This window comes from Nuphar pumila, chromosome 5 (assembly GCF_984573655.1).
Source record: "Nuphar pumila chromosome 5, dmNupPumi1.hap1.1, whole genome shotgun sequence".
In the NCBI taxonomy this organism is placed as follows: domain Eukaryota; kingdom Viridiplantae; phylum Streptophyta; class Magnoliopsida; order Nymphaeales; family Nymphaeaceae; genus Nuphar; species Nuphar pumila.
Window position 1 is genome coordinate 103,090,156 of NC_143253.1, and position 144,179 is coordinate 103,234,334.

The window sequence follows — 144,179 nt, forward strand, 5'->3', positions numbered from 1 at the left end:
AGATGGCCAGACTATGTCAGTGACTAATACAGTTTTTTCTCTTATTCTTGCCTCGTTCTTCATTGATGTAATGGATGTCTAATATGGTGGTTCTTTCTTTTCCTCTCATTGTTTCTGCCCCCTTTATGGTGAAAGGAGCTTGTTGCTGTCTCCTCTTTGAATGGCTTTATATTATTAGAAAATAATGGGAGAGAAATATGCCTTTGATTTCAGGGATGCGTGAAGAGGATCCAAGGAGATGAAACAGGGCACAAGCATTGTACGGGGCAATACTTTGACTACTGGAGATGTGTCGACAAATGCGTAAGTCCATTTACACCGTGAAATTCATATTTTTCTTCAATGTTCAATTGTTCATGCATTTCTAACGTCTAAATACTCTGCAGGTTGCTCCAAAGCTTTTTAAGATGCTAAAATGATGCTTGTGGTTTCAGGGTCAGTATTGCTTCATTTTCTGAATTTCTTGATTCACGAACATATTATGCTGTTACAGTTATACTGGCTCATCATTTGCATAAATCCTTCGTGACTGTATAGTCCTGCATACTAGTTACAATCTGATGAAGCCAATGCATTTTTGCTACATTGAGACATTTTCACACTTTCGTATTCATGGCTCTCTTGGTGAACAAACAAATAAAAGAGAGTGTCTTCGCTCCATTTGGGCATTAAAAGTTTCTCAAACCTGTGTTTCTTTGGTCATTATATTTTTGTCTTGCCATCTATCATTTTGTATCCAAGCAGTTAAGGTTGTGCTGTGCTAATCTATTGGGACGTGACTGGTGCGAGTGGTATGTTTTGAGTGTTGGGGAGCCACACCCCTAATTATAACTTGTTTTTTTTTTTGTTGCAAATTGGTCCCTGCCTTATAGCCGATTTGCAAAATAGTCCCTGACTTATGCCATTTTGCAAATAGGTCCTTGCCTTTCATTAATCCTTGCAAATCAGTCCTTCCTGATGGTTACTGTTAAAGGTTTCAAATTGTGAATAAGGTATGTACTGATTTGCAAAAAGTTAATACACTAACAACTATTTGATGAATGGCATCTTGGTGACGAGTTAACCATGGTCAAACTAACAGCTGTTGACAGAAGGACCAGTTTGTAATAACTGTGAGGACTGATTTGCAAAATGGCATACGTCAGGGACTATTTTGCAAAAAACCAAACTTTTTATGTAATTGGTTGTATGAAAAACCATCCTAGTGCCCACGAGCTCTGCCTTCCTGGTTAGGCATGACCATGGTTCGAAATCCACAGGGGGCATCTCTTTCCACAAAGGTTAAAGTTGGGTGTACCCCCTCAGTAGGAGGAGAGACCTCAAGGGTTTTACCAACCAGACGTCTGCCAATGTGTGGTTGATGATGGCAGGATTTTCCCCTGCCCTAGCCAAAAAAGGAAAAGGCCCTAGTCAAGGTTTTTCATGACTGACTATGTTGCACTATCGTAACTGAGGGATCTTGGTTCGAATCCGATGGGGTGACCCCCAGCTTTGACTATAAAGGAAAAAATGAGGCAAGAAAAGACCGATCTGTAGTACTTGGGCTTGGGGAATTGGGAATTTCCTTCTCAGTTGAATTAACCAGGAATTCTTATTGAGAAGTTTTCTGGCTTGATGCATGAGCCATGTGCGTTCTCGGCAAAATTTGCAACTGTAATATGTTGAAAAAACAGGGAATTGCTGGGAGTTTGACCTCTCTCACTCACTCAGGGAATTGATAATGAGCAATTGGAGGTAGGGCTGTCAATGGGTCGGATACCAACCCTTCGGGGAGCACCTGAAGCTGCTTGTTTCGCATGTCGGGTTTGGATCGTATCCGTTTACAAAAAGGGAAGGTCAGCCCTACCTGTATGATCTAACGACGTTCAAAATATATTTGTTTCACGTAACACTATATCTTAAAAATACTTTGGGTCGGATTCCAACAAATAATAGTTGAAACCAGTTGGTTCTGGTCACATAAAAAATCACAGCACAAACCAGATCTGTATATCGTTTCTGCTGGCTTTGGGTCGGTCTTAATAGTATTTGGGTTGGCATTTTGTGCTGATAGCGAGGAATTTGTGTTCAGTTGGGGTTGGATTGTCACAGATCAGACACATCATGCATACAACGTTCTCTCTCATCATTTTTATTTTGTTAATATAAATACCCTCTCTATTCTCTCTTGGAAAAAACGATGCTAATTTTCAAAGTACATTTTAAGCTGTGGTCCTGAGTGTTTCACGATAATGTTCTTATTATCCTTGTTGAATCATTTTGTCACTACCATGTTAAATACTGATCTTTGGTTGAGAGAGAGAGAGAGAGAGAGAGAGAGAGAGAGAGAGAGAGGTGGGTCACACTTCATGCTTTGTAGGGGGTCATGCTTGATGGTTGACCATCTTAGTCCTCTCCGGATGTTTTTCTTGTTTTTTCAATGAGAACTCCTCATGTTCTATTGCAGACATAAATTGTGTTGAAGCTCAAATATGGCTTGTTAGCATGATATTGCTCTCCTCTATTTCAAGTGAATTGCCATCTCGTAACTCCATCCACTGGGGATGCCAGGATGTGGTCAAGAGTTTGGACCAAGGTTGGATTTGAGCCCACCATAACCTGGCCACCTGGGCCTGTCTAGTGGATCTGGACCTGGGTTGCACCTGGTAACAATGTCATTGGATACTAGCACAACCATGACCTGCATCATGATCGGAACTGATGAAATGAATCTGGGTCTGGGACATTCTGCATACCTTGAGGTAGGTATTGGGCCAAGGAGCCTGATGGGCTTGGTGTATGCGGCCTGGGTTGGTCTGTAATCTCTGCCTGGTAAAACATATTTTAACCTGCGCTGCCCCAGCTCCATTTCAACCCTAAGGAGCCTGCTATTCTGGTACAAGTTCCGTTTTATCTAGTGGGACTTTGGTAGTTGATCCAACTCACAATACGACCCGAGTTAGAAATTCTTGCAAGGGATAGTTCTATAGGACTTACGATAAAGACATGACCATGAGATTTAATGGAGAGCGCATTTCGGCTCCTTTGAAATACCCAAAACCATAATGGTAAATATTGCATCTCTCTAGAAAAAAAATCCCCAAAAAGGTGAATTTTTGCCAGCCTTTTTAAACTTTTAACAAAATCATAATATTTTTAAAAGCATTGCTATATGTTACCCTTTTTTATTTTTTCATTGTAAAATTTTAACCATGGTTTTCTCATAGGTTATTTTATTTCATTTATTATTTTGCAGTGATGTTCTACATAAAAACCTTTCGGAAATTTCTAAAAGTAGAAAATCTCACCAGAATTTCACGGCTGAAGGGTGCACCCGCAAAAAGGGCCATGGATTGGCCGTGCAAGGATTTTACAGGTTACAGGCTAATCAACAAAAAACTTGAACCTGGTCACTTTATGTTATTGAGAGAGAGAGAGAGAGAGAGAGAGAGAGAGAGAGAGAGAGAGGACCCCATAGGCACATTATATCCTACTTTTAAGCACACCATGTTGAGGATATGCTTTTCTTGATGCAAGTGCATAACGATGGTGGGTGATGGAAACCACAAAGAGATAAAGAAACAAAGAAAGATTTGTCACTAAGAAGTGCTACTGCTATCCCCACTAAAAAGAAGTCCCTCTTCATCCTATAATTTCTATCAGTAAGGACACAAAACCGCCCTTCTGAATATGTATGGCCATAAACTTGTAAAGAAAGTTGCTTCCTTCCTCAAACCATTCTATTTTGTATGGCCATTAACCTTCCAGGTGATTTTGTGTCAGGTGGTTTGGAGCCACAAAATCAACAAGGCCACCTCCAAATCGAAGAGTGGTTTTCAGACTCAGCATCCAAATTCTTAGAAACTTCAACTTGTTTTAAAATTAATCAAACACTTCACATTGAACAAATAAGGTTTAGCAATCTGAATAAATGATACAACAAAAAGTATTCTGCACTTTGTACACGCATTTATTGAAAGAAACATGTTTAGCTCAAGTACTTTAAAAAAAAAATAATCACACGGACAAACTACACCCAAGTTCAGAGATCTGGCCACACTGGTCTTAGCCTTCTGTCCTGGCAGCGTAAAATTCCGTAAGCACACGCCCCTTGACCCCAGCGAAAAATCACATATGGTAATTATTTAAGATGGGCAATGCAACACCAAAAATTTCAAAGTCTTAGCATTAGCGTTAGGATCATGAATTTGAATAAGAAACCTTTTTAGTATTGGATTTTTTAAAAACATACCAATCGTATCCCGATTTTTTGCCAACAAAGGGATAGGTTGTTCTTCTACATGTACAGGCTTTCAGAACATACATCAGATAGGCAAGGATGTACAAGGTCTTCTTTCTCTAATAAAGACCTCTATAGTTGATGATCATGCTTTCTGGGTCTAGTGACTGTGGGAACTCTACTTGGTTGGCCTGGCTGCATGGAGTTGGCTTCTGATTGGCATTTAGTAGGCAATGCCTACATGTTGGGCACGACGAATGGGATGCAAGCCACTTGTCGATGCACTTGAGGTGGAAGCTGTGGTTACACTTGGGAAGTGTCCTGATTCGATCCCCAGAGGCGAACTCGGATAAGCATATGACACAAACAGGGTCAGAGCTAGGCAGTTTTGAGCTAGCTGAGTATAGTAGTGTGGGGAAGTTGCTAAGTGCTTTCTTCTTCAAGCCGGTGTTGGCAACCCGGGCCACTCTCTGCTCTTGTGATTCAAAGATTAGTCTTCTTGAGCATTGAAGTGCACATCTGACTATTGAATTGAGGCCCAACACACATATCAAAGCACATAGGAGCACGGCAAGGATCATCACTACATTGGCATCAAAACTCCCTTCCCTTGCATACGGATCCGATGGCTGATATCCATTTCCGGTACCGGAAAGCACGTGGGTGTTACCGGAACTTGGTACTGGAGGTTGGCTGTTGGGAGGCTGGACTAGTAGCTTTCTGGACTTGATGGAGCCTAGCAGAGTTTGAAAAATGATGGAGGAAGAAGAAGAAATGCAAGAGGGCAACATGATGCTGAAGGATGAAGTTTGGAGCAAGTGTTAGTAGTGAGATATATATAGAGATACCAAAGTGTTATTTTTTTTTTTTAAATAAATCAAATAAGCCTTTTTATATTGTTCCAAAGATTAGCTTGTGGTAAAGTATACAGTTTCAAAGGAACGATCATGTTGTTCAAAGATACGTTTGCATTTATCCTCTGCTTTTATTATGTAACGTATCTTATTGGGTGGTATGTTACAGCTCTTTGGCTTGGCTTGGAGCGGCTTTGTTTTCTAATTTTCCCTATTCAGCTTTTATGGCTTCTACGATGTAAATGGTTTGGGTTTGGGTTTGGGTTGGATATCCAACTAATCTGAATCCGTTTAGTTGGATTCAGTAAGCAAAACCATATCCAAGTTGGATTCCGACTCAGATTCAGATGTAACATTATGAAGTGTTTGACATGCACTATGTATTGCCACTGATATTATGGCTTTGTAGCTGTGATAGTCTATTTAATTTGACGTTATTATAAATAGCTCCATTTCTATATCATGATCGTTTTCTTGTAAGACTTTTTTTTCTATTTTTGTTAAAACCTCTGCTTGTAGGAGTTGGGCCACTATGTTAGGAACCTAGATTTTTTGTTAAAGTGGGACTTAGATTTTTTTCAATAATTAAAGGGGCAAAATTTCTAAACTCGATTGTACCATGCTACCTACTAGCTAAAAATAACCTGTTTTTTAACTTAAAAAAATAATGGATCATGCTCTAAGCATATGATTTAGATGGTTTCTTTAGTCGAAAACACACTTTGGGTTATTCAATTGGTATCATTAGTCGAAAACACCTTATATAAAATATATTCAAATATCTAAATTTGTTGACTCAATTACTCCATATTGGACGAACCATAGTAAACCCATTTATATGGTCTGATCTATTGAAAATGTGTAACTAGAGGGGATTCTACTCATTTTTATATGGCATGTAGAGACACACACATGAAAGAGAGAGAGACTTATATGACCTGATCTATTGAAATTGTATAAGTAGATGGGATTACACTAGAGGTGTCAACGGGCCTGGTTTACCCGGACCCCACCCGAACAAAACCCTAGAAGGCCAGAGTATGGTGATAAATAAGAAGACCCAATTAAGACCTGGGTCTGAACCCAAAGGTCCGATTAACACATAGACCCATGTATAGTTTGTGAAATTTTATACTGGACCCGGACCCGACCCAAGTTTCTATTATTAAGACCTGCAAATTTTCAATATAAAAATGATAAAAAAATATGATTTTATCGAGTATGGTCCTGGTTTGTTTCATGTAGTTTTTATCGGGTCTGGGTATGATTTTTTTATAATGGATCTGATATCATACACAAAAATCTGATCCATGTCTGGTTCCACCTGGGTCCGGACCAAATCGGACCTCTTGACACCCCTAGATTACACTAAGAGAGAGAGCGAACACTTATATGGCTTGATTTATTGAAAAGGTATAAGTCGATGGGATTACACGCAAGAGAGAGAGAGAGAGAGAGAGAGAGAGAGAGAGGCCAAGCCGAGCCGAGTAAGCCGTTAACGTTCACACGCATTATTTTAATAACTCAAAAAATGGTTTCCACTTTGTGCCAATTAAGAGAAGCCACGTTTCACTGAACTTTCAGGCACGTGGGTCTTGCCCCATCACCTCACGTAGGGATATGCGTGATGGGTGCCACCGCAGCACGATCTGGCCGGTGACGGGGACAGTAAAATGCCCGCTAATCTGCCACGTGGTTTACGTGTCGCCTACCTAGCTCTGGGTCCCACTGAATTGGGCGAAGAGAGGGTAAGACAGTGACACGTGTCGATATTACGTGGAAACCACAATGTCCGGACGTACCTCGTAGAAAAAATTCAAGAATTAAAAGGGCTTTGAAATCCAAAACATGACGACGATGACTTTTGACTCATCAATGCCAAAAATATCCAAGTAATTTTTTTATTTACAAACATATCCTTCTGCCCGCGTGCCTTCTTTTAGTGACCAGAGCATCTTGACCGTGCGTACTGAAATCTGGCGGCCCACATCCACTGCTGGAACCCGCTAGAGATACATTTCTAAAAGAATAGAGGGAGGATTAGGTGCAATGTGATTGTATGCTTTTAGTTTGCTGCTACAGCTGATCACCCTCCATCTTTGAGATACAACAGTTGTGAGGCCTAACCACACACGATAAGTGATCAGGTGGAATAGTACATCAAAAGGTTTGCAATGTCATTGCACATGGTCTTCTCTCAAAGAACCGGTAGCGGCGGTTAGGAAATCGTGTGGGCCTACATAAGTTTAACTATATATTATAAGATTGTCTTAGGTTGAGGCCTAGTTTATGTGATGTAATTTGATTGAGCCCTGTGATATCTCATATGGTATGATATACTATGTAGAGAGACTTGTTCTACTACAATTTTGTAATAGACTGAATTAGAGACAAACTCTTAAACACATTAGGTTATGGTCATCAAACCTTATATAATGACCCTCTTTTCGGACTCTCTATAATTAAAAAGAAAATTCAGTCATTCTCTCATTAGGATTAGAGAAAGGAATATAACCACATATACAGGTTCTGGAAGATCATACCTATTAATGATCTGTCAGAGCGCTTATGAATTCAGGTATGCTTTCACATTAAGTTTTATTTTTGTTTTGATTTCAACAATTTAGCGAGAACATGTAAATCAATCTTATTTGAATTTCGTTGAATTTTTAAATCCAACAATTAGTGTCAAAGCTTCATGTTCCCATTGAATCATTGAAAATACAAATTTATTATATATATTCATGTTTTTCTGGTGACGATCCATCATGATTGTCGAATCGCCGTCGGACAACATGGGGTTCAGTTCCCATTTGGCTTGCCAGGCAGAGGGTCGTTGGACCCTTCTTTCTTTCTACGCTTCATCGAACCGATAGGGTCGTTCGATCCTTCCCACTTTTGGGTTGCTGAAAATCACAGGGGGGAGGATTGATCGGCCCTCCACTTCTTTTTTTTCTTTTGTCCTGACAATGGACGGTGCTGGGAAAGGGGAGGGGTTTTCTCCCTACCGTTTAGTTGAACGTGCATCGCCTGCCGTTATCGTCGAACGAAAAAGGGTTTCATTCCTATTCTATTCGCCGGTAATAGGTATGAGGATGGTGTCACCCATTCAGAGAACCAGACGCTGGATGGTGAGATGCTGTCGTTCAAACTTTCTAGATACCGACAAAGGCGGATTGACCATCTTCGGTTTATTAGATGGAGAGTCAATCAATCCTCCCTTGACGGTCTTATATCTGCTTCCAGGATGACAGGAGGGTCCTCCTCCTCCTTCATATCGCCAAACGATGGACGATCGAGGGGTCTTCCTCTTTCTAATCATCGGACGACGGGATGTCGGGTGCCCATTTCTAATTCGTCGTTCCCGGAGTTGGTGACTATTTAGTGTTGTTTCCAGACATCACCGTTCTCTTTACGGGACCGACGGTGACAGACTTTCGGTTTGGCCCTTCGTCGGTGACTGACGACGTTCAGTTTGGCCGTCGACCGATGAGGACTAACCATTTTTTAGTCCGACCGTTGCAGTGATTTGCAGGTCCGACATGCGATTCTTGAACCTGGAAACCTAGATCAGTTTCTAGAAATCGCTCCTCACCGTTTTGCTGGGCTGATTCGATCTTCATCCGAGCGATACAGACGATTCATGTTTTTATAGATGACTTAGTTTTTGCATTAGGCTTTATGCTGACTCGATCGAGGGATCGAATCAACCAGTAGGGCTTAGTTCCGTTTCGGCTTTCAGCCAACCAAACCAGTGGTTGATTCGGCTACCATCTGACCAAGTTCGGATCAGTTCAACGCCCATCTATCGACTTGGTCAGACAGGGCCATCCGAATGTTAGTCTTATGTTGAGTCAGACTTTTGATTCAAGGTTGTTTTAGTGCCTTCTTTAGCCGGCTTAGCCAGACCTGCACATTTCAGCCCTGTGCGCAGGATCAATTTGGTTGTGTGCTTACAGGGTTTTGTCTTCACCAACAACCTGAGTCGGTTCGGTGCCCAGTAAGAGACCAGGCCAGCCAAGGCTGCATTCAAGGTGAGGGGACCTGCTGACCCAGTTCAGCCCCATCCAGTTAAGGGGCAAACCCAAGTTAGGTGCCAACCCTGTGTGGGTCGGACCTCGTTAGACCCAACCCAATAGCACGGGCCCACACCCGGCTGCAGGGTTATAAGGCTATTTTGGAGCACATTATGGGTCACTTTGGTGGGTCAATATTCGGTTACTTTTTGGCTCATGTATATTATTGTGCTTGCTTTATTTTTCATGTGCACTTATTAACGTATTTGAACGTTGGTATTATTTTTATTTTCGGGTCTAATATTTTGAATTGAATTAATTGAATCAATATGTTGCCAAAGTAACCTCTATTGTGTATATTAGTTCATTTCAAAATATTATGATGTTTATATGTTTGCGGTTCATACAAATAGTGAACGGCCCAAAGAAAGATTACTATTTGGTCGAGCCCAATTATATACTTTCAGTAATAAATATGGGACAATTATTTGTTTTTTCATGTAAATAACAAGTTGGTCCAAAGAAAGGCTCGTTGTTTGACAAGACTGATTGTTCTTGTTTTGATTACTGTATTGAGAGTACCACTTACAAGTTGACACTTCTGTCTAAAGACTAAGTGACAATGTTATGCTAGGTATCTTATAATATTGTTCACCACTGTTTAAATATTTTATTGCATGTGAAAATGTATGTTAATCGTGAGCTCGTTTGTTCTTTATTCAGTTAATACCTTTACTTCTACAATATCTGTAAACATTAATTTCATCTCTATTTTGAGCGATTCTAATTTTAAGAACTGAAAAATGAATGTCATCATTATTCATGGTTGTATGGATCTGGATCTTGCACTACGAGAAGATCAATCACATGTTCTTACAGATAGGAGTTCTATTGAGGATAAAAAAACTTTAAGTGGTAGGATCAATCTAATTACATGATTCTCATGATCATAAAATATGCAATTCTTGAATCCTTCAGGAGCACCATGTCTGAAGAAGTGAATGCTAAACTTTTTCTTGAAGAAATTGAAAAACGTTTTGCAAAAAATGAGAAGGCTGAGATAAGTACTCTTCTTTTGAGTCTTGTCTTAATGAGGTATAAGGGCAAAGAAAACATTCAAGAGTACATCATGAAGATGTCCCATTTTGCTTCAAAACTCAAAGTATTAAGGTTAGAGTTGTTTGAGGACTTACTCGTGCACTTGGTTTTGATATCACTTCCTACACAATACAACTAGTTTAAGGTTAATTATAATTGCCAGAAGAAAAAATGGACTCTTAATGAGCTCATTTCACACTGTGTACAAGAAGAGGATATGATGAAACAAGAGAAGACTGAGAGTGCTCATTTGGCAGTAACCTCTAAGGACAAGTTTAAGAAAAAGAAAAGGACTAAAGAAGCTGCAGTTAACTCTTAATCACAAAAGAAACAGAAAAGACATCAGGACCCAAAGTCTATTTGTTTCTTTTGCAAAGTAGAGGGTCACATGAAGAAGGATTGTACTAAGTATCATGCCTGGCGTGAGAAGAAAGATACACTCCTTACTTTAGTTTGTTCTGAAGTTAATTTGCCTTCTATGCCCGAACACACTTGGTGGATGAATTCTGGTACTACCACTAACATAAGAGTATTTATGCAGGGTTGCCTAAGTTGTCGACCGCCAATTAATGCTGAAAGATTTATATATGTGGGTGATGGCAAAATAGTTGAAGTTAAGGCAATAGGGATTTTTAGGTTACTTTTAAAGACTGAAAATTATTTAGATTTGAAAGAAACATTTATTGTGTCATCTTTTATACAGAATTTGATTTCTATTTTCATTTTAGACAAATACGGTTATTCTTATTTATTTGAGAATAATAAATTTAAATTGTTTCTTGATTCAAATCTTATTGAGACGGTTTCTTTATTTACGGTTGATAACCTTTATTTTCTTGGTACTATTGCATCATTTAATGAAACTCTGCAATTAAGTTCTCCTGGTACAAAACAAAAATTGACAAACGAGAATTCTGCTTTATTATGACATAAGTGCTTAGGACATATTTCTAAACAAAGAATTGAAATGCTTGAGTCAAGTGAGATTTTTTTATTCTCTTAATTTCACTGACCTTCAGGTTTGTGTTGAGTGTATAAAAGGTAAACGAACAAACATAAGGAAATTAGGTGCCGAAAGGAGAACAAACGTATTAAAACTAATCCATACCGATATTTGTAGACCCTTCGCTACGGTTTCTTGGAATGGTGAACAATATTTTATTATGTTTATAGACGACTACTCTCGTTATGGGTATCTATATTTAATTCATGAAAAGTCTCAGTCTCTAGATGTATTCAAATCATTTAAGGCCGAAGTTGAAAACTAACTTGGCAAAAGAATTAAGGTTGTCAGATCTAACCGTGGTGGTGAGTACTATGGTAGATATGATAGATAAGGTGAACAACGTCCAGAGCTCTTTACTAAATTCTTAAATGAACGTGAGATCATTTCTCAATATACCATGTCAAGCACTCTTAGCATGAATAATATTGTTGAGAGATGAAACAACACTCTTAAAGACATGGTAATGAGTATGATTTTTCATTCTACGTTACCAGAGACCCTCTCGGGAGAAGCATTAAAAACTGTAGCTTATATTTTGAATATAATACCCTTTAAAGTAGTAACCAAGACCCCATATGAATTGTGGACAGAGCGAAAGCCTAGTATGAAATATTTTCATATTTGGGGTTGTCCAGTTGAGGCTAGGCCCTAAAGGTCATATGAAAAAAAACTGGATTTCAAAACGATTAGTTGTTATTTCGATAGATATTCTGAAAGATCCAATGGCTATAAGTTTTATGAACCTTTGAATAAGTCTTTTTTCGAAACGAAAAACACTTGTTTCTTTGAGGGTGCTGAGTTTGGAGGTAGTGATAAAGTAAAAGACATTATTTTTGAAGAAAAGTTTCTTTTTCTTCCTACAGTTGTGGATCACAATGATCAAATATTTATTCTTGACATTGTTTCCACAAATTTAGATCAAGGCAATGCTTTAGATCTCCATATCCAAAATAAAGCTTTTATGCTTAGAGTTCAAACTCAATAACCTCAAGAAACACCTCAAGAACCAGTGTCATTAAGGAAATTCACTAAAGAGAGAAGAATGGTAATTTTAGATGATTATATTGTCTTTCTACAAGAACATGATGATGATACTGGCCTAAGGAAAGATGATCCAATCAACTTCCATCAAGCCACATCAAGTTCTAACTCTCAAAAGTGAATTGAAGCAATGCACGGGGAGATTAAATTCATGAGGGACAATGACGTGTAGGATCATGTCACATTACCTGAAGGTGTGAAACCCATTGGTTACAAATAAATATTTAAAACCAAAAGAGATTCAAAGGGTAATATGGAAAGATATAAGGTATGTCTTGTTACAAAATGATTTACTCAAAGGGAAGACATTGACTATACAGAGACTTTCTCTTCGGTTTTTACGAAAGACTCTTTAAGGATTATGATGGCACTTGTGGTTCATTATGACTTAGATCTGCATCAGATAAATGTTAAGGTTGTATTCCTTAATGGTGACATCAATGAGACAATATACATGGTTCAACCAGAATATTTTGTCTAAGGCGATGCCAAGAGAATGGTTTGCAAACTAAAGAAATTCAGCTATGGATTTGAGCAAGCTTTTCGTCAGTGGTATCATAAATTTCATCAAGTTGTTCTCTCATTTGGTTTTGAGATGAATGTGGTTGATGAATACATATACCATAAGTTCAGTGGGAGTAAATTTATTTTCTTAGTTTTGTATGTGGATGGTATATTGCTTGCCAGAAATGATATAGGCATACTGCACGAAACTAAGAGATTTTTTATAAAGAAATTTAAAATGAAAGATCTTGGGGATGACACTTTTATATTAGGGATCCAAATACATCGAGATTGTTCTCAGAGTATTCTTAGATTATCATAAAAGAGCTATATAGAAAGGATTCTGAAAGATATGGCATGGAGGATTGCAAACCAGGAGATACTCTTATTGCTAAAGGAGACAAGTTTAGTCTCGCTCAGTGCCCCAAACACCAACCTGAAATTAAGGTTATAGAATAGATTCTCTATGCGTATGCGTCTGGATTTAACATACATTGTTGGGATGTTAGGCAGATATCTTAGTAACCCAGGTATGGATCATTGAAAAGCAACCAAACGGGTTATGCAGTATTTACGAAGACAAAAGGTTACATGCTCACATACAAGAAATCAGATCAGTTGGAGATCATTGGGTATTCTGATTCTGACTTTGTGGGATGCCAAGACAGTTGCATATCCCCATCAGGCTATGTTTTTCTATTGGCCAGGGGAGCTATTTCATAGAAGAGTGCCAAGTAGACACTCATTGCTTATTCTACCATGAAAATAGAATTCGTAGCTTGTTACGAAGCATCCAACCATGAGATATGACTACATAATTTTGTCACAGGGCAGCGGATTTTGAATAATGTTGAGAGACCGCTAAAGTTATTTTGTGACAATAATTCAACAGTGTTATATTCCAACAACAGCAGGAGCTCATCGAAGTCAAAACATATTGACATTAAGTTTCTTGTTGTTAAAGAAAAAGTACAGAATGATCAGATATCAATAGAACATATTGGTACAAACTCCATGATTGCGGATTCACTTACTAAAGGTTTGCCACCCAAGGTCCTTCACGAGCATACTGCTCGCATGGGTGTTTTATCATTGTATCATATGTTGGTTTAGTGAGAGTTTATATTTGGGCGTTCTATGATATAATACAGTTCATTTTACTACTTTGATATAAAGTTAAAGTTTTAGTTTCATTCTGTACTCATTATGCTGTGATCTCACTAAAGTTTTCAGGAAGGACCAGTTAGAAATATGCATATTTGATCATATTGCATGTAATTTTCATGCTTCACATCCATACTTGATCCATGTCATTTGGTTATGTCGATATACGTGATCATTGATGGGTCCAATTACGTTGCTTGTAATGAAGACTGCTTTGGTTCTATGTTGACATAATCAATGGACTAGATTGGTAGAGATATCAATTGATAAAACAATATTTTTGAGCTCATAAGGTTACAATGCGTGATTATAAGGTTACGTATGTGGTTCAAGTGAGAGATTGTTAGAAAATCGTGTGGGCCTACATACATTGAATCACATATTGTAAGATTGTCTTAGGTTCATGCCTGGTTTATGTGATCTAATCCGGTTGAGTCTTGTGATAATTCAATTCATATGGTATGATACACTATGTGGAAAGACTTGCCCTGTCTACAATTCTATAATTGGTTGAATTGAAGACAGACTCCTAAACACATTAGGTTATGGTCCTCAAACCTTATATAATAGCTTTCTTTTCAAACTCCCCATAATCAGAAAGAAAATTCAGTCATTCTCTCATTATGTTTAGAGAAAGGAATAGGGCTACATATACAGGTTCTGAAAGATTATACCTGTCAACGATCTGCTGGAGCGCTTATAGATTCAGGTACATTTCTGTATTAAGTTTTGTTTCTGTTTTGATTTCAACGATTTAGTGAGAACATGTAAATCAATCCTTTTTTATTTTCGATGGATTTCTCAATCCAACAACAACTCTCAAATGTCAATAAGACTTTTATGAGCTCGAAATCCACAAGTGCACCTCCTATTCCTTGAGGCTGAAGCTCGGTATATTCCCTGATGGGGGGAGGCGTGAGGATTACGGGTGCTTGGATCAGGTGATATTGAAAATGACCACCAGTGGTGATTTTCTCAATATCCACCACTCATCATGGTGGTACAGAGTATCACCATGGAGAGTCTCTTTGGGTTGGTCCCGAGGTCTCCGTACCACCAGACCATCTTGGTGGTACGGAGATGGTCTCCGTACAAAGGTGTGCGGTGGATATTCAAAATCACCACTCGTGGTGATTTTCAATATCACCTGACCCCAACTTTAGGTTTTACTAGTTTTACACCGATGAACTTGGTGAAAGAGAAGCCGTTTTTCCTTGCTGATAAAAAAAGGGGGCAAATCTAGGCCTTGTAATCCGCATGAATGTTTAGAAGTAGGAGTAAGTGGAGCAGTACTCTCTTTGTTCACTGCTCGTTAATTAGTGTAAGCGTCGTCACTAAAATGTTTGTACTTTATGACAATTAACTAACTAGGGCTGCTAATGAGTATTTTAGTCATAGCTCAACCTCAGCTTGTCTGGTTTGAGTGAGCCTAGCAAATGTTGAGATGGTCAAGCTTGGGCCAGACAAGCAGGGATTCGTCGGTACTAGTCTCGTTTGGGGTGGGGATGGAGGACATAAAATGGGGAATGGACAGGGGGTGGAGGTGAAAATAAAAACCTGTGTGAGGATGGAGGCAAAGATGATCCAATTTTTGTTAGTAAAATGACTAAAATACTCTTAGTTATTTAATAAAATTATATAGAACTCCTATATATATTTTTAATACTAAATTTCTAACCTTAAAGACTAAAATGACCTTTTCAGCTTCAAGTCTCCTTTCTATCTTTCTTTGGGTCCTTGTGGTTGACCTTTTTGGCCTCCTCTCAAGGCTCCTCATGCCGCTTTGCATGACAACTTGACCTTCTTAACGGCTCGGCCTCTCCTTCTCCTCCTTCTTACGAACTCAATGGCAAGAGACAGAGACTGTAAATTTGAAACGGGTCGCGGTGAAGGTCCAAAGTCTTCCCTGTCACGGGAATGAACCAGGGATGTAGGTCACTAATTTGAGACGGGGCAGGGATAAAGATGTTGTCCCCCGCACCCGCTCCAGTCCCCGTACTCCCATTGAGCTTGGCCATTGTCTACATCATATCAGCTATACCTAGCATCTTCTCTTTGATACCATGCATTTCTTGATTAATGACATTACTTTGCTATTGTTTCTTTTTACCATTCTTGAGCTCCTCTTTTTACCATTACTTGATAAGAGTGAATTCCCAAATTTTACAGCAGGAAAACCGTATCTGCTGCTAACAAGTTGTTGTTGGTTCGAGTTTCTAGGGAAAAGAGTTTAGGTCTAATTTGAGTTAGGTTAGTTGGCTAGGTTTTGGGATTTTTTGGTAATTTTTTTTTTAAGGTCTATTTGAATGAAACTAACTATAGTATGAGGTTCTGTTATGTGACCACAGAAAAGTGAAGTCTGCGAATTTTGGGGTGAGATGAAGGAGGTTAGGTATGAGACGTAAAACTAGTTTGGTACAAAATTACAGACTAAGAAGACATGATTGTTCTGTTACAGTTTGAAACAGAGTACAAAAACAAAGCAAGGTGCAAGAAACAACAGTGCTGAAACAAATATGAGGTCAATTATGAAAACACATGATTCTAGGAATATCGGCACACTCTAAGGAATTCAAAAAAATTATTTGCAGTTTTTTTTATTCAACAAATGACCCCATAAACAGATTTTTCAGGTCAGAGCTATAGAAACAAAAATCTTGTCGCAATTCTTTGCTGACTTTACAAGGGTCAAACAAGCTCACTAGAAATACAAATATTGCAAAACAGAAGTATAAACTAAAATTTATAATATGGAGAAGATATATCCAAAATTTGAGTTTCAGATGATACTCCAACAATTACCAAAAGTCGAAACAATCTGGTGTCTTGTTTAACAGAGTTTCTGCAGAACAGAACTATGAACAGAATTTTCTAATAGGTTCTTTGCTGGATTCCAATGTCCAACGGCTGGAATTTTTGCACCAGATGGCTGCACACTACAACTCCAATGATATCAACACCATGAAGGCTTGATCCAATCCTCAGAAGGGCAAGAGAGGCCCCTGAACATCAACAAGCCAAATCATCCAACAGTTTTCACGTGAGAATAAAAAATCACATCAACTCATCATGCTTCATGGAGCTTGCATGAGCTTAATAGGTGCCAAACTGAGCAAAGCCACCAACAGGTCCGTTTTCCTAACCAACCATACAACTAATGCATTTTATCACAATGTCCCATTTAAATTCATAAGAGTACAAAGGTTATAGATTTCAAAACTTCAATGGAAGAAGCCTTCATATTTCATAATATTAAAAGTTTGTCAAATCCATGCTAAGACACCAGCTTTTTATTTTTGCTATGCTAAGGTACTCAACATTAGCTGGCCTTCAGTTGGTAAAATTCTTAAGGTCCCCTGACCACCAGAGCCAGGATCAGGTGCCCACATGACAAACTTTAAGTGTGCCTCTGCACCTAGCTACCCTCAATCTTCCTTTGGGTCCCACAACTGACAGATTGCCAGCCAAAGATGGAGGGCATCAGGTGCAGCGGCACACTTCAAAGTGTGCCATGTGATGGCACCTGATCCTGGCTCCGACCTTGCGGCAAAGGAAGACAAATTCATTTTTGTCATTGGTATTTTCACTTGCCAACATGCATTCTCTCTCTCTCTACACCAACCCCCACCAACCATAAACGACTTATTTAGTCTAGTATATTTTATCAAGTGATAAAGGAGTCTGGATAGTTTAATAGGTGAAGGATTTGGCAACTCAGCAACCAGGGCGGGCCCATTAAGTGACCCGGTTCTGATCATCATAAAAAAAAAACTAAATTGGGACCAACATGATATCAAATCCAATTCTCAGGCTTCTTGCTACAGTTGAACGTCACTTATGGAATCTGAGTAAGACAGGGCAATCAATTAGAACTTCAGAAGGGTGATCTGGATAAGGTTCAGCCAACTACCACCAAACAGGAAATCAGTCAAGTCCATTATTTTTTTTGATAGGCAAGCTGGGCTTAGGCCAACCCCCCACCAGTTATACAACCGTACCACCAACAAGTGGTCGGCACGTTTCCTTGTGACTGGACGTTGCAGGTTCAAACCCCAGTGATAGGTTGAATACTAACTGGTGGGGTCTGCCTAACTCCCAGCTTGCCTTTCCAAAAAAAAGTTAATACAACCGTACCTTTGAGTTTTGAACTTGCAAAGTCCCTAACACAAGGTGCCGTGCACTAACTGCTCTTACCAGACAAGTTGAGCCCTTGTTGGTAATTGATCAAGTCCCGGGGGGCAAAGGGTAAGCCCACGGAGTTTTACACTTTCAGAACAACGATAGTAAGTACCAACAGGCAAAGCCAGCCCGGCTAGGTCTCTGATTTTAAGGTGGTTTCTCTGTGTAAATATATAAAACAAAATCAGCCAAGTTCAGTGAAATCACAATTCATGTGCTTTTGTGCATGAGAGAGAAAAAGGAGTGGGGGGGGGGGGGGGATTGGTTGTGCGTGTGAGAGCGTTGGATCTAAGATCTTAGCATTTAGAGAATCCGCCTAAATCGGCCGATATGTATCATATTGGCAAAAAATAAATGCAAAGCAAGTTGAAGCAGCTGAGGTTCAAATTAATTATTAAGAAGGGTTTAGAATTTTTTTTATATTTTTTTGACATATGTCATTTGCTGGTTAAAAATTATTTTTTTCTTCAAAAATTTCTAATTTTTTGTAGATCAAATGTTACAGATGTGATCTACATGGTTTGTTTAGTAGGAAACTGGTTTTGAATCAATTGATTACCGAAGTTAATTAAGCTTTTTAAGAGGTAAAAAAATCAACTGTCCACAATGTGCCAAAATTTTATAAATCAAAAGATCACATTTTTACATCAGAAAAACACGATCTAAGGCTTGATCCTTAGCAAGCAAACCATGTTGAACACATCTATATGATACAACTTGCACCTATGATTTCTAGGTTAGTTCCGCACCTTCCTTAGTAGTCAATATTTACCCTATATATATATATAGGGTAAATATATACATGAAAAGTGATACCAACCTACCATGAGTGAACAGTGTTTTCAGGTTTTTTTTTGCAAATATGACCCGTTTGGCATGGTCAATATTTTTTTGATAAAAAATATGATCTTTTTAAGCATTGAATATTTATGTAAATTTTAGACCATTGATATTTAAATCTCATAAAAACCTAAGTGTGTATCAGAATTGGACGATTGAAAAGACGATTTTCATAAAATCAAGCATGTAGAATACACTTGTACAGTCAGATTTAAGGAAAACATGATAAAACCCTTTTGGCACAGTGGTTAGCTAGAAAAGTGGTTATCAGCTACAACCTTCTTTCTCTCTCTCTCTCTCTCTCTCTCTCTCTCTCTCTATATATATATATATATATATATATATATATATATATATATAGAGAGAGAGAGAGAGAGGGCAATAAGGTATTTTGACTACTTTTGTTAGTAATGTAATTTGTAGCTAGGTAAAAACCAACTGCTTTTCACAATTTTCTTCAACTTTTTGTGGATGAAGCTATACATGTGTTATTTGCATGATTCATTCAGTAAAAAAATGTTTTGGAACTTTGGATTGTATTGCTTGATCACATAGCTTAAGAGCTACTTTCTGGTGATTAATAAATGTTTTTAAACAAAAATTGCTTGATCCAGTGTGTAATTCCTAATAAACGAACCAAAGATGAATGTACCTATGGAATCAGGTTGGTTAAATAAAGCTCAAATCTATGACTTTTTGTTAGATAGTACGAAACAAATGATTGTGTGTGTCTACCTTGTCAATACGGATGTATTTAGCATATCGCATTTAATCATGGTTTTATCCCTTGTTACTAACGTGAGTAACGTGAAAGTTCGCTTTGGAAGGTAACTTCTAGCGTCCTCTAAAGGAATTAAGGTTTTGAAACCTGCTTTCAAAATATGAGAAGCTTGATTCTCTACAGTGGAATGCTTGCTTCCTCTTTGTTTGTCAAATTAATTTTCTTTCAAAAAATTGAATGTATTGTCCTTATAAAATGGTGTGCTTTCCAAAATACCTACCTATTTGATGAAATCCCTTACATGTCCAAAATCTTTGTTTCTTGACTTTTTTAGAATATTTTTACCTTTTGCACAAGCAAACCTGCTGAGGTTTGCGTGATATATAGGTACATTGTATGAAGTTTGCAACCTTTTAATAAAAAACGATTTGCACGATCATTCTACGAACCTCATGAATTTCACATAAACAAATTTGTAAACCTGACTCACTTTTATCCCAACAAAAAAAAATTCGCAAATATAATATGACCTTTGCAAATATAGTAGGTCCTTCGCAAAGATGCTCTGCGAACCTCTCTTAAGTAAATACTTATCAAGGAGGTTTGCAAATATGTGTTGACATTTTTCGTACATCTAACAACACCAACATGGTAGTGAAGTTTTTTCTTTCATGCTTCACTTGACTCAAATTTTCATATTAGTATGCAAGTGAACCTGCTCCTTATGAATATTCATTGATGTAATTTATGTCTTACACCAGTTACATATATGATGCATGGAACTTACCACCAATGTCGATAAATATACATGTGGCAAAGAAGTATAACAAGATTGCCCTCAACTCCTTGTCTATCCTATGACTGATCTTCCCTCCAACACAAGCTAACTTCTTCCTTATTCTCTTTGCCTTGTTGTCATAATTATTCATCAACATGACTTCAACCTTTTACCTTCTAATGAAGCCTCAATTTCTCCCAAATAAATTTCACATAGGTGCTTGAACTCTCTAAATTGAAGTGCATTCACTGGCTCTCCATGGCACTTCAACCAGGTAATGTATGCCATGTCTTTTAAGATGATTGCCATATCGAAATTGGAAAACTTAAATGTGTTGATTGTCGAATTTCATAATTGCACCATGAAATCTATGAGACTATGACTATAGGTGGGCTGTCTCATCCTATGTAGCATCCTATTCATATGAATTACTAATTCATTTAAGAAAAATCTTGTTGAATTTAAAATAAATTTAAATAGAATTTAGTTGGAATTTAATGGAATGGATTTCAAAATTTAACTAAATTTTATAAAATAGTAGGAATCCATAGGTGGGCCATCCCATCCTATGTGACATCCTATTTAAAGTTTTAAAGTTTTTTGTTCACTCTATAACAGTCAGATAGAGTTGAGGGTTTTGCAAATTGGAGCCGATCTAAGGACCAAATCTCGACATTTGCGTTGTTTGCATGTGTCTCACGTAATTTTCCATTATAATTAGCATACATAATGTGTATGTATATTTTTAGGCATAATTTTATGCAAGGTATGATATGCCTAGACTAAGGCATGAATGAGTGTTGAAAAAGTCTAAACATATAGACTGAAAGGGTCTAAGTTTAATTAAGGGACTGAAGGGTCCAACATGTAAAGTACAATGTTTAATCTTGAATGTGGTTTTTGGATGTATGTTTGATCCGATGATGATGATGATAATGATGATGATGCAATGTAATTATGTGGATGCATGTAAGTTATGTTTCTTTATCAGATTGCCCATGTACATGCATATGTGTTAGCCAAAATATGAGAATGCATGTGTAATCAAATGCAATGCATCAAAGAACACATCGATTGCCCAAAAAGTGGTCGAATCCTTATAATGAATTCAACCATGATGTTGCATGTAAGCCATTAAAGTAATTAAGTATAACATGCGACATTAAAGTAAAGGCTTGTAAAGAGAAGGCAAACGGTACATTTGGCTTCGTAGAACTTTGTTTGAGCATAGAAGGTTGGTCCTCCCCACCCACGGGAAACCTCTGTAATTGACTGCAACATAGAAGGTAAGAAACTTATGAGTGAAAGTCTGATGTATCGGGTTAGTGGTGTTAGGAGTCTCTTTCGCTCTTGTCGTCTTGCACCCAATACTGGTGAAAGATGTTCGGCCAAGCCAAAGCCACCTCTGTATGTAAAACACTGTCTGAGCCACGACTCTGAACCAGTTTTCTGCCTGTGTTGTACCCACGGGGCTAAGAAGTAATAACTTAAGATGTATGTGCATTAGTTAGGCATTGCATGCAGTATTTAAGAAAAAACACATAATTAAAGATAAAAATTTGTGCATGCATTCAATGACTTCTGCATATTGTAAGTTCATGCATATTAATTATTCATGCATTTTATTTGTTTTGGATGAATTGATTGGTGCACACTTGTTTAATTTAGCGAATTGAATATACATGTCAGTTGTACAAGTATTTCAGTTAATTTTAATTTCTATATATGAAAAATCTGATGAAATTCCTACTTCGTGTTCTATTTTACAAGTTTAGTATATTTAACTCAACTGAGACATGTTATGTCTAACTCTATATGGTTTAATGTTTTTCAAGAAGTGAGTAGACGCTTGCATGCGAAGGTGGGAGGTTGCGATGACGACCGAGCCTACCTTTTCTTTGCCTTCACAGATTTTTTTGGACTCTGATTTTATTTTTATTTAAAGTTTAATTCAAGGACAAATGTAATTAATTTTAGACATTGTGAAAGTTTGATTTTATGCATGGTTAATTATTCATGAAATTTTAAATTCCATAATTGTATGGTTACAAGTGATATATGTGTAGTAGCACGCCAAATTTTAAACCCGACAAGTTTTTTTGCTGTTATTTATTAAAATATTTAAAAGCATTTCAAAAAAAAACCCACCATTTTTTGGTTTATAAAAATTGGGGTGTCACATTGCTTCTTCTAACCGAGCATTGAGGTTAGCAACAACCTCATACTCAATTAATGACACACATGAATCTCCTTCAATAGATGCTTTCGGGATGGGTGACATGATTTTGGTTACAAACTCGTTAACCTTTTATAAAACTTCAACAACTCTTCTTGTTGCCACTAAAGGTGTTAGTTGCTTCTTATTTAAGCATAAATCTTTTGGCTTTCGCTTGTTGATGCTACATTTATCATGGAATATGTCAAATACCCATACTTTTGGCCATATAGCAGGTTCCTTCTCTATCCACGTGTCAAGCCTCCTCCGCACTCCATAGTAGGACTAATCTACCAATGAACATTTTGCTTTATTCTATTAGTAGTTGTTGGTGTAAGTGTTGTTCTCTCCATGTCAATCTCTTCAATAGTCATTTTATAATAAAAAAAAAAAAAATCTATAAAAATAAAATAGAGAAACTAGTGATCCATATAAAATTTATGTTCATAGCAACTAACAATATGTTATATCGTTCGGCTTGACACTAGTTATGACCAATAAGCTGGTGATCCTGTTATATGTTAAAAACCTCTAAGAGTTCACTATTAAGAGAGAATTACAACTGATAAAATGAAATTAATAAAATTAAGTATGCATTAGCTCTTTACATTAAAATATTGAAAGCACGCAAAATGAACATATATTAACTGTTTACAACGAAACAAGAATAGTTATTCAAATTTCACAGAAAAGTTATATTTTGTGACAAAATATATGGCCATAGTGATAAAATTAAAAGCAAAAAAAAAGGGCACATGATAACATCTAGTGTAAATTCTTCCATAAGAGGTTCTATGAAAAAGTACACTCATAAGCATGAAGATGTGAGGAATCCATCAATCACTTCTCAAAAAGATATATATCCAATAAATTTAATAATCAAGGACAATCAATATACTAAATACATATTTTTTGTATTGTAAATCTCATGACCACAACAGATAAACAATCACATGAAAATGAAGGAATACCACATTAAGGAAACAAAATGAGAAATAGAGATCACATGAAAATGAATTAAAAAAATAGAATAAGCTACTAAACATGCAAATATAACTTGACAATCATGCAAAATTTTCACAAAATAAATAATTCATGCCAATGTTTCAAAAAATAACTAATTCATGCCAAAAAATTTAAAAAATAATTGATTTAATCGTTAAAGATGTGCTTACTAAAATATCTCACTACCGATAATGCCCCAGATGCTAAAAAAATCAACAGTATCGCCACACGACAGAGAGCAAGCAATAGCGCCAAAGAATTTTGTCAGAAAATAGTCACCATAAAATTTTGTTTTGGGAATCACATTGGGAGAAAAATGGATTGAGACCATAAAAACCTTAGTTTTTGCATAAATAGCTTTTAAATATGAACCATCACTTTTGAAAAAATAAAGTATCGCATTTAATGCTCATACGGAGATTCACATTAAAGTCTTGAGATAATTTTTGAATCTCATGTCTAATGTGTGAATGTTTGTTAAGTCTACAAATGATGTTAGAAGATCCGCATATATAGAGGATGTTCATGAATCATCTTGTGAACACCACAAGAGCGTTTACAAATAAGTGAGAACATTTGCAACATGCATTTGTGAATGTCAACACACATTTGTGACATTTGTGGATGTACATGAGGAGTATTTAATTAAAAGAGGTTCACAAATTTTCTTCGAGATGATTGTACTATATTTATGAAGGTTATACTATATTTGCAGAGTTCGAATCAGAGTGTGAATGACAGGGACATTCACAACAAGTGATTGTGAATATCATCGCACATTTACAAACCTCCTTGAGGAGTATTTACTTAAGAGAAGTTTGCAGGGTATCTTCGTGAAGGTTGTACTATATTTATGAAGGTCGTACTATATTTGTGAAGGTTAACATGTTTTTAGTTAAAGGAGGTTTAAATGATGTACACACGAAGTTTGGGACTAACGTAAACACATGGGGCAAACTTGTTGAGTTAGGACCTTTCAATTAGATAAGGTTCACATAGGGGTTGTGAACATCAAGAAATATGTGTGTTTGATATACAAATATTTTTTGTTGGGATGAAAGTTAGCCAAGTTCACAAATTTGTTTATATGAAATTCATGAGGTCTGCAAAATCATTGTGTGGAACTCTTTTTTATTAAAAGGTTGCGAACTTCTTACAATGTACCTATATATCGTGTGAACTTCAATAGGTTTGCTTGTGCGAAGGACAAAAATGTTTTAAAAAAGTTCGAAATAAAAATTTTTGGATATGAAGGAGATTTCGTCAAATAGGTAGGCATTTCGGGAAGCATGCCATTATACAAGGATAGTACTGTCATTTTCATTCCCTTTCATGGCTTTAACATTTCTTTCTCCCTTCTTGTCACTTCTAACTCAATTCCCCTTCACTTTTTATTTTTTTTCATATTAAAAATTATATATTTTTTATTACAAGCTTGCATATGCTTGTTTTATGTTTATCTATATTTGTGCTTACATTATTTCTTGTTAGCTTTTGCCCGCATTTGATATTACTTTTTATGTGTTTTCTTTTCATTTTTTCATGCATTTGCATACTCACTTCACAACCTATTCATGTTTCATACTACTTTTTAACACTCGCTTCCCCCACTTTTGTTTCACGCATCGCTTCTCGTATCTATTTTGTTTCCTGGTAACTATGGTGTTATCTATCATTTCAAATGTAACAAGCCTCTCTTCTTGTAAATACATTTTGACACTACCTGAGCCTCCCTCTCTCTCTCTCTCTCATGTATGAGAGAGCTAGATGAACCAGCATGGCAAATTGGCAATATCATTGTCCTAACACCAATACACTGATATTTGGCCCACAAGAGCTTTGCACATTTGGAAGGAGCAACTTGTGAGTGTTACCAAGTTCACTGGATGTCACAATTGAAAGCCATGGATGACATTACTTGCCTCAAGATCAAAGCTGGATGTAGTCCTCGGTGGGTAGAAAGGATCTAAAGGGTTTTACCAATTGGAGGCCAGCCAATGTGCAATCAATGATTGGGAGAAGGACGGTTTCCCTTAGACTATCTGAAGAAAAAAAAATCTCTAATCCATTTTTGCATTAGGGATTGCATAACTAAATCCTTTATATGTCATCAACCAATCACATGACAGCATTCCATAGTGCCCACAACAATAGAATGTGCCCCCACTCAAAATATGGTCATGTAATTGGTTGTACGCGCACATTTATACGCATTGTTTTGCTTCATAGCTACGTTAATGCTAAAATGCATTTTTCAATGTGCATGAATGTTTTGCATCTAAGCATGAATGCATGTTTTATCTTGCATGCCTTCACATGCATGAGTGAGAGTGGATTGGTTGCCATGAATCACGAGGATCTGTATCCATTGAAACTAAGGATCATATATATTAATTTCGTGGACTAAGCATTATTCAAGATTCAGATCAACGTGAACAGTCAAGATCCAGGTTTCCAGGTTGAACTACCTGCTTTATTTTTTGGATGTCATTTGTGTGATTTCTCATACATCAAAGAGAATGGATCTTATCGGGTCCGAACCATGCCCGGACCTGATCAGTTTTAGCCCTACTTAAGCTTGTATCTTGTTCGTGACAGTAAGTGTAGTGTGATACAGTTAGTATCTGACACTAGATGTGCAAATTAATAGGATTTGCTCTGATTTCAATCGAAGTATGGCATGCCATTATAGAATATGGATCTTGCAATAAGATCCAAATGTATATATGAATCAGACTTTAGATTTATGCAGTCAGACCCTTTTTGGATTTCTGTTCTGAATGGATTGGTATTTTCTGCTGATCGAACCACATACAAATCTTGATCCAAACCGTTATACTTTTTTACATGTAAAATACTTGATTCCAATCTTTAAAAAAAATCTCATCCAATTGTTATCATTTAAATTTGGGCTCCAAACTTTCCTCAAAAAAAAAAAAAAGAGGGTTCCAGACTAAACCGGATCCTTGTGATCAGAACAAGACATAAACAAGTTGGGGTTTTTATGCAGGAGCCAGAGCAGAATGCATCTGGTCAATAAGATCCATTTGGATCTATTCCTTATTATTTAGGCTTTTATATAGTTATTTGGTTAGCTCAGTGTCAGATCTGTAGTAGGATTAGAGTTTAGGTTTCACTTTGTTTACTACAAATATTCATTGTATATAGGAGAAAATAGAGGCTGATGATGAGTCATTAATGCATTTTAGTTATTTTTTTGCAATTTTATATTATTTTTCTTATATTTTTCTAGTTTCATAGTTTTGTAGCTACTCTAAGGTATCAATTTTATGGGATTCATGAGCAATCCTTCTGTTCAATGCATCAGTTTTCCTTTATATGTGATTTATCCATATCACCAAAGATATAAGATATACATAATAAACATAAGAGTAATAAATTCATCATCACTCAATAAAAACATTAGAAAAACATATATATATATATAAGTCAATCATTTAACAATTCTTAACAAATGCATACACAAACAACAAGAAGTAATCGAACACATTGTTATGTGTGCTTCCACCTGTTGTGGCCAAATTTTTCATATATATTGTACTTATATGGTACAACATCCTTTGGTGTGCCATCTGTCTCTTTATCTTTTCACTCTGGTTTATACGTTACTTTTGATAGATAGACTAAAATAAGAGTCAATGGAGGGTTGTGTGAGACAATATTCACCACTGACAAAATTAAGAATGATATACAACTTTATATGAATAAACTTTGAAGTATTTATTACAGTAATCTTTTGGTAGCTTGCACTCATACAGAATGCATGTTCACATGGAATCTCACTCACCTGCCAAAGGTTATAAGAGCATTCGCCTTTTTCAAAATCAACACTGCAATCATGAGATCATCCATGGGTCTCATACTGATATCGATGACAATGTATGACAACTACACTTAGTTATGCTTTTTTTAGTGCCTCTATATTTTTTTTCTTGAGATACAACAATGCCTAACAATTTCTACTTGATATTCTTTATTTTCTCAAACAATGTCATCAACATGATATGAACCCTCTCAAGCAGATGCACTAAGGACTTGTCACGTATAAGAAGAATTCACAAATTGAAGCTCTCTATTATATTGGATGTTAAATACTCTTTTTTTTTCTGAAAAATGAGATATAACAAAAATTTTGGGTTTTTATATCAAAGATAATATAATCATTTACGACTTGATCCAGATCTTAGATTTTTTTTTTAAAATATATGCATTGTTATTGCGTGGTTACTCGAACTGTGCTCCACCAAAGTGCATTGAGTGGTGCACCAACTTTTTTAACAAAGTTATCTGCCAAGTGCTTCATGCAATATCTAACATGACAATTACATCGTGTGTGGGGAACAATATACAAGAGCTTTGTCAATTGCCTTATGTCTACATTCATTGTAGTGTATGAGTTCTTATTTCAGATACTCTAAAAATTATGTTCATGACTTCTTGGTCTCTTTACTTACAACTGCAAATGCTACATGAAACATATAAACAAAATGATCAATATTGTGTGTCGACAACAATATCTCAATATACTTTTTTTAGAAATGTGTCATCTACCATAAGAATTGGAAAACAATATTTTAAAAAGTCATCAATACATGAATGAAATGATAAAAAAATATACTTAAATTAATCTTTATTATTAGTCTTAATGACTCCTAGAGTTTCTTAGTTTGTCTTCATTAAATGATCCAAATAGAAAGAAAGCATCTCAAAGTACGCTTCATATATATCAAATAACACTTATTTGTGTGTTCTTGTCTATGTCATGCTTGTTTATAACTAATCTCCATATCTTATGATTAATATTATTAATGATTTCTTTTAAAGTCATCTTTGAGTTATCATGTTGGTGTTTGCGAATAACACATGCAATCCACATGAAAGAGACTTAGTCATTTTTTATGCAAATTCAAAACAATATTCACTGAAAACATCAACAATTACAATTTCCAAACTATAAATATCTAAGAAAACTGAAAATGAACTAAAATAGACCAAAAAATGACTATCAATCTTAATATATTAATACTTCTTAAAGATTGATTAAGAGCATCATCGTGCAAAATATTGACACAATTATATATATTTTAAATGGCAAGCTATATATTATGGTAATGTCATTTACAAATTTGTTTGACTTTTTTTATTAAGAGGAAGATGCCCCCATCATGCACGAGAGAGAGACCTATAAGAGGATCTTATGGTATATATATATATATATATATATATATATATATATATATAAGAGTTAGGTACTTCAGAAAGTTGTCTATATGCAAATATTAAATTATCAATATATATAAAGAGAGAGATAAAAATATACTAATTATTAATAAAAATCAGTTAAATTATAAATAGTTTTCAAGTTAAACAGTGTGTGTATAAATACATGTGAGTGTGTCTATCACGAGCTTACTTTTTTCAATAAGCCAGTGCGGTGCGACGATCCTTCCTTACCACCACAAGCCTTTCTATTGCTCTGTCACAGGCATAAAATGTTTTGCAAACCCGCGACATGCCAAGCTGGCCAACCTAACAGCCAAAGACTGTGTACCAACACTTTTCCATGTGATAAATCATTTTCATTGGCCCTGCACATCACCTCGTGCGCAACTGCCTAACAGAAGCTGATCAAGCGCATTTTCAAATGCATATTCTATGTAGTTCATGCCGCTTAGTGGATAGTCGTCCCATACCAGCTATCACTTTCAAAAGAGGCACAAACTTTACCTTAGCCTTGCGTGCCATGGAGCGTATTGCGACTCCATGCGCACGACACAACAAAACTTCACCACTGAAAGAACAAGGCCTTGCGGCCCCCAGTCCGAAGACCAGTTGATGATTGAACACCATAGCGAAGAGCACCACCTAGACTCATTCACCGGTGCCTAGGCATTCACTCGCCTAGCCCCGAGTCACCAAGCTCAGTTGGAATCACCTAATGTGATCCTTGGGGGAATTAGCCCTAACTTACATGCACCCATGTGCATCCAACCACTATGTGTGGGATATCTTGCAAGCCGAGAGGTCCTTAACCAAATCTCTAAAGGCAACATCCTCTAATCCGCTAGCACTGTTTAACCAAACAATGCTTCACATATGTGCCACCACACAGTGATGCACTAATGATGATACTGATGCCTATCGCATGCCATGCTACCATCGCACATCACCGATCAAGCGAATGCATACCGCATGTTCGTACACTCAATGCATTTTTCACACAGTAGAGTTCTGCACTGCACATGTCCTATTTCGAAAGATCGGCTAGGGAAATTTTCCCCCACCCAAAACCATTATCGTCCTCGATAATGCTGGTGTAGGTAAGAACACAGTCTTCATTGATATGCTAATTTTCCTTTATACTTATTTTTGGTTTACTCTTTTTCATCTACCTACTCAACTTGTTCTAGTTTACATCCACCTTCATCACAACCTTTAACATGCCAAGTCCCATACCTTTAATGCATCTCTGATCACTTACACAACAGTCTTTTGCTTTATCAACATCGAACATTCTCTACTCTTGAGACTCCAGTGCAGTCTCAAACACAAACGGGTCATCCTTATCTGCATGACAAATTTGTTGTCTTCATGCTCATGGCTGAGGTACCTTCCAACCCCAACAAGGGAAAGTCCAAGCCCTTCATGGTTCTCACAGAGAAAGATGACCACCAATGCGTGTCGCAGGGATATCAACTCTCTTAAGCACCAACTTGCGGTTTTCCAATGGTCAAAACTAGTCCTCAAGTGAGGGATGCCTTCTTGTGCATCACCTCAAAGTGGTCCTTCAAAGTGTCTTCCTGGGCACTCGTCCTCACATGGGCACCTTTGTCCCAATGCTGAAACTCCCCTCTCAAAGCTAGCATGTTGTAACTCTTTATTAGAGTCAGCAAAACGTTCCTACAGGAACTAACGAGCCACGAACAATAACTTTTTTTGCACACACAATCCATTAAGGATCTGCCAACTCAAGAGACCAAAACAATGAGCATTCTGCTCAACGTGGGCACTTCACTAAGCCACAATCTTGGAAGAGTAACTATAAGTTTAATTGAGTCTCCCATACCCAAAGGTGCAAATCCATCGAGTCGAATCAAACATGCATTCTCTGCATGCAGAAGGAAAACGTCATGCTCCACCTGTGAGCCTAACGCACAACTGGTAGAAATCTTTAGCTTATCTACGTTCTCTTAGCCAACTGAAAAACAACCTTACACTTTTGCTTATCATTGACAAGATGTCCCATACCATCCTACCAACATCTTGCTTCTATGCTAGGTCAACCACACTTCAGCTACGAATATTTGTGTAACCAAGATAAACCATCATTGTCTTCTACAATATCACACGCAATAAAAAATAAAGTCTATGAATCTTTCTACTCTGATGCCAATTTATCACAGGCTTATTTTTTCCAATAAGTCAGTGTGGTGCAACGATCCTTCCTTATCGTTGTAAGCCTTTGATCGTTCTGTCACGGGCATAGAATGGTTTGCAAACCTGCGACGCGCTAAGCTGCCCAAGCTGGCCAGCCTAACGACTAAAGGCCGCGTGCCAACACTTTTTCATATGTTGAATCATTTTCATTGGCCCTGCATACCACCTCTTGCGCAACTGCCTAGCGGAAGCTGATCAAGTGAATTTTCAAATGTGTACTATATGTAGTCCATGTCGCTTACTACATAGCCATCCCATATCAGCTATCACTTCTGAAAGAGGCACAAACTTTGTCTTAGCCTTGCATGCCATGGAGCGTATTACGACTCCATGCGCACGACACAACAAAACCTCGCCACTAAAAGAATAAGTTCTTGCGGACCCCAGTCTGAAGACCAATTGATGATTGAACACCATAGCAAAGAGCACCACTCAGACTCATTTGCCGGCATCTAGGCATTCACTCGCCTAGCTCTGAGTCACCATACTCGATTGGAATCACCTAATGTGATCCTTGGGGGAATTAGCTTTAACCCACATGCACCCTCGTGCGTCCAACCGCTACGCGTGGGACGTCTTGCAAGCCGAGAGGTCCTTAACCAAATCTTCAAAGGCAGCATCCTTTGATCCACTGGCACCGTTTAACCAAACAACGGTCCATGTCTGTGTCGTCACACAATAATGCACTAACGACAATGTTGATGCCTATCGCATGTCGTGCTACCACCGCAAGTCACTGATCAAGCAAACGCATACTGTGAGTTCCTACACTCGATGCATTTTCTACTCAGTAAAGCTCCACACTGCACATGTCATATTTCGAAAGATCGGCTCGGGACAGTGTCTTATGTGCGTATATGTGACCTGTTGGTAAGAACCAACCATTCTCTAGTTTCACTGATAAATTCTTAAATCTTTCATCAGAGGAGAATTTTAATTTCACAACTTACTAATTTGATAAACTTAATTAAGATAGTTTTTACAAATTTATTTAACCTTCTAACTAGTTATGCATCAATAATTTGTATTTATCATCCAAGTGTGAGCTAGAAAAATCCAAATAAAAATCCCAATGCGAAACAAAATTTAAATTAATACTATGAACCTAGCTCCCGTTGCTGCCGCTTAGGGATGTAGATGGATCAGATTTAGCCAATACAAAGTCCAACCTAATCGGATCTGACATAATCGGATTCAGAGTGGGATGGGATCAGATAAAATTGAATCCATTTCTAACTAGCTTAATATTCAATATTTACACATAATCGAATTTAGATTTTGTGGGATTTAGATATTAGTTAGATTTGGATTTTGACTCTAATGAAAAACTCAATACTGAATCTGACTATTTGAATTCAGATTGAATATCCAATTACATTCGATTGGTTGACATCCCTACTGCAACCTCTGCATCAGGTATTTGTTAGATCCAATTATTGGATCTAAAGTATTGATTCAGATATTAGATCTACAGTTTGCCATTGGGTCTTGCAAGAGAATCCAATTACCCAAAAGTAGTGGACCCTTAAAATATGCAATTAATGGTAGGTGGTTATTAGATAGTGGGGCATGATGGCAACACCAGGAGTCAAGTATCGAAGCAGGTTATATGTCCCACCCCCGAAGATGCAGGGTTTGCTACAGTGCATGTTCGGGGGTTCAAATGAGCGCCATGTATATAAGTACGTGAGACTCGTATCCCTATGTGTGTCAGCATCACTTAGCATGGGAGTTTGGTGCTTTTGCAAAGACTTAAGTACCCTTTCCCACCATTCCTGCTATGAAATGATGGTTTAAGAAAAGGACAAAAATACCCTCCATCTAGAAAAGTGAAACGTTGGTTCGAGAAAAGGACAAAAATGTCCTCCATCTAGAAAAGGGAGGATGATGTTAACTCTTCAAAGTCCAAATGTTCTGTTTTCGCCCTAAGCAGTTAACGTTTGCACCATCTGCTGTAACAGGAGTTCCTCTGATTACTCACCCTTTGTCGTTGTTTGCTGTTGTCAGAGCACCCTTTGTCGTCGTCTGCTGTCACTGGAGCACCCTTTGTCATCGTTTGCTGCCATTGGAGTATCATTTGCCACCGTCTACGCAGTGGGAGCATCGTTGCCACCATCGGCTGCATCTACCTTCTTGGTGTTTCTCCTCCACAGTCAGATCACCAAAACTCATGGTGTTTCAGTGAGTTTTGTCTAAGGTTTTGTTATGTAAACAAATTGATTTGTAAATCTAAATGTTAAATCTTATAACTGGTTATACTATTCATGCTAAATGACACCTATTTTTATACTAAAACAAATCGATTTGTACCTATCCACCTTCTGGGCATCAAAAAACAGTTAGCACGATTTGTTCTTATGAAGGCCAAACATTACAACGATATGTACTTATGAAGACTAAATTTCTAGAATGATTTGTATGTTGGAATGCAACAATGATTTATACATTTAATGCAGTAGCGATTTGTACATTCGATGCAACAATGATTTATACGTTTGAAGTAGTAGCGATGTGTACTTATGAAGTTACCATGATTTGTACTAAAGTTTGCTAAATCGTACAACAATGTTTACTTATGAAGCCCAAACGCTACAACAATATGTACTTATGAAGGTTGTACCCTTCTTATCATGTGCATCATTAGTGCACATGTTCACTTCTTCAAGTGCGTCATTAGTATAGATGTTCACTTCTCCATAACTTTCCAATGATTGAGATGCATCATCTTCACTACAACCAGATGATAAGCTCACCATTGTCATAAGCAAGATATCAATTTGCATTAGCCAGCGCATACATTTACCACGATTTATTCAAGATGCATATAACAATGGATACCGATTAGTTAAGCAAGTTAAATAAATGATTGAATGAATCACAATATAAAAGCAACAACGATTTGTTATTTTCTTATACTATGCATTGAGTTGTTATTTACCATGCCAATAAAAGAAATAATTTATTGTATATGTGTATTGACGATAGCGATTCACGTGACAACGATTTAATTATATCTATGATGCTGTGAAGCGATTTCAATAGAAATTGCTAAATGAGCAGTGATTTGAATACGCAAATTGTCACCGCAAGCACGCAACAATGTATTTTTGTACGCACACGTTTTAAAATCATACTATAAATATCTTACAAATCGATACTAGAAAATACATAATATCTTACAAATCGATATACATAACGCATAATATATTACAATTTGATACGACAATTTAGCATAATAGCTTACAAATCGATATACATATCACATACTATATTTCAAATTGATACAAAAATTTAGCATAATAGCTTACAAATCGATATTAACAAACAAAACAATATCTCACAAATCGGTAGTATGTTACTACAACCGCAATTTGTGTTACATTGCATATACTGAGTGAATGAACGATACCGGATGGGGTAGAAGCCCTTTCTTGCATATGTAAACAAGAATTCTTGTCAACATGTCTCAGCGTTTTACAAATATTTTTAATTTTCCAACTGTCAAAAAGACAACATCCATTTGCAATAACAAAACACCTTAATGGCATTCACGACGACATACGTTCTTCAACAATAGCATGATGACATGGAAAGATACTCATGATGCCTTAATGACACTTGTTGAAATGTTTGTGTGTCATTGCTTTTTTCCATACTGCCTAACGAAAATGAAGAAGAAGAGAAGATTGTAAAAAGAGATGGTCGACAAATGCCCCTATGGCACCCACCAATGATCAAACCAGTCGATTGATTTATAGTTATCTCCACGAGGTAGGAACGATTCTGAGAATGTTTTGTAACATAAGGCAGAAACGAGAAGGCAACAATGTGTTGTAATACAATCTAAAAATCAAGGCAGAAACCTGGACTCGAGATGACGACAAAGGGTGCTTAGACGACAGTAGACGACGGTAAAGGGTGCATCATCAAAGGGAGCTCCAGTTACAGCAGATGGTGCATCGTCAAAGGGTGATCCGCTGGCTGCATAGGGGTTTACTGCTTATGGTGAAAATAGAACATTTAGACTTTTTGAAGAGTTAAGATCATCCTCCCTTTTCTGGATGAAGGACATTTTTGTCCTTTTCTCAAACCATCATTTCATGGCAAGAAAGGGTACTTAAGTCTTTATAACTACATCGAACTCCGACACTAAGTGATGCCAACACAAACAGAGATACGAGCCCCACATGCTTGCTTATATACGTGGTGCTCATTCGGACCCCCGAACACGCATTGTAGCAAACCTTACGTCTTTAGGGGAGAACACACAACACCCTTTCGTCAAGTATATATGACCGGGGATTCTACAAAATTTGAGTTGAGTTTATTAAAAACGTAGAGAACACTCCTGAAGCAAGCCTCCTATTATAAACTCTCTCTCTCTTCACCACAAATTTGTTGGATCTGCAATCTGCTGAGCCATTAGTATTCATGTCTACACTAAGTATTATGAAAGGTTATAACACTGAAAGGTGGATTTTGAGTTAAGTAGCTTGATGGCTCGAGGTACTTAGCCAATGTCATTTCGGATTTGAGGGCCCAATCTTTTGGCTTGAGCTTGTTTTTCTTGGGATAACACTACAAGAAAAATGCTAATTAGCGATAGACATTTGCGACTGACAAAATCCATCGCAATTTTGAGACGGAGTAGGGAGAAAAAGATATTTGTCGCTAAAATATCGTTTATTTGCGATTTTAACGACAGAAAATGTTTTGTCGATAATCCGTCGCTACGTTGCGACTGATTAGCAATGGATTTTATTCTGTCACCATATCCATTGTAACTTAGCGACGGATCAGCGGCAGAACTATTGCAATGCTAAGTTGTCGCCAAATAGCGACGACTTAGCGATGAAATTTGGCCATCGCGAATCCATCGCTAAGTTTCCCGTAAATCCCTAATTTTTCCCCTTTCTTTCTCTTTTCTGTTTTGTCTCCACCGTGTTTCCCCGGCCCGCCTCCCATCTACCCTCGGCTCACCTCTCGTCGCCCCCCTTCCCGCCTCCCATTGCTCCCCGGCCTGCCTCCCGTCGCCCCTCGGCCCGCCTCCCGTCGCCCCCTGATCTGCCTCCTATCGCCCCCGACCTGCCTCCCGTCTCCTCTGCCAACCTCCCCCTCGCTTTCTGCTGACCTCCCCCTTCGCCGACGCCCGACGCTCAGGTAGCCCCCGACTCCTCTGTCTCTTTCCGCTGACCTCCCCCTTCGTCGATGCTCGATGCTCAGGTCGGCCATTAATTTTTTTGCCGGGGAGGGGTCGAGCCCCCTCCCTGTGTTACGGGAGTCGCGGGAGGGGCTCGGCCTTCTCCCTATGTTCTTTTTGTCAGGAAGGGGCCGAGCCCCCTCCCTGTGTTACGAGAGTCACGAGAGGGGCTCGGCCCCCTCCCTGTGTAATTGAGTTGCGGGAGGAACTCGGCCCCCTCCCTATATTTTTTTCGTCAGAGAGGGGTCAAGCCCCCTCCATGTGTTACGGGAGTCGCGGGAGGGGCTCGGCCCCCTCCCAATGTTTTTTTTGTCAAGGAGGGCCTGAGCCCCCTCCCTGTGTTACGGGAGTCGCGGGAGGGGCTCGACCCCCTCCCTATATTTTTTCGTCAAGGAGGGGTCGAGCCCCCTCCCTGTGCTATGGGAGTCGCGGGAGGGGCCGAGCCCCCTCCTTGTCTTACGGGAGTCGCGGGAGGGGCTCAGCCTCCTCCCTGTGCTATGGGAGTCGTGGGAGGGGCCGAGCCCCCTCCTTGTCTTACGGGAGTCGCGGGAGGGGCTCAACCCCCTCCCTGTCTTACAGAATGCTCAAGAGGGGCTCGCCCCCTCCCTTTTTTTTTGCCAGGGAGGGGCTGAGCTCCCTCTCTGCCTTACGGGATGCCTGGGAGGGGATCCCCCCCCCCCCCCTTTTTTGCCTTTTTTTTGCCAGGGAGGGGCCAAGCCCCCCCCCCCCCCTCCCTATTTTTTTTTTGCCCCTGTCTTACGGGATGAGAGGGAGGGGCCGAGCCCCCTCTCTTTTTTTTTTGTCAGGGAGGGGTCGAGCTAATTGTGACTAAAAATGCAATAGAAAAAGAAATAAGAAAAAAATGTAAAGGCAAAAGCAATTCAAATCGGGTAAATATCTGTTGTGAGTAAGTGGCGCAAGCGCATCACATGTTATTTAATTTATTAGATACAACACTTTTCTGTTCACACACTCACTTAGTTGTGGATATCTAGGATTGCTTTGATGGAGTTTGGAGATCATGCTGAGCATGACTTTAATGTATGAGAATAGAAGTGTTCTTATTTTTGGAGTGCAGATTCTATGCTAGGCATGGTAGTAGTTAGCAGAATATTGGAGTGTGGTTGCTGTAGGTACATGCATGATATTATTTTGATATGAATGATTTGAATGTATTGTAATGTTTGATGTTTCTGTATCCATGCTTATATGAAGTTATTTTTCATTTGATTATGCCTTCTATGTGAAATTGTATCATGAATTTTTTATTCAAATGAATATATTTGTGTCATCATAGCATTATTAAGATTTTCTTTTAACTGGTGATAAAAATATCTATAATATTTTAGGACAAAATGACTGTAAACCGTGAATGAATGTATCGTAAGATAGTTGATAATGAAGTATCGCATGAATACATGAATGGTGTTGACAGTTTTATTGAATTCGCAATGGCAAGTGTCAGTACAGAGGATCCTACCGGTCGGATCAGATGCCCTTGCACGATGTGTAAGAACAATCGATTTGTAGAACCTCACGACATTAGACATCACCTATACAGGAAGAGTTTTGTTAGTGGTTATCAAAATTGGATGCTTCATGGTGAAGAATTTTGGAATAATTATGACGCAAGGGTGGATGTGGTGCACGATAATCCATATATGGACCAGATATTTGATGCCGCAAAACTGAAAATGGGTTTTGCTTTGGGACATAGTGATGCACTAACTAAGGTAGAGGAAGAAGCAACAAACGATGCAGCTAGTACATTCTATGACTTACTTAGAGATGATGATGCACCACAGTGGAATAGTTGTGAGAGTCACACTATCCTGTCTGCAGTTCTTCAACTACTGAATTTGAAGTGTGAGTTTAGTTTGAGTCAATCATGTTTTGATCGTCTGTGCTCTATTATGAATAATATGTTGCCCAAAGATGAGAAATTGTCATAAAATCTCTATCGTGCGAAGGTTATGGTCAATGCTCTAGGTATGGGGTATCAAAAGATAGATGCTTGTCCTAATCACTGTATGTTGTATTTTAAAGATCAAGAAAAAAGCAGATCATGTCCATCATATGGACATTCTCGGTTCAAGCCAAAGACAAAGGAAAATGGTAGCACAAGGTCAAAAGAAGTGTCATATAAGTCACTCCGCTACTTCCCTCTCACCCCTAGATTGCAACGTATTTATGTCTTTGAAGACAACTAAACAAATGATATGGCATGCAAATAAAGTTAGACATGATGAAGACAAGATCACACATCTTGTTGACGCAGAAGCTTGGAAGCACTTTGATCATACTCATCGGAACTTTGCTTTGGAAGTGAGAAATGTTAAGTTAGGTTTATGTACAGTTGGATTTAATCCATTTGGGGGTAGATCAACCCCATACTCGTGTTGCTCGGTATTTGTCACCCCATACAACCTTTCTCTAAGCTTGTGTATGAAGCATCAAAATCTTTTCTTGTCTCTAATGATCCCTGGTCTGACGTCTCCCGACCAAAATCTTGATGTATATTTGAGGCTATTGATTGATGAACTGAAAATACTGTGGGATGACAGGGTTCTGACGTACGATGCTCACAAAAAATAAAACTTCAATATGAAGGTTGTTGTTCTATGAACAATCAGTGACTTCCCTACATATGATATGTTATCTGGTTGGAGCACATATGGGAGGTTAGCATGTCTGTACTGCATAGAGGATACAAAATCGTTTAGATTAACGCGTGAAAGGAAGTCGTGTTGGTCTGATTATTACCGTCGATTTCTACCCAGTGATCATCTGTTCCAATGACAAAAGAATGTGTTTCGAGCAGGCACAACTGAAATGGAAGGTCCACCAACAAGGTTGTCTGGCATAGAGATTTTAAGAAGATTGCGATACTTTCCATGTGGACTGAGAGATGCCCGTAAGGCAATGCCCTTTATTGGATTTGGGAAGGATCACAATTGGATAAAAAAATCTATATTTTGGGAACTACCATATTGGCCAACCTTATTGATACGACATAATTTGGATGTCATGCATGTGGAGAAAAATGTGTTCGGTAATGTATTTAATACAGTAATGAACGTGAAAGGAAAAATAAAGGATAATCCGAAGGCACATATGGATTTAAAAGTGATATGTAAAAAATCAGAATTGGAACTCAAAGAGTGCAATGGCAAAGTACTGAAACCAAAGGCAAGGTATGTGCTTGGTCGAGACAGGTGAGATTTTCAGACGGCTACGTTTCTAACATTGCTCGGGCTGTGAAGATAGACGAGGAACAATTATATGGGTTGAAGAGCCATGATTGTCATGTCATTATGCAACAGTTGATACCCCTAGCATTCCATGATATGTTAGACAAACCTATATGGGGGGTATTGTCCGAGTTGAGTAGATTTTTTAGAACATTGTGCGCAACTGAAGTTATAGTATGTGAGGTAAAGAATCTTGAAGAATTTGTCATAACTATTATTTGTCAGCTAGAGAAAATATTTCCACCAACATTTTTTGATGTTATGGAACATGTGGTCATACATTTGCTATATGAACTTAGGGTTGGTGGACCTGTGCAATATCGGTGGATGTACCCATTTGAAAGGTATATGTTTATTTAAAATTTTCTTTTTAATACTATTAAGAAATTTATTATAATTCGAGATGTATATTGTTGACATATGCATGTTTGACCTAAAAAAAAGGTTCATAATAAAGCAAGAGTAGAGGGCTCTATTTATGAGGCATACACCTTGGAAGAGATTTCAAATTTCTCATCTATGTACTTTGAACCTCACATTCCAACACGTTACACATGCCCACCTCGTAATGATGATAGAGAACAATTAACTATAACTGACAAATTGTAACGCCCCAAATTTTTAACTTGAAAATTTTGGAATAAATTTTTTTTCTTAACAACAACGGAAAAGCTTTATTAAATCCTTCGTCAAATTATTTGGGCGGGTTACAAGTAATAGCACAGACTCAAGGCATTTAAGTAAAATAAATTCTTGCATTGAAATACTACAAGTTATTATTTACAACTTAATGATTTATTACAAGTCATATTCCTCAGGACATCCGAAGAAGATATGGTCACATGGCACTGTCGTAGCGACGACCGCAATTGCTCGTCATTCAGTTTCCTGAAAAACATTAATTCAGAAAAGGTCAGACTACCACGTCTGAGTAAGAAGCAAAATATCCATATGAATGTGCACAGTGTCACGTGTACAAGTATATGTGCAACATGTTTAGATAGAACTAATAACCATTTAACAAGTGATAAATGTACATGTCACCAAAGTCAAGTATTTCATGATATATTCCATCAACGTCAAAGCACGATACATCATATGCATGAAGCATATTTATATAAGCAATAACAACTTTGGAACTAATGAGGATGTACACCTGACTTAACTAAAGAAATTAATGTAAAGTGTGTATAAAGCACAAACATCAACGTTCAACACATCATTCATAAGTTATCACAATTTCCATGTAACGAAAAACTAATTTGAATCATGCTCTACAAGAGTCACAACTTACTCCAACAATTTCAACATTAAGCAGTATGCAACTATTTAAAGATCTTTCTTAATGCACTAACTTTATGTTTCATCTTGTTAATTACCCTGTGGGTACGCACAGGCATTCAACATCGTAGCGGACCGAGACCACACGGGGGTCTATTATTTTATAGCCCGTGTGACTAGCCGTACGGATATCCAAAGGGGACGGTTCACGACCGAGAGAGTACTCCCCAATGGCTAGAACTAGAATTAGGATGCACCCTGTACTTCTGCAGAAGACTTGGATCTACCACCTAGGACAAATTGGTAGTCCTGTCCCCCTAACTCCGAGGACTGGGGACCGAGTGAGACGTCTCGCTCTCACCAAAACAAAAATTGTCCCACGAAGCTTGTACCATCTACCATCTCCAAGGTAGACCATGGGTCCGGTAACATACACCGTCTTTCAAGTGTACCCAGAGCCCTGGGAAACCAGTAACATATACCGTTTTCAGGTATACCCAGTATCCCTTTTCATTATTATTTTTATGTGTGTATTTTTCATTCTTGTTTTGTTTGGATCCACTAACATACACCATCTTTCAGGTGTACCCAACACTTTGGGGAAAATCCAGTAACATATACCCTCTTTCAGGTATACCCAGAATCCCAAATATATAAACTGGTAACATATACCGTCTTTCAGGTATACCCAGAGTCTAGAGTTTTCATTTATGTCACTGTGTATTAGTTTAGCTGTGTTTTTGGTGCTAGGATATACATATCGTACCTCCCTGGTTGTGCCGCAACATAGCATAAACCAATTTTAACAATTCATAAGTGCTAGTATGGCACTATCAGCTTGCTGCGAAGCTACAAGCTCGATTTTAAGCTTTCACATGATCATGACGTGAAAATGTCCTCAGGTATGCAAACTTTTGCAGAACGCATAGATCTGCTAGCACGTAAACATGTCCTAACATGAAATCATGATTCAATTATATGCAATTCTCATAGCATCATAGGTGCCTAGATGGCATCACAAGGATTTGACATGCTCAGTTTTAATTTGTAACATTGTGCCATTGTAGTTTTTCTTCTATTAGTGCCATTAAAATTAAAATGTGTATTTAACCACAAGCCACATACAAAACCACAGACGATGTGACTACATCATTGTTATCTTGTCAAATCCTCAATACGTACATTCTTAATACGTACAACCATGTCCCAGTGTGTGTGTACACGGTGATAGCAACAACCATTTGAATTCCCATATTAATTTAGGTAGTCGAACAAAAAAATGAGTATGTATATAAAATTGATGGCTTTCGAATTCAAGCCCTTGTTATCTAAAGATTGCATAAAAACCCTCATTGCTCAAAGGGATTTATTATATGTATTTTTATACTCTTGAAACCATCATCTGTATGCGACTATTCATCAACATGTAGTAGCCATGCTATATCTAATATTAGATATTGGAAGGTCTCTATCGAAAATCCCTGTATGAATACATATATTTTTTTTTTAACCTAACTCGGGTCAGGTTTAGGCATTACCACATCCGACTTAATGTGCAACTAAGTGAACAACCCGAATTTAATTATCAATCGGATATAAAATTCCTACCAAACCAAGGAAATACATATATTTTGTAAGTCAAGCTAATACTGCAACAACCCCATAGAGATAACACGTAGTGTTGTAACAGTTTGCAGCTCTCAAGCCAACCTAACACTTACTCTGACTGTGAACCAAAAACATGGCAGCACACCACCCGAGTAGGGTCGATAGAGTCCCATGGCATGTTGGTCGAGCTGATTAGCACAATCGCAAAATCCACCAACTAACACATTCTGTAAGCAGGTTATTCACATGCTGAAATTTGTTTTTTTTTTCTATCCTGTTTGATGATGTGTGTGCAGGTCGTGGGCTTTCCAGCGGTGCCATTGGCATGAGTGGTGCTGACAACACCAGCAGGAGCAGCGTGTGCTGCCCTGCGAAGTGGGTCACGACCTGCCCTTACCACTAGGGTCAGGCCCAAGATGGCACTTACTCAGACCATGGATTTACCAAACTGACGTTGGCTATTTCATAGCTAATAGGGTCTCACTTCTCTCAAAAATTTCTGTATACATTTAATCGTACTTACCTTGGTCCAAACGATGCACTTACACCCTGTCAATATTTTTACAAGGGGAATTTGCTTATTCCTAACCGAACGCATACAGGTCGATTTATCCCGACCTGTGGCCTGCTGTAATATGAGAGCAACTCCTAATTCTAAGCATTTGGACCAGACATTTTTGGTGTTAAACCCCCCTTAACCTGTGTCGTGGATATGCATGTTGGGGTGTATAACCACGTAGCCCGATAATAAGAGACAGATATATATATTTTTTTCCACTGGTGAACCCAGATAACTACTATCAAAACAAATCTCATTAAGATGAATGTTGTTGAGATACTATTATGCAACTACAAGAACCAAGTCTCAGTGCAACAAATCTATTGAATACTCACCCATGCACACGTACCGAATTTGAGAGGGAATTATTTTTTTTTTCATTAGCGTTAAGATACTTTGGGTCTAGACCTAACAGATCTGAATTTCATTTTTGTATATTACACATACTCTGTTCATTTATACATTGAAACAGATTTCAATGTCTCGTGCCACCCGTATGTACTCAGTTTAATACATCACTGTATTGGTTTGAGCATTATTTTCTAATAATCATGTTATAAGTTTTGTACTCAATATTATTACGTTGGTGGTTGTTGGGAGATGTCACCATTAATAAATTACAATAAAAATCTGATCTTACCTCTTTATTTCTGATTTTCATAGATATATAATTATTCTTACCCTAAAAATATGATAATGTACAATTTATCACCCGATGAGATATGGTCATGCATATCTATTTGTTGTTTGCCCAAATCTAAGTAACCTACATACTAGAAACATAATAGTGCACACACTATGACACTATGAGCATCTAATCATGCATTTTTTTTCTACTGGAAAATATCTTGTTTTCTAACATGAACAAATCCATAAGCTTGACTAATAATTTCATCACTAATACGTGCTAATCAAAAATGAAACTTTTAGCAACTTACCACATGGGAAAATCGACAACCACTAACTACACGTTTTATGCCAAACAATGACATGGCTGAATAAAAATGAAAATTCCAGAACTTCAAAACCAATAATGGTATAGAACAAGATTAAGCTATCAAAACAAAAAGACTAGATAATAGTTGTTAAATTCCCTGTTATAGATTCTTTAAGTTAATGGCATTAACAGCTTCTCAATATAATGATTGTAGATGTTTATTCACCTAGACACTTGCATATTTTCTGCATATGTCTAGCCTCATCCAAGGCCAACTTTTTAGATCACCTATCAGTCTGGAACATGACTAAGCTGATTTGCAGCATAGGCCTTTTTGGAGCTTACAAAAGCGATGGCGCACCAGAAAGTTTTTCACCCATTATTCACTCACGCACAGGCTACAAAGAAAAGACAATCTGAATGCAAGGATCAGCGATAAACATGGGATACATGTAATTGACCATGCAATAGCCAGTACTGTGCGAGCATCAAGTTAGACTAGCTTATCTCATACCAGATTAGGAACAGTTTGTTCTACATTCTTCTCTGTAGAGAAGTCCAAAAACATCTCAAGTTTCCAAAACATGGGTTTTCTTTTTCCTTTAGTCCACGTATTAATCCACACCTGGCTTCTAACATGAATTTATTCTTTTAAGTTGCACCACTCTACAAGAATAACTTCCAGCCTACCTTGTGAACACCTTGAGTGGATCACTTTCAAGGTACTCTACTCCACCACATTCTAAATGAGACATTTTTTTTTGAGCTCCAATTCATATGAAATACTGCAAAACCTAATTTAGAACATGAAATAGAAATTTTTGACATTACAATACATTTTACATTTTGTTCCTTTTCCATGTTCTCACAACTACTAGGAATCAGAAGGTAAGCCTAAGTAAGGTGATCTACAACATCCAGTACCTATAATCACAAATAAACTTTAGTCACATATATACTATATAGGGGCATGACGTAATAATAACTAAAACAAATTGAAACTAGTATGACTGCGCATCTCAAGCTAGGCTCAGAGAAAGCTTATCATAATATCTTAGATGCAAATTGAGAGTAAGATGCAATCAACATACGTGTCTCACAAGACACCAAACACATGCATAGTGATACAAGGCCCCTTACCTTGTGAAGATAGAAAAACCTGTATTTGAGCTTTGTTCGACCTCACACATTTTTTTTTCTCTCGTAGTGACAGAAACAACATGGTTCTCGGCTCTAATGGTGGAGGAATGACTCGTTGAAGACCATAGTTCGGAGGTTAACTTGCTTCTACTCCTCACGTGCGTCAAATGATCCCTTGCAAGGTTTCCCTCAGAGCTAATGGAGGTGAGGTTAGAACGAAAATGGAAAAACCTCGGTTGATAATGGAAAACGTGAAGGGATAGAAAGATTGATCTCCAAAAGGTCGAATTTTGTAAAGTCTCACCAACTACCGTTTTTTTTTTTCATTACAGCCTGCCCAAAACGGCAGGCCATCTTCCATTCTTGATGTTGCCTCTTCACCTTCCTCATTAAAGGATTTTCCCAAACGTTCTTTCCCCCTCCCAAGTTCATTATTGATTAAAAATCTTATTAAATTTGGTTGGGGCTTTCCCCTTTGGGAAAAACGCCCAGTCCACTTTGTGTGCCACCCCATTCCACATTTAAAACCGTCTTAAATGGGAATGGGTAACGTCCTCTCTAATTTCAATTTCCAAAAATATAAATTTATATTTTATTTTTATAAAAATAACCCTCTTTGTCGGTGCACAGGGGAATTGAACTTAGGTCTCCACCATAAGGGCAAACGTTTCCCACCAGTGTACCATGATGTTTTTCATTGTAATAACTTGCAACATTAATGTATTTAATCTCGTTGTGGCTGAACTATATTACCAACCAAAAACGTTTTCTACATAAAAAGCGTTATGTTACCTAGGGGATTTGAACCTGTAACCTCCACCCTGTAAGCCCATTGTCCTGACCAATGCGCCAACTCCTCTTTAGATGTTCTTTCTTGCAACTTAATTTTTCTTATCCACTTATGACGCTCCGTCTAAATCATAAACGTTTTTCTTACGCTTTTACCGTGGACAGGGGTCTCGAACCTAAGATGTCTTGCCTCTTGACTCATTAACCTTTAAGTATGTTTTTTTTTTCATGGTCCTCTCGTTCAATTATGACATCGTTCTCTTGGGAGTTCCAAATTCGTACTTACTGCATTTTTGGAACTGATTGCGATTTAACTATTTTGGATCTTGATTGCAATTTGACAAAATTTGGATCCATTAAGATTCAATTGGATTCTAATTGGATTTCGGATCCATCCAGGATCCGAATCCATACGTCATATCCAAATCCAAATATTGGATCCATTTGATCCAGTTTGGATTTCAAGATCCATTTGGATTGACTCTACATCATTTTACCGTATTTATTTCAAAGGATTTTATCCTTTACTTAGTTTGATAATTATCGAAATTTTGCGGGTTTTACACAAATTGTCTATATTTCAACCACTTGGACATGCATTTGGCAGTTGCCGGTCAAGACTCTTGAAAGATCTAGAGCAAGACACAACACAAATATATATCCATTTCAATTGCTCAACAATCGACCCATACATTGAGTAAGTATAGTTAATGCGTAATATTAAGTTTTATACGTGTGTACATGGTTCGGTAAAATAAGTTTATGTTAAGTGTAGACGATTTGATCTGGAGTTGCGAAGAAAACTTCCACAACTCACTGATGCAGAAGTATAGAAAGAACGTGAAAATAAATTTGTGGCATGGTTGAAAGAGTTGGTAAGAATGATTGTATATATTTTTCCCTTTATACAACAATAAGATACTTAATTTGTCATGATCATAGTCCTTGTTTGTGCTTGTAGGTCCACCATGGTGATGTTAAAGATCAAGGAATATGTGATTTACAAAATGGTTTGTCTAAAGTTGTGCAGTGTTACAATGGGTACATCGTAAATGGTTATCGTTTCCGTACAAAAGACTACGGTGTCAACAAGTCAATGATGAATAGTAGTGTGTGCGTCAAGGGTAGCAACTATGATGAAAATGAACATGACTACTACGGTGTTATAGAAGAAATAATGAAGTTGACTTACTTAGGCATAAATAATAGCTTAACTTTATTCAAGTGTAAATGGTTTGATCCCACAACAACTAGAGTCGACAAAGTCTCAAGCATTGTTGAGGTAAATGGTAAGTCAAGGTTTGGGACATATGAACCATTCATATTAGCCTCGCAAGCTCAACAAGTGTATTATACATCATATCTGACTACAAGGAAGTCAAATAGAAATGAATGGTGGACAGTTTGTAAGGTGAAGTCTAAACTATACCCCGAGTATGATCAGTTACAGGAAGACAAGATTATTGAAGATGATGAATACTATCAATCAGATGATATGTATGACTTCTCTTATGGTCACGATGTCGCACATGGTAAGCATGTCATATCTCCATTGGCTGATGACATATACATGGAAGAATGTGATCTAAATGATATACGAAGTGGATGGGCGCTAAATGAAGAAGAAGAAGATAATGACGGAGAGGAGGAGGAGGAGGAAGAAGACTATAAAAGTCAGACAAGTGATGATGAGTCATTCACGAGCTAGTGAAATACAACTTGTCGTATAATTTGATCTAAATGATTAGAATGTATTGAAATGTATTGTATTAATTTGAATATATTGAAATGTGTTGCAATGTTTGAATGTCTTGCATGAAGTTTTTTTTCAATTTGATATGAATGATCTGAATGATTAGAATGATTTGAATGTATTGAAATGTGTTGCAATGTTTGAATGTCTTGCATGAAGTTTTTTTCAATTTGATCTGAATGATCTAAATGATTAGAATGATTTGAATGTATTAAAATGTATTGTATTGATTTGAATATATTAAAATGTGTTACAATGTTTGAATGTATTGCATGAAGTTTTTTTCAATTTGATATGAATGATCTGAATGATTAGAATGATTTGAATATATTGAAATGTATTGCAATGTTTGAATGTCTTGCATGAAGGTTTTTTCAATTTGATCTGAATGATTAGAATGATTTAAATGTATTGAAATGTATTGTATTGATTTGAATATATTAAAATGTGTTGCAATGTTTGAATGTCTTGCATGAAGTTTTTTTTTAATTTGATATGAATGATTAGAATGATTTGAATATATTGAAATGCATTGCAATATTTGAATGTCTTGTATGAAGGTTTTTTCAATTTGATCTGAATGTATTAAAATGTATTGTATTGATTTGAATATATTGAAATGTGTTGCAATGTTTGAATGTCTTGCATGAAGTTTTTTTCAATTTGATATGAATGATCTGAATGATTAGAATGATTTGAAATGTATTGTATTGATTTAAATATATTGAAATGCGTTGCAATGTTTGAATGTCTTGCATGAAGTTTTTTTCAATTTGATATGAATGATCCAAATGATTAAAATAATTTGAATGTATTGAAATGTATTGTATTGATTTGAATATATTGAAATGTGTTGCAATGTTTGAATGTCTTGCATGAAGTTTTTTTCAAATTGATCTGAATGATTTGAATGTATTAAAATGTATTGTATTGATTTGAATATATTGAAATGCGTTGCAATGTTTGAATGTCTTGCATGAAGGTTTTTTCAATTTGATCTGAATGATTAGAATGATTTGAATATATTGAAATGTAATGCAATGTTTAAATGTATTGTCAGTACATTTTAATTTGTTAGAATATGGTTCATGGAGAACACAGTCGTCGAGCACCCAGTGGTAGCCAGTATGAGCCTTCATCTTCACAGGCTCCTTCGATAGGTATATCATTTAAATAATTGTATATTTGATTAGTTGAAATTTACATTATATGAATTTCTGACTCATTGTTCTGTAGGTGTTGTTTCGCCTACACATGACCCACATACGCCGGATGCAAGGTCTTCTCCGTGTGACCCACGACAAGTAATTCAAATAGTGTATATCGATGGTCGACCGTAAGTATTCCATTGTCACTTATTCAATATTTAACTTATAAAAATTGTATGTTGACGGTCGATTGTTAATGTGTATCTTTTCATGTGCAGTGCGAGGTTTGAGCAACAAGAAGTAATACAAAGTATTACAAAGTCATTACTGTATCATCTTTCAGGACCGATAGCGCAATGGAAAGAGTACCCGAAAGAGGTGTTGGACAACTTAATTTCCTTATTCATGGTATGCAATCATTTATCAAAACAAGCAGTGTTTTATTGAAATATGTGCTAATGTTCTGAAAGTATTTATAGGCATCCCATCGCTTCGCGAGTGCAAACAAGGAGAAGGACGCGAGGGTAGTGTGGCAGAAGGTGGTTGCCAATTGATTTGCCGACATGCTGAATAATATGAAGACTGCGGCAAAAAAAACAGTTGGTGTGATAGATGATCCACTGCAGTGGAAGGGCCATAGGTCAGCTACTATCAGGAGAGATTATTGGGAGGGCATGTGCGACAAGTGGGCGAGCAATAATTTTCGAAACCGCTCAACAAAGGCTGCACAAAACCGAGTAGCAATGCCCGATGCACATCTACACACAGGTGGATCTAGGACTTTTGGGAGCCACCCGAAGAAAATGGTAAGTCATCAATATATATATATATATATATATATATATATATATATATATATATATATATATTGTCAAATTTGTGAGTATTTCTGCATACTTATTAATCAATTTTTTATATCATGTCACATTGTAGGAAGCAGAAAAAGGAAGCATTGTGCCTTACAAGGATGTGTTTGTTGAAACACATAAACGTAATAGCACAGGAGATTTTGTATCAGAGAAGCGAGAGCGACAATGGTATGTATTTATTGTATTAATAAATATTGTAATATACAAGTTACTTTGAATTATGTTATCATAAACATTGTAATTCTTAATTATTAATTTATATTCTAATTATTACTTTGTAGGAGTCATACAAGCAGCAAATGATACAACGATATGACAATGACTCCACTCAGCATCGGTCTTTTGATCCTGCAACATAGGTGACTGCTACAGGTGAACCTAAAAAGGGTCGTGTGTTCGGGTTTGGGAGTAACATGAACACCACACCAGTCGTAGCCTCCTGCAGCCCAGGCTCATAGAGTTCTTCTGCCAGCATCAACTCTCAATGTCCTATTGACCCTGCTATGTCTTGGGATGGTGTTTATTAGCATCTTGAGGATAAAATGCAACACTTTTTAAATAAACTTATTCCCAACCTTGTCCGTAATGAGTTGTGCAACTTTTTTCAGGACAGTAGAACTTCACCTGCATTCAACATGAGCTCAGGTACCCGTCAGGTATGCATGATTGAATTGCTATAAATTTTTTCTTATAATTTTGTTAATGTCCTTCAGTTTATTACTAGTGTATTTGTCATTCATCCATTTACTTTGTTGCATTAGATTAGATGAATTGCATATAATTTGTTTCATTATGTTTTGTTTATAAACACTAACATTTTGGTTCTCTTTTATAGGATGATGGAGATGATCAACGTAGATGAACTGATGGAGGTATGGAGGAAGGGGCAGATCGAGAAAATGAAGAGGATATACTAAATTAGATTTTTTTGTTTAATTTGTTTGACAAACTTGTAACTAATTATAACTTCGCAAGGACTATACTTGGCAGTTAAAGTTTGCTTAACTTAGCATTTCTGTTTAATTTGTATGCATTTTTTATTTGTACTATTTTTTTATAAGCAGGATATATGAATTATACGATTTTTTTTCTCGATTTTAAAAATATTTTTAAAAAAATTAATTTTTTTATTACAAATTAGCGATGGAGTAGCAACGAATATTATCCATCGCTACTCCGTCGCCAATTTGAGGTAGTCGTTGGTTTGCGATGGAATTTATAGTTGTCGCTAATGTCCGTCGCCAATTAGCGATGGACATTAGCGACGGATATTCATCCATCGATGAATGGTAGCGACGAAAATAGCGACAGATTAAATTTTGTCGCTTAATCAAATCGGTTATCGTTTAACGATGAATTCGCGACGTACATGATCCATCGCTAAGCTGTCGCAACATAGCGACAGATTGACGACAGATAAATTCTGTCACAATTTAGCAAATAGGGTTATGCGACAAATGATATTCGTCGCTAGTTTATTCCAAAATCCATCATAAACATGTACAATGACGGATTAGCGACAGATAGCAGCCGTCGCTATTACGCATTTTTCTTTTAGTGTAAGCCCATTCTAATATATAATAAATATTTCAGCCCTAAGATGGGGCTTCTGAACAACTTTTTGCCAATAGATGCCTGGCCTTGCAAATTTCATCCTTATTTACACCTCAAAATACACAACATACCAATTATTATTAAGTTAAATGGTGTGCAAGGTCCCAGATTGGGTCTTCTTGGGAGCTCATGAGTTAGGGTAGGAACTGAGGATTTGAGTTGGTGTTTGGTGAAACTCCTTGAAAGTGGTTGTTTGGGAGAAAGTTGTTGGGGGAGGTACTTTAGGAATTGAGGTGGTGCCCAAGAGACTCAGGCATTTAATCATTTGCATTTTCATCCAAAAGTAGAATTGGCAACTACCACCTCCATGAAGTAGTATTTGCCAGTTCTAAGAGGCGAGGGTTTTCGAGAGAGTATTGTGTGTTCTCTCCCCGACATGCACTGTAGCTACAGTGCGTGTTCAGGGGGTGCACATATAACCTGCCCCTAGGGTTTTCATACCACACACACAAAAAAAAGAATCTCTTTGTGATGCTCAACTAATAAATCAATAAGAGTGTCATCAGATTGGGTTTGGTTCGAATATTCAAATGACTGACTTACAGGGGCGTAGCTAGGATTCATGTGAGGGGGGGGGGGGGCAAACAGGGATGTAGCAAAAAAAAAAAATTGGTGTGATAGTCGGGCCCCCGTAAATTTTTTTTTGAGATAAAATAAAAAATGGCTACAATTATTAATAAAAATCTATTCCATATGGACAAATCAAACTATTTGCTGCGGTCAGGGCTGGGCTAGGACCGGGCTGGGTTAGGACTGGGCTACAAAAATGGATAAAAATCTATTTCATATGGATTCAGGGCTGGGCTAGGACTGGGCTTTTAAATTTTTTTCTTTTTAACTGGGTCGGGAGGCAGGACTGGGCCGCCTATGACTGACTACCATTTAGCTAGATTCATTAAAGCATTCTAAAGCTGATTAACTAAATGAATCCGATTTGGATTTAATATTTTGCATTTGAGTTTGAATTGAAATCCAATTAATATCTGAAACCGAATATACATAAAAGTGTTTCCGATTAAGTTAAATACCATTTTCATTAGCGTCCGGATCAGACTTGGTGCCAAACTCAGTACTGTTAACATCCAAACCGGATCTGATCCATGCTTCACGCTTCCCCTGTTTGGTATCTTCCTAGCATCATTCATTTTTGCTTTGATGATGAAGCATCCATTCAAAATATTGGTTGGCCTCTGCAACAACACAGCTAAAATGAGTTGGGCTTTTCCCAAATCTTGGTCTCTGTCAAGGTGACACGACCATTGAGACACCACTAATAAGTATCGATAATATTTTATTATTTTAATCGTTTTCGTAATATTTCAATAATACATATATTTTTATAAATTAAATATCAAAAATAATTTTTAACCAATAAAATAATAAAAAAAATTCAGGTCCTTACAAAGCCTACCAGAGGCACCCATACACTCGGTGGGAGTCGAACATGAGACCCAGGAGTCAGCACTTTCTCCCAGGCCCGCTGCCACTGACTACTTAATCGGACCTGTTTCTTTGTTACCAATTTTGGATCTTACTGGATCTTTCATGAGACGGGTCTGGTAATACTCGATCCGTAGACCCCCCCCTCTCTCTCTCTCGTGTACATAAACATTTTTCTGATTTGGCTTAATAATACTCAAGGGGACTCTTGCTCGGGTCCAGATCTAAGTCCATGCCCCACTTAATGGATCTGAACATCATCAACCCGAACCATTAGTGTAAAAGCATTTAAGGCACCCCCACCCCCATGATCTCTGCTCACCTGTTCAAGGTTGGTAGACTCTCCCTCTCTCCCTGATATCAAATCCAAGTATTATATTCATATTTCTGTTAAATATTAAATGTAAATATAAAATCTTATTATTAATATTTTATTAATGTTATTATTATTATTATCATTATTAAGGCTCCTCCTGTCACCTCTTCTCACTTGTTCAATCAAAGCAGACTCTCTCTCTCTCTCTCTCTCCCCCTAAGTTCTTAGTTCCCATTATTATATTTCCTCACTTAAATTTAAATATTTGAAGATAAATACGGAATTATTACTAATAATTATTGTTATTATTAAATTAAAATATTCGCGAGTAAGAAGCGTATGCGTGGTGTGTGATATAGTTCAAACCGAGTTTTTTCAAACCCCAATCCCTCCCTCTCTCTGAATTTCCCTCTTCTTCTCGTTCTTGTTGACCTCATGTTTTCGTCGTCTTCTTCTTCCTTTTCCACTATCTGAATTCCTGATTTTGGGTGTGGAAAATTTGGTGTTTCTCGACTTTCCTCTTGTTAGAAATCTAGGGTTTTCTGGGGCTCAATTCTTGTTCTTCTGAGCAGAATCTAGGGTTTCGTGGTCCAGTTCGAGTTCTTGTGGGTGGGAAGTCTAGGGTTTATGGAGCTCGATCGTGGTTCTTCATGATGTAGAATTTTAGGGCTTGTGGGATTCGATTTCCAAGTTTTCCGTAGTAGAATTCCAGGGTTTATGTGGTTCGGTTCAAGTTCTTTGTGGTAGGAATTTAGATGTTTAATTTTAATAGTATAAAACTGTGGTTTGCAGAGTTGATTCTGAGTTTGTCATAGTTAAAATCTAGGGTTTTCTGTTCCATTGCTTGTTCTACGCAGTATAAGATCTAAGGTTTACGGAATTGGATTCAATCTTTCCAAGCTTGTCGTATAAGTTTAGTTTTAGTACTTAGTATCAAAGTGTAAATTTTGTTTCTTTGATTGTCTTCCATCTGTGAAGTATTTGGCCAATTCATGGCATCTCATGGTAATTTGAACTCGGAATCGCCGATGACCGAACAGTTAATTACGGAATTCTTCTCGAAGAGCCTGCATATTATACTAGAATCTAGGGCTCTCTTCGCCTCGTCGAGGAATTTCAGCGGCGAGCAGGTGGTTTCGTCGCCCTCTTCGTCCTCCACATCGTCACCTGGCGTTAGGCCGAGGGATAGATGGTTCAGTTTGGTGCTAAAGGATTGGTTCCCTGCGATAGAAAGCTTCGATCTTTGGCGGCAGAACGGCCGGGAATTGTTGGTCATAGATATAGTCCTTGTGCAGCGGTCTGCATGCGATTCACCTGTGGAGAAGGCAGGCCTTTCGAGGAATCCGTCTTTGAAGGGGCGGTTCTTCAATTGTTGGAACGCCGGCGAGGAGGATTCGTTCGCGAAGGAGATGGTTGCCGAACGTTGGGTGGTTCAGTATGAGCACAGGAAGGCGGGTGGTAGAGAATTGCATCCTGGTAGGACCAGGCATGAAGAGGGCAAGAAGGGTGGTGGGCCGCGGCTTGGTAAAGGTCGGGGGCATATGGCCGTCCCGGAGTCGCAGAATTGTTACTTGCCTTCGAATGAATCGCTGTCTTCGGCTTACAAGAGGATGGGGAAGAGATTGAACATACTGCTGCGGTCCTTATATCTGACTGTTAGGCTCTTGCCTGCTTATCGATTCTTCAAAGTTCTCAATTCATCTAGTCGCATTTACCCATTTAGCCTTAGCTATAAGGTCTTACCATTTGCAGAGCCTTTCTCTCGAGAGGAGGAAGCTGAGATGCAGCTGTTCAGTTTTGCGCCCATTGAGACTCCTTGTGGTAGGCTTTCCCTGTCTGTGTGGTACCATCCGAGCCTAACCGATATAAAATTCGAACCTTCGATTCCTTCATCCCCACAATTGATAATGGACTATGTTGGAAGTCCAAATGCTGATCCTTTGAAAAGGTTTGCTTCTGTATCATTCAATCCATCTGGGAAGAAGGGAACTAGTGCAGTTGGTCAACAATTAAATTCGCCTAATTCAAGAGTTCCATTTGCTAGGAGGCATAGCTGGAGTAACGACCTCAGTAGAGCCACTCCTCTGCCCTACTCGAACTCGCCTCCTTCCCACGCCAGCAATTTATCTGCTTCACCTTCTCCAACCTACTCAGACTCTCGTGCATTGCCTTCTAATCCTTCATCTCATCAGCTCCCACGACATAGACAGCTACATGTGGATCATTCCCCATCTGGAAGCTCACCAGTGCATACATTGGACATGCCCAAAATGACTGGTTTTGATGAGTACTGGCCTTCTCCTTTCTCACTTTCTCCTTCACCTTCCCCACCAATACATCAGTATCTTTCAAGGGCTCTTCTACGATGTGAAAGTGCTCCACTCAGCATCTCGTCAGCTATATTTGGTAGGAGCCCGGGTTTACCAACACCGCACTCTCATGACCGAAACTGTAACTTGCCCCGATCCCCATCTCTTAAAAGAACAACTGTTGGCCCATCTCAAGGTGAGAGCAAATTTTCTGTCAAGGCGGATGAATTGAGAACATTAGAGCCTAATGCCATTTTACCTGCCTTGCCCACTTGCTGTAGTCAGAAGGTATTGTGGACGCCAATTGGTCATGTTTGATTTATATCTATAATGCAGTTGCTTCAGTGGTTGCCCTTTTAGTTTTTTTGGTGTCTTCTGTCAATTCTTCATACTTCAGTGAGGCTAATTTTTTGGGTGTCACTTCCCCTTTTTCTTTTGTTTCTGTTTTAGGCATTGTTGTCTGGTAAGGAAGATTGTGGAGGTTTATGTGGAGCAAGGGTGTCTGCTAGTAGTTCACCACGGGTTTCAGTGTCCAGGAGCTCCAGCAGATTATCACTCCAAGAACAATCTGATGACTATGAGTTTTCTTGCCCGTTTGCTATTGATGACGATTTGTCATATGCACATAACAGGTGCTCTTACTGTTCAACAATATTTCTTTCCTTAATTAGTATGGCATTCATGTGAGAGATGTTTTTGATATTTATATCGCTAGTTTATTTTACCTGTGTGTTGTTCAAATGTCTATGAGAATGCATCGAGAAGGTATTAGAACAAACTAGCAGCTTTCTTTTTTCTGACAAGAAGTTTCAGACAAATGGATGCAATAGTTAAGTTTATCTTGTGGCGCACCTTTATTTTTGTTCCTATGGATCTCTTACGCATGTTGTATATCATTTATTGTGTATCTCTCGAATTGATAATTTATTTTTATTTTTCCCAGTAACTTATTTAGGCATTTCTTTCCACCAACTCATGATTGCAGTTTGAAAATATTTTGAGGCTTGAATGTTAGGTTTTAGTGCCAAAAGCTACCTCAGCTCCCACCAGACTTGAGGCATTTTAGTCATCAAAAAGGGATGGTAACATTCTTGAAAGTCTCATCTAATTTTTCTTTATATATCCCTTTGGTAGCTTATGCAACCTTCATCTACTCTGCCTTAACTGAACTGCATCAGGAAAGATGCAGTTCCCACCATCTCCTGGAAACGGAAGAAGCTAAAGAATGGAATAACATGTAGGAAATTCCTTGACTTTGTACTGTTTGGAGTTCACTTATCTTAAATGTCTAAACCTTCTGTCCTGAATCCTTTTGTCCTGTCCTTTAGATCGATTCATGGCCTCTTCAAGCTATTTCTTCTTCATGCCTTGCCTCCAAGAATCTTGTCCTTTATCCTGTGTTTACCTCTGTCAAATCCTATCCTCATGCTTGTCTAACTCTAAACCCTTTGCTACCTTTCCAATAAAAGTTTCTCTTCTTCCTGACATTACCCCTAATGTTTGCCATTGTGACAGCTACTCTACAATAGTAACATTCATAAAGTTGAAAAGTTAAAAGTCATGAACATATTCTTGTGACTTCTAGATAGAAGCGAAGAAAATAAAGTCAGTTTTCTCTGTTCATCTATGATTTTGTATATACTTCCTTGAAAAGGATTGCCCCACTATCTTGCCTTGATTCGGTCTTGTGAGTAAGCATGTCACCTTGCAAATTGCTCTGTGTATTTTCCCTTCAAGCGTGTGTATCATATATTCATATCCCTCCTTTTTCCGTTCCTATTGTTTCTTTTTTTTGTGTGTATGTTGTTAGACTGTTCATCTTTGGAAGTTTTCTATTGTCAGATTATTCTGTTGAAACATATTCATGATCTCATGGTCCACCTCAGTTGGCTGACCTCACTGGAGTTTATGTTCTGTACAGATAGCTATGAGATCTACAGCAGCATAATTTCTTTCCCTAGGAACATAATGGCGAAAAGCAAGGGCCATGCATGACGTTCTATGTTACGTCTGTAATACTGCATGAGAGTTTTTTCTTGAAAGACAATATTGCATGAGTTATTAACCGACATTCTAGGTGACTATAGTGCTCATTGTGCTAATTATTTTCTGTAGATTTCTAGTGGACACCATTGCATGAAAATGGAATGTTAGAGTTGGAAAAGGTGATTTTTGTATTCGAGTAAGTTGGTGGCCAACTTTCAGCAATAAGTTAACTTGTGCCAGAGCTTGAAAAGGTGCAATGGGAACCTTGCTGATATAGCTTCTGGTTGGCACATGGTCATTGCTTCTGTCGCATTGAGGTCTCAATCTACACCCAGTTCTTTAATGTGATGCTCCGTTCATAGCATGGATTTCAGCATTCAAAATAAAAGGAATTGGTATAGACATGGTAGAGTAGACAGTTTGTAGAGCAAGAGGCAGGGTTAGCAACAGCTACAGTGGCTTTGCGAAAAAGTAAAAAAAACTTGTGTAGCTAGTAATGGGTGAATAGTTGGCACAGGCACATCAATATAAAAATCTTTTGCAGTGCAAAGTCAACATGTGGCTATCACAAAATGCATTTGACATTCCTTTCTTTGAATTCAACACAACACTCTCAATGAATGTTGGATTATTGTTTTGGGAGCATGCTCCAAACAAAAAACATATTTGCAGAAAGTGAAACCATCCACATGGTAGTTGGAAGAGTTAGCACCAATGGCATATAGGAATTGCATGTCCTTTTACTTCCAAGTTAGTGTCTTTTGACTGGTTCTGCTGCTCCTGTAATAGACTTTTTTCCTCCTGACCTTGCTCCCTTGGGCATGTATGAAAAAATATTCTGACAGGGAAATTGGTGCCCTTGTGGCCATATCCCAGGGGAAAAGTTGATTTTCCTAAGAATTTGATGCATCAAATATAAATGAAGCATACTACTCTATTATTACAACTTTACTCTATAATCCTGCAATAATGGACTTGCTTCACTCTGTTTAAATTTCAAAAAGGTTTGTTATTTGTTAAGATATTTCTAGTTGTCACACTCGTGCCTGTCATGAATTGTCTTATACATCAAATGTAAGAAGAGGGCTTTTGTCTGTTCAAACTTGTTCATTATGATGTATCAGTTCTTCTTTCAAAGGTTCCACGTCACAATTGTTTCAATATTTTCATTGGTTGATGACTTTAGTAGATATAGTTAGGTTCTTTTCATAAAGTAGAAACCCAAGGTAGTTACACTTTCTTTAATTTTATTCTCAATGCAAGTTAAATTTTAGCTAAGATTCTTGATTGCCAAACCGAAGGTAGGGGTTGAATTTTCTTCTAATAAACCTCATTGAGTTCCTCTCTTATCATTGGATAATTTATAAATCTTGCCCTTGAAATGAAATGGAGTAACCAAGAGAGCACACACAAATTTTTGTAATGGTGTCATGACAGACCTCTCCTGAGTTGATCTTTGATTTTTTCCACAAAAATATTACATGATAAACGACCTTTCATCTGTTCTTCGTTGGAAGTCTTTGAACTTTTTTTGGTTCACACAATAGCTGGAAAAGCTAAAACCAAATAACAAGAATCTGAGGACAGTGTTTGCTGTAAGGGCTGAAGTTCGTATGTCCTTTTTTTATGAAAGGCTTTTTAAGAATAAATCTGGAGGTTTTGATGATGCTTGTGTTTCTCTTATGAAAGATGAAGAGAGTGACCAACACTCTTAATTAGTGTGACAATGTCTGCAAGAGGATGCTTTGAGGTGTGACCAAATCATAGTTACCGGAAGCGCTACTATAAGGTGGGAATCGTGATTCCCAGGAAGTGAGAACCAGAAGCGGAGTGGAATCATGCTTACCATGCATGAGAATCACTATGCCCATACACAAGAATCATGATTCCCATGTGATGAGAATCCCGATTCCCATTGTTGAGTTTTTTTTTCATTGGAATTCTAATTCTCAAGTTGATGAATTCAATTCCTAAATTCTAGTTCCTAAAACTTATGAAATTTAGCATGTGCTAAAATAAAAACTTCAAGGGCATAAGAAAGTAACTTTTTTCTACTTATTATTTTTTCTTTTGTGTAAAACATTTCAAAAGGAAGGGTGTTTATGTCTTTTTGTTGAACTTAAGTAAACAATTTTGCATGTACTAAATTAAAACTTTAAGTGCATAAAATGTAACATTTTCTAATGGATAATGCCAAAATATGTCAAGAAGAGACTCGTTTGTCTATGATGAAAGAGGTTGATGAAGTTCATGCTATTTCAAGACCAAAAAACAATTTGAAGACATATAAGCCTCCTCATTTTTGAAGGCCTAACAATGGAGGGGAAAGAAAAATTGTTTGTCATTTTTGTAAATAGTAGGGACATATCAAACCCGATTGTCCTACGCTCAAAAGAAAGGTGACTTTTGTTGGAGAAAAGTCCTTTAAAGCAATTGAAGAACCAAAGAAGGACGGGGGCCTCAAGGAATCCATTATGCAATTAATGGAAGCTCTCCAACAATTTTTGAAGACAAACTCTTCTACCTCATCCACATTCGGTGCCACGATTTAATCTTCTCCCAGTATGTGATGCAGAGCATCCAGAGACAGAAGCGGATTTGGATCCAAATCTAAATATCCAGACCCATTCCGGACATCGCTACCCAAGGCGATCCACACGCTTGTAGGATGTCCCTGGTCCTTGTGGATCTCTCAGTTAGCAGATGTTCGTCGTGCTCCTTTTATTGTCTCGATTCCATTGAGGAATCGTATTTTGGACTTTGTTTTAGCAATAGTTATTTTATGTATTTTATTTTTTATTTTTTAGGAGCCGGATTCTATGGATCCGGATATTTCTGGTACCCTGTAGGATCTTTTTGTGGTACTAGAGGGTGTATGGGGTTCAAGGGTAGTTTTTATTTTTTCGCAGATTCTCTTCTCTCTTGGTGTTGGTGCAGGATCCAATTCGCAACCTATTTGGATCCGGATCTTGATCCGTCTTCATGAGGGGGGTCTGATGCAGTGCTCTTCGAAGAGTAAAGAAATCGGATGCCCACCGAGAATCGGTGTGGCTGAAGCTCTTCTTTTATTTCAATAAGTTTTCAATAATCAGGGGAAAACAACAAACAATAGGGAATTAAATGAAACAGGAAATAAATGACAGGAAAAGAATAAGCCAAAAAAACAATAAAGAACAAATACTGATTCTTCAATCTTCTCTGTCCCTCGAAACCCTAGGAGAGGGTCTTTTAAAGACTATTGATGGACCCGGGTCGCGGGTCCAGCCTTGGACCCGAATCGCGACCTGGGTCAGCTTCAATCGGTTGCTGGCTCTGTGATGTTCGAACCGCACCACGCCTGGAGTAGGTGCGTAGGGGTACGTCCCTGCGTCGCGGCTCCGTACCTGCCATGGGGTCGGACACGCGGGTTCGGTCTTCTGCCCTTTGTGGTGGATCGGGTGCCACGATGGGCCCAATCGGGTCCTGCCCTGCATCATTCTCCCCTGGTTGGGAAGAAGTCGGCTCTGACGACTTGTTGTTTCCACAGTAAGCATATAGATCAGTCACGTTGAAAATAGGGGAAATATGCCAATCGTCGGGCAGCTCAAGGAGGTAGGCATTCAAACCCAACCGTCGAAGGATCTTAAAAGGACCATACTTCTTAGGACTCAATTTGCTATAGGTGCCTACTGGAAAACGCTCGGGGTGCAAGTAAACCCAGACGAGTTGGCCGACTTGAAATTGGACATCACGACGACTCTGATTTACGAAAGCTTTGTAGGCCTCGTAACTTTCAACAAGTTTGGCGCGGACCTGTCGGTGGATGTCACACATATATTCGACGACATCAAATGCGTCTGGAGCTGGAGCTGGAGCTGGGAAATCGGGCACAGGGGCGAGGTCAACGACATGGGTGGGTGACCGACCATACACTACTTGGGACGGAGATTTACCTGTAGAACGGTTAATGGAATTGTTATATGCGAACTCGGCTTGAGGCAATACGAGGTCCCAAGTTTTGACATTCTCCCCCACTAGACTCCGTAACAGGTTTCCTAAGGTGTGATTGACAACTTCGGTTTGGCCATCTGTTTGGGGGTGATATGTACTACTGAACTGAAGCTTGGTTTTCAATAAAGCCCATAACGATTTTCAAAAGTGGCTCATAAAACGCGTGTCACGATCAGAGGTAATGGTGCGGGGTAAGCCATGGAAACGGGCAACGTCCTTGAAGTAATAGGAAGCTACTAATGAGGCATCAGTGGTTCGCTTACGCGGGATGAAAATAGCCATTTTGGAGAACCGGTCAACAACGACTAGAATTGAATCAAAACGATGTGGAGTTTTGGGAAGACCTACGATAAAGTCCATGGATACGTGCTCCCACGGTCACTCAGGGATGGGTAACGGAGTATACAGACCACTATTCTGACGATGACCCTTAGACACTTGACACACATGACACCCTTGAATGAACTTGAATACGTCTTTGCGCATTTTGGGCCAAAAGTATCGTTCATCTAATAAAGCAAACGTCTTATCATGTCCAAAATGTCCAGCTAACCCTCCCTCATGTAACTCGGAGATCAACTGAAGCCTAAGGGAAAAATCAGGCACACATAACTTGTTCCCACGAAAGAGGTAACCATTATGAATACTAAAACGGTGGTTGACAGGGTGATCTGAAGAGATGCACCCTTCCCAGACTTGTTGGAAGTCAGGATCCGTCGGGTATAACTCCTTTCACTGCTCGAACCCAATAACCCGCACTGACATAGTCATCAGAAGGTTGTTTTTCCTACTAAGGGCGTCAACCACCTTGTTCAGAGTACCCGATTAATGACGAATCATGAAAGTATACTCTTGCAAGAAGCTGACCCACTTGGCATGACGAACACTTAGCTTCTTCTGACTATTCAAGTACTTCAATGCCTCATGATCCGTGTATAAGACAAACTCCTTATAAATGAGATAATGCCTCCAATAACGAAGGGCTTGCACAACGGCATAGAACTCAACATCATAAGTGGAATACTGGCACCTGGCCTGAGTCAGCTTCTCACTAAAGAAAGCAACAGGTCGGCGATTCTGACTCAATACAGCAACAATTCCCACTTTAGAGGCATCACACTCAACCTCAAAGACTGCACTGAAATCAGGGAGGGCTAAGATAGGGGCACTAGTTATTCTTTCTTTGATGACAGTAAAGGCTCTTCTCGCTGCGGGCGTCCAATGAAAGCTAGTACCCTTTAGACACTCCGTGATGGGGGCCATGAGGGTGCTAAAATTTCTCACAAAACGTCGGTAAAAAGTGGCCAACCCGTGGAAACTACGAACCTCTCCTATAGTCTTTGGGGTAGGCCAATCGACAATCGCACGGACTTTTGCGGAATCCGCCTTGACTCCATCAAATGACACAATAAAACCTAAGAACACGACATTGGACGTCATAAACTCACACTTTTTCGCATTGGCATACAATTTTTCTTTTCTCAAGATTTCTAAGACTTGACGCATATAACTCAAATGATTGGACAAAGACGAACTATAAATCAAAATATCATCAAAGTAGACAACAACAAACTTTCTGATACACGGACGCAAGACTTGGGTCATCATGTTCATGAAGGTACTTGGGGCATTAGATAACCCAAATGACATGACTAACCACTCATACAACCCATCACGTGTCTTGAATGCCGTTTTCCACTCATCCCCCTCCCGTATACGAATCTGGTGATACCCGCTTTTTAAATCTATTTTAGAGAAAATGGAGGCACCAGATAACATATCAAACATATCGTCCAATCGGGGAATGGGAAAACGGTATTTGACCGTGATGCGATTGATCGCGCGACTATCAACACACATGCGCATGGACCCATCTTTCTTAGGAGTGAGCAAGGTGGGTACTGCACAAGGGCTAACACTCTTGTGAATGAAACTCTTTTGCAGTAACTCCTGAACTTGTCTTAATAACTCGGTTTGCTCGGAGGGGTTCATGCGATATGCAGGGAGGTTGGGTAGACTCGACCCCGGCACAAAGTCAATGGCATGCTGGACTACCCTTGTCGCAGGTAATCCATCAGTAGGTCATCCGACATAATGTCGCGGAACTCCTCTATAAGAGGGGCAACGTCCGCAGGAATGGACACTGACGAACTCATCAAGGGCTTTGCCACCAGGGCATAACAATAGCCATCTTCCTGACAATGGTTCAAGAAAAGCCGGTACGAGAGGCCTGCTAGCCTGGGGACTCGCTCAGGCTTATCCACGGTGGGAAACCCAGTCTCCTTGATAGGAAGAAGGACTATCTTATGGCCATTAAAGATAAAAGAGTATGTGTTCTTGCAGCCATCATGAACTGTCTGGCGATCAAACTGCCAGGGACGTCCCCAAAGGATGTGACACGCGTGCATAGGGGCTACATCACACCACACCTCATCGTGGTAGTGTTCCCCCATGGAAAACCGGACTAGACATCGCTGAGTGATGGGGACCTCATTTTTTTTCTTGAACCAAGCCATCTTATAAGGTTGGGACAACTTCTCGGTGTCGAGTTTCAAGGTAGACACTACACTCTCAGACACCATGTTCTCGCATGCCCCAGTATTAATGATAACATCACATACGTGACCCTCACAGTTGCATCAGGTCCTAAAAATATTATTCCTCAACCATTTCGATGGGGCCGATTCTCGGGGTGTGGTCAACACATGACTGATGGACAACAAACTTTCGACATTACCGTCGAACTCTATAACTTCCCTCTCATCCTCGTCCTCAACTAATGACTTGCTCTCACTCTCACTCTCAGATGCTGTCTCTACAATACCTTCAACAAGATGGGTGTTCTTGCTCACAGTGGGACACTTAGACGCGACATGCCCTAACTCCTGACACCTAAAACAATGAAGGGTCGACTCATTAGGTTTGGCTTTGGACCGGGTATGGAAGGCTGGTCCTGACTGGTCAGGCTTGCTCGAGTCTGCTCTAGGCTTTGAGTCACTAGGGGAGCTTGCTCCCCTGGTTTGGAAACCCGACTTAGATTGATTGGTGGGTTTACTACGGGATGTCCTATATTCTTGCCTCCTTTTCAGCTTTTCCTCGACATTCATGGCGTAACTGCTGGCCTGATCTAATGTCTCAACTGTGACACAACTAAAATAATTAGAAATGGCAGGGCGGAGACCCGAAATGTACCTCGTGACCTGCTGGCGGTCGGTTTCCTCGATCTGCACACGTAGGGAAAGACGATGAAACTCTGCAGTGTACTCTGCCACGGTCCGGGGGCCTTGACGCAGGGTCAGGTACTCCTTGTAGGCTCTCTCGGCGTGATCTGAAGGCACGAATTTTGACTGCATCAATCTTTGCATCTCCTCCCATGACTGTACGCGCTCTAATCCCTGCCGCTCTCTCGATCGCTGCAGCTCCACCCACCATGTCTGGGCTAGGCCTCTCAGTCGAATAGACGTTAGAGAGACACAACAGTGTTCAGCGACAATGTGGTAGTCGAAGAACTGCACGACATAAGACCAGTCGAAGAACTGCTCCGCATCGAATCGCCTCGCAAACTTCGGAAGATCCAGCTTCACTCCGTAGGTGGAGGAGTGTTCTGGTGCTCTCTGCGGTCGAGGCTCCACCATTCCTGCAGGATACTCGTTCCAGAAAGCGTCGTCGTCCCATACTGCTTCATCGCCCGTGGTGCGGTACTGATCGCCTGGATGCTGGTGCTGACGAACTCCATTGATGGGTGGTTGGCGCTCAGGTCGCGCCGCTCCCTGTTGATTCTGCCTCGGTCTAGCTTGTCCGTGGACGAAAGCCATCTGCGGCCGACGTTGGGGCACTAGAATGACAGGAGGTCCAGGGTAAGGTGGGTGGGTCTGGTGGTTTTCAGGTTCTAGCTGGGTAGGAGCAGAGTAATACGGGTTTGGGTTATGATAGTGTGGTTGAGTCGGGTGAGGTATCGGGTTTTGAATCGGTAAGGGGCTAATGGGCTGGTTGGGGTTTGGGTATCGAGTTTGGTTGTGATAGGACTGAGATGATTCGCCCGATTGGATATGGGTCGGGCCTAATCCTAGACTATTCGTCGGACCCAGATTTGGATAGGTTGGATCGTGGATCGAGTTGTGGGGATAAGAGGCTCGGTTTGAACTCGACCCGTGATCCTTATGATGATGGGTCTGGTTTTGACCCGACTCAAATCCAAACTGGAGCTTCGTCCAGGTCCGATATGGGTCTGGGTCGGCAGCGGATCCATCTTGAGAATAAAAATTAACGAGTTGGATCTGGTTCGGGGCAGTCCGCGAACCGGACCCAACTGGGTAGGCCGGGTGAAGGGGTTCAGGATTCAGACCCGCTCCCTGAGACCCAACGGACGGTCCTAGTGAATTGGGCCTGTGCCCTGTAGACATGAAGGCTGGACCGAACCCTATTGGGTTCGATCCACTCAAAGGGGGCCCACCTGTTCCAGTGCGCGGATACGCTGTCACTAGGCCTCCACGCACTAGGTCAGGGGGGTTTAAGATTTCCTTCCCGGGTCGGACCGACGGAACTGGGCCCGAGGAGGGACCCAGCGTGACGCTGAGGCCCTGTCGTCCCGACCCGACCGGTAGTGCCGCCAGATGCCACGAGTTTGGGCCTATAGGTGGGCCCAGTGTAATGCTGGGTCTCGTTGACTCAGGCCGGCCTGCGACGTGTTCGCAGGGTGTTGATACCCCAGACCCGAACCTGCAGGTGGACCCAGTGGGTCGCTGGACCCTTGCAAGGTCGGTCCAACCTGCGCCGCAGCCACATTAGTTGGCTGCCTTGGTTGAGATACCCCCACATGGGGAAGATCGTTTATCGACACACCCTGGTGTAACTGGAAAATACCCGGATCGGCGGTGGACATCAGAACCGACGAGAACGAAGTGACACGGCCATGCTGAAACTGGGTCGATTGACAAGATGCCGCAAGATTGGGGCTCACGACTGCAGTCACGCCGTCCACCAGATCGGCTCCCGCTGCTGCGTGTTGTTCCCTGGGTGATTCAAGGGCCACCAGGCGCTCATCAAACCCATCCAGTCGCTTTGACAGGCCGGCGATGTCCCTGTTCATTTGCAGCATATTCTCCTGGATTTTCGTCAGCACATCCATCACACGCAGCATTGGGTCTTCGCTGCCAGCCTCCTCACGCTCCTCGCCTCGTGCCGGATCGGTCCCTGCTTCAAGAGTCATCTCGCTGATGAAGGTGGACGCTCGCTCTGATACCACTTTGATGCAGTGCTCTTCGAAGAGTAAAGAAAGTGGATGCCCACCGAGAATCGGTGTGGCTGAAGCTCTTCTTTTATTTCAATAAGTTTTCAATAATCAGGGGAAAACAACGAACAATAGGGAATTGAATGAAACCGAAAATAAATGACTGGAAAAGAATAAGCCAAAAAAACAATAAAGAACGAATACTGATTCTTCAATCTTCTCTGTCCCTCGAAACCCTAGGAGAGGGTCTTTTAAAGACTATTGCTGGACCCGGGTCGCGGGTCCAGCCTTGGACCCGAATCGCGACCCGAGTCAGCTTCAATCGACTGCTGGCTCTGTGATGTTCGAACCGCACCACGCCTGGAGTAGGTGCGCAGGGGTACGTCCCTGCGTCGCAGCTCCGTACCTGCCATGGGGTCGGACACGCGGGTTCGGTCTTCTGCCCTTTGTGGTGGATCGGGTGCCACGATGGGCCCAATCAGGTCCTGCCCTACATCAGGGTTCTAGGTGGCGCCACTTTAGTATGATCCATCTTGAACCTCATTTGAATTCATGTTGATCAGCCCAAAGTCAAAAATGGACTGTTGGTGGAGTTATTAGCATTTGACAAAATCTAGGCTTACACACTCGTTTTTGGTGCAAAGCTTAGGAAGGCCAAAGTCTCTTTATTGTGGCTTTTCCCAAGCAACCTAAGCCCTTAACTAGGGAGGTAGACCAAGGGGTGAGGGAACTTCTTCATTTTCAAAATTGGTAGTGTGGCTGGTTCTAGAGTGAGAAAAATCAAGCTTTTGGTGTGGTTGGTGCTTGAGAAAAACTTTTGAGTGTGGATGTTTGGTGGAAGGTTGCTTGGAGAAGAAAGTGAAACCGTGTATCACCTTGTGAGAGGTTACAATCGTTGTGGCTGTACCAAACTTGTTCGTGGTGTTTGGTAATCCATCCTTACTATTCGTGGTTCATCTTGTGGCGTCGGTTGCTTCCCAACGACGGCCATTATCGATTTCAGCCCGGATATCAACATTGGTTCTTCGTTCTTGTCCTTTACTACTTTGATTCGCATTTGCTTGCGATTGTTCATGTTTTATCGTTGCTAAGTTGTATTGAATCATTAGAGAGTTGCAAATAATGCTTAGAGGAGTTTTATATTAAAATTTGTCTTCTTTGGTCTTTAAGTTCTTTCGGATTATTGTTGTGTGTGAATGAACTCGGTCCCTATCAAAAAGACCAAAACGCTGTTACGAGATAACAGAGGAGTCTCTGATAAAACATTCGTATCAGACTCAATACTGAACGGATTTTCGTGTTCTTTAGCTTCCTGAAAAGCTAAAACAATTTCCTACAACTTTGTAGTTGAAATGTTTCTGAGATTCGTTCATTTGAACCTCTGAATCTGTCTGTCAAAGTCTCGGACTGATAGTCATCCACTGTCACAAGTTTGGTTTAGAACCAACTTAATAGTGTTTGGTATTTTTTGATTATCTGGAGATTCCCTGAATGAAATTTTGATTTTTTTGATTCTGTGGAAAGCTATAATCTAGACCTACAACTTTCATGTTTTTGATTTTGATTGAATAGTTGCTTAGTTGCTTCAAAAATATTGATCTTTGCTGCTACTGTCGAATCTTTGAATTTTATTTTCTGAAACAATAACTCATACCATTCCAAAATTCAAAAATTCGTATAAGATTATAGAAAATTCCAAAAATTGCGATTTTTAGTGTTCTGGAAAGGTTTGGATCTGACCTTCATTTCGTCAGTTGTGAGTTTGTCCAAACTCCAACGTTTGAAGGGTCAAAATTCCCTTCAAACAGTCTACCCCCTGAATTTCAATAATCTGTGTTGGACTTGTTTAGCAGTCCCGGTGTCGAGTCCGTGGAGCGGTCGTTCCTGCTCCGAATCTGGTATTTTTGGATTCGTTGGAAAGCTGTGCGAATCACGCACAACTTTTATTTGGATCTCCTCTGTCGAAACAGAGCGCACAGATCCTGAAAATCAGTTTTCCAGAGTTCTGTTCGGACTCTACATCATTTCAGCTTCCGCGTGCGTTTGAATCTTGGATCAGTGTGTACCGAGTCCACCGTAGCATTGCATCAGTATGTCTTCTTGGATTCTTGACTTGGGTGATTCTTTTCACATGACCCTTAATGCCTTTCTTCTATTTGAACAATGCACCAACTCATTTAAATCTTTTGTTTCTATCGCCGATGGAACATCCTTAGAGGTTAAAGGAATTGAAAATTCAAATAAAGTTTCAAATAAATAAAAAAAATTTATGTTCTAAAAATTAGAGTTATCCCGAAATTGAACTTGAACCTTTTCTCGGTTTTTCAAATCTTTGATAATGGTTGTAGAGTTTCTTTCTCACCTACCGATTGCTATGTGCAGGATCTCCAGTTTGGGAAGCGGATTGGGCAAGGCCATAGGAGAAAAGATCTCTTTTATATGGATTTTTTGTGTTTACCATCTAATTTTTTTTGTAATCATGCCGTATCTAAGGGTATTGTCACTTGGCACAAAAGACTTGGTCATCCAAGTATCTCTAAATTATATATCTTTTCATTCTTGGAAAAATTTTGTAATGAAAAGGAATTGGTTTACAATGATTGTATTCTTGAAAAAATGCATTCTTCTCCTTATCTTTATAGTAACTTTATTTCTCAAAGACCTTTCGAGTTGGTGCATTGTGATGTATGGGGGACTGACGCCGGTCATGTCAAAAAGAGGGATATTCTTACTATGTTATTTTTGTTGATGATTACACTATATATACTTAGATATGCTTTCTTAGGTTTAAATCCTATGTCAAACCAATATATCTATTTTTTGATTCGATCTGGGAGGAGAATATATGTCCAATGAATTTCAAAATTATTTTAAGCAAAATGAGATTATTCACCAAAGGTTTGGCTAAAAAACTCCTCAACGAAATGGACTTGCGTAGAAGAAGCACAAACATATTTATTGAAACAACTTGAACCCTACTTATTTTAAAAAATGTTCCTGAGTGTTTTTGGGTCGAAGCCACACTTTTCGCAATATATCTTATTATTAGAATGCCTTCCTCTTCTTTTAAAAATATTTCTCATTTTGAAAAAATTATTCAAAATATCTTTAGATTTTAAGAGATTAAGAGTGTATGGTTGCAAATGCTTTGTTCTTTTTCAAGGAAATGATTAACTTTCCCCAAAAGTCGTGGAATGTGCTTTCATTGGATATGGTGAAAATAAAAAAGGATATAGATGTTATGATTTCAAAAATAACAAATTGTATATTTCAAAAAATGTTACTTTCTTTGAAGAACAAAACAGATCTGATCAAATTGATCATTCAAAAGAAATTGATTACTCTTTCCTTTTTTTATTTATTGCCTAGAAAGAATACCCATGCATCTATTGATTGTGATAATATTGAATGTGTTGATGAAGAGATCTCTCTTGATAGGGATAATACTCTTAATCAAGGTTGTAAGTATCGTATTGTTACCCATATCAGTCAGACACAAATTAAGACCGTATCGTATCACAAAATATCATAAATTTTTAACAAAAAAATTTCAAAAAATCCCAAAAAAATAAGAAAAATAAGAAAATTTTAGCAAAAATTCAAAAAAATCATATCACATGAAACAATAATGAATTGCACAAAATACAACCATAAAATCACATATAAAGCATTTATGTCTCTATGAGCTGTATAAGACATCATCAAACATCAACTAATATAGAATTAGAGATAATATTGCATTCATATCTCACAAGTGTTAAAAATGTAAATGTACATGTATATATATTGTCATATGTAATGTAACTAGGAATACTAACTAGGAATAGTTTCTTTTAATTTCTTTATTTTTTTGGTTGTATGTGAACTAGTCAACATAGGGAACCGTTGGGGTCCCAACTGATAGAAATCGATCTGAGTCGTACCATGAGAGAAAAAAAGATAGAGAGAGAGAGTATGAAGGCAATAGGGTCATGCCCTCTAGGTCACACCCAGGTGATCTATTTATATTAAAACAATTTAGGAAAAAAAATACCCCTATATACAAATATGAAATACAAATATATCACAAGACAAATAATTATAGAAATACCCCTGGACGTCACGTCTATTCTTAACACGCCTCCTCAAACTGTACATGGGCTGTTTAGGTCCATGGACAGTTTGACTTTAAGAAACCAATGGCTCACTCATGTCAAGGGCTTGGTAAAGAGATATTCTTCACCCTTAATGAATAGAGGGTGGATTTCTTTACTTTTCACCTTTTCTCTTATAAAATGTTGGTCCAGCTCGACATGTTTCATTTTTCCATGCTGCACCGGGTTAAGCAATTGCTATAGCACTTCTATTGTCACAAAATAATGGCAATCTAGTGATGGGCTGCTGCAACAAAGAGAGAAGACGACGTTGTAATGAAATACAAAAGAAGTCCAAATGTCACTTATGGACATACACAATCACAATGACCACTTATGGGTCAATTACATAAACACAAAAAACACACAAATCAGCCACTTATGGGCATACAACACACATAAAAATATTGAATGTTATTGAGAAACAGCCCCAAGCGAAAGCTCTATAAAGAGTGGGCTTTCAACCCCATTATATACATAAAGGAGACCATCCCCAACGGCTCTATGGTCAAATGACCAATAAGCCCAACCCTATTCTATAATGTACAAAAAATAAAAATAAGAGAAAAATAAAAATAGAAAAAGGGTGTATGTACAATGTATAATGATCATAATACCCTTACATATACAAAAGACTAAAATACCCCTATGTATATATATTGACACTCCTCAAACTTACGGTGTGATCACAAAAAGTTTGCCTAATAATAAATAAACGAAATCTAGGAGAAGGAAGGGCTTTAGTGAAGAAGTTTGTAAGTTGATATTAAGATATGATGTGTGGCAACAAAATCGCCTTCTTCAGAAATTCTTCTTTGACATAATGGCAGTCTATTTCGATGTGCTCAGTGCACTCATGAAAAGTATGGTTCCCAATAATATATATGGCACTTTTGTTATCGCAACATAATCTGGATGGCGTTGTTGATGGTACTCTCATGTATGCCAGTAAGCTTCTCAACCAAATAATTTTTGATGTTGTGGTGGCCATAGCTCGATACTCAGCTTCTGTGGATGACAAAGACACCTTTTGTTGCTTTTTGCATTTTCAGGACACCAATGGGTCTCCTATAAAAACACAAAAACCAGTGGTTGAGCGTCTATCATTGGAATCTTCTCCCCAATCAGAGTCAGAATATGCAACTAATTCAAGAGAAGAGGAGGAAGATAACAAATTCTGTTTAAGTACATGCTTAATATGATTTACCTCATGTTTATCTCGTATTATAATATGTCATCAACATAAAGGAGCAAAATTACAATACCTGCTGTTAAAATGTACACTCAAAAATCAATATTGTAAGTATAAATATATATACTTATATACATAGAGATACGTATACATATATTATATGTATACGTATCTCTATATATAAGTATATATATTTATACATTTTTCTCCTTTTTTACCCGAAAGGGTATTTTTGTCATTTTACATTTTGCGCATATTCCATTTGGAATATGCTGTAATTTTTCCCATTATTTTTGTAATTCTTTTAATGTTTTATTTTTCTTTTTTGCACTCTCAAAAAGGTGCATTGGGGGTCTCCCCAATAGAGTCGTTGGGGAGCCCCCAACGGTCACAATTGTGACCGTTGGGAGCTCCCCAACGACTCCTTTGGGGAGCCCCCTCTTGCACTCCTTCTTTCTTGTATAAATAGGGGTGTTCCCCCTTTGTATTTCCGAAGCTTGAGAGTCTCAAGCATTTGCTTTTTATGAAATACATGCATTATTGCATGTTTATTATTTATACGCTTTTTGCGTATTTTGTTCAAGTGTTGTGAGAGTGCTTTTGTGCACTTCTTTTTCTAAAGTATTTGTGCGTATATGCGTATTGTCTCTTCGTAGACAATTTCACATGGTATCAGAGCTCGATTGGTGATCAAGGATCGTGGGATTCTTCTTTTTTCAAGTGCCTTGAAAACCGTGCCTTCGGATTCTTAGAAGTAGAAGTGGTGGATCTCGCTTCTCAAATATTTTAGAAGGATCTTGTGCAAGCTAGAAGTTGAAGCATTGTGTTGGTACGCCTCCCTCTCCTTTTCTTTACTCCATAATGGGTGAAAAAGAGTCTCACTTCACGCTTGGCTTCAAGTTGAATGGGTCCAACTACCATATTTGGGCCGGGAACATGGAGGCTCACATAAAAGGTAAAGGATTATGGGGTTATGTGCAAGGTTCAATTCCGGAACCGGAACCCAAAATAACCATGATGGACGGAAATGAAATCAAGATTCTTGAGGGAGAAGAAAGGATCAAAGCTCTTGAAGAATACTTCAAGAAGCACGACGAATGGGAAATGAAGAACTTCAAGATTCTTTCTTGGTTCTTCGCATCCGTCGAAACAAAAATTAATGCCAACATTATCAAGTTCAAGAAAGCATCGGAAGCTTGGCATTATCTCGAAAAAATGTATACATCAAGAGATCTTTCCCATAAATATTACCTTCAAAAGAAGGCTCTCTCCCTTACTCAAGGTGAAATGTCCATTAGGGAATATTATGCCGACCTCTCCTCCATTTGGGATGAACTTTCCATTCTTGAACCAAAATGGAGTGGAGAGGCAATTGAACTCCGCCACAAGCAACTTGAAGAAGATCGGTTCTTCAACTTCTTGAATGGGTTAAGACCGGAATTTGAGCAAATAAGGTCATCACTTCTATCCTCATTTACCCCTCCATCTCTTGAAGATGTTCTCACCAAGTTAAGTGGTGAGGAAACTCGTATGAGTTTATGTAAACAAGGACCAAATGTTCTTGTGGTTCCTTGTAATCATGAAGAAAACAATGAGGTTAATGCCGTATCAAGACCCGAAAGTAATGTAAAGACCTATCGTCCTCCTCATTTTAAATTCCAAAATCAAGGAGGAGATAGTGGACAAAGAGGAAAGAGGGACTATAGCAAGACTATTTGTCACTTTTGTAAGGAACCGGGGCATATCAAGCCCGTATGTCCCAAATGGAAGAGACTTCTAGCTATGGCCACCACCAGTGTACCACAAAAGGAAGAGGCCTCATCAAGTGGGTCACTCTCATTGAATCAAATAGTAGAGGCCCTTCAACCTCTTCTCAAGGGAGCTACATTCGGCGCCGCCGTGTCTACCTCTTCCATTCCAGGTAAAGTCTCTTGGCTTTTGGACTCAGGTGCATCTTTTCATGTCCCCAAACATGTTTTCACTTTCCGATTTTTCAAAACATGCTTTTCTATCCTTTGTTTCCACTGCGGATGGTACCGCTCTTGAAATTAAAGGAATAGGTAATTTTGAAACTCAAGATTTTTTCATTCCAAAAATTAGATTTATACCTAAACTTAACTTAAACCTTCTCTCTGTTTCTCAACTCTCGGACCATGGCTGCGATATTAAATTTTCATATGACAAATGTTTAATACAGGATCGCCGGTCCGGGAAATTGATTGGGGAAGGCTTTAGAAAAGGAGACTTATACTATATGAAATCTCTCCAAGTTCCAAAATCTTTTTGTAATGTTGCCCGGAACAAAGATATAAACATATGGCACAAAAGACTTGGTCATCCTAATGTCACAAAGTTATCTTATCTACATTTTGCAAAGGATCTATGTAAAAGTTCTTTTTCCTGTAATGATTGTATTCTCGGAAAAATGAAAAGTTTACCTTTTGAGCAAAGAACTATGTTCTCATCTAAAACCTTCGAAATTGTTCATTCCGATGTTTGGGGACCCGCACCTGTTGTTTCAAAAGGAGGCTTCTCTTACTATGTTATTTTTGTGGATGATTTCTCCAGGTATTCATGGATATATTTCCTAAAGTACAAACATGAAGTTTTTGCATGTTTTAAAACCTTCCACTCAATGATCAAAAATCAATTCAATAGTAATATAAAGATTTTTAGAAGTGATTCTGGAGGAGAATATCTATCCAACCAATTTAAAACATATCTTGAGGATCACGGAATTATTCACCAAAGATCTTGTCCTAAAACCCCTCAACAGAATGGATTGGCCGAAAGAAAACATAGGCACATCATTGAGACCACTAGGACCCTGCTTATTTCTCAAAACATTCCTAAAAACTTTTGGGCTGAAGCAGCCCTCGCTTCTATTTATCTGATAAATCGCTTACCATCTAGGATATTAGGAAAAATATCCCATTTTGAGATCTTATATAAGCTTGAACCTGATTATAATAGGTTACGTGTTTTTGGGTGTAAATGTTTTATACTTACTGATAAAAACGACAAGCTCTCTCCCAAAGCTATCCCCTGCGCCTTTCTTGGGTATTCCGAAACTCAAAAAGGGTTTCGTTGCTATGATCTTCGAGATGATAAGTTATATGTTTCTAGAAATGTAACGTTTTTGGAAAATGAGAGTGGATTTGAAAAAAATGTTTCTCAACAAGAAAATTTTGATTATTCATTCCTTTTTGATTTATTGGCTAGTAACGATGATATATCTAGTGATGATGATGTATCATCAAACCACGATGAGGATGGTGATGTTGAAGAACTTAACCCTCTCAATGATCAAGAAAACAGGATTTCAAGTGATCCGATAACCTACTCTCGTAGAAACCAAGGCACCTTTAGAAGTGCCATTGACCAATATAGTGAGCTTGTACCTACTCTCGATCACCGAAGATCTGAGAGAAATAGGAGACCGCCAACTCGGTTTGTCTCTTTTGATTCTTTTTCACCCCGGTATAGGGCTTGTCTTAGTGCCATTCATTCTTATTTTGAGCCAAGGAATTTTGAAGAAGCTAAAAAATGTATAGAATGGCAAGAATCCATGCAGAATGAACTTATTGCTCTAAAAAGGGCTGAAACTTGGGATTTCCAAACTCTACCCATGGGAAAGAAAACTATAGGTTGTCGATGGGTTTTTAAAGTTAAAACTAAAAGCGACGGATCCCTGGAAAGGTATAAAGCTCGCTTAGTTGCTAAAGGGTATGGGCAAGAGTATGGAATTGATTATGAAGAAACTTTTGCTCCTGTAGCCCGAATGGTTACAGTTAGATGTCTCATTACTATTGCATTTATTAAAAATTGGAACATTTTTCAAATGGATGTGAAAAATGCTTTTTTAAATGGTGATCTTAACGAAGAAGTATATATGGATGCCTCACCAGGCATGAAGATTCCTGAAAATAAAGTTCTTCGTCTTCGAAAGGCTCTCTATGGATTGAAATAGGCTCCCAAAGCCTGGTATGATAGATTTACCAGTGTAATGTTGGAAAATGGTTTCTCCTCATGCTATACTGACACTGCTCTATTTACTAAGAAATCTAAAGCAGGGATTGTCATATTATTGCTCTATGTTGATGATATGTTAATTACAGGTGATGATGTTCAAGGAGTCAAGGGTATTAAGTCCGTCTTGACTTCAAAATTTGAGATGTCAGACTTGGGTTTTCTGACATATTTTATTGGAATTGAGGTTGCTTATTCGCAACATGGTTATTTTTTATCTCAGTCTAAACTTGCTTGTGAGATTATTGACAGATCCAGGATTTCATATGACAAAGTATGCGAAACTCTTGAAGTTGTGGGAGCAAAAATGAAAATTGACGATGGTGTTCCCTTAACCGATCCTACCCCTTACAGGCAGCTGGTAGGTTCGTTAATGTATCTTAGTATTACTCGACCTGACTTATCACATGCTATACACATCGCCAGTCAGTTTCAGCACGCTCCCACAACCGTTCATATGAGTGCTGTTCTTCGCATCGTCAGATACTTGAAGGGCACTGTAAATAAGGGAGTATTTCTCTTTTCTTCTGATTTAAAATTACTTGCTTATACTGACTCAGATTGGGGAGGTGACCCTAGTAACCGTCACTCCACCACTGGTTTTTGTGTTTTCCTAGGTCAATCTTTGATTTCATGGCGGTGTAAAAAGCAACAGAAAGTCTCTTTGTCATCCACTGAAGCCGAATACAGAGCCATGGCATCCACTACCATGGAAATTGTATGGATTCGACAACTTTTGGAAGATATGGGAGTACCTATCCGAGAACCAACAAAGCTGTGCTATGACAATAAAAGTGCAATTTACATTGCCAAAAACCACACCTTTCACGAGCGAACAAAGCATATAGAGATGGACTGCCATTATGTCAGAGAAGAATACTTGAAGAAGGTCATTGATCTACCATACGTGACGTCTGAGTATCAACTTGCGGACTTCTTCACAAAAGCTCTTTGTTCGCCTAGATTTCATTTCCTTTTGAACAAACTTGCGGTTATCACACCGTAAGTTTGAGGGAGGGTGTTAAAATGTACACTCAAAAATCAATATTGTAAGTATAAATATATATACTTATATACATAGAGATACGTATACATATATTATATGTATACGTATCTCTATATATAAGTATATATATTTATACATTTTTCTCCTTTTTTACCCGAAAGGGTATTTTTGTCATTTTACATTTTGCGCATATTCCATTTGGAATATGCTGTAATTTTTCCCATTATTTTTGTAATTCTTTTACTGATTTATTTTTCTTTTTTGCACTCTCAAAAAGGTGCATTGGGGGTCTCCCCAATAGAGTCGTTGGGGAGCCCCCAACGGTCACAATTGTGACCGTTGGGAGCTCCTCAACGACTCCTTTGGGGAGCCCCCTCTTGCACTCCTTCTTTCTTGTATAAATAGGGGTGTTCCCCCTTTGTATTTCCGAAGCTTGAGAGTCTCAAGCATTTGCTTTTTATGAAATACATGCATTATTGCATGTTTATTATTTATACGCTTTTTGCGTATTTTGTTCAAGTGTTGTGAGAGTGCTTTTGTGCACTTCTTTTTCTAAAGTATTTGTGCGTATATGCGTATTGTCTCTTCGTAGACAATTTCACAACCTGCAACAAATTTCTTAGCAAATAAAGCAGTGTTAGTATAATATGAAAAATATCAAAGACTAGTCATAACAAAACTAAAGCGATCATACCAGGCCTTTGGTGCTTGTTTGAGCCCATACAAGGCCTTCTTAAAATGAAGAATCTTTCCTTTCAAAATATCATATTCAGGTGGTGGATCCATATATACTTCTTCTTTTAATTCCCTATTAAGGAAGACATTTTTGACATCCATTTGGTAGATAGGTCATTTTTTAATAGCAGCCACAACTATGAGCGTTCTAACAGTAGTCATTCTAGCGACAGGGGCAATAATTTTATCGTAATATATCATATATTCTCGTGAGTACCCTTTGGCTATTAGTCTGACTTTATATCTTTCCAATGTTCCATCGCTCTTATTTTTAACCTTGAAGACCCATCTACATCCTATTGATTTCTTCTCAGGTGTTAAGTTGGTCAATTCCCAAGTTTTAGATTTTTTTCAATGCTCTTATTTCGTCACACATGACAGTTTGCCATTTTGGATACTTTTTGGCTTGATTCTATGGAGGCTGGTTCGAAATAGGAGAACATTTTTGCTAGACAAGCTCTGTATTGAGGGGCAAAAGATTCATATATCACAAATTTGTCAGGTTCTTTATGTTGTCTTTTAAAATGCCTAACATTTCTAGTTTCTTGGGCTTCTAAGTTGAAATTTTTTTCTAAAGCATTTGGATGATAGCTTTCTTGTCTTCTTTTATATTGAATAATTTGAGATTGATCTTGATGTCCACCACACTGTCTATGTATTTGAGGTTCATTATCATCAATTTGATTCTCTTTTGATATTTGATATCAAATCACTATCATTCTTAGAATCCAGTTCTAAAAATATATATTCATCTTCTCTTTTAGGCATATTTTTATAAAAAAACTTTCTTTTTCTTAAAAAATAACATTTCTTGAAATATATAATTTATCATTTTCAAGATCATAACATCAAAATCCTTTTTGACTCTCACCATACCCAAGAAATACATAGGAGATGACCCTTGGAGATAATTTGTTATTTTTGTTAGTTAACACAAAACACTTACATCCAAAGGTTCTTGTTCTAAAATAATAAGGAGAAATCTCAAAGAGTTTTTCATATAGAGTTACATTATGAAGTTTAGATGATAGAAGCCGATTTACCAGGTACCTTGCAGTAAGGGTTGCTTCAACCTTAAAAGTGTTTAGGAACACTTTTGGAGATGAGCAAGGTCCTTGCAGTTTCTATTATATGTTTATATTTTCGTTTGGCTAATCCATTTAGTTAGGGTGTTTGCACAAGACCTTTGGTTTAAGGTTCCATTGGATTCTAGATAACCTTTGAAATCATTTAACATGTATTCTCCCCCTGAATCATAACGAAAGATGGATGTGTTTGTTTTGAATAAATTTGTAAATAATTTGTGAAAAATTTTGAAGTTTTCAAAGACTTCAATTTTGTATCTAAGAAAGTAAACCCATGTATAACGAGTATAGTCATCCACAAAAATGACATAATATACATATCCACCTTTAGACTTTATTAGGTCGGGCCCCAAACATCAAAGTGTACTAATTCAAGTGGTTTCGAAGCAAAAAGGTCCTCTCTTGATAATGAACAGAATTTGTTTTGGCAAATATACAATCAGTACATTGGATTTTTTCATTGCAAAAATTTCTCAAATAAGATACATTTAACAATTTAGTAATACTTGGATGACCTAGTCTATGATGCAACAAAATCAAATCTAATTTTTGTACATTGAGACAAGAAGGTTTCTTTTGAATAATTAGTCGATTCATGTAGTAGAGATCTCCATCTCTTTGACCTTCCCCAATATGCTTCCCTGATTGAAGATCCTGTATAGAGCATTGATCAGATGTGAATGAGACACTACAACCTTTATTGGTGAGTTGAGAAACCGAAAGTAAGTTTAAGTTGAGTTTTGGAATACAAAAATTCAAATATTTTTCAAAATTTTCAATTCTTTTAACATCAAGAGATGTTTCATCCGCAGTAAAAACTTTTTTTCTACTTGAATCAATACTATGATTGGTAAACATGAAACCATTATAGGTCATATGAAATGAAACATCAGAATCAAGGAGCCAAGGAGTCATACCAAGGGGAAATGAAGTAGAGATGACGACATCAGTTGCAGAGGAACCTTTGAGGAGAGGTTGCAAGGCTTCTATTAATTGCGATAGCGACATGTTCCCCATAGATTTACTTGAGTTTTTTTTGTCAACTTGATAAGTACCAACCAAAGCAATCTTTTTGTCCTTTTTGGCTTTATATTCTAGACAATATGGTTTGATATGTTCCGGTTCTCCACAATTGTAACAAACAATTTTCTTTTTTTCATCTCCTTTTCCCTCAAAAGATAGATGTTTTCCAAAGTTATTTTTGTAGAAATGTGGAAGCTTATATGTATGAGAACTCACACCTGGTCTTAAAACAACTAAAACATTATCTTTTGACTCCTTTGATTCGGTTTGAGATTTTAAGCTCGTTTCTTCCATTCCAACTTGGGCTAAAACTTCATAAATAGGTAGAAGTTCTTCTTGCTTTCTATGGAGGATGTTGCTCCTCATTTGCTCAAAATCGGGTTGTTGACCCTCATTAATTGAAAAAATTGTTCATTCAAAATTTATTTTTTTCTTTGTTGGGCATCATTAGGAGTTTTCCAAATACGTTCCATTTTTGCCATTTGATCTCACAACCTTTTTAGAGTCCCATAGTACTCTCTTACACTCTTTTCTCCTTCTTGCAAATGTGAATTTTGTCTTGCAACTCCTATCCTTACGCAACATCATTTTGGGTATAGGTTTGCATGATAAAGAGCCAAGTTTCATCGACTCTTTCAAATTTCAATATGTTTTCAATTGTCCTCCCTCATACTTTCCATAAACAAGGAAAGTACCTTGCATGTCCAATTTTTCATTCTTTCATAGCTTTCTTATAGTTCAATAGAGCATTTTCTTTCTCTTCTCCTTTAAGAACTTCTTCTTTAGTAGTCTCATCTTTTTCGCTAAAAGTCTTTGTAAGAATAGGTTGTGGCTCCATTGAGGAACCATCAACATGTCCTCACAAGGTTTTTTCGATTAAGATTCTTTTGATGGCGGTGGCCCATAAGTTATAATTATTTCCATCGAATTTAATAGGAACCACTGTCATCACCTATTTATTGGCCATTGAAGAGAGGAGAGAAAACAACAAAAATATATAGAACCGAGAAGAGTAGAGGTACTTATTTTGGCAATGTATGAACTCTTCCAATCTTCAATGAACCAGCTGTTAAAACATATGTAATAGTACCATAATACCCGATAGGGGTATTATGGTCATTTCACAAAGTACCCCATAGGGGTACTTATTTTGTTTCTCTTATTTCACTATTTTTTATTTTTCTTTTTATTTTTAAATTTGTATTTTTTGGATACCGAAAAGGGGCCCCACAATGGAGTCGTTGGGGCCCCCAACGGTCACATATGTGACCGTTGGGGGCTCCCAACGACTCTATTGGGAGCCCCTTTGGTCTCCTTTTCTTATAAATAGGGGGAACCCCCCATGTATGTGGTATTGCTCTTGAGAGCTCCTCTTCAATAATAGTGATATTATTTTTCATGTGTGTAGCCTTTTTATAAGGCCCTTTGTATATCCCTTAGTGGATTTCCTCTCTTGTGCTTGTTGCACTTGTCCGTGTGGGACATAGTGAATGCTTTAGCATTCTTGGTTTCTTCCGCTTATTTCATTACATGGTATCAGAGCCATAAGATCTACTAAAGGTAAAATCTTGTCTCTCTCTACTTCCTTTCTTTCTCACATCTTCATTGTGTAGCAATGGAAGTCAAGATCGATCTATCATTCAAACTCAATGGAAAAAATTACATGATGTGGGCATCCGCAATGGAGAATAATCTCAAAGGCAAGAAGCTTTGGGGTTATGTAATGGGAACCGTTCCAGAACCCCAACTTAAGCTCACAAAGATGGAAGGAGATCAAGAGAAAGCACTTGAAGGCGATGCTCGTCTCAAGGCCATTGAAGATTATAATCATGAAATGGAAGATTGGGAGAGCAACCACGCAAAAATCCTAGCATGGTTTATGAATAATGTCGAACTTAAGGTATGTGCAAATATTGCAAAATTCCGCCGGGCAAATGAAGCTTGTTTTTTTATGAAGGGTATGTTTACCCAAAAGGATCTTGCAAGAGCTTATTTCTTGCAAGAAAAAGTAAGAACCACAAAACAAGGTGACATGAGCATACAAGATTACTATAATGCTCTAAATCCTTTGTGGGATGAATTGACTCTTTTAGAGCCTAAATGGGTATCTATGGAGGATGTGGTTCTAAGACAAAAACAAATGGAACAAGATAGATTGTTTCAATTTTTATTTGGGCTTCGTCCCGAATTTGAACAAGTGAGATCCTCACTTCTCCATAGATCCACATTTCCTCCCTTAGAAGAGGCTATTGCCGAGATTACTCAAGAAGAGACTAGGCATAGCATGGGTAAAAGCATAGAGGAAGTTCTTGTCGTATCTAAACCCAACAATCATGTTAAAACATACAAACCACCTCATTTTGGTAAGCAAGGGAGTGGTGGAAGAAAAATGATTATATGTCACCATTGTTATGAGCCGGGACATATTAAACCCGTTTGCCCAAAGCTAAATGGGGCATTCAAGCCAAAGGTGGCTTCCGTTGAAGAATCCACCACCAAAGAAGACGACGGCAAGAACGGGGATCTCAAAGATACTCTTGGACAAATCTCCTTGGCTCTTCAACAAATTTTAAAGGTCACTTCTTCCACCTCCGGTGCCGCCATTGCCTCATCATCACCTCCCGGTACGTACTCTTGGATTTTAGATTCCGGAGCTTCTTTTCACATGACCCCTCATGAAAATGCATTAACCAATGTGCACACCAATTCAAAAATGTCTTGTGTCTCTACGGCCGATGAAACTTTTCTCAAAATAAATGGTGTTGGAACTCTTGATTCTAAAAATGTTCAAAATTTCCTTGTTCCAAAAGTTAGAATAGTTCCAAAATTAAATCTTAACCTCTTTTCCGTTTCTCAAATAGCCGACCATGGATGTGAAATATCTTTCTCATCCCAAGGGTGCTTTGTGCAGGATCTCCGGTCCGGGAAGCGGATTGGGCAAGGCCATAGGAAGGGAGACCTTTATTTTATGGATAATTTAATGCTTCCAAATACCTCATTTTGTACTTATGTCCAAGACAAAAATATTGAAACTTGGCATAAAAGGCTTGGACATCCAAGTTACTCTAAAATGTATCTTTTTCCTTTTGGACACAAGTTTTGTAAAGAAAAAGATATCAATTGCAAAGATTGCATTTTTGGCAAAATGAAGTCTACTCCTTTTCCTATTAGATCCTTTGTGACAACAAGACCTTTTGAATTGGTGCATTCCGATGTTTGGGGGCCATCTCCGGTTCTATCTAAAGGTGGTTATTCATATTATGTTACTTTTATTGATGATTATACTAGATATGTATGGATTTATTTTCTTAACTTTAAATCGGAAGTTTTTAACTTCTTTAAAGAATTTCATGCAAAAATTCAAAATCAATTTCAAAGTCAAATATCCATTCTTAGATCCGATTCGGGTGGACAGTACTTATCAAATGATTTTCAATCATATCTAAAACAACATGGCATTTGTCATAAAAAATCTTGCCCAAGAACTCCTCAACAAAACGGTCTAGAAGAAAGAAAACATAGGCATATCTTGGAAACCACTAGATCCTTACTCATTTCTAAAAATATTCCTAAAAATTTTTGGGCCGAAGCCGTGTTAACCTCCACCTATTTAATCAATAGGATGCCATCTTCAAAATTGAATAATATCTCTCCTTATGAAAAACTTTTTAATATGACACCCGACTACAATCGTCTTCGGATTTTTGGGTGTAAATGCTTTGTTCTTTTACATAAAAGAGATAAATTGTCACCTAAAGCAATAGAATGTGTATTTTTAGGATATGGTGAAAATAAAAAAGGCTATAGATGCTTTGATCATAAAAACAATAAGTTATTTGTCTCCAAAGATGTAACCTTTTTAGAAGATGAAAATGGATTTGACATATTGGAAAAATCAAATGAAATTGATTATATGTTTATCAATGATCTTTTAGAAGATTCAAATGATGACTCTTTGAGTCATCCGGAAGTTTTAGAAAATACTCATGATTCTCATGATAATAATGTATCACCAACTAATGGTGACAATCTCCAAGTATACACTCGGCGTGAGGAAGCCCAACCTATTAGTGCTTTAGAAAAATTCTTGCGGCTTAATGAACCCCTAGAAGAAACCTCCCTTAGGCGTTCTTCTAGAGAATCAATTCCACCTAATAGGTTTGTCTCATATGAAACTCTTTCACCTAAATATAGAGCTTGTCTAATAGCCTTGCATTCTTACTATGAACCCTCCCATTATAATCAAGCAAAAAGTATACCTCATTGGGTTGAAGCAATGAAAGTTGAACTAGATGCTTTAAATAAAGCTAAAACTTAGGAAATAGTTCATCTTCCTCCAAATAAGAAAGCTATAGGATGTCGATGGGTCTACAAAGTCAAAACAAAAAGTGGTGGTTTCCTAGAGCGTTATAAAGCTAGATTAGTTGCTAAGGGATACTCACAAGAATATGGCATCGATTATGAGGAGACTTTTGCTCCCGTGGCTCGCATGACAAGCGTTAGAACTTTAATTGCGGTAGCATCATCTAAGAAATGGCCTATATTCCAATTAGATGTTAAAAATGCCTTTCTTAATGGTCAGTTGAATGAAGAAGTGTATATGGAACCTCCGCCAGGAATCAGTGTTAACCAAGGTCAAACCCTTCTGTTATTAAAAGCTTTATATGGTCTTAAACAAGCCCCTAAGGCTTGGTATGATAGATTTAGTGCTATCATGTTACAATTGGGATTTCGCTCATGTTATACTGACACTGCTCTTTTTGTTAAACATACAGGTAATAGTATCATCATCCTTCTGCTTTATGTTGATGATATGATCATCACTGGCAATGATGAAAGTGGTATTCTTAAAGTTAAAAATATGTTAAAACATAATTTTGATATGTCTGATCTGGGTTTTCTCAGGTACTTTCTTGGTATAGAAGTTGCATACTCTCATCGAGGGTATATATTGTCACAGATGAAGCTTGCTGCAGACATATGTTCCAAATCTGGGATTTCAGATGATAAAAAGGTGGAGACTCCCGAGGTTATCAATGCTAAACTACGATTGGAGGATGGAGTTCTGCTGGATGATCCTACGCCCTACAGGCAACTCATAGGCTCCCTCACCTATCTGACTATCACCAGGCCCGATATTGCTCATGCTGTGCACTCTGCAAGCCAATTTCAGCATGCTCCTACATCTGTGCATATGAGTGCTGTGCTCCGGATCATTCGATATATTAAAAATACTTTGACTAAAGGGCTATTCCTATCCTCAATCTCTTCCTTAGATTTACTAGCTTATACTGATGCTGACTGGGGAGAAAACCCAAATGATCGAATCTCAACTACTGGCTTTTGTGTGTTCCTAGGAGATTCGCTAATTGCTTGGAGGTGCAAGAAACAGCAGAAAGTCTCATTGTCTTCTACTGAAGCAGAATACAGGGCTATGGCAACTACTACAATGGAGCTGGTGTGGCTTCGAAGTCTTCTTCAAGATATGGGAGTCGAAATTACCGGGGCTTCGAAGCTTTGTTGCGACAACAAAAGTGCCATCTACATTGCCAGCAACCACACTTTCCATGAGAGGACGAAACATATTGAAATGGACTGTCATTATGTACGTGATGAATATCTTCGTGGGACAGTAACACTGCCATATGTCACTTCAGAATATCAACTTGCAAATTTCTTCACCAAAGCCCTGCCTGCTCCTCGCTTCTTGTTCCTCCTTGACAAACTTTCGGTCATTCCCCCGTAAAGTTTGAGGGGGGGTGTTAAAACATATGTAATAGTACCATAATACTCGATAGGGGTATTATGGTCATTTCACAAAGTACCCCATAGGGGTACTTATTTTGTTTCTCTTATTTCACTATTTTTTATTTTTCTTTTTATTTTTAAATTTGTATTTTTTGGATACCGAAAAGGGGCCCCACAATGGAGTCGTTGGGGCCCCCAACGGTCACATATGTGACCGTTGGGGGCTCCCAACGACTCTATTGGGAGCCCCTTTGGTCTCCTTTTCTTATAAATAAGGGGAACCCCCCATGTATGTGGTATTGCTCTTGAGAGCTCCTCTTCAATAATAGTGATATTATTTTTCATGTGTGTAGCCTTTTTATAAGGCCCTTTGTATATCCCTTAGTGGATTTCCTCTCTTGTGCTTGTTGCACTTGTCCGTGTGGGACATAGTGAATGCTTTAGCATTCTTGGTTTCTTCCGCTTATTTCATTACACCAGCCACGTGAGCAACAATCTTCAAGTGTGGCTATGGGCACACTTCCTGAGGCTCTATTCGATATTCTCGATCTAGCACAAGTCTCTTGAATGCCTCAATATAACATCAATAGAGCACCTAAGCTTTGATACCATGTAATGAAATACAAAAGAAGTGCTAATGTCACTTATGGACATACACAATCACAATGACCACTTATGGGTCAATTACGTAAATACAAAAAACACATAAATCAACTACTTATGGGCATACAACACATAAAAATATTGAATGTTATTGAGAAACAGCTCTAAGCAAAAGCTCTACAAAGAGTGGGGTTTCAACCCCATTATATACACGAAGGAGACCATGAGTGGCTGTTGGGGAGGCAAAATGTAGCCGATGGGGAGATCCCAATGGCTCTATGGTCAAATGACCAATAAGCCTAACCCTATTCTATAATGTACAAAAAATAAAAATAAGAGAAAAAAAAAATAGAAGAAGGGTGTACAATGTACAATTACCATAATATCGTTACATATATAAAAGACTAAAGTACCCCTATGTATATACATACAATTTTCGCTGTAACAACTGCCATGGCCCTGTATTTCGCCTCCGTACTTGATTTGGCAACAATTTGCTGCTTACGACTAGCCCATGATGCAAGGTGATCCCCTAGATAAACTCCATATCCTATCACCAAACACCGTGTCACATGGTGTCCTGCCTAGTCAGCATCATAATAAGCCTGTATGACCAAAGAGAGACCTGCACTTCTATCTGCACACACTCTATAAACCAGTTCATCCATGAGATTTCCCTTAATGTACCTCGAAATTTGTTTGGCTGCATCCATGTGACTGCATTTGGGCTCATGCATAAATTGAGATACTTGGTTCACAGTAAAAACCAAGTCTGGCCGAGTAAAGGTGAGGTACTACAGTGCCCCAACTAGGCTCCTGAAGACATGTGGTTTGCTAAGAGCTTCATTGTGTGGAGTACCTAGCTCCATTTTTGTATTTACCACAATAGGTGTTAAAATAGGTTTACAATCCAACATACCAAACTTGTTAAGAAGATCGAGAGCATACTTGTGTTGTGTGAGGAATATAGCCTTGTTTCTTTTGTCGACCTTAACTCCCAAAAAATACCTAAGGGTCCCCAAATCTTTCATATGGAATTTGGAGTTAAAAAAAAAAACTTTCAGCTCTGTAATTCAAGAGCTATTACTCCTTGTGATGATGATGTCATCAATGTACACTAACACTATCGTGAGATGCCTTCGATCATAGTGAATAAACAGTGAATAGTTACATTGGCTTTTGGTAAAACCAAGACTGCATAAAGCAGTGTTGAAGGTTTCGAACCATGCACCTGATGCCTGTTTGAGGCCATAAAGTGCTTTCTTTAACCTGAGCACTGTATTTCGAGAGTCTCCTTGTGCATATCCTAGTGGATGCTCCATATATACTTCTTCATGGAGCACTCCTTGAAGAAAGACATTCTTCACGTCTAGCTGACTTAGCTGCCGGCCGAGCAGCAGTTCCTGATCAATGTCAAGGGGATAGATGTTCGAGAAGCATTAGCCAGAGCTACAAGAAGCAGATCTTGGCCTCTCACGAAGATCAACGGAAGTCAGTTCATCGACCTGTTCGGACTCTATCGCAAGTATGGGGCCTACGAAGAAGTCAATACCTTGTCTCGAGCAGCGAAAGAAAGAATCCAGCATGCCATGGTCCTATGCACAGTGGGACTGGAGTTCTTTCAGGATGGTCAAAATTTCATCGATGTCAAAGTCGCCCAACTCTTTCGAAGATGGGGAAGCAAGCAGACCCGTCAGCTTTCGGTGTCCATGGCTGCTCTGGCCTTTCTCTACAGAGGCTTAGCTCGTTTCGCCCTCAGAGAAACCATCTTAGTGGAAGGATGCACGTATGCCTTGCAGTCGTGGTTCCTGCGACATGTACCGTCAAAAGCCAGTTCCTTCATATTCAATAGCAAGAAGCCGAAATCTATTGATCAGTACCGAGCCTTGATCGAGAGTCTGCACCAGGAAGAGATCCTTTGGGACTACTTTGACAGACGAGAATCAGTTCCTCGCTACACTTATGCTAGTAGCAAGCGATACAAATTGCTTGGCCCTTTCTTCTGTGTCGACTATCAGCCAGAGAGGTGTCTCAAACAGTTCTCGCAGTGGCAGATTTGTGTTAACACTCACTTCCCGACGGGCCACATGCCAGAGTTCGATATGCAGTCGGATCAATGGTCTGGGGCATACCACGTCACTAAATACACTTGGGACTCCTTCATTCCTTTGTCTATATTTCCTGGTCCTAATATATCGTCAGAAGAATGGTGGCAAACTGTCTGCCCACCTTCTCTTTGTATTTAAATTTTGTCATCAATAAAAATGCAACTTTTTGTTCTGATAGAAAGCTCTTTATGGCCAAATTTTTATTTTGTTTTATATGGTCACGATTCTCGTGACAACCTTATCCCCGGTGATGAAACCTTTTTCTTATATTCTTTCTTTATCTCTCATCGTGATGGACGACCTCGCCTAGGTCATAAGGCACATTTTTTGTCACCGCAAAATGGTGACACAATTATCGCAAAATTTGTGATGACCCGATCCCTGGTGATGGGATAACTTGTCTAAATTGTCTATCAGTTCCTTCTTTCATGTCTTTTTCTCGAAAAGGTCGCATTTTCAAAAATTCCTCCGGGCTCTAACCATTCCTCTATTTTCGCAGAAATCATCTGGCATTGTCAAAATGGTTCAAACCAGAGCTGGAAAAGAGACTGCTTCTCATCACAGTGACAGTGAAGTCGAAGCAATGGATTCTCCCAAATCGGTCAGGGGGTAAAATCAGAACCAAACCGATGACATAGACCCCGCCATGTACAACCTGTTCAAGAGAATGATGACCAGAATGATGTCAGAACAGGCTGAGGCTAATCAGAAGGAGATTGCTCCAAAAAGCAAACCAAAGAAGAAGGCTGTGAAAAAACCGGTCAGGATCGTCGGAAAGAAACTACAGCCTAACACCACTTCTGAAGAAACAAAATCAGTTGAAGAGTAATCAGAAGAGGAAGAACAATTTGTTTATCATCAGAATCCTCTGCCTATAAAGACTGCTGCAGAGCCCGAATCAATAAATAAGCCCATTCCGGCTAATGATTCAATGCAAGGGCAGATGCAAGAAATGAATCGGGCCATCAAAGATATTCAGGCCAAAAGCAAGGGCAAGCAGACATATTCTGGTGAAGATTTTTACCATGGCCTAGATGGGGATGACAATTTGGAAAATCTCCCTCACAAGTTCCTTAAGTTCGATGGAACAAGCAACCCCAAAACTCATTTGACCACTTTCTATGCTGAGTGCGGCCGTTTCAGGAAAGACAACCGGGCGTTATTCATTTGCTTTCCTCGCAGCCTAGAAGGTATAGCGGCCAGGTGGTATGCAGACCACATTAATCCTATCGAACTACGAGAGTTCGATAAGGTCGTAAATCTGTTCATTGAGCGCTTCATGTTCAATATCGAAGCCTCACCAACCCTCAACCATCTGTACAATTTAAAGCAAAATGAGAATGAGAAGGCTAGCAAATTCATCCACAGGTGGAGAAGCACCTGTAACAGAATGAAGGTTCCCATCTCAGAGGAGCACGCCTTACAAATCATTTTGAACCACTTTGCCCAGCCCTTGAGGAACCTCATTTCTACATCGCCCTCTAAATCATTCATCAAACTAATTGAGAGAGCCGAATGACTCAAGACTGACTTGGACAATGGTCTGTACGAAGGATATCCTTTTGTCAGAGGGAATCCTGATAAGAAGAAGAAGGCGCACGTCACCTGTTCTACATAGGTGAAGCCATAGGTGATGACATGAGGGATAACAACTCGAATGGTTCTCATCCGTATTACAGGGTTGAATGTTTCATCAAAATCTAGCCCCATGCTCCTGTATACACCCTTTTGCCACCAAGCGTGCCTTGTAGCATTCTATGCTCCCATCACTCTTATACTTAATCTTATATACCCAATGACATCCTATAACATTTTTATCTGGAGGTCTACCAACAACATCCCACGTACCACATTCTTGCAAGGCTGAAATGTCTTCATTCATAGCTTCAATCCATCGTTGGTTCTGTCATGCCTCATGATAGAATTTTGGTTCCTTTTTTTTGAAGAAGATTTGCTGCAAAGAGATGAAATTCTACTGAGAAAGCATCATAAGATACCCAACGTTGTGGAAGATGTCTTATCCTAGTGGATGTCCTTGGCTGTACCAATGAAGATAACTCAGATTCAGTTGGTGTTTCATTCACAATGGCATTAGAAGGGCCAAATTCTGGTTGCTGCACATCACATTTTGCTGATACTAGCGGAAGCTCTTCTGGGATTCCATCCTCTTTCTGAGTTTGACTAGTCTTTCTTCAGACATGTACCTGGGGATAAAATTTAAAGCTTTAAGAAGACGATTGTTTGGATGTTGGCTGGACAGACTTATCTGGATCAGCTGATTGGTTATTTTCTTGGAAAGGCAGCTGGTTCATACTCTTTTCTGCAAACGTTTTGGTACTGGGCCAAAAGAAGTGACCAAAATCTTTTTCCCTGATTTGATTGTCAACAAACACTAGTGGATACAATATCTTCATGGAAAACATGTTTGAAAATTATTAGCTTATGGAAAATAGGATTAAAACATCTATATCTCAAGTATTCATCATCATATCCCAGAAACCGGCACTCTTGGGCTCTAGGAGAAAGCTTGTTTCTTAATGATGCATGAATATGCACAAAACACTTGCTTCCAAAAAGCCGCATGATAGAATAATTTGGGGGTTTTCGATGGAGCAAAAGGAAATGACTTTCTCCTCCCAAATTAGTCAGGGGCATATAATTAATGCAATGTACTGCTGTATGGAAAGCTTCAGTCCAGAGATCATTTCTGACATGAGAATCCATCAACATAATGTTAATGTTTTCTCTTAGCTACTCCATTTTGTTGAGATGTTCTCGGACAAGACATCTCTCGTAATATACCATTCTCATGTAAATAGTTAGTAAATGCGAGACACATATTCACCACCATTGTCACAATGAAAACACTGAATCTTTCTGAAAAATTGGGTTTCGACATAGGACTTAAACTGTTGGAATGCTTGGAATACTTTATCTTTATGTTTTATGAAGTATATCCAAGTATATTTAGTAAAGTCATAGACAAAAATCACATAAAACTTAGTCTTGGGCATAGACAACAAGGGTGCTGGTCCCCATACATCAAAATGTACTAATTCAAAGGGAAACAAAGCTCTTTTATTAGATAATTCAAAAAACAATTCATGACTCCTAAATATGTGACAATTAGAACATAGAAATGACACTTTTTGAGTCTTATCTCGTAATGAGATAAGCTCTTTATTACATAAGATTTGAATAAAATTTGAACTACAAGGATCGAGCCTACGATGCCATAATTGAGCTTCTTGATTGACTTTTGCGACCTCTCAAACTAACACAGAGGAACTGGAACTGAGACTGAGACTCTTTTGAGCTTCGTACATAACATAGAGATTCTCTTTTCTTTCTCATTCAACGAGGATCTCCTTCGTAAGAGGGTCCTTCCCAAAAACAGAAAGGGAAGAAAAGACAATATGAGAATTTGTTTGTTCAACTAACTCATACAAATAACCGATTACGATGAATGTTTGAAGCAAGAAAGGTATTGGAAAGGTTAAGAACACCATGTTTGGTAGGGATAGTGACCATTTCTATGTGTGTAATGGGATGATGTTTCTGATATCTCGTAACTATACTACCATTTCCACGATAAGGCATAAGATTTGAGAGCTTACTGAAATCACCTGTTACCTGATGAGCAACACCTGAATCGACCAACCATACATTATGAGGAGACTGTGCACTAGATGATGCTGCCCATGCAGGAATATTTTGACTCCCATTCCAGACACTTTACCCATTCATACCCTATACCGAATTTGTTGGAGCATCATGTTGTACGCCCATTTGGCTGAATGACATGCTCAATGCATCCATATCACGGCTCAAACCAGCCATGGATGCAGGATAATTCTGCGGTGCAGTAGGTCGTGGTCCTGACAAGGACAGAGGTAGATATGCTCTAAAGGGTCGAGGATATAGAGCTGTGAGTGGCCTATACGTAGGAACATACCGTAAATATCTATCTGAACATGCATGACCCTTCTTTCCACACATCTGACAAACAACATTGGAATGTGCTTTGCGTGGCTCTTGCTTGTCCACTAGTAGGAATAGGGAGAAGACCACTCCCATTCCCTTGATAGCCATTTTCTGTCTGTCCTCTACCTCGTCCTCCATATCTAGGAGAATTATTGAAGTTATGAGAAGAGTTGTTAGCCACTAACACTTCATGTCCAGCATGCTGCCCTTCTTTCTTGGGGAATAATTCGAACATAGATTCAAACTCTGACAGCATTTTTCGCAGCTGATCAAAAGTAGGTCTTTGAGAGCATCCCATGTATATGGAAATGAATGTGTTATACTCATGTCCAAGACCCTTAATCGTGCGAGTACATGTCCTTATCAGATAACGGACTCCTAATTGCATCTAGCTGATCAGATATGTATTTAACTTTAATGAGAAAATCCTGCACCTTAGAATTTCCTCTCTTCAAAGCCCCAAGTTCAGTCTTCAGATACATTTTAGGAGTGGATATTTGATCGAACCACCCATGTAAAATCAACCATATCTCACGCGCAGACACACCTGTAGGAATATGCAGCAATACCTCTTGAGATAAAGTAGCTATAATAAAGGACACTACAACCTGGTCACTCTGCCAGGCTGTAAAATTTGGATTCTTGACTAGTGAAGGTACCGTGGACTGTTCACCTTCGTTGCTCTCTTTGGGTGTAGGGATAAGCTCGGGAAGCACAGTTTCAGTCCCGTCAAGGTGCCCCATCAAATCGTCGCTGCTGATGAATGAAACAATTTGATTCTTCCGAGTAACTAAATTGTTTTCATTCAACTTATTGGTTACGAATTGGTTTAAGGAGTGATAGGATTGGATGACACCATAGTGAGATTTCAAGAAGAGGAATAAAAACAAACACAGGAAAGCTGCATGTCACAGGAGACATGGAATAACACACCCATTTTTATTTTTTTATTTTGGGCTACAGAGATGGTAACGAGATCTGATTCTGTTTCACAGATCTGCCTTATCTTCCCTTAAATCCTTTTTTTTTTTTGAGATCTAGGGCAAAGGGAGACAATGGGATCACTGTAACATCAGATCTGATCATATGTACTTGGGTTTCAAGGTTTGATCCAAAATTGATCAGATTTAAGATATGAGGGTGAATAAAGAGGGAAAATCAAAACAAACTTGGGTTAAGATGAAAGAAAAAGGAGAAACAAAAACAACTAGACCTGCTGTAACGTAGATCTAATCAGATCTGATCAGAGGCCCTTTTTTTTTGTTTGGGTTTCACCTAATATCTATCAGATCTGAAGCAACAAGAGAAGGAAGATGAATTGAGGTGAAAAGAAAATAAGAGGAAAGATCAGATCTGCTTGATAACGTCAGTTCTGATAAAAAAAACTTTGGGTTTCAAGATCTGATCTAATATTGATCAGATCAGAAACACCAAGAAAAAAGAAATAAGAACACTGAGATGAAATCGATAAGGAAAAGGAATAAGAAGAGGTGGAAACAAAAAAAAATGATGGGTTAAACGAAAAGGAATGAAAAACCTGTATGGAATCAGCAACCTTGATTTGAGGTCTTATCGTTGCCCCGCTCATCGATCCGAGATGTACCCTGCAGCACACATTAGAGAGAAAGAAAGATAAAGAGAGAGTAAGAAGGCAATAGGGTCATGCCCTCTAGGTCACGCCTAAGTGATCTATTTATATTAAAACAATTCAGGGACAAAAATACCCCTATATACAGATATGAAATACAAATATATCACAAGACAAATAATTGTAGAAATACCCCTGGACATCACATCTATTCTTGACACCAACGGTTCTATTTAGAGCCGTTGGGGTCCCAATGACTCTCTATGGCCTCCTTCAATTGTGTATAAATGTGGGGGAAAAGCCTCGCTACAATGTAATGCATCTTGCTTATGTTAGATAAATAAAATCATTATTTTTTATCTCTTGTTTTTATTTTCCTTTAGTAGGTGTTTGTGAGTGAACCCATTTGTGGTTCTTTGAGTGTTCATTTTTGGTATTTTGGTGGAACTCTCTTGAGTGTCAACTCTTGGTGATTGAATGAACATCTTTGAAGAAACTCATTTTCTTACGCGCTTCAAATCCACTTATTGAGAGATGCTCTATGACCTCATATTTCTGTATGACACAAGTGGCAGTCAAGCAAATCACCACATTTCATACAATTTCTTTTGGTGCCACTAAATGTGTTTTGCATTCTTTTCCTTGGAATATAAGTTCATTCACATATCATGCTTGCTTCATCATTTCTAGAGTCAAAAGTTGGGCAAATATGATGGATTTGTTAGGAATATAAGTTCATTCACATATCATGCTCCAACCATAGAGTCGTTGGAGCCCCCAACGGTCACAAATGTGACCGTTGGGGTCTCCCAACGACTCCATGGGAGCCTCCTTTTGGGCTCTTCTTTTGAGGCCCTTGGCCTTCCTTTTCCTTCCACTCCCTCTTGTATAAATAGGGGTGAACCCAAAGTTGCCAGTCGAGGAAGCGGGAGCAGGAAGCGATACGGGAAGCGGGAAGCGAGGCACTTCTAAAATTTTAGGAAGCGGGAAGCGCGGGACAACTTAGGAGCGACCTAGGAAGCGTCTCGGAAGTGACCTAGGAAGCGTCTCGGAAGCGACCTAGGAAGCGTCTCGGAAGCGACCTAGGGAGCGAACCGGAAGCGACCTAAGAAGCGAAGAAGGAAACGACATAGGATTCGAGTGAGAAGCGAATAAGAAGCGAAAGGGAAGCGAAAATGTAATTATATATTTTTATTTTATCAAAAACTAAGATTTATGTCATCATTGACAAAATAAAACAACAACAACAACAACTACGCCTTCACCCCAAAACAATTGGGGTCAGCGATATGAACCAAAAAAGAAATTCATTTTGGGTCTTCCACATGAATCCTTTTCCTCCAATCATTTCTATCCAATGCCATGTCCTCGGTGAGGTTCAAAGCATTCATATCCTTTCCTATCTTCTCCATCCAAGTCTTCCTAGGCCTACCCCGACCTCTTTTAACTAATATATTTTCCCATTTCTCCAACCTTCTAACTGGAGCATCATTAGGCCTTCGCCGAATATGTCCAAACCACCGTAAACGATTCTCTCGCATCTTATTTTCAAAGGGTGCAACACCTACCTTCTTACGTATCTCCTCGTTCCGAATCTTATCTTTTATTGTATTTCCACACATCCATCTAAGCATCCGCATCTCAGCTACACTCATTTTTTGAATATGATGTCTCTTGGCAGCCCAACATTCCGTACCATATAGTAAAGCGGGTCTAATAGTCGTTCTATAAAACTTTCTCTTCAACCGCAATGGCATTCTACGATCGCACAACACTCCAGTTGCACTTTTTCATTTCATCCACTCAACCTTTATCCTATGATTTACATCTCCATCAATTTCTCCATACTTTTGAATGATGGATCCCAAATATTTGAAATAATCATTCACCGGTATTTCTTGCTCACCAAGCTTCACTAGACTCCCATCACTACTTCGTTGCTTACTAAACCGACATTCCATATATTCAGTCTTACTCTTACTCAACTTAAAACCTCTTGCTTCCAATGTCTGTCTCTATAATTCTAACTTAGCATTAACCCCAGCTCTAGACTCATCAATCAAAACAATATCATCAGCAAACAACATACACCACGACACATTTTCTTGAATTGATCTTGTAAGCTCATCCATTACTATAGCAAATAGGAAAGGGCTTAAAGCAGATCCTTGATGTAACCCAACCGTTATAGGAAAATTGGTTGTCACCCCTCCACAAGTGCGGATATTGGTTACTACTCCTTCATACATATCTTTAATTATACTAATGTACTTGAGAGAAACACCTTTCTTCATCATTGTCCACCAGAGAACGTCCCTAGGTACTCTATCGTATGCCTTCTCTAAATCAATAAAAACCATATGCAAATCTTTGTTCCTCTCTTTATATCTTTTAATAAGTTATCTAAGAAGATGTATAGCTTCTATAGTTGATCTTCCAGGCATAAAACCAAATTGATTCTCCGATATCATGACAACCTTCCTCAACCTAGACTCAATCACCCTCTCCCAAAGTTTCATAGTATGACTCATGAGTTTTATACCACGATAGTTTGTGCAATCTTGTATATCACCCTTGTTCTTATATAAAGGCACCAAAGTACTCTTCCTCCACTCATTAGGCATCTTATTTGTTCGCCAAATCAAGTTAAAAAGATTTGTCAACCATTCTAAACCTTTCTCTCCCAAGCATTTCCAAGCCTCGATAGGTATACCATCTGGGCCAACTGCCCTTCTTGATTTCATTTTCTTCAAAGCCTCTGCAATTTCTTTCTTTTGAATCTTGCGCATGAAGTCACAATTTATCTCATGAAAAGGAATGGAGAAGTCTCCAAGATCTTGAGCATGACTATCATTAAATAACTTGACAAAATAAAACATGTATAAAAAAAAAAACTACGCCTTCATCCCAAAACAATTGGGGTCGGCAATATGAACCAACAAAGAAAATCATTCTGGGTCTTCCACATGAATCCTTCTCCTCCATTCATTTCTATCCAATGCCATGTCCTCGGTGAGGTTCAAAGCATTCATATCCTTTCCTATCACCTCCATCCATGTCTTCCTAGGCCTACCCCGACCTCTTTTAACTAATATATTTTCCCATTTCTCCATCCTTCTAACTGGAGCATCATTAGGCCTACGTCGAATATGTCCAAACCATCGTAAACGATTCTCTCTCATCTTATTTTCAATGGGTACAACGCCTACCTTCTTACGTATCTCCTCGTTCCGAATCTTATCTTTTATTGTATTTCCACACATCCATCTCAGCATACGCATCTCAGCTACACTCATTTTTTGAATATGATGCATCATATAAAACATGTATATAGACAATAAATAATATAAGTTGTAATTATCTAACAAATGCATCATATTGCAACTGTCAAGGTTGTAGAAGATCATAATTCACATTCTTGTTGCAACCATTTAACAAATGCATGCAAACACTAAATAATGCATTAAGAAAACAAATAAATTTGATTAAAAAGCGTACCTTTTTCAACGAAAGAATCAAATGACTTGTTATTTGATGTTGTAAATCTTGTCATCTCTGCAATATAGAAAACGAGAAATCAATAAACTCAAAGATTACATAGAGATATGGTTAAAATTTTAAGCTATAAATTTATAAATTGTAAATTATAAGCTACAAAGTTCTAAACTCTAAACTTAAAATTAACATAATCCACTACTTCACTTCATTATGCAAGATTCAAAATAAAAGTATACCAAAAAAAGATTACAAGACCATGACAAAAAAGTAATATAAAAGTTTTTAAGTTGGACTACTCCATCTACATCATAAAAAAAAATAATTCGAGAGTTCATTAATCTGTCATCTTTCTCTTCTCTTTCAAGTCAGCAATAGATCGCGAACTTTCTGCATCATCACGTGTTTTTTGTCCTCCACGACCATGTCTTTTGCTCCTTCGTTCATTTCCTATAATGAATACGTTAAAAAAATAAAATTTTCAAAAACCATAATTTAAAATATAAAAAACACAATATCAACATACCTTGCCTAGGTCTCCGGCTAAAGAAACGATCAATCCGACCATGAGGAACTGATGATCGCTCTTGTATATCTGCAATTCTACTAGCTCTGATGGATTGATTTGTATCCTCTTTAACTTCATTTGTACGTATAATTATTGGAGGTAATAGAGCTCTTGGTTGTGCATCTTTATATTTGGATTTGGAAATAGTGCTTGATTGTTGTGCACTATCATCCAAATCTCTCCATCGCATATCCTCTAATCTCAACGTATTTTCTTTCACAATAGGAAGTTCTGGATTGATATCCCATTTTCGACTAGGCCCTTCTTTATAGCGAGTGTTGCACCTTTTATAACAATAATATAAAATATGAATGCTAATAAACAATCAATGATAGAAAAAGAGAAAAAAAATACCAAAACAAAAGTACAACACAGTTTAATTATACCTCTGTCAATCAATCGAAGATTGGAATGAATATACACTAAGGTATCAACACGATCTTCATTGAGCCTATTTCTTTTAACATTATGAATGTAACTATAGGTGCTCCACACTCTTTCTGCAGAAGATGTGCTAATAGGTTGAGATATAACCTTAATGGCTAATGCTCTCAACTCCGGTGTATCACCACCATAAAAACGCCACCAATTAAGCACTGACATTGTAGGATTCAGTGCATCTATTCTTGCTGTATTTCGGCTAAATCTTCCACTTTTTGATGCAAAAGCCACAAGTTGTGACCTATAAAGTGTAGATAACTCTTCATTTCCAGAAGATATGACTTCAAGCGCGAGCATTGCACCGTCTAAGATATCATTATCCTTTTCTGCAAAAAAAAATGTTTAGTAACTATAACAAGAAAATGCAAATGAAATAATAAAATAATTAAATCATTTAACTTTAAACTTTATTAAATAGATAGAATTAAATTTTTACCAGGAGAAACTCGTTTGACCCCTCCTGCTGCTCGGATTTTGAGATACTCCGACTCGTAATATTTTGGAGTAAGCATGTGAGCTAGACTATGGAGAGGCACATTCATTCTATCCCATGTATTTGAGACAATCTTATGAATCTTTTCATATAAATCTGGTTATCCTTTTAGATTGTCTTTGATTTCCCTCAACATGTTGTCCATGCTTTCATACACTTCACCAATTATAGGACCTTCCTTATCACAAAATTTAATCATCTTATAGATGAGTTTTGTAATCAATAATGCTAAACGTACAGAATCCCAATATTCTTCATCAAGAACAGTTGTTTCTGTTGTAACAGTTTTTTTTCATAGTTTCATCCGTGCATGATTGCTTCAAATCGCTCCATTTATCTGAAATTACTGTGAGCCTTAAGCTCTCCCTCACATCAAGCAAGCATTTCAAAGTAGTATAATGTGAAAAAACCTTGTTTTTGCAATGTTTATTAATTCTAATTTTTCATTGCTTCTAAAGATTACTAGTGCTTTTGAATGATTTGTGATATGCTTCACAATTTCTTTACTCTGCAAATATGTTTCTCCCAACTACTGAAACTCATGTGCCAAATCCTTGAAGATCAAATTAAGTGTGTGCACAACACAAGGTGACAAAAAGATATACTTGTACGTTTGTTTTAATTATTCACCTGCTAACTTGCAATTTGCTGCATTGTCTGTAATCACTTGCACTACATTAGAAGGCCCCACAAGTTTAAATTCCGTCTTCAAAAACTCGGCAATGTTTGCAGCTAACTATTGCACATTAAAAAATCGCTTGCATATAAGAACATCGAGCCAAAACAGTTTGAGGTAAGTATATTTATCAAGTGTTTGTTCTTGATATTTGTCCAACCGTCTGAGACAATGGAAACTCCAAACTCCTCAAACTTTTCTCGAAATTCATTTAACTCCCTATGAATACACTCTTTCTCACTGTCAAGCAACATTGTTTGCGCTTTTTCATATGATGGGGGTTTATATCTGGGCACTTTACTAACTGCAGATATCATCTCTTCCCAATATGGTGATCAAAGCACATTGAAAGGTATGCCATTTGCACACAAAAATCTGATAATTTTGTGATCTACATCATCTCTTTCTACCTTTTTAAAGGTATCACGAATATCAACTGTTTTTCGGCTTCCACTAGATGATGTAGTCATATTAATAGGCTTATTCGGAGTATCAATTCTTGATCTCCTCAACTCAAATGCACTTGATGAAACCTCCACTCGACGAACTTGCCTCTTAATTTTTTTTGCCAATTCTGCATTTTTTGCAACTACAGGGCAAAAGGCAATCCCAACACTTTGTCCCTTTGGAGATCACATGAGACGTGCAAAAACTCGAGTATACGACCCATGATAAATATTTTTGCAGTGCCTGCACATAAAAACTTGGGTTCCACCTTGATTTCCTTGTCCACTCTTCTTTTGTTTCAATACATGGCACCATAGCATTGTTGTTTTATGCATGCTAGGTGGTTCATCATCTTGGTCATCTTCAGAATAGTAGTCATCCAAGTCATATTCTTCTTCATCTTCCTCATCAAAACAATTTTCGTTTATGTCCTCAAACTGATATGGACAAGCAGAAGACCTCTTCTTGCCCTTCCCAACACCACTAGATGATTCATGCTCCAAATTGTACAAAGAATCGTCATCGTCATCAGAATTATCGTGATCATAGCTTGAGATGGTCATTAATGAAGCAAAGAACATGCAAATATATCTGCATCATAAAAGTATAAGAATCAGCCTAAAACACTTTAAAAAAACTATTATTAAGAGTAAATGATGGAGAGTGAAGAACACAAATCATTACTCATAATTTACCAATTACTAAAACAAATAAATAAACATCATTTAAGGAGGTGAAATATCTATGATTCTATAATATACTATGATAAAGCAAACAAAATTTAAAAAAAAAAGTTCTTTCAAAAGTTTGCATTTATGAAAAAATGCCAAAATAAGATAACATAACAATGAAGAAAAACAAAATTCATATTGGCTGACTGTTACTAGCAATAATGATATTTATTTAAAATTTTAAACAACTACCTGCAACATACTAGTTGCCCCACTCTTCTGATAGAGTAAATGAGCCGAGCCTGGGTGTGCCCACGCTCGGTATATCAAAAATTCATACTTAATAGGGATGATAAGCTCAATCATGCTTGGTATACATTTTGTATAATATGTTTTTATAATATGAATTCAAGAATTTTCCTATAATATAGTTTTTATATATTATAGGATACTTATAAGTATCTCTTTTGTTTTGTTTCTTTTATCATGCTTGGTTCACTTGATCAACATGTAAGTTCAGAATTCACATAAAGCAAAATCACTTTAAGAGATCAAGGAGAGAATAGAAGTCTGCAAGATCAAACACCATAATGAAACCATAAGACAACTTGTGGAGGCAGAACATGTTTTTCATTGACTTTGAAATTGAAAACAATAAATCAATAATCCATATATATCCAACAATAAAAGAATAATAAAAGTGATCCAGTCAATCTGATCAGGAATCAGGATTCAAGCAATCGTCAAAATGACTTAAAAGTTAAAACCTACAAGAATGATAAAAAATACTGCATTAACCCTTATTTCTAAAAAAGACGATCAAATAAACTCAGTTAAACCACAAAATGTGAAATGTTTCTCAACCAATATACTGTTCATTCATGGGTCTCAAATAAGAATATAAATGATCATCATATGATAACACAAAAGATAAAGACCATCATGTTATTGCAACGGGAAAATGAAACAAATAGTCTCTAACAATCCCCTCTTCCCTAAATGTACTTTCTAGAGAGAATGAAGGAATCAAACCTCTACTCACGAGCTGAACCTCACACCACACAAGTCAGACACCAGCCCTATATCACTCGAAAACTCTTCATCAAAGCAAAATATGGGCCTCCCGGTCCAGTTAAATTTTTTTTTTAAAAGCTCAGTCCTAGCCCAGCTCCGATTCCATATGAAATAGATTTTTATCCATTTTTGTAGCCCAACCCTGACTGCAAAAAATAGTTTGATTTGTCCATATGAAATAGATTTTTATTAATAATTGTAGCCATTTTTATTTTATCTTAAAAAAAAGGAGGATGCTGCCCCCGAACCCCTATCACACCAATTTTTTTTCTTGCTACAACACTATTTGCGCCCCCCCCCCCCCCTCACATGAATCCTAGCTACGCCACTGCCGGTGGTGCTCCCTGTTGAAGCCTCCTTTCCCAACCTTCTCCTCCTTTGTGTGTCTCTGTCGAGCCACCCCCCCATGCCCAAGCCACTTGCCATGCACAGGTGGTCACACAGAGGTCCTCCTCTCCCTAGGGCTCGCAGTTGGCAGAACCCAACCGCCATCAACCCCTCCAACCAAAGTTACAAACCCTTGCTTCTTGCCGTCCCCTTTTCACCAAGGACCCGACCGATCCAGATTCGAGATAGAGAGAGTGACAGAGCGTGAGAGAGGGGGGTAAGAGAAGATAGCGTACCTGAAGGTCCTGAACATCTTCATCGTCGGAAGTCGGTGGAGGTCACCGGAATTTTTTGAGGTCGCCGGAACTCGGAGCTCGCCGAAAACTTGAGAGAGAGAGAGAGAGAGAGAGAGAGAGAGAGAGAGAGAGAGAGAGAGAGAGAGAGAGAGAGAGTGAGAGGAGTCAGAAGATACGCGTGAAAAAACAAAACCCTAAGCCCCTTTCGATTTTATTTTTTCACAGGTTTTGTAAAATACCCATTTTATCCTCAGTAAAAAATATATTCATGTGTAAAAAAAAATTTAAGGGCAAATTCGACCTTTCCATAATAGCGTCCCCCTTTAAAGGGGTACGCGTACCCCTTTAAAGAGGTACGCGTCTCCCATTAAAGAGGTACGCGTCTCCCTTTATTGGGGTACGTGTCCCCCTTTAAAGGGGTACGCGTACCCCTTTAAAGAGGTACGCGCTTCCCTTTAAAGGGGGACGCGCTTTCCATTAAAGGGGGACGTGCTTCCCTTTAAAGGGGGACGCGCTTCCTCAATTGAACCTGCGCTTCCCCTCTCGTTTCAGAAGCGCTGCGTTTCACGCTTCCGAAGCGCATACCGGGGAAGCGCGCTTCCCCTATTCTATAGACGTTTCCGGTAACTCTGGGTGAACCCCTTGTATGTATGTATTCTTGAGAGCTCTCTCTCTTTTCAATAAGAGGCTTTTTATATTGTTGCCTTCTTAAAGGCTTGTGTTTGTATTGTCCCTTTGTGGACTTGGCTATTGTCTCTTTTGTTTGACCATTGTAGAACATTGTAAGTGCTTATAGCACTCTTTGTATTTCCGTATATCTCATTACATGCATATGTGCACCACCAATATCAGTATTTTTCTCAAACCATGTTTAAGGGAATTTTAATATAAACAGCTAAAAGTATCGTGACAAGTCAGCGAAATTTATGAAAATATTATCATGACATTTTTTCCAAATTTCCAAATTTTAATTTTTATAAATTTTTTACTTGTTATTGTTCAAAAAATGCCGAGGTTTTCTTGGAAAAGGCCATTTACTCTCTTGTGGAAAAGCCTTGATGACATTATCTCAAGAGCTACATTGGTAACTCTACTGAGTGGGTGAGTGTATTCTCCAAATCTTTTTGTTTTTTCAATTTAAGTTTTAATCTTTTTTTTTAAACAAAAAGGAAATTGTGATAAAATTGAAAAAGGTAAAATGAAAAATATCATGATAATTTACTCAGATACTGAATTCTTTTAATTTCTATTATTAGTTGTTTTACTTTTTAAGTATTCCATCTCTTTCTCGTGAAAAACTACATTCTTTCAAGAAAAACACTTGCCGATAGTATTGTGGAATCCTTTTTTTTTTCTTTTTCTGCAATATCTAATTTTATCATTGATAATTTTGGAGTTCCTTGACCCCTCTCTCAAGTTGTCACAACACTATCATGTTCCACCATGACTGCCATTATCTTCACCATAACATAGACTCATTTGTCAGTAAGGCCATCACCAGGCAATGACATGAAATTGTATGAAGAATTTTATACTGTCAAAAAGTCAAAAGCATGTCATGATCGGGGATGCTAGCACCTTACGTTGTCAAGCTCAAGCTCTCTCTCTCTCTCTCTCTCCTTAGGATATACACACAGAGTGACCATAATATTGAATTACTGATCATGTTACTTTTCTGAAGCAATATATATGTGACATGGTATAGAATTTTTCGTCTCCAGGAGTGATTCTTTTGATAGGAAGGAACCCAATAACGAAGCCTTCAAAGCTGGACAAATGTTGCCTGTCAGAGGATCCAAAGGTGCTGCTGTAGGCGAACTTGTTGAGATGTTACAGAACGCGGCCCCACTGAGACAAGATGGAAATTGTTCATACCAGCAATGTCAAGCTGCCAAACCTCAAATGTTGGATCCAAAGTCAAACCAAGCAGGGGATTTGGAAACTGTGCAACCTGCTTACCCAAGCGTTGTCTCAAATTCAGGGGTTGGCTCTTCAGTGTTTCTCTTGTCAAAGACCAAAGCTGATGCGATCGAAGAACTTAAGTGCTACAGTAAAATGAAAGAATTGTTACTTCAACAAGGTGGACCTTAAATGTCGGATTGCGACTTCATAATCTGGATTCAGGCATGATACTGGCTTGCTCGTATATATGCACAGGCTCTTTTTTTCTGATGATCCATGGCTTATTAGATTATGTTTCCATTGACATCCTGCCATCATATGAAAATTGAGGTACTTTGCTCAGTACTAATATTCTTCATATTGGTGAGCTTATGGCATACGTGATTTTCATATTCTTAGATCCAGAGTAACAGGTTGGGCTTTTTCTTCTTTATGTATATATATATATATATAAGTTCTTCCCCCTCTTGGCAAAAATGTGAATAGTGCAATGTATCTATTTTAATTATTTCATACTGAAGCTTAGAGTTACCTCAGATACCATATCAGTGTTTGTAGGGGTGCCCCCTGCTAGTGTAAATATTTGTTTTATCTGGAAAAGGTGCACGGAGGGGAGCTTTGTTACTGTAAATAACAATGAGATGTGTACAGTCATATGTTTGATATTTCACTCCTATTTTCTTTTCTCAGTTCACATTAGGCTTTCACTTGCGCACTTGAGGCATGCTTAAGAGTGAGAAAATACATGGGAAAATGTTTTATATGAAAGTCTATCTCTTATCTCCTAACACAGAAATCTTTTCATGGATAAAACTCTCGCATTCATAGCCCTTCAAAGTGTTTTTGTTTGTGTACCTTTTGTGCTTGTTTATGTTTTTGTGAACATAAAAATAAACAGATGCATAACTAAAATATAAATGATAGTTATAGTATTCATTAAGTAGATTAAGTGAAATGGTTGATTACCTTTATAAAATTGCTCAGCCACTTTCCAGAAGGTCTTGGAGTATCTTCAGGCTCCAAAGTTGGTGTGAATGGACGTCACACATTGGCATCCTTGATTGACGCCCTGTTATGGAAGAAAAAAATTTCCCTCGTCATGAAAGTCTTTTTTCTTTGAAAGCCCAGCTAGGATTAGGCAGACCCCTATCAGTTACACAACATACCATTGGGGTTTGAACTTGCAACGTCCCAGAACATGGTGACGTGCACTAACAGCTCCTACCAAATTGGTAATGAGGAATCTTTAACTCCCTGACTTGACAATCCAATTTGGACGCATAGATGATCAGGAGAGCACAGAATTTTGTGGTTATAATTAGGAGGCTTTACATTTCTGTTTGTTATATATATACTAGAAAATAGCCCCATCCTAAAGAACGGGCCACATGCACGTGCACCACACACACATACATAAACCAAACATGATAAGTAAAACAATGCGAGGCATACATGAGCACTCGTAGAAAATGATTATGCATTGGTTAACAACCTAACATATTTTAATTGGGCTGTTAGGTTGTGCTGTAGCTACTTAAATGGATGAATTTCTGGTAGATCTCTCTCTCTCTCCACATAAACTATCACCTCCATCACCACCATTGCAGCCTCTATCATCATCATCATTACCACCACCACCACCTTCACCATTACCACCACCACCACCTTCACCATTACCACCATCACTACCATCACCACCACTCATACTTTCCTCTTTTTCTTTTAATTTTAGTTTAAATAATTGGTAATCAAAATGTTTAATAGATTAAAAATAAAGGCAAGATTCTTTTTTATAAAATGTGATTTAATTTAGGCATTTAAAAATAAATAAAAATAGATCTAAGGCCTTAAAAAGTTAAAACAATTATTTTTTTGTTCACTAATGCCCCTAATCCCTCCTTTATTAGTGTGTATATATATATATATATATATATATATATATATATATATATATATATATATAGAGAGAGAGAGAGAGAGAGAGAGAGAGAGAGAGAGAGAGAGAGAGAGAGAGAGAGAGAGGTAACTGCCTAGTACAAGTGAATAGGTATTTTTGAGGTGTTTTGGCAAATTTGACCTTGCAGATATGTTTGGCATAGTCGGTTTGCTAAAAAAATGACACTTGGATCATGTTTCTACCATTCACCCACTTTCACCATTGAACCTCGAAACCCATGCCCTGAAGTGATTGCATCAAAAAGGGTCACGCGACATAGTCAAAAGCCTTACTAATATCCATTTTTAGCATGAAATATGTTCTGCTTGCAGAGATGTTGTGGATGGCATGCCCATGGCATCTCCCCACCTTAGAAAGAAGTATGATCTCGGATCTGCCAAGCACCTTTAGCAAGTTTGCATTGCAGAAGTCCACAAAGAATAGGAGTAAGAGTGGACCAGGTCCCGAAACAAAAGAGAAGTCAACAGGGTACCCATCAAGGTCGGGCAACTTCAGGCAAGATAGGCATTTGACTGCTTTTAGAATTTCTGATAGTTGGAATAGGGCTTCCAATGAAGATGATTGTGCTGGGCAGAGCTTGTGGTATAGTGAGGGTGATATAACCCCCCTGATCATCAGTGGCGTTCAATAAATGAGAAGCAATTTGTCAGCAAGTTGACCCCTCAACAACCACGCCCTCTATCCGCATGAACTGAAGCTTGTTGAAACAATTTCTATTAGAGGGGTATCAGTGGAAGAAATGAGTATTTTCATCCCCCTAGCCAGCACACTCTGGAATGCTGGTGCCATTTAAGCTCTTCCCTAATACATCATTCTTTGATGCAAGCTATCAGCTCCTTTTCATGGGTGGATGCGGATGGGACCCCCAACCACCAGCCTGGCTCTGCACAGGTGCTGAAGCTGAGGTGGACAAGGCCTGCAACTCAGTCTCCCATCCATCAATCAGGTGGAACTTAGTGGCCCTAGCAGACCTCAGTCATAACCTGATCTCACCCCTCAAGCGGGATAGCTTCCGGTGCAAACAGCATGCTGCCGAAGTCCCAATTGGTCACGGCAACAGGAAAAAATATCAAGTTATCATCGCCTATTGGAGTCTCACATAGCCCAGTGGCTTCAAAAAATGAAAAAATGCCTCATGTCACTGAAAATCTTAATTGTATTTTATATGCATATATGTAGGAAGCAGATTAGGTAAGACGTTTTATGTAAAACTCCAATGGAAAGTGAAGTCTGCCCTATGTGGTGGGACCCAGTATATACCTTTGGATGCAGAACAAGAGGAGTGCCATGTTCTGTGTTGTCATTTTACAATAACCTTGAAAAATGCTGGTTTACCTTATTTTCTCTTGAAGGTAGAGAGAGAGAGAGAGAGAGAGAGAGAGAGAGAGAGAGAGAGCATATTGTCATTCAATTGCTTTTATGTGTCACTTATCGCTGCGAGCCTCAAGCGGCAGGATGCAAGGGGGCTCATAAGATTGTGGGCCCCATGAGCACCTCTCCCACGGTACATGCATGTTCTGATCTGATCTATGCATATTTGGATCTTTATCCAATTCAAATATGAATTCAATGAGGTAATAAGGTTCCTTGCTCCATCTGCCCAACCATCTAATTCACGGATTGTGGTCAACTGGACATCTCAAAAAAACTTGATAACAATTGCATTTTCATGCTCAAGTTTATGACATGGCATGTAAATAGAGGAGATTCAGTGATCGGACTCGATCCAATCTCTGTATGCCACGTCTCCCACGGTTAGGAGTAGGGGTGTCAGCAGGTTGGTTTTTACCCAGACCTGATCCAGACCAAACCCTATAGGGTCCGGTTATGGTGACAAATAAGAAGACCTGATTAAGACCTGGGTCCGGACCCGAAGATCCGATTAATACATGGACCTGGGTATAGTTTGTAAAATTTTATACCAAACCCAGGCCCGACCCAAGTTCTGATTAAGACCCACAAATTTTCAATGTAAAAATGATAAAAAATATTATTTTACCTGGGTTTGGTTCATGTAGTTCTTAGTGGGTCCAGGTATGGTTTCTCTTATAGTACACCTGATTAGACTTGGGTCTGGATCTGATACCATACCTGAAAATCTGGTCCGAGCCTGGTTCCACTTGAGTCTGAACCAAACCTCACCCGTTGACACCCCTATTAGGAGGAGGGACGTGTGTGTGTGTGTGTGGTGGTGGTGGTGGTGGTGGGGGGGGGGGGGGGGGGGGGCAATGCATGGCATCCAAACATTGGGCCCTAGTATTTTATGTGCTCTCATGTAAATGTTGAAATTTGGAATAAAAAAAGCTATGTGACAATGACACACCACTTGCATGGTGAATGACACGAGTCAGACACCCTATGACATGGTGACACAACTTTGATGCATTCGAACATTATTTTAATATTTTAAATTTCTTTTTAATATTCTTAATAACATGTTAACAAAAATGTACTTTGTAGATTAAAATACTAAAAAAAGTTTTTATTTGTTTAAAAAACTAAAAAACTGTGTTGCCGTGTCCTAATTTTTAAAACACTTTTGAGCTCACGTGTTGAACTCGAGTCACGTGTCAGGTCGTTCCGGTATATTTATCACATAGGTTTTAATCTTTCAACATGAGAGAGAAGGGATAAGTTAGATTAATGGGAAAAGAGTGTGCATTCTAGAAGACCTCCATCCTTCCATTATCTCTCACATTGCGTTTTAACATGAAGTGGGTCACCCCCACATCATGATGCTGTCTGTCTTTAGATCCTCTCTCTCTCTCTCTCTCTCTCTCTCTCTCTCTCTCTCGTGGTGATCGATTCAGCAATCCATTATCCTTTTATTAAGAATATACAAAACGAAAATGGGGAAGAAACGCATCCCATTTACGTGTCACTAAAGTTTATAGGGTAGGCAGCTGGTTCAGAGAATCATAACAAAACAAACAGAAATATTTGTTTTGAAGTCCCTCCTCGGCCTTTGGCCTTTCCCTCATTCCAAGGGACCATGCATGGGTTACGCATGACTTTAAGACTGGTACACACTACCTTCCCATATCGCCTTCATTTTCCTCCAATTTTCTTGCTCTGCTTTCTTTCATAAGCATCTTTACATGTTTTTAATCTTATCTTGATGTTGCTTTTACAATCATTGATGCTTGTACATGGAAAAAGATATACTTGTTACAATTAGCATATCCTATTGTTACTTAAGTACTGAGAGAGAGAGAGAGAGAGAGAGAGAGAGAGAGAGAGAGAGAGAGAGAGAGAGAGAGAGAGGTAAACCCACTGTTACTAGGAGAAACTACTGTGCAGTTGAGTATGAGAGGGGAGGTATGGTAGTGGCTTGATATCTTAGCTAAGTAGGTCTTGGTTTCATAGGAGAATATCCCCAACATACCTAGGGGGCCGGGGAAACAAGAAAGGGGGCAAATGAAAGTGAATGGTAATACTGTTGAACCGATTTTTGTCTCTAACTTTCTAAAAAGTGTATTCCTGCTATTATTCAATTAAAAAGTTAGCAAGATGTGAAACCATATTAAAGGAGCAACTGATTTGGAATAAAACTATATACTAAAAGAATGGATCCAAAGGTGGATAGGAAAGGCCATACATCATTTCCCTGTTATCAAACAGAATGATTGTCTTGTAATGTTAAATAGATCAAAAAAAAGTGCAAACATTGACAATGTGTCTCATAAAATGCTGAAATCATAGTGAGGCAGAGTCCCATTTCTCGAGCACTACTAGAACACTTAAAATAATGTAAATCATTTCAAGGAACGTTAATTACACCTTTGACTACTTTTCTTAATTATAGAGATAATGAGGTTCATTTTACATAGTTTTATCCTTACTCCCCCAAAACTTACATTGCCAAATTTAGTGAGAGAAAAAGCATCCGAAACTAAGTGGATGACACCAAAATGACCATGTATGATCAGGGTGGCCCACTTTCACTTTTATTTCTTAGTGCTCATCTCCACTCATCAACAGGACAGGAGCTGCTCTCCCGTATACAGATTTCTATATATGTGTGTGTGCCTTGTGCTAGGCTTGTGCCCTCCACACGCTTAGAATTTCTCCAGTAACTTTCATCCTTAGAATTTTCTTCTTTCTTGGCCTACTTCTTTGGAGGCAAGCTGGGAATTTTCACACTTGGTGCGATTTTAACACACAAGACACCTTGGTGAAGATACTGTGACTCAAACAACTTAGCTCTCATACTGCACCATTTCTTCTTCTTTTTGTTATTATTATCATTATCATCATCATCATCATCACTACCACCATCACCACATCCAACTTAATTGCTACACTAGACCATTCTTATTATTATTATTACTAATCATCAACATCATACCAATATCATCATATCATTATCGCCATGGCTAAAGTAGTTATTGATGTAAGTGATCACGAATTGAAAGGCAAAGAAATCGATTTTGATTACTCACAAAGGTCTCAGTGGTTGAGGGCCGCCGTCCTCGGTGCAAATGATGGCCTTGTTTCCACAGCCTCTTTGATGATGGGAGTTGGTGCAGTTAAGCAAGATGTGAAGGCCATGATTTTATCAGGCTTTGCGGGACTACTTGCCGGAGCATGCAGCATGGCCATCGGCGAGTTCGTGTCAGTCTACTCACAACTGGACATAGAGGTATCCCAGTCGAAGAGGGAGAAGATGAGGGGTGAAGGAGATGATAAGAGTGGAGCAGAGGGAGGTAGTGGTGGTAGTGGTGAGGAGGGGGGCCAACTGCCGAGGCCATTCCAGGCAGCATCTGCTTCTGCACTAGCCTTCACTGTTGGTGCACTTGTGCCTCTGCTGTCTGCTGCATTTGTAAGGCAGTACACTGTGAGGGTTGGGGTGGTTGGAGGGGTATCAAGCCTTGCACTGCTGGGGTTTGGTACCCTGGGTGCAGTGCTGGGGAGGGCCCCTGTGGTGAGATCCTCAGTGAGGGTCTTGGTTGGGGGCTGGGCGGCCATGCTGCTCACCTTTGGGTTGATGAAGCTGGTTGGGTCCAAAATGATGTGAATGGATAAAGGGGGCGGGGGGGGGGGGGGGGGGCAGTCTCTCTTTTAAATAATCTTGGTTAATTTGCTATCCTCTCCCTCTCTAGAATCTGAGTTGTAGAATGAAAATAAGATGTGTAGGAACAAGCTCAAAGTGTCATGTATTGGCTGATGATTAATGTAGCCCAACATGCATGATCACTAAAATTAAGTGATCAAAATAAATAAATATTATTTAAATAACTGAAAAGGGTACCTGGTAGTGCATTCTCTATCTCTCTCATGGTGGTTCTGTACCATGATACCATAAAGTGGTTGGTATACGAGAAGGTTTTATTTATTTTTGAGATGGTGAAAATCAACTCCTCACAATTCATAAAAATAAGGGGGTTTAAAAATGAAAACTTTAACACATAAAAATAATAAATAGAATATGCTAAACGTGAACCAATGGTTAGATTTTGCTTTTCAAGCTTAGATCTATATAAATCAAGTGTACCACCATAGAAGCGTGCTATGAGTGTGTATGTGCGCATGCCTTAGTTTTGGATCAAGCAATTGCAGAGTGCAAGCAAATATTTGATGGTATGTGCGCATGCCTTAGTTTTGGATCAAGCAATTGCAGAGTGCAAGCAAATATTTGATGCTTTAAAAGATCATATTTATGACTATGAGAATTCGTCTCTATCCAAGCTGGGTATTGGTGATCTCTTTCCATATTCGGTTAAGATCTCTATTGATAAGGATCTTCAATGATCCTATCGATATTTTGTGAAGATTATATTGCCTAACAATCAAGCAATAGATGTGTAGCTTGCCTTTCTTATCTTCTGAGAAAAATGTATATAAGGGATACACCGTGTATATGAAAAAGTGTGGGAGAATACAAATTCAGCCTTTCCCATGGATGCAGGTCTACATTAGACCGAACCACGTAAATATTGTCTCCATTTTGTGAGTGTGGCGTGCATTTTTATTGCTCTTCAATGTCAAAAATCCACAAGCCAATGTGTGATTCCTAGCAAACAAACCATATTAAAACACATCCATAAGGTCGTGTCTGCTATGGTTTGTTTGCTAGGAATCACACATTGGCTTGTGGATTTTTTACATTGAAGAGCCCCTAATAAGCCACTTTTTGAAAGTTGGATCTCATTAATACTCGGTGTATCACATTTCCTTGTAGATAAAATTTCTTTCCTAGTTCAAAAAATTTCAAATTTCAAATTTCAAGCAATTTTATAAACTTTCCTCATTTATGTTTATGAAAAAATTTACTTAAGTACATTAAAAGAGTGCCAAATAAACAAAACTCGAAACATTATTCCAAACCATCATGGGTGGCTTGGCGACTCCTTGGGGTCGAGGGGTAAGCCCTCAAAGTTTTATGCTGATAGGACAGCCACTATAAGTATGATAGGCTGAGCCAGCACCACTAGGTCTCTATGCCTTGGGCGGTTTCTCCAAGTAAAAATTAAAAAAAAATATGAATTGTTTAATGAAGTTTTTTTGCCCCAAGAAGGGTTGGCATAATGGGGTGGGGCCTTGGCTGCTAGACAGGCAGTCAAGATTCGATTATTATGAGCATCACTCCTCTGTGCAAGCTAACACATAGCATAGGCCCCGAGGGCAGGGTTCCTAGCTTCAGATTTTACGCTGCCAGCACAACGACCATAAGTATAGAAGGCTCAGTCAGCACAGCCAGGGCTTCATGTCAGGTGCAGTTTCTTCGGGTTATAAAAAAAAAAAACCATCATGGGTGAAATATTCATCTCTTGGATGATCTCTTCATCCCTTGAGAGCGCGTTTGATGGTGCCTACTTTTCTCCCCCAAGAAAAACCTTGAACCATGTGCACCATCAAATGTGTGATTTTTAATCTCCATTTCTTCTGTCTTTTTGGGGAGTAACTATCCTCAAAAAAGTGAGGGGGGTGAAAGTCATGAGGGGGAATATGCAACTTTTTAACTCAGATATGCTCACTTCCGAGAAACTTATCTTTTGTATCAAACCCGCCTTAAACGAACAACATTAGAAGGGTTTAAAGTAAATAGCTCACAAAGAGCCATCCGTACACTTTTTCAGTGTTGTTCACTTTCTTTTAAATAATGGTGGTCACTGGGCCAGGCTGCCCGTTGGGCTTTTGGGTACCCAGCTCCAATAGGTTCGGGCTTGGGCTGCCCTAAAGTGTCGCTAGAATATGAGGACTGAAATATGAGAACTACAATAGGAGAACTAGAAATATGGACACTTAACACTTTTTTTGCAAATTCAACATGGTGAATTCGTTCTTGGCATGGTGAATTTGTTAGGAATCAAACATTGGATAATGTATTTTGGATAAAAAAATGTGATTTTAGAAAACTTAAATATTTATGAAGATTATGAGCCATTGATTTTAAACCCTTATAAAAATTTCGTTTATGATCAAAATTGGATGATTCAAGAGCCGGTTCTTATAAAACCAACTATGTAGATCACATCCATACGGTTAGATTCAAGATAAAAGAATAAAAAGCATGAAATTGTGGTTTATACATTAGTTATTGTATTTTCAGTTCTCATATTCTAGGGACTATATATATATATATATGAAAATAAGAAGCTACCCGACACCATCCATGCCCAACCAATACCAGATGGGTTTTTTTCAAAAACAACTGTATTTTTTTTGAAATTCTAACCTTACAGATGTGTTCTACATGCTTTTTTCATAGAAATCAGATCTTGGATTATTTGATTATGTTACGTGGATAGGGTTTTATAAGTTTTCAAAATCAGCGGTCTACAATTTTTTAAAACTTTTGAGGATCAAACATTAATTTTTTCATCCAAAATGCATGATCCAAGAGTCAGTTTCTAGTGAATCAATCATGCAGAACACATTTGTAAGGTCGGATTTTCGAAAAAAAGCCCATTGGGTCGGGTCACCCAGGGATGGGGTCGGGTATATATATATATATATATATATATATATATATATAGAGAGAGAGAGAGAGAGAGAGAGAGAGAGAGAGAGAGAGATCACACATGATTTCTAGCTTGTTCGTTTGATAACCTGTTTATGCTTTGCCCTAAAATGTCAACAGGTCGGACTTCTGACGGAAATGAGTGGGTCCAGACCTAGGTCCAATTACTGGTATTGGATCTGGTTATCTGAATCTTGCATAAGAAAGATCATATCAACCTAGATCCAATAAGGGTTATGTAAACCAGATGTGGTTCATACATGGTAAAACAATATGTTTTAATTTTTTTATATTGAAAATTTGTTGATCTTAATCAAAACTAGGAAAACAATAATTAAAAACAATTCAGCCCCCAACTGCAACAGCTGTGCGCACCAAGTGCTGCAGCTGCTCGCCATCTGCGTTCAGTGATGGGGTATTCCCTTGGCCTAGCAAGACAAAAACGCAAAGAAAATGTGGAATGAACATAAGCTTGAAGTGACGAAGAATTGGACCAGGAATTGTTGCTTGTGGATATCTTACCTAAAATGGTCAAACTATAGAGTAGTTTTTTTTTTATCTATTAAATTTCTCTTAACCTGACTTGGATATCAGAGTTTGCCCCTACCATCCTCAAATTGTGCAAAGGGCTTGTTTGTTTCAAAGGCAGGAATGTGAATTGCCTTTTGTTGGCGAAACCCTGTAAAATCAACATGGCAGGGAGTGTACCTGAATTCACCATAGTTTGTGTAGGAAGTTCGACGTTCTCCTCAGCCGGTCGACGCCCACAATGAGCCCAGGCCTTAGGTCGACGGTGAGCAAGACCCTTTCCGCTAAGTCTGAATGCGGAATAGAATTTGGGCAGGATAATGGCTATGAACACTCATCATCTTCGTAGCCTCCTAACCCTTTATATAATGGGGGAATAAGGCAGTTACGTGAATGTGGTCTCTCCACATTCACGTAACTCCCACCCACTAACCCCACTATTTGGCCACTTACGTGACCCACTAGTAGGTGTCAAATCGGGTCACACTGTGGGTTGGACCCTTAAACCCAAAATGTCCAACATTTTCCCACTTGACCCATTGACACCAAAAGTGTACTAAATCGAGGTATATACCGTTATCTCGATTTAATTCTTTATGTGGGTTCACATGCCACCCTTTATCACAAGAATGAATCGTATGAGTCAAGGATATGAACACTCCTTTATGAAATGTCATATTTCTTTGTACTACTCTACAATTCACCTTCAGTGCTTAGGCATATAAAGAAATTACCTTTATGAATAGGTTGGTCTCTCACCTATTCTATTGGTCCTTTAATATTGTTATTCTGCTATTCTCTCTAACCCATATGAGAGATTTTTTATGCAAAATCAACAATAACACAAAACCTTAGAGAATCAAAACATAAACACAAATGTGATCACATAATATATTGTCATACATCAGAAGGAATAAAAAAGACCCATCCCCTTTACATGTTGAGAATACAATCCCCGTGCTAGCCCTTTAGTAAGGGGATCCACAGTCATTTCCTTCGTCCCAATTGTATCAATACACACCAGATGATTCTCAGTCCTTTCTTTAACAACAAAATATTTTAACTCCATGTGTCGACACAATGTTGAGCTCTTGTTATTTGAAAAGGACACAGCTGCTTTATTATCACAAAAGATCTTTAGTGGTCTCTCAATAGAGTCCACTATACCAAGACCCATAATGAAGTTTCTTATCCAAATGGTCTGTGACGTAGTCTCGTATAGAGCAATAAATTATGCCTCCATGGTATGAGCAGCAGTGGTAGACTGCTTTCCACTTCTCCATGAGACAACACCACCCGCTAGAAGGAAAATGCATCAAGTAGTGGATTTTCTATTGTCAATACACCCTCCTAAGTCTGCATCAGAGTATCCAACGACCTTTAGGTGGTCAGCTTTCCTTTAGGTCAACATATAGTCTTTCGTTCCTTGTAAATAGCGCATGACCTTCTTTGTTGTCTTCTAGTGCGCAATGCCTGGATTTGACTGATATCTACCAAGCATTCCCACAGCAAATACTATATCAGGTTGAGTGCAAGTTTGCGCGTACTGTAAACTCCCAACTGCTGAAGCATATGGGACAGCATCCATCTGAGCCTTCGCAATATCATCCTGAGGACAGTCCTTTAAGCTCAATTTATCCCCTTTCACTATAGGTGCCGAACTAGGAAAACAATTCTCCATCCCATATCCTTTAAGAACCTTAAGGATATAGGATTTCTGAGATAGGCCAATGACACCCTTAGTTCTGTTACGACGGATCTCGATTCCAAGGACATAAGTGGCCTCACCCATGTCTTTCATATCGAAATGAGAGGAAAGAAAGTCTTTTGTTTCATGTAAAAGACTCAAATCATTAGTTGCAAGAAGAATATCGTTAACATATAAAACCAAAATTATGAACTTACTCCCACTAGTCTTAATGTAAATACACTGATCAACAATGTTTTCAGTGAATCCAAAGTTCATTATTACCTGATTGAACTTCTTATACCACTGGCGGGAGGCCTGTTTAAGTCCATAAATTGACTTATTCAATTTGCAAACTAAGTTATTTGAGTCATCTATACTGAAACCAAGAGGTTGTTGCATGTATACCTCCCTATCCAGATCCCCATTTAGGAAGGCAGTTTTCACATCCATTTGATGCATCTCTAAATCAAAATGAGCTACGAGGGCCATGATTATCCTCAATGAATCCTTAGTTGAGACAGGAGAAAAAGTCTCATTATAATCAATGCCCTCTATCTGTGTGAAACCTTTTGCAACAAGCCTAGCCTTGTACCTCTCCACATGACCTTTAGAGTCTGTTTTGGTTTTATAAACCCATTTACAACCAACAGGTCTAACTCCATCAGGTCGAGGTACAAGATCCCACACTTGGTTCTTTGCCATAGAGTCAAGTTCTTCTTTCATGACATTAATCCAATGTGTTGATCTTTCACTTTCAATGGCTTCTGCAAATGTGAAGGGATCTTCATCAATGTCTATGAAATCATTTGACTCTTGTAAATACACCACATAGTCCGGATGGATAGCAGATTTCCTAATTCTGGTGGACCGCTATACAGGTGCTACAGGTGGTTCAAAATGAGCCTCTGTATCCTATTGTTGTTGTATATCCTCATCAGCAACCGGATCTAGTTGGGATTGATATTCATTGACTGGACTTTCTCTTACATTACTCGAAGGAACAATGATAGAGAAAATCGAGTCTTTATCCTTAGCAGGTGAGAAACCTGAATCCTGCATTTCCTCAAAATTAATGTTTTGAGACGCATCTATCCCAACAGAACCATTTTCAAGAAATCTTGCTTTATCTGTTTCCACTATCTGTGGTGTATGAGATGGACAATAAAACCTAAAGCCTTTCGATCTTTCTGGATAACCAATGAAGAAACCACTAGTTGTCCTAGGATCAAAAGCTTTTATATGTGGGTTATACAATTTAGCTTCTGCTGGACATCCCCATATGTGCATATATGATAAAGAAGGTTTTCTACCTGTCCATAACTCGTAAGGAGTCTTTTGAATAGCCTTTGTAGGAACCTTATTCAGAATATGCACTGCTGTCCTAAGAGCTTCACCCCCACAATGTTAAAGGGAGGTTTGAGTGATTCAACATCGCTCAAAGCATTTCTTTAAGTGTACGGTTTCTCCTTTCAGCTACACCATTCTGGTAAGCACTACCAGGCATGATATACTGAGGTACAATGCCTTCCTCTTTTAGAAACCGCGCTAATGGACCTTCCTTTTGTCCCATCTTAGTGAAACGACCATAATATTTGCCACCTCTATCTGACCTGACAACCTTAATAACTTCACCGGTTTGTTTCTCTACTTCTATCTTGAAGTCCTTAAAAACCTGAAAGACTTCTGATTTTTCAGATAATAAGTAGAGATACATATACCGTGAGTAATCGTCCATAAAGGTGACAAAATATTTTTCACCCGTATAACACGGTGAAAAAGGGCCGCATACATCCGTATGCACTATTTCTAACTTTCCATTGCTGCGTTTGGCATCTTTCTTATATGTGTTAGACTGCTTAGCCTTTATGCAGTCAACACATGACTCTATATTTGTAAAATCAAGGGATCCAAGGATTCCCTCTTTCATGAGTCTTTGGACTCTCTCTTTCGACATATGTCCTAATCTTCGATGCCAAAGCAAATAGGATTGATCATCCTTTATACCACGTTTATTGTCAATCATTGTGTTCTCAATGGAGTGAGATTCCTGAATTTGGAGTTTGGTTCTTAATCGATACAAACCATCACACATATATGCAGAACCTATATTCATTGAATTTTTCATAATAATAAGTTCAGATTTTTCAAATTTAAATACAAAGTCAAACTTATCAAGTTTTGAAATTGAAATTAGGTTCCGACTATAAGATGAAACATAAAAAGTATCGACCAAATCCAATATAAATCCCGACTCCAACACAATTCTGCAGGTCCCAACGCACTTGACATGCAAACGCATCTTATTTCCTGAGAAGATGCTTCTTTCATGCTTCGTTGGTTCCTTTTTGTTCAGAAATGTTTGCAAAGAGTTGGCAATGTGCACCGTGGCACCAAAATCAATCCACCAACTATGCAATGGAACATGAATTAGATTGCACTCATGAGAAATGAATGACTTATTACCTTTATTTTCGAGCCACTTCTTGAACTTCAAACATTCCACCTTCTTATGTCTTTTCTTTTTGCAGAAGAAACACTTTATAGAAGGGCCTCCTTACTAGGATTTAGCTTTTGCCTGAGAGTATGAACTCTCCCCAGTGGCTTTCTTCTGATTCTTCCTTTTGAAGGAGCTTTTCTTTGGCCTCGATCTCTGTTTATCCTTATGAGAGGCCATATGTGCACTTGGCACCCTCTCACCCTTCAATCTCTCTTCTTTCTCAACACACTTACTCAAGAGGTCATTAAAAGACCAGTCATCATTATGTGTGTTGTAAGAGATTTTAAAGGGTCCATACTCAGTAGGTAACGAGGTTAAGATCAGATGGACTAAGAAGGAATCAGAGATGGCGAACTTCATGTCATTCAGTTGAGTCACAATATTCCTTATTTCCAAAATATGTTGTCGGATGTGACTGTCACCAACATATTTCATAGACACTAATTTGGACATGAGTGTACTGGCCCTTGCCTTATTAGAAGTGACGAGCTGAGCCTCACTGGCTCCCAGAAATTCCTTAACAGTCCTACAATGAGGAATGACGCCTCGAATGTTCTTAGTCACCCGAGATTGCAAAAGCAACAGGCTAAGTCTGTTCGAGCGCTCCCACTTCTCAGAGGCAGCCTTCTGATTGGTTGTGCTCTGTTCTTTAAGAGTGGGAGGTTCATCGATTCTAAGGGCCAGATCTAAATCCATATAGCCCAAAGTGAATAACACGATTTCTTTCCAATCAGAAAAATTTGATCCGTCTAAGATAGAGATACTACTTGAACCGTCGATATGGAAGGAACCTGATAAATCAAGGAACGAAAATGGAAAGACATTACTATTATTGCTCAGACGAGACTCGTGTTGAAAAGGTAAAAGTGAGACCCTTTATTTTCACCTTTTCTGAGACAAGCATAGTTGAGTCATTATCGTTTCACTTTGGTGAAAACGACAATACTTATAATTGCTTTGTCTCTTCAATTCTCAAGGAATTGACTTCAGTTGGTGAAACTAGTAGATCATGAATCTAGAGGCAATTCAGCACTGTACCTTTGGGTACAAACATGCTTCATGGGCTGGAATACACATCTATTATCACACCCTGTGTAAATTTGGAACACAACGACCTACCTTTGGGTAGAATTGATGTTTCATAAATTCATACACAATCATAATTACGAATCTTAATACAGTCCAAAGAATCCTTAATTAACACGACTCAGATCACTTTGGTGATTACATGAATCGGTCAACCAAGATCTTTTACCGAAAAATCTATTTGTATTATGAAGCACGCCCATGCACACAATTTTAATGCATGTATATTCATGACATAATATCAGTTCATACTTCAACAAAAATGTATAAATTAATTGTCATGAATTTAGTTACAATTCATGCTTAAAATCATCATGCATAACTTAACCAACGCAAAATACATGAATTAACATGCATAAGTCATGCATTATTCAAAATAAATACTTTATAAAGCATGAAAAATAACAAAAACATACTCATATGGGTAAAACCCAGGGTCTTCAAGTAGGAACCGGTCTAAAAACACTTTGAACCGGTCTGAAACCGCCCCGAACCGGTCATCTAAGGGTCTGAACCATTTCTAAACCTTATAAACTGATACTTAATATGAACAAAAGTTCATAAAACCCTATAACCTTATGCCAAAATCCCTGTATCTCTTTATATTTATGAAAACAGGGTCTCAGCATCTCGGAACCGGTGAAAAACTGGAAAGAATTGGTCAAAAACGGCTCTGAACCGGTTCAAGAAGGGGTCCGATCAGGTTCCTGGTCCGATTCAGTCTTAATAGTGTTTGGATCCTGCTTACATGGTTCCAACCTAGTTTAAATGGGATCCGGGTCTGACCCGACCCATACTTAATACGGGTTGGACCCGGCCCGAACTAAAACCCGGGTTAGACCCGATCCAAAACAGACCTGGGTCGGACCCGGTCCATAACAGAACCGGGTTAGACCCGGTCCTAAATGGACCCCGGGTTCGACCCGGTCCAAACCGGATACCGGGTTCGACCCGGTCCATAACAGAACTGGGTTAGACCCGGTTCTAAATGGACCCGGGTTCGACTCGGTCTAAACCGGACCCCGGGTACGACCTGGTCCAAACCGGATCCCGATCTCGACCCGGTTCTTAATGGGTCCAGATCAGACCCGATGCCAAATGGAGACCCGATCCTTTTCGGATCAGACCCAGACCCGGTACCATTATGGGTCCGGGTCAGATCCAAAAAATAATAGCAGGCCCGATCCACCCAAAAATGGGTTTGGATCGGGTCTGCTATCGGATCTTCACTCGGGACCCAATCCAGTCCCTTTTAAAAAAAAAAGAAACAGAAACCCGATGGGTTTCTGTTTAATTTTTAGGGAAACCGAAACGGAGTTTCCGCCCTTTTTGGTTCCACGGCGACCCACGTCGCCGTCACGGTGACTGAGCCCGGTGGTCGGCGACCTGCATCACCCCACGGTGACGTCGGTCCGGCGACAGCCCCCCCCCCCGTCAGAAGACGTCGCCCCACGACGACGATAGTGGCTTCGACGTCCGATGGCTGAAGGGCACGTCTGGAACAACAGTGTCGGCAAGATCGTCGACGACCGGCGGATGATTCAGTCGGCATATCGCCCCACGACGATGGTCCAATCCGGCGACAGGTCCGACATCTCGGATTCTGTAGCTGTTTAAAAATGCCCCAAAAAAAATCCTCTGACGACCCACGTCGCCCTCCCATCGGCGAACGACATCGCCCTACGGTGGTGTGCTATTGCCGGCACCGGCTGGAATCACTTGCAGACGTCCAGGCGACAGCGACTCCACTGCGGTCTGATGGAAACACCGGGCAGAGAAAAGAGGGTTTTTCAAGCCCCAGACGCCGGCCATCCGGCGTTCAACCTTGGCAACATCTCCGGCAATGAACCCAGCGACGACAAATCCTCCCTGCAGCCCAACGGCCACAGGTATAAAACGATTAATTCTTTTTATGAGGTTTGCCTGAACCGGGAAATTGATGTCGCCCTTTTCGGCGACAGTAGCTGGTGAAGACTGTCGCCCCGCGGCGACAATCTTCAGCTTACCGGTGGTTGTCGCCCCACAGCGACTCCACCGACGCCAAATCGCCGAAACGGCCTACACAGCCATGCGCAGTGGAAATGCGTGGCATTGTGGGCCCATAACCCAATGTTGGCGAAACCCTGTAAAATCAATATGGCAGGGAGCGTACCTGAATTCGCCATAGTTTGTGTAGAAAGTTCGGCGTTCTCCTCAGCCGGTCGACGCCCACAATGAGCCCAGGCCTTAGGTCGATGGTGAGCATGACCCTTTCCGCTAAGTCTGAATGCGGAATAGAATTTGGGCAGGATAATGGCTATGAACACTCATCATCTTCGTAGCCTCCTAACCCTTTATATAATGGGGGAATAAGGCAGTTACATGAATGTGGTCTCTCCACATTCACGTAACTCCCACCCACTATTTGGCCACTTACGTGACCCACTAGTAGGTGTCAAACCGGGTCACACTGTGGGTTGGACCGTTAAACCCAAAATGTCCAACACCTTTCATTATGAAGGCTCAAGTTAAACTAAAAAAGAAAAAACTACGTACAGATGTGGGAAGATGCTTCCACAAAGGGAGATGAAATGAGTTCTCGTGGGAAACACAGTGTGTCCTACAAAGATGGTAGGCTGACCATGTGAGTGTTTCACACTCCGGGGTAGAAATGGCCATTTTCGTATGAAATTTAAACGGGCATGTTTTCCACCGATTTGTTCCTAATATCACGGAATCAAACAGGATGTCAATGCGGGCCTTATACTCCTGTTCAAACACGAAAAAACACTTCCAGAGGAAATTCCTCAGCGTTTCAACGAGAACAAACTGTGGAAATAACAATCTCAATGAGTAACCACATCGTAGGAAAAATAAGTCTTTTCAAATCCAATGAAGCGCCAGCTAATTTATTAAAAAAAAAAAAAACTGCTCCAACCAAAAGATACTATTTTATAGAAATGTATGTTTTAGCATACAAGTAGTTTTATGCTGAATGTTGTTTTAGTTTTTAATAATCTATGACACAGCTTCAACAACATGGGACGTGCTATCCTTGTATAAATTTTCATTCAAAATAGTGCCTATGGGGAATGATACAGGAGTAAATTGGAGTATCCTGATGACATAGTTGATAATGAGAAAAGTCTCTTTTTCTTTGGCTAGGCCAAGGAAAAATCACCCTCACCGTAATTTTAAACTCATGGAGTCTCATCAACTCAGTGACATTCACGCGTCACCCATATACTAGCTACATAAGCAATGAGAAAACTCGCTAGTTGAGTTACTTGAGTAGAGATATTTCTTTTTTTGACAGAGAAAGCTGGGGTTAGGCAGTCCCCACCAGTTATACAACTATACCATTGGGATTCGAACTTGCAACGTCCCAACACATGGTGACGTGCACCAAATGCTCCTACCAGACAAGCGCAGCCTCCGTTGGTGAGTATAGATAATTAATAATGAGAAAAGTCACCAGTTGACTATAAATAACAATGACAAAACTCACCAGTGAGCCAGCAAGATTTGATCCTGACACAGTACACGGTGGCTGCCGTTGCTTTATCATGGTTGGGGCACGTAAGGCTGGGATGGTCTGAGTTTTATCTTGCAAAGAGGTGGGCCCATTAAGTAACCCGTCATTTAGGGTTTTCTTTCCTCTTTTATATATATATATATATATATATATATATATATATATATATATATATATATATATATATATATATATATATATATATATATATATATATATATCACTATAATATGAGAACTGCAAATATAATATGCCACGATTTTCATGATTTTTTTTTTGTTCTTTTCTCTTAAATCTAGCCATGCAGATGTGATATGCATACTTGGTTTTATAAGAACCTGCGTCTGATTTTGATGCATAAATGATATTTTTGTAACCAGATGTGATCCAATAGTTGATTCCTAGCAAACTCGCCATGCCAAGCACGTTCACATGGTTGGATTTTGTAAAAAAAAATGTCGGAAATGCCCATATTTCTAGTTATCATATTCTAGTGACTATATATATAGTCACTAGAACGTGAGAACTAAAAATATGGGCATTTTAAAACACGTTTTTTGCAAATCCAACCATGTGGATGTCCTTGGCATGGTGAATATGCTAAGAATAAACCATTGGATCATGTATTTTTTATGAAAAATGCAATTTTTTATTGCTTGAATATTGATCATGCATAATTTTACATGTTTACATGCTTGATTACGTGTGATAAATGCGTGTTTACTAAGGGTTTCATTGATTTCTATCAAATTATAGTATGAGCAATTTGAGTCTTTTTGAGTTTTTTTGTAAAATTAATTAAGTTTTCGGAAAATACTTTAAAAAACTGGAGTTGTTTGAAATATTGGAAAATTTTATACTCATTTTGAAAGGGTTTCTAAAAACCTAGTTAAAAATTATAAATAGTGAGTTTTGAGAAAGAGGAGGCATCTTTCTCATCTTGAAACTCACGCCCCGTATCTCTCCTCTCTCTCTCTCTACCCGTTCCTCTTGCCTTTCTTCTTTTCTTCAAACTTCTCCCTTTTCTTCTCTTTTCTAGCCCATCTCTTCGCCGGTATCTTTTTCTTTTTTCGTCGGGGACGCACATGTGATCGCTATGGAAGACCACTCTTCTTCTCAACCCCTTTGTCGAAAGCGCTTGTGAGGTACGCTTCTTCTCCCTCCATCTCTTTATTAAGTAGCTTTATTACATGCATTGCACTTTATTTCCAACATCATTGTTTCATCTAGGGTAGTTTGAGATCATCTTCTTGTTTTCTGCATACTAGAGCATAAAATGTTGCATCATAGAATAGCTTTTGTGTTTCATTTTATTCTAGTTCATATTCAATTTTTTTAAGAAAACACATCGTTTAATCGTTCTGAAGACCTGCAAAATAATTTGCGTGGGTTGTGCACTCATGCAAGATAGTTTGAACATGCTAACACATCAAAGGACCATGCTTCTCTAATTTATTGTGTTATGCGTGAAGAATACCTAGTGCTGCTAGAACAGGCTGAGCACAAAAAGATATTTTTAGATCTGGACGCAAGTGGTTTGGAAATATTGCTTTTCTAGTTTTTGCTGGAACATCTTCAATAGCCGTGTGTCTGACCAGAGCACGCACACCAGCAGTGTGTGCACGTTACCCATGTTTGATTCAGATTTTTGTTTATAATGGATCAGATTCATAAACTGTATTTTTTTTTTTAAATCTGATCTACCATAGTGTGCAGTAATCTGCGTGGGTGCAGTGTTTTCAATGAGAATATGCAGTAGTGTGTATGCCCAAATCGTACAAATGTTGAACACATTGTAATTTGAGCAACGTGATATGTTCAAAATCCAGGTTTCATAATTAGTGATTTTATTCCGAATTTTTTGTGCGTGAACCAGATCGCACCGGTCTAGTTGTTGATATTAATCACGGTACCCAGCATGATTAATGTTGGGCAGTTTTCAGTCTACAAGTTTTATGCACAGTTGCATTAGTAATTAGTTAAGAGTTGTTTTAGTTAGAGTAGCTTCATATTATTTAGTTAGTTTAGTTATTTTGTTGGTTCTTATTTTTAAGATTATAGTTGGTTTCACATTTCACGTTTTATCTATTAGAAATTTTTTATTACTTAGTTCATTAAATGAATCAACATTAGCTTAATTGCTTACATTAGCCTTAAGTTTAATTAGTTAGAGTTGATAAGTTTGTTAACATAGTTTTATATCTAACGTGTTCTTAAATTCAAGCAATTAGTTGGTTCAATTTTGTTGTTAGTTAGTTAGAATAATAGTTTGTTACTTTAATTTGTTACATGATTGTTAGTTAGTTTTGCTATTTTGTCATTTAGTACTTTAGTTAGTGTTTTGTTAAAGTTTGTTAGAGTAGTTTCTTGATTTTTCTTGATTAGATTATTAGATTTTAGTAGTGTTTCTTTTCATGGTTTTGCTTGTTTTGTGATTTTTGTTTTGCAGGAAAGCTTTTAGACGTGCATTGAGCCCTCAAAAGTACCCTTGAAAATCCCTTTGAGGTACCCAAAAGGACTCCTCAAAAAGGCCCTTTAAGCCCTTTAGAGAGCCCCTCATGAGGACCCTTCACAATAAGCAACTAAAGTAGCAAAAACTATAAAAAAAGGTCTAAAAGCTGAAGCACTGAAGACCTTTTCTTTTATTTTTAGTTTAGGATTTATTTTATTTAATTCATTGGGTCTGTAATAAAACCATTTAATTATTCTTTGTTATCCCTCCGCAGAGGGCAACACCCATTCTTTTATTTAGTTAATTAATCTTCATTTTTAAGGCAACAAAAATAGTTTTGTGTGGGGTACAAAAGTACTTATCCCATTCCCTGAGTTCGACCCAGACTTCACCACTAGTGTAAACCGGTTTTTATTATTTAATGCATGGTTTACACAAACATTTTTACTGAAAATATTTATCAAAAATACTGTATTAAAAAAGTTGCATCAAATTTTTGGCGTTTTTGTCGGGGAACGACAAATTAAGAACTGAGTACTCATTTTGTTGCCTAGTTCGCGTATTTAAGGTTGTTAGTTTCTTTTTTGTAGTTATTTAGGATTGTTAGTTTATTTTTCTATTGAATAATTAAAACCGTTAGTTTGCTTTCTGCATTTAAGATTATAGAACCTAGAGACCATCTTACTTTTCCTGCACGGTCCACATGTTAGGTTACCCTTAGGAGGTGATTGCGCGCGATTGTTTTTGTCCTCATAGTTTGCTTTATATATATATATATATATATATATATATATATATATATATATATATATATATATATATATATATATATATATTGGATGCAAGTGTGTGGTTTGTTATTTCTTGTTTTCCTGCTTTCATTATTTTGGTTTTGTCTGCTTTCGTGGTGTGGTTTGATCACATTAGTGCGCTAGTTAGGTAGAAACCTAACTTTTAGGACGGTTGCTATACCAATGTACCTTGAGGTGTATGCAAGGGTGATGCTCGCTTGACCTCAAACTGGTTGAACCATTTGAGGACCTCGAGTCTAGTATTAGGAGAGCCCATCAATCTAGCCCCATGGCTGAATATCAGCAGTTGATTCATCTCTTGAGAGAGTTTCATTCCCAATGAATATATTCCTGCCTCCTACATCACTAGACCCGTTGTAGGAAACGAAGACCCCTATCACCATCTTGATGAGTTCCTCAAGATCTGCTCTACGATGTGAATCAACAATTTCAAGAATGACACATTAAGGTTGACGTTGTTCCCTTTCTTCCTCAAGGACAAAGCCAAACACTGGATGAAGGCTTTAGATACAGTTCAAATTATCACTTGGGAACATATACAAAGAGAGTTCCTCAAGAAATACTTTTAGATTGGTTAGACGAACCAGTATTGAAAAGTCATCGCCAGCTTTTTTCAAATTGAGAAAGAAATGTTTCATGAGACGTGAGAGAGGATGAAAAATCTTCTCCGAAAGTGTCCCCACCACCAGGTGCCCTTTTGGCAACTCGTGCAATATTTTTATGACAGGATGATCGAGAAGAATTGTTAAATGGTCGATGCAGCATGTGGGGGTACTTTCATGCTGAAGAGTGGGGATGAGGCATGAGTCTTGTTTCACCACGCTTCAGCCTTACGATCTGAGAGGGCTACACCTGCCCCTGTTAGAGCCAAGAAGGCTGGTATCTTCGAGATAGGGATAAACCTTGAATTGCATAATAAGGTCGACCTACTGACCCAGAAATTGGATCAGCTATTGTCAAATCCCTCCCAAGCCATGCAGGTGTGTGTGCTGTGTACTAGCCCAACACACCATATCTTTGACTGTTCCGCGGTGCCACAATACTTTAAGTTTATTCAGAAGCAAGCTTAAATGGCACAAGGTTTCGCCAAGCCCGCACCCAACCCATTTTTCAACACCTATAACCCGGGTTGGCGAAACTATCCAAATTTCTCATCAAGAAATTCACAAGTCCAACCCCCCATCCCTTCCTAGAAGCAACCCAGGCAAGGCGGTTATGTGCCTGGTTTCTAGAGATCCAGCCCAACCTTCCTATAGTCAACCTTCATCCCAAGAGCCTATATCTAGTCAGTCCTTCGAGGACAAGATGTTGTAGGCCTTCTTAAACATCAAGACGAACCTGAGCTCACACATGCAGCCTATTGCCAAACTTGAGATGCAAATGGGACAACTCGCCAAGACGCTTAGTTGGTGAAGCGAGGGAGCGTTACCTAGCCAATCGTTGGTTATCCCTAGGGGTAAGGAGTCGATGCATGGTCTGCATATGATAGATGCCCATCAAGAGCAGGCTTAAGTGGTTATAACCCTTAGGAGCATGAAGCAATATAAAGTAATGGAGATTGCAGAAGAAAGCGAGAAACCTAGTAAAAAGCAGTTAGTCCCTATTGTCATACCTCAGAAAAGCGAGAAGGCTTCTCCATCTGGGTCTTTCAAGTCCTATATCCCTAAAGCCCTCTTTCCTGAGGTGCTAGAGAGGTTGAAGTCATTCGGCAAGCAAGGAATAAACATTCAAGAGATGCTTGAAATTTTCAAGCATGTTTAGATAAACCTCCCCTTGGTAGATGTCATCCAACAAGTCCCTGCATACGTAAAGTTTCTGAAGGAGCTTTATACACAGAAGGGGAACTTTAGGTCCCATGTGTCGAAGAAGATCTATCTTACTAAGCAGGTGAGTGTGGTGTTATAACACCAAATTCCACCAAAGCTCAAGGACTCAGGGACTCCCATTATTTCATTTGTCATAGAAGACATCGCTATTGAGCACACATTGCTCGACCTTGGGACAAGTGTGAATATCTTGCCAGGTTTCTTTTATAACAAGTTCGGACTAAAGGAGATGAAGCTGATACCTATGACCCTACAACTGAAAGACAGATCGATCAAGGTCCCGCGAGGGATTCTTGAAGATATTCTAGTCAAGGTGGAAGACTTTTTGATGTAGAGCATCCAGAGATTCAGAGTGCAGAAGCAGAGTTGGATCCCAATCCAACTCTCCAGACCTGATCCGGATATTGCTACCCAAGGTAATCCATATGCTTGTATCAAAAATATTAATCTCTCTACTGCTATCAAATATTTAAAGTTTTAATTCCTTTGATAATATCTCATATCATTTACAGAATTCAAAAATTTGTAGAGCCTCATAAAAAACTAAAAAAAAAATCAAATTTTAGTTCGTTGAAAACGTCTGGATCTGACCTTCAATTTCTCAATTGGGAGTTTTCACAAACTCTACCATTTGTAGTATTAAAAACCCCTTCAAACATATTGTTCATAGAATCTAGAAGTCTATCATAGCCTTGTTCATCCATCCCAGTCCCGAGTCCATGGAATGGAGACCGTTGAGCCGAATCCAGTGATTTTGGATTTATTAGAAAGACGTGCAAATTGCACACAACTTTCCTTTGAACGGCCTTTGTCAAAACAGAGTGCACAGATCTCCAAAAAATCCTATTTCTTGAGTCTTGTTTGGAGTCATCTTTGTGAAAAAAACTTCTATGCGTGTTAAGATCCATTTGGATCTTGGATCGTGGATCGGTATCCACTGAGTCTACATTACTTCTACTTCCCTGTTGACTTTATCATCTTGGATATGGAAGGAGTGGATGATATAAGGCTGACTCCCATCAATTTAGGTTGCCCCTTCCTGGCCAATATGAATGCATGCATCAATTGCCGCACAGGCGCAATGGATGTTTCATTCGGCAACAGGAAGGTGAGGTTGAACATTTTCCACACCGTGATGGGCCATGCGGGCGATAAGACTTCTTTTAAGGTCTATCTCATTCAGGGTCTCATAGAAGCAGAGCATGTTTGGATGTTAAATGATCCACCTCAGGAGAAGGTTGATGAATCACTGGAGGGAGAGAGCCGTAGATTGATTGATCATACGACAGGTGAGTTGAAGTAGACCTGGCAATTTGAATCCCTTTTGAATCTGGCAAAGAATCCTGCCACACCTTCCATTGAGAGTCTGCCCAAAATTGAGTTAAAACTCTTGTCGGCTTCACTCAAGTATGCCTTTTTAGGCAAGGATCAAACTCTCCCCATCATCATTTTCACAGACCTGACTGACACTCAGGAGTGTTAGCTTCTGCATCAGCATAAAGAGACAATTGGTTGGGTGGTGGCTGATCTGAAGGAGATAGACTCCTACTTTTGCATGCATCGGAATATCATGGATGAGGGTGCTAAGCCCTCAAGAGAGATGCAAATGAGGTTAAATCCCCATATAAAGAAGGTGGTGCAGAAGAAAGTAGTTAAGTGGTTGGACACATGGATCGTTTATCCCATCTCCGATAGTCAGTGGGTGAGCTCCACCCAAATTATTCCCAAAAAGTTTGGGCTCACTATTACAGTCAATGAGAAAGGAGAAAGTGTCCCCATGAGGATTACTACGAGGTGGCGAGTGTGCATCAATTATAGGAAGTTGAACAGTGCAATGTAGAAGGATCACTTTCTGTTGTCGTTCATCGACCAGATTTTGGAGATACTCGCAGACCAACATTATTTATGCTTCTTGGATGGTTATTAAGGATACAATTAGGTGGTCGTTCACCCGACAGACCAGAAGAAGACGATGTTCACCTGTTTATATGGCATATTTGCATTTAAAAGAATGTCGTTTGTGGTCTGCAATGCCCCAACAACTTTTCAGCAGTGCATGATGATAATTTTCTCTCACATGGTTGATGACATTCTCAAGATATTCATGGATGACTTTTCGGTGTATGGCTCTTTATTTGATGATTATCTCCAAAAGTTAGCGAGAGTGCTAAAATGATGCATGAAGACAAATCTTGTGCTTAGCTGAGAGAAGAGTCATTTTATGGTATAATAAGAGATTGTGTTTGGACATATTGTGTCCGAGAAAGGGATTGAGATCGATAAAACCAAAGTGGAGTCGATTGCCAAATTATATCCACAGACCTCTGTGCGACAGGTACGTTCATTCTTAGGGCATGCAAGTTTCTATTGACATTTCATTAAGGATTTCAGCAAGATTTCTCAGTCATTGTATAACCTGTTGTCAAAAGACCAGCAATTTCATTTTAATGATGTCTGTGTAAAGGCATTTCTATATTTGAAGGAGGCCTTGACCAAAACTCTCATCCTTTGTTCCTCCAATTGGTCAGTGTAGTTCGAGATCATGTGCAACACTTTCGATTACGCGGTTGGAGTTATTCTTGGCTAGAAGATTGAACAAAGGCCCCACATCATTTATTATGCTAGCAGGACCCTCTCTGATGCTCAGATAAACTCTACCATGATTGAGAAGGAACTACTAGCTGTCGTATTTTTTCTCAAGAAGTTTTGTTCATATTTATTGGGTTCCAAGGTCATCGTTTACTCAGATCATGCCACCCTGCGGTACTTAATGAGTAAAAAGGATGCCAAGTTGTGACTCATCTGTTGGATCTTCTTGCTACAAGAATTTGATCTTGAATTTTGAGATAAAAGTGGATGTGAGAACCTTATAGCAGACCATTTGTTCAGACTGACGATGAAGACATCCACTGATCAGGAACAGATTGATTATTCAATCCTGGATGAGCAACTTCTTCATGTCAAGCATTTGCCCTGGTTTGCGAACATCATCAACTATCTGGTGACCGGTATGTTCCCTGCGCATTGAGCCAAGAATGAGCGAGATCCTTTTCTAGCATAGGTGAAACATTATTTCTGAGAAGATCTAGAGTTTTTTTTTATTATGTCCTGATCAAGTGATTCGAAGGTGCGTCCCTGAAGATGAATATGATTCTATTCTGTCTTTCTGTCATTTTTTGGCTTGTAGAGAGCACTTTTTCAGTCGAAAGACCGCTGCAAAGGTCCTCTAGTCTGGATTTTGGTGGCCGACACTGCATAGAGATGCTCATGAGTTTTGTAGGAGGTATTTACGCTATCAGCAGACATAGAGCATTTCCAAGTGTGATATGATGCCCCTTTTTCTCATTCTTGTCATTGAGATTTTTGATGTTTGGGGCATCGATTTTATGGGTCTCTTCCCGCCATCATTCGATTTTGTTTACATTTTAGTGGCGGTTGATTATGTGTCCAAGTGGGTTGAGGTTGTGGCCACCCAGACCAATGATCATAAAGAGGTCTTTGATTTATCAAGCACACTATCTTTAATAGGTTCAGAGTTCCGACAGTGACAGAGGTAAGCACTTCAAGAATGTACATGTTGCTTTCTTACTCGGGAAGTACTATGTACATCATCGGATTGCTACACTATATCATCCACAGACGAGTGTCTAGGTCGAGGTCTCTAATAGGGAGATCAAACAGATTCTTGAAAAGACAGCCCGACTAGACCTAAAGGACTGGTCCCAGTGCCTTGATGATACATTATGGACTTATAAGACTGCTTTCAAGACTCTGATTGGCATGTTTTCTAACCATTTGGTTTTTGGAAATCCATGTCATCTCTCTGTTGAATTAGAGCATAGGGCATACTGGGCGATTAAGAGGTTCAATTTTGATATGGCTCAAGCTGGCGCAGAGCGCAAATTGCATATGAGAGAGCTTGAGGAGTTGCAAAACGAGGCTTACGAGAGTGCCAAGATCTACAATGCTCGGACTAAGCATTTTCATGATCAACATATTTTGAGAAAACATTTCGAGCCTGGTCAGAAGGTTTGGCTTTTCAATTCGCGACTTCATATTTTTTTGGGGAAGATGAAGTCTAGATGAGATGGCTTGTTCATAGTCTAGAGAGTCTTTCCACATTATGTTATTGATATTTTGGACCCACAAACGAGTTGTACGTTCAAGGTCAATAGGCAACAATTGAAGCCCTACATTTTGGATGTCGTGGTTAGTCAGGACATCAAGGTCATTGACCTCGTTGATGAGTGGTGTAGTGCACAATGTTTGTATGTTGTATTTTTAGGATTAGATTTTTGGTTCTTTCATAGTTTTCTTAGGACGTGGTTGTTTATTTCTTTGTTCATGAGCATGAATGTTAGATCATGTATGCATTGCATTTGGTGCATTTTTATAAGTTGTAAACATTGAGACAGGTGAAATCTCTGCAGAGCCGGTACTAGGTAGCATCAGGTAAGATTCCACAGTGTGGATCAGGTGACTTCTACTACTTTTCTCCTATTTCTTCTATTTCTCATGTGCATTCATATAGTTTCATGCAAGTATGGGGGAGTGCCATTGAAGACAATGTCATTCAAGCATGGGGGAGGGTGTAGTTTGCACACCTAAATTTTTTTTTTGTCTTTGTATTTGCACTGAGAAAAAACTTATAAAAATTGGGCTTTTAAGGAATGAGTTTGATCTTATATGAATGTTTTATATAATCTAATATTTTTAAAGAATTTTTAAGCCCCATGATTTTTTTTCTATGACACTAATATAGAAAAATGTGGTTATTTATGTGGATTTCAAAGAAATGGCGATAGATGCATGTTAGAGTTTATTTTGAATCATAAGTATGAATATGCAAAGTTTTATTTTTTGAAAAACTAAGCAAATGAAAAACATTGAAAATAAGAGCTCAAAAAGTGAAAAACAGCACACGTTTAGTTGTTTGATCTCTTTGTATTCTCCAGTAGCTGGGCTCAGACACAAGTTAAAGTGTTTGATTTCTATATCAAAAAGGATACTGAAGGAAGTCACTTCTTTGTCTAAGTTAACACTACAAGAAAATTGTTAATTAGCGACGGATTTTTTCCGTCGCTAATTAGCGACAGATTAGCTAGAGAAACAATCTGTCCCTAATTCGCGACAGAATAGCGAGGAAACAACTTTTATCGCTAATCCGTCGCTACTTAGCGACGGATTAGCGACTGCAATTTTTTGTCGCTAATTCTTATTACAAGAACACCATTTTAGCGATGGATTTAGAGAGGGAACTCTGTCGTCGCTAATCCGTCGCTAATTAGCGACAGCTTAACGACAGAATATATTCCGTCGCTTTTTTGGTATTTTGATTTACGACGGCTTAGCGACGGAATTATTCCGTCGCTAAGCCATCACTAAATGTCGCGTAAATCCCTAATCCCATCCCTCTTTCTCTTTTTCCTGTTTCGCTGTCTTGCGCCCGCCCGCGGCCCTCTCCCTCCCGCCGCCCGTCGGCTCTCGCCACCGCCCGGCCGCCGTCGCTCGCCAGCCGCCGCTCCCCGTCCACCGCTCTCCAGCCGCCGCTCGCCAGTCGTCCACCGCTCGCCAGCCGCCGCTCACCAGCCGTCCACCGCTCCCCGTCAGCCTCCCGCCACCGTCTGGCGACGCGCAGGTAATCATTTCCGGTACGGTAAGTCATCTTCATTCCTCTTCTTATTCTTCTTCCGCCCCTTTTAGTTTTTTCGGCAGGGGGTCGGCCCCCCTGCCTCGTTAGTTCCACAGAGCCTGGTGCCAACATTCTCTTTTGTTTCCAAAATTAGGAATTTGAATTTTCAGATGAGCCTGTTCCTACTGGATGGTGTTGAATCAAAAAACATGATCATTGTACTGGCATTTACCTTTTACACCGGTGACTTTGATCCTTTGTTGATTTTTTAGAGTGATTAAGGTGTGCTAAAATTATCTTGAATTCCTACTTTGCCAAACATCATTAAGAACGATTGGATTTCATGTCGAATAGATATTCTCTGAAAGCAGAACAACCCATCCATGGTGGTCAGATGCCATTCATTCAGAACTGATCCATGGTTGTTTTTTTCCATATTTTACACGACGAAACTGCAGTCTTGGGTCTGGAGATGGTCGCTTTCTCGGGGCCATAAAACGCCATGGCTAGTACCCTTGACCCCATGGCCTATGCTGGGTTCGGCTTATGCAAAGGAGATAATGGCCACAGGAATTGAATCCAAACTGCCTGTCTAGCAGCTGGTTTCGTTTCAACTCCGCTAACCGCTAGGGTCATTGGCTGTTGATTCATACAATGATGGATCCATTTACTACATGATTTCTATATCAAAGCAAAAGCAACAAAAAGCTTATGTTTCCACACCAAGCCACTGACTGTTCTCTTCCAGAAATGGTCTTTAATATCATTTAATTGTTGAGAACATGTAAATAAAGCTAACAAAACATCTCAACTATATACATATATATATATATATATATATCATGAAACATTAAATATTTCAAAAATAAACTATATCAGTTATATATTATGGAGAGAAGATGGCCAAACACATCACAAATATGATATATAAAAAATATTTAATAAGACAATTTAACATTTTTAAAAGATCATTAATTTTTCAAACACAATAGTCACCATATTGAATAAATGATTTAATTACAGAATAAATAAACAAACTACAATACACTAAAACACACACAAAAGAACCTAAAAATACCCATCAATACTCACCACATTGAAAACATCTCTTGTCTACCTACAATGATACTCAAAATAAGTGTATAAGCTACTAGAACAAGAGTATAATTATAATGTCACTTATGAGCTAAACAAAACACACAAAAACATGACTATTATAATGTTAATCTTTTAGTTTTTCATTCTTGTAAAAGTTCTGTTTGGTCTTTTTGCTTCCTTTGCATAAGTGTTTGTGTTTCCCTAATTAGCTTCAATATTCATTGCAGTACATTACTTGCACACTTTATTTTATCGCATTTCACCATTAGATATATCATCATCAGTTTAGTTGTTTTTTGCATTGCATAAGTGTTTGTGTTTCCCTAATTAGCTTCAATATTCATTTTAACACAGTGTTTTTTGCAGATTTCTCAACGGAACTCGCTTGTGCCCCGCCACCCGTGGTAAGTAAGTGACAAAAACAATGCAAATCGGGTAAATACCCGTGGTGAGTAAGTGATGCAAGCGCATCACATGTTATTTAATTTATTGAATGTAACACTTTATTGTTCACACACTCACTTAGTTGTTGATATCTAAGACTGCTTTGTTGGAGTTCGGAGATCATGCTGAGCATGATTTTAATGTATGAATATGGAAGTGTTCTTATTTTTGGAGTACGGAGTCCATGCTAGGCATGGTAGTAGTTAGTGGGATATTGAAGTGTGTTTGTTGCAGGTACATGTTTGACATTTGTTTGATATGAATTATTTTGATGTATTGCAATGTTTGATGTGATGGTATTCATGCTTACATGTAGTTACTTTCAAATTGATTATGTCTTTCATGTGAAATTGTATACTGAAAGCATGCTTCAAATGAGTGTATCGTGTCATGAATAGTTTGCACATGAAAATATTAAGTTATTAATGCATGCATCATAATTCTTATGATTATATGACATCATATATTGCATAATAAATTTGATATTTTCTTCATCATAGCATTCTGATGGTTCTCTTTTAACTGGTTAGGATACTATTCGTAACATCATACGACAAAATGACTGCAAACCGTGAATGGATGTACCGTAGGATAGTGGACAATGAGTTATCGCATGAATATATGGATGGTGTTGACAGTTTCATTGAATTTGCAACGGCAAGTGTGAGTACAGTAGATCCCATGGGTCAGATTAGGTGTCCCTGCAAGATTTGTAAGAATAATTGATTTGTAGAATCTCATAGCGTTAGACATCACCTATACAGGAAGGGTTTTGTGAGTGATTATCAGAACTGGATGTTTCATGGAGAAGAATTTAGAAATGATTTTGATGCACGGGTGAATGTGGTGCACGATAATCCATATATGAATTTGATATTTGATGCCGCAGGAACAGAACTGGGTTCTGCTATGAGTTCTAGTGATGTAAGAACTGCCGTAGATGAAGAATCACCAAACGATGCAGCTAGTAGATTTTATGATTTACTTAGAGATGCTGATGAGCCACTTTAGAACGGTTGTGAGAGTCACACTATCTTGTCTGCAGTTCTTCAACTAATGAATTTGAAGTCCAAGTATAATTTGAGTCAATCATGTTTTGACCGTTTGTGCATGATTGTGAAGAGTATGTTGCCCAAAGAAGAGAAATTGTCACAAAATTTCTATCGTGCGAAAGTTATGGTCAACGCTCTAGGTATGGGTTACAAAAAGATTGATGCTTGTTCAAATCACTGCATGTTGTATTTCAAGGAGCAGGAAAACAACATATCATGCCCGTCATGTGGGCATCCTCGGTTCAAGCCAAAGACAAGAGGCAATGGTAGCACGAGATCAAAGGAAGTTTCATACAAGTCGCTCTGCTACTTTCCTATCAATCCTAGATTGCAGCGATTGTATGTCTTCAAGGACAGCTTAACACATGAGATGGCATGCAAATAAAGTTTGATACGATGAAAACAAGATCACGCATCTTGTTGACGCTGAAGCTTGGAAGCACTTTGATCGTACTCATCAGAACTTCACAATGGAAGTGCGAAATGTTAGACTCGGTCTATGTACAGATGGATTTAATCCATTTGGGGGTAGATCAACTCCATACTCATGCTGGCCAATATTTGTAACTCCATACAACCTTCCACCAAGCTTGTGTATGAAACGTCCAAATCTTTTCTTGTCTCTGTTGATCCCTGGTCCGACCTCACCTGGCCAAAATCTTGATGTATATCTAAGGCCATTGATTGATGAACTAAAAGTATTGTGTGATGACGGTGTTACCACGTATGATGCCCACAAAAAACAAAATTTCAACATGAAGGTCGTTGTTCTATGGACAATCAGTGACTTCCTTGCATATGGTATGTTATCTGGTTGGAGCACACATGGGAGGTTGGCTTGTCCGTACTGCATGGAGGATTCCAAAGCTTTTAGATTGAGGCATGGAAGGAAGCCTTGCTGGTTTGAGTGCCATCGTCGATTTCTACCCAGCGATCATCCGTTCTGACGTCAAAAGAATGCGTTTAAAGTAGGCACAACTGAAACAGAAGGTCCATCCTCAAGATTGTCCGACATAGAGATTCTAAGAAGATTGCGATACTTTCTAGATGTATTAATAGATGCCCGCAGTCCTACACCCTTCCGTGGATTTGGGAAGGATCACAATTGGACGAAAAAATCTATTTTTTGGGAACTATCGTATTGGCCGACCCTATTGATACGACATAATTTGGATGTGATGCATGTAGAGAAAAATGTGTTTGATAATGTGTTCAATACAATAATGAATATTAAAGGAAAAACGAAGGATAATCCGAAGGCCCGTATGGATTTAAAATTAATATGTAAAAGACCAGAATTGGAACTCAAAGAGTATAATGGCAAAGTACTGAAACCAAAGGCGAAGTACGTGCTCGGATCTGATCAAATAAAACATATATGTCAATGGTTGAGACAACTGAGATTTCCAGATGGATATGTCTTTAACATTGCTCGGGCTGTGAAGATTGACGATGGACAGTTATATGGGTTGAAGAGCCATGATTGTCATATCTTTATGCAACGATTGATACCCCTAACATTCCATGATATGTTAGACAAACCTATATGGGGGGTATTGTCTGAGTTGAGCGGATTTTTCAGAACATTGTGCGCATCGGAGGTCGTTGTATCAGATGTAAAGAATCTCGAGGACTTTGTCATCACTACTGTTTGTCTGTTAGAAAAGATATTTCTGCCAGCATTTTTCGATGTTATGGAACATTTGATCATACATCTGCCATATGAACTAAGGGTTGGTGGCCCTGTGCAATATCGATGGATGTACCCATTTGAAAGGTATATGTTTTTTTATATTTGTCTCTTTAATGACAGATATTTAAAATTTGAAATGTATATTCTTGTCAGATGCATGTTCGACCTAAAAAAAAAGGTTCGTAATAAAGCAAGAGTAGAAGGCTCTATTTGTGAGGCGTACACTTTAGAAGAGATTTCAAAATTTTCATCTATGTACTTCGAACCTCATATTCCAACACGTTACACATGCCCGCCCCGTAACGATGATGGAGAACAAGTAACTGTAGCTGACAAGCTGTCGATATTTCAACCACTTGGGCATGCATTTGGTAGTTGCCGATCAAGGCTATTGACAGATCGAGAGCAAGATGCAGCACACATCTATATTCTTTTTAATTGCTCAGCGATCGACCCATACATCGAGTAAGTATATGTATATGCAACTCAATTATAAATCCTTTTATGTTCTATATGTGGATACATGGCTCGGTAATATAAGTATTTGTGGTTTGCAGACGATTTGATCTGGAGTTGCAAAGCAAAGTTTCACATCTCACTGATGCAGAAGTACAAAAAGAACATGAAACTAAGTTTGTGGAGTGGTTGAAACAGTTGGTAAAGAAGCTAACATAAATTTTGTACTTATAAACAACACTAAGTTACTTAATTGATCGTGATCACAATCATTGTTTATGTCTGTGCGTAGGTTCGCCATGGTGATGTTAAAGATCAAGGAATATGTGATTTAAAAAATGGTCCGACCAAAGTTGTGCAATGCTACAACGGGTATATCGTAAATGGTTATCGATTCCATACAAAAGACTACGGTATAAACAAATCAATGATAAATAGTGGCGTGTGTGTCAAGGGTAGCAGCTACGGTGAAAATGAACATGATTACTACGGTGTTATAGAGGAAATAATGGAGTTGACTTACTTAGGCATGAATAACAGGGTTACGATATTCAAGTGTCATTGGTTTGATCCAACTGCAACAAGACTCGACAAAGCTTCAGGCATTGTGGAGGTGAATCATAAATCCAGGTTTGGAACATATGAACCATTCATATTAGCCTCGCAAGCTCAACAAGTTTATTATACTTCATATCCGAGTATAAAAAAGTCAGATAGAAATGAATGGTGGGCAGTTTGCAAGGTGAAGTCCAAACTATACCCCGAGTATGATCAGTTACAGGAAGATGAGTTAGTTGAAGACAACAATTACTATCAATCAGATGATGTCTATGACTTCGCTTATGGTCACAATGTTGCGCATGATATGCATGTCATATCTCCATTGGCCGATGAAACATTCATAGAGGAATGTGATCCAAATGATGTACCAAGTGGATAGGCAAACAATGAAGAAGAAGAAGAAGAAGAAGAAGAAAGTCAAACTAGTGACGAGGAAGAATTCTCAAGCTAGTGAGCAAAATCTTATACTACAAACCTCTATTTAAATGCATTGCAGTACTTGATGTGAGTTGTATTGCAATACTTGGTGTGAATGATTAAAAAATTTATTTGAATGTATTGTAATACTTGATACGAATGATTCGAATGCATTGTAATACTTGATGTGAATGATTTGAATTATTTGAATGTATTATAATTTATACAACGAATGATTTTAATTATTGCAGTACTTGATGTGAATGATTTGAATTATTTGAATGCATTGTAATACTTGATGCGAATGATTTGAATGCATTGCAATGCTTGATGTGAATGACTTGAATGCATTGTAATACTTGATGTGAATTATTTGAATGTATTATATGACATATGTTATTTGTTAGAATATGGTTCGTGGAGGTTATAGTGGTCGCTCATCCAGTAGTAGCCAGGCTCAGCCTTCATCTTCACGGGCTCCTGTGATAGGTATATCATATAACTAATTGGATGCTTGATTAGTTCAAATGCGCATTCTGAGAATTTCTAATGTATTTTTTTACAGATGATGTTGCGCCTGTACACGACCCACCTACACCAGTTGATCACACAAGTCAACAGCCAACACAGGAAACAGGGTCTTCTCAGGCTGGCACAAGAAGACTCATTCGAATAGTGTATATCGATAATCGACCGTAAGTATTTTGTTTTCAATTATTGCATATCTTTTAAATATTTTATATTGATATTTATTGTGTAACAATTCATGTGCATCACGAGGTTTGAGCCACAAGAAGTAATACGGGAGATTAGGAATTCACTTCTTCAACATCTACCAGAACCAGTTGCTCAATGGAAAGAGTACCCAAAGGAGGTGTTAGACAGATTGTGGTCCTCATTCATTCTATACAGTTGTTCTTCATAGTTAATGTGTTTCATATTTAATTTATTTAAGCAATGTCTACTAACTTTCTGAAAATATTTGTAGGCTTCGAATCACTTCGTAACTACGGTGAAAGAAAATGATGCAAGGAAGGTGTGACAGAAGGTGGCTGCCAATCGATTTGCAGACATGCTGCACACTATGAAGACTGCAGCAAAAAAAACATCTAGCGTAGTAGATGATCCATTATTGTGGAAGAGCCATGGTCCTATTACTATCAGGAGAGATTACTGGAATGAAATGTGCGATAAGTGGGTGGAGATGCATTTAGAAATCGCTCTGCAAAGGCTGCACAAAATCGATCGAAGATGCCCGAAGCCCATCTACACACAGATGGATCTAGGATATTTGGGAGCCACATGAAGAAAATGGTAACTCATTAATATATAATATTAATTTTATACGTATTGTTGCAAACTTGTGTACTAAATCTTTTGTTATTTAACTTCGTAGGAAGCAGAAAAAGGAGGCACTGTACCATATAAGGATGCGTTTGTTGAAACACATAAACGAAAGACCACGGGAGTCTTCGTATCAGAGAAGGCGAGAACGACAACGGTATGCATTAATTCTATTAATAATTATTGCAATATATATGCAAGTTATCATAATGTTATCATTAATTATTAATAAATACTTTAAACATTATTTTGTAGGAGGCATATGAGCAACAGATGGTAGAGCGATATGGCGATGACGCTACTCAGCATCCATCATTTGATCCTACAGCATGGGTGACTGCAGCAGGTGAACCCAAAAAAGGTCGCATGTTCGGGTTTGAGAGTAATATGAACACTTCACCAGTTATTGGTTCTTCCAGTTACGGCTCACCGACTTCTTGCGCCGACATAAGCTCCAAGCAGCCGACTATTCTTTCCGGTGATGATGTACTCCAGATCGTTAATGAATCACTGAATAACTACTTCCAATACACTGTCGCCCCCTTTCTCCGAAATAAGATCAAGGCCGCTGTTCTGGAAAGGGGATCTTCGATTCTAGGTCCCTCTCAGGTATAATCACATATTCAGTTTTTTGTCTGCCTTAGAACACATATGAGCATAATCGAATCACATATATAACTTTTTGCCTGCCTAAGAGCACATATGAGCATGCTATAATAACATATAGAGTTTTTTGATTGCCTTAGAGCACATATGAGCATGCTATAATAACATATAGACTTTTTTTATTGCCTTAGAGCACATATGAGCATGCTATAATCAATATAAAGTTTTTTTGCCAGCCTAAGAACACCTATGAGCATGATAGAATCACATATAAAGTTTTTTTGACTGCATTAGAACACATATGAGCATGCTATAATCACATATTCAGTTTTTTGACTGCATAAGAACACATATGAGCATGTTATAATCACATATTCAGTTTTTTGACTGCCTTAGCACACATATGAGCATGATAGAATCACATATAGAGTTTTTTTATTGCCTTAGAGCACATATGAGCATGCTATAATAACATATAGAGTTTTTTGATTGCCTTATAGCACATATGAGCATGCTATAATAACATATAGACTTTTTTTATTGCCTTAGAGCACATATGAGCATGCTATAATCACATATAAAGTTTTTTTGCCTGCCTAAGAAAACATATGAGCATGATAGAATCACATATAAAGTTTTTTTGCCTGCCTAAGAACACATATGAGCATGCTATAATCACATATTCAGTTTTTTGACTGCCTAAGAACACATATGAGCATGTTATAATCACATATTCAGTTTTTTGACTGCCTTAGCACACATATGAACATGATAGAATCACATATAGAGTTTTTTTATTGCCTTAGAGCACATATGAGCATGCTATAATAACATATAGAGTTTTTTTATTGCCTTAGAGCACATATGAGCATGCTATAATCACATATAAAGTTTTTTTTGCCTGCCTTAGAGCACATATGAGCATGCTATAATCACATATTCAGTTTTTTGACTGCCTAAGAACACATATGAGCATGTTATAATCACATATTCAGTTTTTGACTACCTTAAAACACATATGAGCATGATAGAATCACATATAGAGTTTTTTTACTGCCTTAGAACATATATCATTTATGATAGAATCACATATAAATTTTCTTGCTTTGCCTGCCTTAGAGCACATATAAGCATGCTATAATCACATATTCAATTTTTTGACTGCCTTAGCACACATACGAGCATGATCGAATCACATATATAGTTTTTTTCTTGCCTTAAAGCACATCTGAGCATGGTATAATCACATATAGAGTTTTTCTAGCTGCCTTAGAACACATATGAACATGCTATAATTACATATTCAATTTTTTGACTGCCTTAGCACACATATGAGCATGATAGAATCACACACACACACACACACACACATATATATATATATATATATATATATATATATATATATATATATATATATATATATATATATATATATATATATATATATATATATATATAACTTTTTGTTTGCCTTAGAGCACATATGAGCATGATAGAATCACATATAGAGTTTTTTATTACCTTAGATCACACATGAGCACATGATAGAATCACATATAGTGTGTAATTTATTTCATTATATTTTTTTTATCAATACTGATTGTTCTTTTCTTGTGTAGGCTGCTAGCAATAATCAGCGTAGTGGAGCTGAAGGGACAGATAAAGACAATGAACAAGAAGACGCACAAAATCTTGGCGATGATTAGAGAACTGTGTTGAAGAAGTTCTATTTTTTTATGTTTCCTAATTGTAATTGTTAAATTGTAAATAATTAAACTTGTTAATTTTAAGGTGGAACGATTAATTGTTGTAGATTCTTGTTATATGAAATTTTTTGTGTGGTTTGTTTTTTATTTACAGGAAATATAAATTGTACAGTTCTCGGTATTTAATTTTCAAATAAATTTTTTTAAATTTTTTTTCGTGTTTGCGACGGATTAGCGACGGAACCATCCGTCGCTATTCATATTAATCTAGCGACGGCATAGCAACGGAAGTAAATCCGTCGCCAAGCCGTGGTCGCCGTTTAGTACCGGCGGATTGGCGACGGAATATAGCGCTCGTTAGTCTGTCGCAATTTGCGACGGACCTGGCGACGGAATAATTCTGTCGCCAGTTAGCGTCGAAATATTCGCGACGTAAGCATACCGTCACCTCGTTGTCGCTAATCTGTCGCTAACATGTGTAGCGACGGATTAGCGACGGAATGTGGTCGTCGCTAATCTACTGCTTTGTTGTAGTGTAATATCTGTGGTCTATTTGGTTCGAGCAAGTAAAGTCTAAGGGGTGTTTACACCTAGTGCCCCTAAAGCCATCTGGTTTCGGAGCCACCGGCCTGAAAGCCCGTTATATGGACTTTATAGAAAGCCTAATAGATGTTGACATTGCACATGAAAAGAAGCAAGT

General features: G+C 38.6%; 2 protein-coding genes and 2 pseudogenes across 5 annotated transcripts in view; 3 read left to right on the forward strand and 1 right to left on the reverse strand.

The window, feature by feature from the left end:
• Positions 1-673, forward strand: part of LOC149837961 (cytochrome b-c1 complex subunit 6-1, mitochondrial-like) — a 9,993-nt gene extending 9,320 nt beyond the window's left edge. For both annotated transcript variants that reach the window (XM_090007545.1, XM_090007546.1), the window contains exons 4-5: positions 214-303; positions 387-673. In XM_090007545.1, the coding sequence (XP_089863671.1) occupies positions 214-303; positions 387-419 (123 nt within the window). In that variant the 3' untranslated portion in view covers positions 420-673. The remainder of the gene's footprint in view (positions 1-213; positions 304-386) is intronic.
• A 3,546-nt stretch (positions 674-4,219) lies between these two features.
• On the reverse strand, positions 4,220-5,010 carry LOC149837962 (RING-H2 finger protein ATL74 pseudogene; annotated as a pseudogene).
• A 48,338-nt stretch (positions 5,011-53,348) lies between these two features.
• On the forward strand, positions 53,349-104,415 carry LOC149837963 (autophagy-related protein 13b-like). Of its 3 annotated transcripts, none has more exons than XM_090006294.1 (3): positions 53,349-55,600; positions 55,763-55,944; positions 103,962-104,415. In XM_090006294.1, exons 1-3 carry the CDS (start codon positions 53,996-53,998, stop codon positions 104,329-104,331), a joined length of 2,157 nt encoding a protein of 718 aa, XP_089862420.1. In that variant the 5' UTR covers positions 53,349-53,995; the 3' UTR covers positions 104,332-104,415. The 3 variants fall into 3 exon arrangements, with proteins under 3 accessions (XP_089862420.1, XP_089862422.1, XP_089862421.1); XM_090006296.1 differs by having other exon boundaries at positions 103,946-104,069; XM_090006295.1 differs by lacking the exon at positions 103,962-104,415 and adding an exon at positions 57,428-57,683.
• A 6,056-nt stretch (positions 104,416-110,471) lies between these two features.
• LOC149837964 (vacuolar iron transporter homolog 4 pseudogene) lies at positions 110,472-111,116 on the forward strand (annotated as a pseudogene).
• The last annotated feature ends 33,063 nt before the right edge of the window (positions 111,117-144,179 follow it).

What these genes read in the sequence shown, in the direction of transcription:
- LOC149837963 (XM_090006294.1), top strand. Translation starts at nt 53,996, where the DNA reads ATGGCATCTCATGGTAATTTGAACTCGGAATCGCCGATGACCGAACAG. An exon ending in CCACTTGCTGTAGTCAGAAG is followed by an intron (nt 55,601 to 55,762) that starts GTATTGTGGACG and finishes TTTCTGTTTTAG; the next exon opens with GCATTGTTGTCTGGTAAGGA. An exon ending in TTGTCATATGCACATAACAG is followed by an intron (nt 55,945 to 103,961) that starts GTGCTCTTACTG and finishes TTTCGTCTCCAG; the next exon opens with GAGTGATTCTTTTGATAGGA.